We start from the raw sequence: 144,179 nt of genomic DNA, 5'->3' as shown, positions 1-144,179 counted from the left end.
CTTTAACTCGTTCCTAAAATATACAAATGCATTAAGATGTCAGGGAGAATAGAAAGGGGTGGCTAAAGAGGTAAGCATGCTTCATACACAGCTATTGCTGGCTATGTTATGCAGATGACACCTGCCAGCAGCAGCAGCAGATGGTATCAAACATATCACTCATCCAGGGCACTTTATCCCAATGGTGACCCAGGCAGCGAGGTGGTTACACAGAGGAGTCACCCATTTGCCAATTACTCCACTACAAAATTGCATAGATCTGCCATCTTAGTAGTGGTTACAGTGCAATACAGTTTAATATGGAAGTAGCAAGATGGCATGTTAAAGACTGAAGATCAGCAGGTCAACTTTAATTTTCATGGAGACAACTTCTCACTCATGGAGACAACTTCTTTAGTAGAAGGTTAATTCAATATCTACACAATTGTTTCTTTGTAATTACTTTCAAGGCTCTATATATTGCATTCTCTGTATGGAAACAGCCATTTCCCCAGATGTATAGAAGGACTGCTGAAAGCTTCCCATAGTTGGCGAGCCTGGAGATACGAGGTGTAGTTCATTGTTAGCGCTCTTAGAATGCATTATAATCTAAAATTTATGAAGAGAGGGAGACATAGTAAAGTACTTGATACTAGAAGTGATAAATGAACATTTCTAAAATACTGACAATTTGTTATATTGCGTTGTTGAGTTAACTCTTAGGCCCCCTTCACACGTCCGGAAAATCTGTCCGGATTTTCTATCAGGAAATCCGTACGGATTTCTGGACGCATAGAGTTTCATTAGACACCGACACCCTTCCGGATTTTTCCGGGAGGGTGTCCGTTCCGGAAAATAGATCCGGAAAAAATAGGATATGTCCTATTTTTTCTCTGGAATTCCGGCCCGGATGCTCCCATAGAAGTCTATGGGAGCGCCGGAATCACGGGCACTTTCCTGATGTACATCAGGAAAGTGCCCGGGGATTACGGATTGGCTGAGAGCCCGCAGGCACCCCCGCAGCCAATGGCACCTCTCTGCCCTGCACCGGACCTCAGCACAGGGCTGGCCGCCACCCGATCCTCCTCACCCGCACCCGCGCCGCCCGACCAGGTGATTTCCCCAACCCCCCCGATGGCCTAGGAGAACGCCCCCAGTACCTCCCCCCTCCCCGAATCTCACTGCCACCCGCTCGCCCCCCCGGGACCTCACCACGGGACGGGCTGGCTGGCGCCCGCTCGCATCCACCCCCCCCCCTGGACTGGGCCGCACAGCACCACAGGGTCGTCTGGCACCTGCTCGCACCGCTCCCCCGGGGCCTCACCACAGGGATCGCCGCCCCGGACCTCAGCGTTTGCCGCCCCACCCCCCAGGATCGAGGACTGGTGAGATTGCCCCTACAACCCCCACCATGCTTTGCTGAAGGTCATGATGGGAGTTGTACTCTTACAGCCTGTGGCCATCCAGGTTGCAGAAGTACAACCCCTATCGTGCCCTGCTGAAGTCATGATGGTAGTTGTACTCCTGCAGCCTGTGGCCATCCAGGTTGCAGAAGTAAAACCCCCATCATGCCCTATTGACAGGTCATGAAGGGAGTTGTACTTCTGCAGCCTGTGGCCATCCTGTGACTCACGGATCCTCTGTCCTTCCGGTTCGGTGACGTCACCCGGCCAGCGTCCGCTCTCCTTCTCATTAGCAGCAGAGCACTGAACCCTGACTGGCTGGCTAGCGTTTAGCCAATCAGGGTTTAGTGCTCTGCGTCCCTTGAGGCTGCTGTACCAGGGGTTGTGGGGGCTCAGTGCCGGTCACCAGTTACATGGGCCGGCACTGCACTATGTGAGGGGTCCCAGCGGCATCCAACATCACCCCCCCCCCACCCCCAAAGCGATGCCGACCGTGTCCCGGGAAGGGATGCGGCAGGCAGCATTACTTCATTCCTAACTACCAGACACACGGAGCGGAGCTATGAATGAACTAAGTCCGCCCGCCGCATCCCTTCCCCTCCCGGGACTCATGGTCAGCATCCCTGACACCCGGGAGGGAAGTCCTGCAGAGTGGTGCTGTTACCCCCCGCCGCCCCCCCCCTCCCCTCCCTGTGTGAACTCAAAGATCGCTCACCCCCACCCCCCGGAGTGTGCTGCCGCGCTGGTCTGGTCTCTGCACCTTTTTCAAGCAGCAGGCCGTACTCATCTGACAGGCGCTGTGCATGAGCAGGAGAGATTTCGTCCTTGCTCCGTACACAGCGCCTGTTTTATAAAACAGGACCGGAGATCTCCTTGGGGGGCCAATACAGGACAGGTAAGTATATTAGGAAAGGGTTAACCCTTTCCACTGCCAATTTATTGATTTTCCCCGGAATACCCCTTTAAGTAAAAAAACCCATAGCATGTGCACTAACCCTAATAGCCCGAACAGTGAACCAAGGTTAGAGCACACGCAGTGGGTCCCTGCAGCTGCCCTGCATATGCACAGCGGGAAGGGGTAGAGTGGGCATTGTAGGGGAGGAGGGTGGCAAAGCAGCACAGGCATTATCCTGCTATGCTTCTGTTGCCAGACATAAATGGTAATTTTATCAGAAATAATTTAATTGAATGTACACCAAAGATAACACATGTGTAATTGTAGTATGTGTAGTAAGGTATGTGCAGCTGTTTGTGGTTTTACATGTGCATAGGAATTGTTACTCCCTTTAAGACTATGTTCCCATGTAGTATTTTTGCTCAGTAATTTTGTCAGTAATTTGCAACCAAACAGGAGTGGATTTAAAAAAAACTATGTTCACACACTGTTGAAATTGAATGGATGGCTGCCATTTAATGGCAAATAATTGCTGCTATTTAAAAAAAAACTGCTATTATTTGCCATTAAATGTCGGACATCTGTGGTGTGCTACCACAGGTGCTATGTTTATATACACCCCTCACAAAAGTCTGTACTTATTGCACTATTGTGGTGATGAAAGCAGTACTGAGATTCGCCACTAGATGTCGCTGTATTATGTATATGTATTTGGAAGCTTCACAGCTGAAGGATGTAAAGGGTTACTATTTTCTTGTTTGTCACCAGAATCTGTAGACCAGTAGGATTCATGTTTTCTTCTCTCCTATCACCTCTCCTCGTGTTTCTTTTGTTGCACTATTCACCCAGTGCACCTTACATGCTGGGAGGAAGTAAGTCACATGGGTGGAGGAGGAGGAGCAAAGGTCTTTCGTGCTGGACATTGTGGAGGAAGGACACAAGCCAGATAGCTCTCCACAGTGGTCCTATTTGGGCCCTGGTCCTCTGCCAGGTCCCCGTTCTCTGAAGTTCAGTCTTAGCTAGCACCCTGTATGGGAAGGACGCAAGACAGTACACTTCTCACAACATGCCTACAAGTAAAGCTAAAAAGCACTATGCAGTGTTAAAACCTCTTAAGAGAGGAAAAGCCAGAGACAACCTCAACCAACGCCGTGGACAAGGAGAAGTTACAGTGCAGGACAGTATCCACTAAAGCCAAAGAGCTAGAAACTGATCTAGATAAAGCAAAGTTGCCACAAGCCTAGAACTCTATCTCGCAGCGGGGGTGTCAGCAGGGAACCCTCAGCATTCCGCTCATCTCAGGTAACAAGGTCTGGGGCCTGTGTCACCCATTAGGAAGGTTCAGCCGAGTCTAGTGGGCATAAGGTGATGTAAAGACTCATTCAAGGTCAATACACGGGCACAGGTGTTTTTCTTCTTCTACCTTTTATTCTACCTTATCCTCCAACAACCCGGCAGAGCACAGTACTACATAGGTAGAGACTCTCACAGCATCCTCCTCTCTGCTACTCTGCTTCTATGTATCACTCAGCACTACTCAGTTAACACGACTTTATCCTACATTGCACTTTCACTTCAGATCTGGTCGCTGTATTGTCAAGTATTTATTTGGAACTATTGTCAAGTGTATTTTCAAGTGCTTTATCCAGAGAAACTTCAAAATGTTGACCCTGTATTACCTGCTGCACATTTGCAGATAGTAAACCGGCTTAACTACACCCAAGAGACTCACAGTCCACCTACACTGCAACCTTGGGACACTTCCCATTTCTGTTGGTGGCGGTTCCGATAGTCCGGGAGGGTCAATACACCACTCTGGCCATCCGTGATCACCCTATTCCAAGGGACCCCGTAGCAACCCGGCAGGACACTGACCACAGGGAAGAAAGGTACAACCGGCCTTGTCAAATAAAAGCAGGAGTGCCATCACACCTGTGTGCCCTCCAGAGTTAACACCTCAAGGTCCGGCTGTATCTTGGCCAACCACCACCGGAGTGGAGTCACACCTGGCCATCTAGCAAGTGACTGTCTGATCCTCCGATGTAACATCACCCCAGGGGTACACCACACATCCACTAAATTTCAACAGTGTGTGACCATAGCCTTTCTGTGTTTTCAATCCACTCCTGCTTTTGGTTGCAAAATACTGAGCAAAATTCTGAGCAAAAATACTGTGTGGGAACATAGCCTCAATCAATTATGTAAAAAATAAAGACAATGACTACCAGGTATATGTTATAATTGGTTGTGGGGTGGTAATCAAATTGAGTGGCCCAGACACTTCATGAGGATCTCTGATTTCTTTCCTGTGGTAGCAGATTCTCTTTTGCTTGAATAAGTTCAAGAAGTATAAGAATACTCATGCAGTCCCGTTCACATGTTCCCATTCACATGTTCCAGATCTGTATTAAATCTGCCCATGATCCACCTCCAATACAAGTGAATGGAGCGTTTGTAACCGTGCTGACAAGCACCTGGAAAAATCCATGCAGAGTGGCTGCTGCAGAAAAGAGAAATTATCCACAAGATCAATGAGCGTAGGTCACGTTTTATAGAGCTGCCTCCTGATGGTTCCACTGTCTTTCCCTTAATCTGCCATTGCTATCGTGGGTCACCATGTTTTGTCAGGGTCAGGTGCATTTGCTTTTGGTCTTTTAAAGAGCCAATAATACCAAATTAAACCCTGGTCCCCAGGGACCAGGGTTTTAATAAGGGACCCTACCACTTAATTCTGGGCCAAATTATGTGTTTCTGTTCTCTGCTTAATTGTTATGTTTTCTGCTACCTCTGTTACAAGCCTAGCTGACAGATTTTTTTGTGTGTCTACCATCTGCCCTGACCTCCTTCTGCCTTAACCAACAGCCAGCCGCCTGCCACAACCCCTGCCCGTCTATAACGGCTACCTGCCAGTCTGGTCAATTTGAAGTCCATAGGTTTTGTTTCCTTGTAACTAGGGCTGAGGTACATGGGCTGGAGAAGAGACAGGAGAAGTCCAAACTCAGCATGTTCTGCTCTGTGTCACATGACTGACACGTCCACATAAATCTGTGGAGCCGTCTCACTCACATCACAAGCAATTCTCCTGATTTGTTGCAGTCTGAACACTCAGACCCTGACCAATAAAAACTTTAGATATGTCTCTATGATGTGTCAACTGTTTTTTTTTATTTTTTTTTTATGACTGATACACTTACTCTCCAAGTGGTATGCAAGTCTCTTCATCAACATAATGTTGAAGGAATGGAATTAAAATGACGCCGGTCAGACCTGGCACTGTTTGCTGCCTCTTTTCTAATGTGTCTCTTGGAGTAAATCCATTGATAAAGCTGTCCCATTATGTTGACACCATGGTAGCTGGCTGAATAGTGAATTTATAGCTGTGTTTATTTGATATCTTTTCCTGTGATGCATCCTCTCATTTATCAGACTTTATCCCAGGGTATTTTATTTGTGTGTCTCGACCCATTACTCTTAGTCTATGGATAACAGCCTCTATCTCTTGTTTTGTGGGAAAATGTTGGTTGGTATAAATTAGCTATAGGCATGTGAATACCACTTACATTAAAAAGGCTTTTACTATACCGTAATAGCCTCAGGCAGGAGGAGACCCCAATTACCCTCTAAAACCACTTCCCTCTTGTTTCCCCACAATGTACATTACATGCATTATACTGTGAATGATAAATGCTCTGTCAAAACTAATTTTTCTCTATGGCTTTAAAGGATTTCTATTAACCATGCCTAACGCAAGCGGTGCTGAGCTACAGCGATGCTACACTTCAGCACCATTACATGTTCTGGTACCAGATTCTGTTCATTTCTATACTCAAGGATTGGACATAATAACTAGGACACCAACTGCACATCACACATTGTTATTACGGCAGGACCCCTATTTTCTTTTTTGTGGCAGCTTTGTTCCATTCTTCAACTAATGCAGATACCTTTATAGAAGCAGGTCATGGGAATCTTGACACAGACTCAATAACGATAAAGTCTAGTGACTAGACTGGTGAGGTTAGATGGTTAACTTCATTTTCATTCTTGTCAAACCAAGATCCAGTGCGTGGCGCAGTGTGGACAGCGCACTGTCATCCTGGAAGACTGCATCACCATGTAGAGACAATCTGGAACATGGGAAGTTTAGAAGTTGGTCACTTAGAATATTTAGATACTTTTGGGCTACTTTACCTTCAAGGATGAATTTTAGACCGAAAGAGTGCCATGATATTGCACCCGAAACCGTCTAGGCATCTTCATCATGTTTCATAGTGGGATTAAGACAGATAACAGGTTTTATCCAGTGATCTCCAGAAATACACAGGACCTGAAATGGGGGAGATATCCTCCAGTGACTATGTTTTAAGATAAAAAGAAAAGATTTTCAGCAGAAAAAGACCACCTGGTCAATCTAGTCTGCCTTTTTACCTTATTATTTTAGGATAGATATGTTTATCCCAAGCAGGTTTACATTCAATTATTCCATATTTACCAACCACATCTGCTGGAAGTTTATTCCAAGTACCTACTACTCTTTCAGCAAAATATTATTCTTTGTGTGAAGTTCTGTGTGAAGTTCAATGTTTCCAAATGTAAAATAATGCACTTGGGGAGGAGGAATCCTCTATCCGAGTACCACATCGGCAGTACTGTGTTGGAAAAGACTTCAGAAGAGAAGGATTTAGGGGTAATGATTTCTGAAAGCCTTAAAATGAGTCACCAGTGCAACCAGGCGGTGGGGAAAGCAAATCGTATGCTGGGGTGTATAGCTAGAGGTATAACCAGTAGGAAGAGGGAGATTGTGATCCCGCTGTATAGAGCTCTGGTGAGGCCACATCTGGAATACTGTATCCAGTTCTGGAGACCTCACCTAAAAAAGGACATTGATAAAATAGAACGGGTCCAAAGACGGGCTACAAAAATGGTGGAGGGTGTGAGGCATAAACCATATCAGGAAAGACTTAAGGATTTGAATCTGTATAGTCTGGAGGAAAGATGGGAAAGGGGGGACATGATTGAAACCTTTAAGTATGTTAAGGGACTAAATAAGGTTCAAGAGGGGAGTGTTTTTAGTAAAAAACTGAGCTTAAGAACAAGAGGACACAGTGAGAGGTTAGTTGGGGGAAAGATCAGAAGCAATGTAAGAAAATATTATTTTACTGAAAGAGTAGTAGATACCTGGAACAAACTTCCAGCAGAGGTGGTTGGTAAATCTACAATAACAGAATTTAAACACGCCTGGGATAGACATATATCTATCCTAAGATAATAAGGAAAAAAATACTAAAAGGGCGGACTAGATGGACCCAGTGGTCTTTTTCTGCCGACAATCTTCTATGTTTCTATGTTTCTATGTTGTGTTGCTCCTATTTTTTTTTGTGGCTTCATATTCTTGTTTTCAGTTTCTTATTAAAAACATAAATACATAGAAAACTCTGATTCTGGCCTCTGAAGCATAGAAGTATAGAAGAAGAGGTCACATGGGTTCCAGCAACAAGAACATATCTTGTAAGAAGGGATTGGTTATACAGAGGAGGGCAACAATCACAGATCTAAGTTCTTTAAGAACCTATCACCTTATTCAACTTTGACTGGGTGAGTTACTTTGAAAGATCGGCCCTAAAAAAAACTAGAGCTAAAACCTTGCAACCGTTGGCAATGCTGTGTCCAAACATATTGTGATTGTGGAGGCCTCCTTCTGAAAACACTGAGCAGAAGTAGCTATTCAAATAGTCAGCGATCGCTTATCTCCATCAATATACAGTAGGTATTCTCCCCATAACTTCCCCGTCGATCCTGTCCCTGTGATTATAAAAAATTTTTGACATGTCTCTGTCATGGACACCACCGTGTTTCTGCCATAGACTTCTTTTACCCTCTTTGTAACTTTTTACAGCCTGGCTACTATCCTAATACAAATGTTGTCTGAAATCTATGATTCTCTGCCGGTGTCTATGTAGCATGAAGTTAACATCGACATTTTAATCTTATTTTGGCTATTGGTGCTTAACATTTAATAATTCCCAGTTTTGCCCGACTCAGCACTGGAGGAAACCTGCTTACTGTATTATGATTCTTCTTTTCTCCAGCTCACAATGAAGCCTGATTTTCCAGGACAGCTAAGTGCTGTGTCAGTTCCTTCCTATTCTTCTTTTTTTCCTTGTTACTTCCCTTCCTTTCACATAGACAGAGAGCAATGCATTATTATAAAATTTTATGGAACACATTGATATAATTTATCTGATAAAGACTATAGATACAGGAATATTAGATTATAGATAGTAATATTTTCCAGTGTTTTAAAGAGACTGTACCACCAGCAGCACTTCTCCCCTATCCACTTGCAGTGTGCTGTGTGAGTGTCTGCAGAATAGGTATATATTGATAGGGAGTGCTTCACCAGCCTGTAAGTAGCTAGCTCTGAGCCTGCTGGGGTTGTGGGACAAAGTCAGCTGATTATGAATAACATGTAGGGGAGCAAGCAATTGGTTGTCCTGCTGGCCTGGGAAATGTCCTAGGAAATTAGCCTAGTAAGTGTGGCTTAACTTGTGGAGTCTTGGGGTAGACCCATTTGGGACAGTTCTTTTAGCAGTGGGCTGGTAGGTCCCAATAGGCAATGGAAGAGGTACTACACCTGGGCCAGGGTTGTTGTCAGGGATGGGCTAAATGGGTATGGTCCAGCCCGTTCTGTGCAATGTAACAGAGAGCAGAGCCTTTAACAGAACCAGTAACACAGGCTCCTGTGAAAAGAATCCTAATCCAAAGAGGCCAATATTGCCCAGTGTAATAGGGCCAGCGATCAGCTGTTAAACAAGTAAACACCTAATTGTTTGCTGATTGATCAATTCTGACATGCTTCAAAATCGTTGGCCACCAGCTGTGCATCTCCCCATGTGGTAGGAGATATGTGGATGAAGGCTTGTTAAAGCATAGGGCTACACAATTACCGAGCAGTATAATGAGTTCATTAAACAATGAGATTGGCATTTATGTACTAAGCAGTTTGGCACCCCTAATATGGCCTTTTGTTAAGTGTTTTTTTTAAATAATTTGCAACATTTAAGAAAACGTGCCACCTTGTATGAAACTTCAGGAAAGATAGGCACCACTCAATCAATAATATGGAGTGCAAGTGGATGGAAAAACCACTAAGCTCCAGACAAATAAAGAATCATACAAAAAGGACTCGACCTCTAATAATAATAGTTCTCTTTATTACAAAAAATGCAAAACACAGAAAAACTTGTCGAAAATGTCAGTGTAAGTGGAAAAAGTTTCAGTTACCTTGTTTGCCTGAAGTATATCAGCCTGAGCTTTGAAATGGAAACCAGCATGATCCAACCCATGATACATGTGCCAAAAGTTTGTCTCAGTAGAAAAGACATTTGAACAAGTAGGTATATAAATAGGTTTTATTTTTGGTAATATTACTGATAAGGGAAAATGAACAGTACACATTGATACTACTTTTGATACATTGGAAGTTTGGAGTTCCCACAAAGGTGATAATTCCACAGAGAAGATAATAATTCAGTGTTCATAATTTAGACATGTTTACAATCTGATATATTCATTATAGCCTAAGCCCCCCCTCATAATATGTGTACATCAGAGGGTGCACATCCTTCCACTAGAGGGCAGTCCCACTGTCTTCATGCTGCGCTTCTAAATGTGCGTGGGGCATGATGGTGGTTGTTCAGGCTGCTGGGCCCACAACTATGAAATCTCCTGACTGGTCATGGCCTGTATGTGAATTCCATCTTTTATATACTTTAGTTGTGATTTTGTTTTTCAAGAAAAAAAAATATTTACTATGTCAACCTTGGTGTAATCCCTTTATTGTACTTTATGATGATTTATCTTTTTACTTAAGACTTAAGAAGTAATCCTGCCTATCCCTACATTCATCATTTAGTTAACATTTACTAACTCAGTAAAGACTGAGAAATGCTTTTAGCTTATTCCCATTATATATTAACACCCAAAACACCCCAAGTTCAATAACAATCTGACTGACATAAATCATGTAATCTACAACCTGGACTGTGCATGCTCTATTACTAGCATAGTTAATCTAGACAGACCTAACAACAGTTCACTTGTGACTTTTAAGAGATCATTGGATGGGGTTACCTCTTTGCTGCTTACCATGTTACCTACGGTATAGGACATAAAGATAAGCACAGAAGATTAGATGCATAAAAACATATTCTCATAAGTACTAAGCAGTCCCCGTTGTTTGAAGACCAGATGACACCATCTTCTATGTAGGAGGAGTCAAAATTTAACACCTTGATATCCCTCTTTGTGTGGAGAGTGTTCAGTTTAATTAAACATCGAGCAAAGGCGTACTTGGAGGCACAGCTGTAGGCTTCCACATTACAGACTTCATCAAACATCATGTCAAAATATGGGTTGTCCTATAAAATATTAAGGAAAAGTTACATATAAAAGTTACATCTGGCACAAAACACAAAGTCCAAGTGCAAAAATAGAAAATAAGACATACTTGACTGCCCTAATCTTTTTGATGGCCCCCAGGTCCAGTGCTCTTCTCATCTTGCTTCTTGTGACCTGTCCATGCAAGAACTGCCCACTTAAACAGCTACAGAATAAGTGGGGCCACTACTATGACCAATGACTGGTTGAGAAGGCAGGTTTTGTATGAACGGCATGTTACAGGAAGCAGAAAAAAATGGAAAGCATGAGGGATGGAATCGCAGTGGCAGGGATCAGGGCAGGTGAGTATTGATTATTTTTTATCTTTGCAAGTAACTGAACTGGAAATTTGTAATTATTGTAATTAGAAATCTAAATGTTGTAGTGTTTTTATTGTGACTAATACCTATGTGTTATTAGTAACTTATTTTATATTTATTTATTTGCGATGACAAGGAGTTTTATTGACATTAATGTATTTAATATAGTAATATACAGTAAGATAAAAAGATGCAGTAAAAGTAAATGACCTTTATTCCTTCATCAGATCATGGAGTAGAGGCTGCACAAGCGACAACAGACTGTGTGCTTCATCTAGGCCCTCAGGTCCATTTCCCGCTTGTGAAACCTCTACTCCACGACCCGATTAAGGAATAAAGGTCTTTTACTTTCACCAGTGGTGAGTGCCGCATCTTTCCTCTTACTGTATATACGCTGAATGGACTACATATGCTGAGCACCACTTGAAGGTACAGTATATAAGAGCCAGAGACTATGGAGCTGTTCAAGCCGTGATATCTTAACGGCTGTGTATGCAATTAGGCCCTAGTGTGTAATGCCGGGATATAGTTTCTGTTTGTGATTTAATATAGTAATATTTATTCTTTTTCCTAAAAACTTACAGTATCTGGTTCTCTCCCATCAATATATTGGAGATCTTTCAGAAACCACATTTCAGCCACTTCGTATTTCTCATCTAAACAAGCTCTGTAGTGTTTCACCAAGCATATATGAACTTCCTCCTCCTTAGCCACTGGAAGACATAATTACAATATTACACAGTCTCATGCAATGATATATAATGTACATGAATCATCTGGCTGAAATATTCAAAGACTTTAACATTCCTCCCGGGACTCATTGAAGTGGCAATGAAGATTATGTATAGATGTCTTTTATCTATAATTTATCTCCTTCTATTTCAGATGTCAAGTTGAAAATCAACAAGGACAGTGAGTTTTGTTAAATGCATTAGACAATTTATCAAAGTTTATCTATACCTGATTTCTAATGAGGTTTTTGGCTTTAATGCATGTCTTTATTTTTGCCTTCTGGGTTCTATCGGTTTATGAAAGTAGGGGTCATGCTTGTCTACGGGAAATTAATTCCCCCCCCCCCCCACACTGATATAGAGCTTATTATGTTAGTTCTCTCCATCTTGTCTTATGGGTCTTTAACATGCATCAATTTTCAGCCTTCCATGGCCACAAATGAGCACTGATCAGCAAGATCAGCACTTGCTTTCAGTGCCTTTACAAGGTAAGACTAATCACATGGCCAAAACGCATAAACCATTGCTGTATAGTCTCCATAAAGAGGAACTCCAGCAATCCCGTCACAAAATTAAATGCTTGAAAAGCATATAGGTGTACGTGCTGCGGAATCTGTTGGCGCTATATAATTAAAACTTATTATTATTATTATAGATGCACTCACCGATCCCCCACTGATCGTTTGACATTTTTCCCACTTGCCTATGCTACTTCAAACTTTTACAATTGCTCCAAGTTTACATCATGGCATCTGCCTGGAAAACTACATCTCCCAGCATGCATTGCACCTCAGAGCCTACTGCTGGGTACCCACCCCTGTCTAGTAGTATCTGCCCACCAATGGCTTGAACTGCTTCTACTTTTCACAGCAAACATAGAATCTTTTTATCTGTCAGTCTTTCTGTCTATACACGCAAATACATGCATGCATGATGTCGGCTGATCGTTGTCTTTCAACAGGCTGAAACATCTTTGATTTAGATAGCAGCGATCTGCTGCTGTCACTCTGTGAAATAGGAGCAGCGGCAGCAGGCCGCCACTATTTTCTATGGGCTGCCTGGACGATCTAGCGATCACCCGAGCAGCCCCCCCCCCCCTGCAGCTCCCTGTGGCCCCCCAGCTCTTACTCATTCGCTGCCAACGCATGTAATTGTCATGAATGTGCCTGTGCCGAACTCCGTGCCCCCCTTGGCTCGTGCTGCTCGCCTGAGATGGCGCTGATATTCAGTGTTTTTGTATGTTTGTGCGGTGTCCTGGGCCTTGTCTGAACACTGGCCTTTTTCCTTCTGTGTTTGTTCAGCCACACCCGCTTTGCCTGAGATACTCCTGGCCACTCCGGAGTTAACTCTGATGCTGGTTAGCTTGTCTGACAGACTGTTCTTCCTGCCAGTCAGGTTGCTCTTGCCCCAGGTGTTCTGAGGAGATTAGGGGTCTGGTCCAATCAGCTCCTGCACTGGATCTCTGGTCTCCTATATAGTGTCTGCCAGCCTGCCTCTCACGGCCGGATATTGAGCTTGTCTCTGCCTGGTTCTGTTTCTCTTGCTCTGTTTATCCTTACTCTTCTGCTGTGTATTCTGACTATCCCTGCTTGCTGCCTGCCCCTGACCATATTGCCTGTTTATTGACCTTGCTTTTTGGATTGTGTTTTTGTACTGCGCTCCCGATTGTTGTGACCCAGACTGTCGACCAATCTTTATTGTGTTTTGTCTGTCTGTCTTGTCTTTGTGTCCCACCTAGCCAGTGCAGGGACCGCCGCCCAGTTGCTCGCCGCCATCTTAGGGCAGATTGTGGCAAGTAGGTAGAGGACAGTGGGCGGGCTGAGCTTAGGGCTCACTGTCTTGTCTTGTCCTGCTGTCCGGTTCCTGACAGTAATAGTGCCGGTAGCGAGTAGGAAACGAGGAGAAAGCGAGCAGGTCGTACCTAACAGGTCGGCACTCGTTTGCTCCTCTGAATCACGGCATGTAATAGGAGCTTTACACTCCTGATCCCACAGCTGCATCAATATATCAAAAAGTAGCAGCACTCCACTGATGTGGACAGAAACATCACTGCTTTGATCCACTAGCTTAGAATATGGGTGGGGATTTAACATTCATTGTTATCAGCCACACATCTTGTTTTTACACAGTGAGATGTGCGGCCAATAACAATATATTTTACTGCCGCACAAAAGATGTGATCAGCTGAAGAGTGTGAATTTTCCTGCTTATCAACTGACCGCTCACACTTTTACACAAACCAACTATCTGCAGAATGAGTGTTTCTAGGAATGCTCATTGCTGATAATAGGCCACTGTAAAAGGGCCTTAAAGGGGTACTCCGGACCGGGGGGTATTTTTGAGGATCGCCGGGGAAGAATTGTAAAGTGCTGCGGAATCTGTTGGCGCTATATAAATAAAAATTATTATTAATTATTATTATTATAGGGGTGGGAATTGAAGCCGGAGGTCACTTACCTCCCCCGTTCCAGCACCGGTGCCCGGATTGCGCCGCCCGGTACTCCCATCCCCCAGCAGCTTCCTGGTCAGAGCTGCCGCATGAGACGTGACGTCTCATGGCAGCTCTGCCAATCAGCAGCCGTAGCGGAGTCCCGCCTCGGCTGCTAAATGGCAGAGCTGCCTTGAGACGTCACGTCTCATGTGGTAGCTCTGACCAGAAAGCTGCCGCGGGATGGGAGTACCGGGTGGCGCGATCCGGGCAACGGCGCTGGAACGGGGGAGGTAAGTGACCTCCAGCTTCAATTTCCACCCCCTCCCCGGCGATCCTCAAAAATACCTGGCCCGGAGTACCCCTTTAAGACTCCAAAACAGCAGTGTATGACGAGGGGTAAAAAACTCTATTTTGCATTTATTATACAGTATATACAAAATAACATGAACATCATCATGAATATAACTTCTTTGAGAAGATGCGTTGAAATCTGGAGAAGCAAAATGCATATTAAAAAAAAACATTGTTGGAAAGTAGTTTATACTTTTCCTCTTAAAGGTATCACTCATGCTTGGCTGTAGACATGTTTGTATTAGGTCCTGTGATCTGTGTCCTGAACCTCATGGCTAGCTGACACAATTGCTATGTAGTTTTAGTGTATATGGTGGTATAGTAATGAAAAAACACAAATATACTCATACAGCAATATAAGAGGAAGCTTATAGCTTATGTAATAGCATTGTCCACCATTTATACTATATAGGTAGGTTTAACTAAGGTAATAGCATTGCATGGAATTCATTTATTACATAAAACAGAATCTATAGATAGGAGTAACATTATACTAAGCAGCATCAGCTCAAGAAGCTTAACAAATGTTAAGAGTATGGCCCCATGATGCAGCTACCTTATGCAGACCATACCTTATGGGGGTCAATGACTATATAGTTTCATTGGTGCTACCACAGTTATGCTGGACCTTACCTTTATAGCATGAGTAACACATAATATGAAGGGCATGATTCAATTACATATCAACAGAAAATGCAACAGCAACCCACAGGTGCAAGCGCTTATAGCAAATACTCCTCCCTGCAAACACACAAGAAAAACCTGCTCTGTAGATATTAAAAAATGAGGATCTTAGCAAACTATTTGATCAAACAGAGTGTACCATGTCACCAACGTTAAGGTGTCCTCAGAGACATGGTCCTTCTCTAGCATTTTCACACTAGCAATGGCCTCTCCTGGGCTAACATTAAGCCTAGAACTGGCCAGATAGGATCCAAATAATCTCTTTTAATAGAACCCTTGGGACATGGGTGGAGTGCAAGCACACAGGAGGTAGCCACACACCCCATACGCAACAGAAAAAAAAGAAAAAATGGCAGCACATCTATGCCTCTGTTCACACTGCAGGTTGCACGCTGCATGTGGCTTAAGTACAGACAAAAATACAGAAAGTGCAACAGCAACCTACAGGTGCCTAAACAGTAGCCTCCAACTGTGCAACAGTCCCCTTCTAAGATCATGTGACGGATAGGGAAAAGGACAGGAATAATTAGGTCATACTAGCCAGGTCCAAACAGGGGAATAGGTCAGGAACACAATCACAAAACAGAGACATCAAGATATCAAGCCGAGGTCAGAAAGTCCAGCACATCAAAAACCAAATCACAGAGACAAAGGGAAATCCTAGGTACAGGCAGAGGTCATTAGAACAACAAGTATCAGCCGGTGGATAAATGCTAGTGAGGCTAAAAAACCAAATCACAGGCAAAAGCATAGGGGGTGCAACATCATGGCTGTAACCTCTGGAAAATACAGTCCCAGTCATGGTAAATAAAAGTCATTTTCTCCACTCTGGGATCAGAGGGCACTCAGATGGACAGCATCTGAATGTTGTTCTCCTGACCTGTCAGATCTCAGGGGCCAATTGGTGAGGCCCAAGTAACCTGACAGGTCCTCTTAAAGGTTTGGAAAAAGATAAGTTAGTGGAATTATGAAAATGCAGTAATAAATTCAAGTTCAGTATATAGATTCTTCTCATTCCAAGAGCACAGGTGCCGTAGACCGTGGGAGCAGCGCACGCATGCTTATGTGAGCATTGGCTTTAGCCTCTCAGTGCGCATGCACAGCCAGTCGGTGTCAAAGTTCATGGCTGACGCCACTCCCAAAAAACACGAGTGGACATGCATGCGCACTGAGGGGCTGAACCCAATGCCCACAGTTGGGACAGTCAGTGTATGTGCGCTGCTCCCCAGGTATATGGTGCCTGTGTGAGCAACAAAGAGAATAAGCCTGTGATATCAGTGGGTCATGTGCACACTGTTTGGCCCTTTCGACCATGGGTGCATTTGCAAACATAGAGACTGGTGTGAGCGTGTTGGAGGCCGCCCGGCACAGAAAATTCATGCGGAAATGGAGGAGGAAGGAGTGATGAGGTGTGCCAGAGTGCGGCACTAGCGCCTCACCACAACTCCTCTTTGACTCTTGATTACAGTGGAAGAGATGAAATTGTGCAGCGTTCCCTCCTTATTTTATGGCACTGCAAGAATAAGTTGTGAAAACTCTGACGGGTTTGTTGTCCTCTTCTGATGTGAGCAGTCAACGGAACTCTTGGAAGCTCCATAGAAAGTGTATTGCAATGCAGTCTATGGTGTTCTAGTCAGTTTCGCTAACCTCTTGCATCAGAAGAGGACAGCGTACCTGCCAGAGTGTTGAGAACGTATCATGCTGCACCAGCGTAATGATAGATAAAATGACTTGATGCTCTGTTGATAGCTGTTTGATCAAGGAGGGGAAGGACTTTTTTAACCTTGTGAGGCTAGTTTGTTTTGTGCCTCTGACTTTACATAAAAGCAAACTTCAAAATCGTAGGGACTCTGTGTGCCCTATAAAGGATACATAACTTATGTGACTTTGCCATCTGCATTGACCCTGGGGTTAAGTTCAAACACAATAAAATAAAACCAAAATACGACAATAAAATGGGTAAAAAACACAGCAATATTTTTCATCTAATTCGCTACATTAAAGGAAAATGCCAGCATGTGTGCATAATGTGCACAAATGGCTGCTTTTCCATAGACTTTAATGTAGCCCATTATTAGGTTATTTTTATCTAATGTATTTTACTGTCGTATTTTGCTTTTATTTTACTGTGTGTGAACATAGCCTTATAATGATATGATATGAAATGTAATACATGTTGTAACTCTATATGGAGAAAGGAACCTGTTATATATTTCTAGTACTGTATATTAGGCTGCTCTACTGGAACTCTATTTCTAAATACCTTATCTAGAGATTACTTTTCTTCTTGAAAGAAGTGACCCATCCACTAAGTGGATTTTTTTCCTCTACTCTTCATCCTACATCATCTTGGTTGGAACATAAGTACTCTCCCTGAAGACTCACCTCTATTTAGGTAGTTGCAGAGGCTGAGATGTGTTTAATGCAGATCAATACATTTTCTCCATATATACCACACAGATTCCATAATAATTTATTATTACCTTAGCAGTTATGTTTGCAAAATATGGTGGTGCTAAACTGACCTGTAAACTTCTGTTCTTTTAAAGAGACTCTGTCAATAGGCTTATGGTGTTCTATCTCTGGGCAGCATAAACAAGTGTCAGAGAAGCTGAACAGAATGATGTATCACTTTCATTGTTCTGTGTAGCTGATTCGGAGATATTCTCCTGATCAACATGGACAATAAGTAGTCCTCTACATTATGTGCATGAGCCCAGTAGTCCTGGATATTCATGAGAAGCAGAAAACTCCACCCACCAGCTGCTGATTGGCAGTTATCTATCCATGCTGTGTATAGGCAGACGACTGTCGATCAGCAGCTGAAGGGCAGGGGGAGGGGTGAGACAAGGATCCTATTCTCCTGCATATTAGGAGAACGGATGAACAGAATGATGTCAGTAATACACCGATCTGTTCAGCATTTCTGTCACTAGTTTATGCTGCTCTCATTTAAGGTGGCATAAACTTAGTGGCAGATTCTCTTTTTAATCCTATAAACACCTAAGTGTATATAGCAGTTAGAAATGCCCAACCGCACTAGGTATATTAATAATAATAATTACAACTATTGGGCAATCCAATTACTATGGTTTAGATGGTATGCAATTTTATGGTAAAGAATTATGTCACCCCATTGTTGTGCGTTTGTATTCAACATATACTATTTGGTATGTCAGAAATGTGATACCTGTCTTTACCACCTTGCTTCTCTGATCCAACCCTGAAGAATGAAGATGGCATTTTAATCATAGTTTTACTGAAATGCAGAGGATGAAGAGAGACATTGACATGTTGTTGGTGCACACAGTGGCGGTCTTTGGCACCAAGCACCCCAAGCGATCGCTTGGGGCCCCCAACATCCAGGGGGGCCCCCACATCCTGCTCTTGTGCTCAAGACTGCTGGACAGGGCCGCTGCCCCGCTCGCTGCTGCCATCTGAACTGTAACTATGAGCACTCGTAATGAGCGCTCATAGTTACATGCAGCAGCACTGACAGGGTGGGAGCCATTGGCTCCCTTCCTGTCAGTCACTCTTGTGGCCGCAGGAAGGGTTTTCCCTGCGGTCACAAGTGGCCGCTTTGTCCTTGTGGTGCTGGCGCTCCAGTGACATCACTGGAGCATCGGCGCCAGGACAAGGGGAGTGCAGCCTCTTGTGATCGCAGGAAAAACCCTTCCTGCAGCCACAAGAGTGAAGAGAAGAGGAGACGCCCGGACCCAGGTGAGTATAAGTGTTTGTTTTATTGGGTTATATATTATATGGAAGGGGGAGCACATCAGGGGTCTATATAAATGGGGGGAGCACACAGGGGGGCTAAATACCCCTGAATGAGAACACAGGGGGCCTATATACTAGTGGGGGAGCACATAGGGGGTATATACAACTGGCGGCAGCACACAGGGGGTCTATATACAACTGGGGCAGCACACAGGAGGTCTGTATACTTCTGGGGGAGCACACGGGGGGGCTATATATAACTGGGGGAACACACAGGGGTCTATATAGTACTGGGGTAAGCAAACAAGGGGTATATACTACTGGGGGCAGGACACAAGGGGTACATACTACTGGGGGCAACACACAGCGGTCTATTGTTTTGGAACGCGTGTCGAGGGGGGGGGCAGACATAACTTCGCTTGGGGCCCCAGAAATGCCAAGACTGCCCCTGGGTGCACATCAGTGATTTTTGGAGTCCCAGTGATTCTTCTTGTTTTTGTTTTAGCCAAAACACCCATAAATATATCAACAAAAAATGTCCATTGTGTACTCTGATCCACTATGAGGCAGTCATCCAATGTTTTAGATTAAAAAGTAATTAATAGAATAAAGGGGTTATTCAGTATCAGAAAGGAACATAGCTGCTATATTCCAGATACAGCACCACACCTGTCCTCAGTATGTATGTGGTATTGCAGATCAGTTCAATTGAAGTGAATACCACACATAATTTATTTATTTATTTTTTGGAAGAAAGCAGATTTTTTAATCCTGGGTAATTCCTTTAACTGTGAGACAAGAACACACAGTTGTAGTTAAATTTGAAAGTATATAGTACAGATATTTATGCATACATAGGCATGTGTTTTACAATGGGATAATTCCTTCCATGCTTATTAAATATTAATATTAAATGCTTTAAATGTAATTAGTTCTCATAGAACTAGCACTGACTAAGCACTGGAAGTCTGAATTGACAAAAGAATTAGGAATGTCAATTGTAATTCTGCTGCATTTGTAAATGTAAAGAGCATGGTCTCTGAATACCTTATAAACTGGCCTTTGCATCATGCCTTAACCCCTTATTTATTTTACATGCTGTTAATTACTATATTGCTTTCTACTAGTGCTATGCACACCTTCAGATCAATGTTTTCATATGCATACATATTGTGCTCTAAAATGTTTCTGTGATTGGTTTCTGCAGCTTGCATTTATTACAGTACTAGGCAAGCTAGCTGGGCTCCCTGATATGACTGTCTGTAGCCCTGTTTCTTCAGGACTCTCTTCTGAGCTGGATTTTGATCACACAAAAGTAGACTGAATGTTATGGAAAAGTAAAAAGTAACTGAGATTAAGCTGTCAGAGGGCCAGTTTGGTGGATTTGACATCAAAGGCATTGAGCAGCTTGCTAGTTATTGTAAATGTGCAAAATGCATTAGCTAAACAATTATTACAAAGACTGGGTTTTAAGGCCATGTAATCTGACAAACAAAAAAATTATGGCAAGGTATCCGAAGCCTTTAAACATGACTTCTCTGTTTGTACTCAACAGGTGAGCAAGAAACTAAACATACTGTAAGGCTGGATTCACACTAAGTTTTTGCAATCCGTTTGCAAAAACAGATGAAAAAAACGGATGCATTTGTGTGCATCCGTTTTGATCCATTTTTCTATTGACTTCCATTCTAAAAAAAATGGATCAAAACTGATCAGTTTTTTTAAGGTCAACAACGTTTTTGTGTACATAAAATGAATTTGTTTTGATCCATTTATTTTTATAATAATAATGGAAGTCTATAGAAAAAAACTGATCTAAACGGATGCACACAAATGCATCCGTTTTTTTCATCAGTATTTTAGAAAAAAACTGATGACAAAAACGGATAGCAAAAACGTAGTGTCGACAGCCAAGTATGCCTTTTCCAACAAAAGACAGTGCTTATAAGTAATGAGCTTCCAAAGTAGAGCCATGAGGTAGAGTGGATAAAAAAGGAAGTCACGATTGGTTCCTCTCGGCTTAGGTGTTCCTGAAAGTAATATTTATAGCTGTAGAAAAAGTGATAAAAACAGCATTGTGCTGTCTCCATTGTTTTGGTTCAAATTGTAAATTGGAACCTGTGGGATGAGGCAATGATTGTGAATGGACATCTAGAGAAGGAGAGATGGTGTCCATTTGTAGAGGTAATCAATCATATACTGTATGCTGTCATTATGCTGTACAGCACGCCTTATATCAAATTACCTACAATTTAACATTCTGTGTGTTGATTCATTATTTTCCTACCATGATGAGTAACAAATATTTCGTCAAAATATATAAAATATATTGTTTATTTAAGCCAGGGGTTGAAAAATCCTGAAAAAGTGTTGAATTCATGTACTGTATAATGTTCCGATCAGCATTATGTGGAACAATAACAAAGGCAATGATGCTCTGCTTTACCAGGAGACACAATACAGAATGAGATGATGTTTACCCCTGGAAATAAATGTGTGTTTGTGTGTGTATATCTATATATACCAGGAGACATAATACAGAATGCGATGATGATTATATATATATATATATATATATATATATATATATATATATATATATATATACACTATTATTCTCCATACCATACAGTAATTTACCTGCAGCTAGTCAATCTTTGTGGATTCAGTATAAGACAATGATACACAATGACAATACATGTTATTTTTATAATGACTATTACAACTGAAAGTGAAGCATTGACATACATTATATATTACCTGAAGCACATAGATAAAACCTTTCCCTGGATTTGCACTTGGTCTCGATGAACTCATACAAATTATGTCCTAAAGGTTTGAAAAGTTTTTTTTCCATGTCTTCCTTTAAGAGTGATGACATATCCAGTTGCTGATTCTCTTGTATAGTTGAGAATCATTCACACTCACAAGAGTGATCGTCTGCTTGTCCTCCTATGGTCTCCTTCGGCCTTTAAGTACCATAGAACTGCAGCACCCTAGTCTCCAGACCAGTTTCATGGAAGTCTCGCAGCAGATATCCTCTAGGTTGAGCTTTCGTGACTTCTTGTGTGGAGGGAGTTTTCCCAAGAACTCGTATTTTGACGTATATAGAGACGCAGCTTGAACATTCTTGTCATTTGTAGAGATTTTTAAACTCCAAAATGAGAGAAAAGAGAAGCTGTTTAGATTCCATTAAAATAATCTGTTAACAGCTGTCTTGATGTATTGATTCAGCTCCTCTTCCATTAAGACTATTATTACAAGTAGCAAATGAAGGCAGGGCCGTTCTTTTATACTGCTGAACACTTAACGCTTCCCACAAGTCTATACCCATGACGTTGCTGTAGAAAAGGAGCCAGACAATTCCCAGTCCAAAACCGCTTTTTAAAACCATGCAGCATCCCTTGCATTATCGCTAAGAGCACCACTTCATGAGAAGAGCTGTATTCATTTATATTCGGCACTTCCCTTCACAGGGGCCAAGAGTTATTTATTAAAAGACACTCTCTTTCTATCTGGAATCAATTTTCATTAACAGTGAATGAACCGGTGCAGTATTTCTGTATATACGTTAAATTCAGCACTGCTCCCAAATAATCCCAGAATTAGTCTGCATTTATGGCCTTCCATTCATGTGGGCATCCCTTCCTGTTATGTGACACTAAATCTACAGTACATAGCAACAAGATAGAGTATTCCTCCATTAATAGTATTCAGTAGCTAGGACTTGGATGGATTTCCTAGGACAGTTGAATGATTGTACAATAATTTCTTACTGATTAGATCAAGAAAACTGGAGACATTGGGGGAGATTTATCAAACTGGTGTAAAGTAGAATTGGCTTAGTTGCCCCGAGCAACCAATCAGATTCCTCCTTTCATTTTCCAAAGGACCTGTGATAATTGAAAAGTGGAATCTGATTGGTTGCTAGGGACAACTAAGACAATTTTACTTTACACCAGTTTCATAAATCTCCCCCATTGTCTTATATCTTGTTAATGGAATCCAGAGCTTCAAACCAACTGCCAGCAATTCACTCTTCACTCCAACTAGAAGGAATACTTCAATTTACATGGAAGGAAGTTATTGGAAAGTGAAACTGTTTTTGCAATTTGCAGAAGACATTGGCTACTATATGAGAGAATAGTACAAATCTCTTTATACCAATGCCAGTACAGGGAAATGACCAGGGAACATGCTAAGCTTTGAGCAAAGATACTGTTTTGTTTTTTTTTGTAATAAGATTTTATTTGAGTTTTCGTTATTTTGTGAAAGAAAAAGAAAACAAGACAAACACAGACATTCAACTGTCATGGATTGCACCAATGTCCACGACTTGAGAACAATAAAATAGAAATCAAACACAAAGAAAGGTGCATGTGTCTTTATTTAGTCCCATAGTCCATGAGAAGAATGGTTCCCGGGGTTCGACCGTGGCCCATCCAAATCCAAGGATGGGCAAAACCATAGAAAGGTACCTGTGAATCGCAAAAGTTAGTCAGCAATGACAACGTCTATATAACTATCTGTGTGGAGTCACCTACTGGCAGCCTGGTTGGCAGGGGGCAGTCCCAAAGAACCCAGGGTCCCAGCCAGATCACTTCTACAATACCACTCCGTAAGTCTGAAAGGGTATACAATATCTCGTATCTCTTGTGGCTGAAAATGGGATTCTATAAATGACTTCCAGCGTTTAAAGAACTTCTTGGTTCCCTGATTTTTGTGTCCCTCTGCATATATTCTGTCCACCCCAAAAAGGAGTTTCAATTGAGAGACTAGCATTGGAATGTCCGGGACTGCCTCCGACAACCAGACCTGGAACAGGCATTGCAGGGCTACATGTAGTACTATATGCACAATTTCTGGTACCACCAGCGCGTCCCCCTCAGGCTCTGGTGGCCTAAGTTGGTGGAAGAGGAATGCTTGAGGTGACTCCGGAACCCTAACCTTCCAATGTGAATGTATATAGTCTGCCACCTCCTTCCAGTATGATTGAGAATGAGTGCATTCCCTCACCCCATGCCATAGATTTGTGAGAGACTGTTTGCATTTCGGGCACGCGGTTATTCTATCAGGAAAATTAGGGGAAGGGGGGATATTGAACCCGTATAAGGCTGCATGAGCTAATTTAAAATAGGTCTCTCGCCATCGTTCATTGATAATGCAGCTCCTGATTGTATGCCATCCCTTCAAGATAGCCTCTTGAATCTGGGCATCCCCCGTCCATCGCACCCATGTGGGGCAAAGTGCTTTAGGATCAATTTTAAGAAACACGTTACGGAAGGCGTTATAAAGACCTGAGATCGTCTCTTTACGCGGCATCTCCCCTATAATGCCATCTAGTGTATGTTCCTGTGACTCCACTGCCAGGTTCCGTAATCTAGTAGAACAGAAGGAGTGCAGTTGAGTAATGTAAAGAAAATGAGCTGAGGGAAGGTTAAACTGTTCGGAGATTTCCCGTGGGGATAGCCACCTCTTTGTAGTGGGGTTCATTAAAGCACCTGCGGACATCAATCTTCTTCCCCTCCATACCTGCCCCCAGGCTGGGTTGCTTCTCCATGGCATCTCTGGGTGACCAAATAAGGGCATGCGCTTGGATAATAGAAAAGGTACCTTAAACATCTTACGTACCTCCCTCCAAGCCATTATGGTATCCCTCAATACTATGGAGCTCTTAACTTCTGTCGGTAATTTAAGTATGGAGGTATGTAAAAGAGCCACCGGATGCCATGGGAAGGCAAGAGCCTTTTCTAGCACCACGTTAGAATGAAATGAGGTGTCATGAATCCAGTCCAGAACATGTCTAAAAAGACAAACAATATTGTAGCCCCTTATGTTTGGGAAGTTAAGTCCCCCTTCGGATTTGCAAAGTGCCAGTTTCGGAAATGCTATTCTGGGGCGTTTGCCTGCCCATATGAATTTGGAGAACGCCTGGCGCATACGGGTGACATCTGTATGCTTGAGTAGAAGTGGCAGAGTCTGCAGTGGGTACAACAATCTGGCAAGACTAATCATCTTCACCAGATGACAGCAACCTAAAAAGGCCAGGGGGAGATGGGCCCATTTCTGCAATTCCGTAGTTATCTTATGAAACAAGGGCGGATAGTTCAATGTATACAAAGATTCAGGAGTTTTACCTATTTCTATGCCTAAGTAGGTAATGTGTGAGGACGCTATTTTAACTGGTAAGTGACGTATGGACTGGAGCCATCTAGGGGGAGCTGAGCCCAGTGGGAGAAGATCATTCTTGGCAATATTAATTCTATATCCCGATAATTTCCCATAATCCTCTAAAAAAGAAAGAATGCGTGGGATGCTATCCTGAGGGTTGTTGAGGAAAAGAAGGATATCATCGGCAAAAAGAGTAAGCCGAACCATTTGGGACCCCACCTTGATCCCTTCGTATAGCGAGGAGCCATCCAAGTATCTCGCCAGCGGCTCGATTGCCAGATCGAAGAGAAGGGGGGACAAAGGACACCCCTACGTGTCCCCCTGTATAGCGGTATTGGGGCTTACAATAGACCAGGTGTATGGACCCTTGCCAGGGGATCATTATAAAGGCCACCCAGAAGACCCCTCACCTTTCCCTGTATCCCAAACCTCTCGAGCACCGCCCACAGCCAGTCCCAGCAGACGCTGTCAAAGGCTTTCTCTGCGTCTAAAGCCAACAAGGCTGGTGCCTCCCCTGACTGTGGGCGGTGTCGCACTCTGTCTAAGACCGTCAGAATTTTTCCAATATTGGTCACCGCTGACCTATTTCTGACAAAGCCCACCTGCGTGTCTTTTACTAAATCAGGCAAAAAGTCCGCTAATCTGTCTGCCAGAATTTTTGTTAGTAGTTTAATGTCAGCATTTATTAGTGAGAGGGGCCTGTAGGATGCAGGGTCTTGTGGTTCTTTACCAGGTTTAGGGATGACCTTGATGTACGCCATTTTGGCACCCAACGGGACAGACCCTGTAGCCAACATGTCGTTAAAGTGGTTAGTAAGGCTCGGTGTGACCTGGTCTACAAGGGCTTTGAAAAATTCTCCGGTGTAGCCATCGGGTCCAGGGGCCTTGCCATTGTGAGCTGCCTTGATCACTCTGCGGACCTCAGCTTCTGATACATCCGCATAGAGGACATCGCGTTGTTCCTCGGACAATGAAGGTAAGTCAAGCTCGCTTAGAAAGAAAGGATGACAAGGGCCCCGGGTCCGAGGGGGGAGAAGCATAAAGGTTGGTATAGTAATTTTCCAATATTTTATTAATCTGTTTTGGCTTGGTGTGAAGCGTCCCAGAAGTATCCTTAAGGGCCAGGACATGTGATGGCGGTCTCCTACCTACTGCCAGTCTAGCCAATAAACGCCCAGCCTTGTTACCGAATCTGAAGTATTCTGCGTTAGTGTGGGAGCGATAAATCTTTTCCCTCCGTTCCAACCACAGTTCATAATCTTCCCGGGATTTCTGCCAGATCTCTCTGTTAGTGTCAGAGGGGTCCTGGAGAAAAGCCGTATAAGCCTCACGCAATTTGTCACTCGCGATTTTATAGTGAGAGGCAGTACGCTTTTTTAGGGCCGTGACGTGGGATATTAGCCTACCCCTCAGGACCGACTTAGCCGCTTCCCAAAAAAGCTGGGGGGTAGCTTTATGTTGTGAGTTATGGTAAGTCATATTCTGTCCACCACCCCCTGACTACCTCGATAAAAGATTCATCCATCATAAGGAAAGATGGGAACCGCCAGATATGGTCCAAACCCACCGGGCTAGATGTGTTGAGTTTCAGAACAATCGGTGCGTGATCAGAAATGATAAGGTCTTTGTGTTCCACCCACTGCAGTCTGCGCACAGCTAAGGGGCTAAGTAGAGTGTAGTCGATACACGACCACGACTGATGGGAGTGAGAGAAATGTGTGAAGTATCATCAGGGTGTGTGAAGCGCCAGGCATCCTCCAGATCCACCTGCTCTAGGAAACCAGGCAAGACTTTATCCCTGGCTCGAGGTGCGGAGCTCCCCTGGCCTTTTCTATCCTCGATTGGGTTCAGTACCGTATTAAGGTCCCCTCCTAAAACCTTCCATGGGGTGAGGTCTGCGTTTACCTTAAGGACCAAATCAGAGAAGAACACGTGATTTTCCCCATTTGGGGCATAGACATTATTAACACTATACACCTCTCCCTGGTAGTCCAACTGAAGGTATGACAATCTACCTTCATTGTCATGCTCATGAGAGACTAGGGAGAATGCAAAAGATTTATAGAGCAGAGTTATGACTCCCACTTTACCCTCTACTGAGGGAGATCCAAACACTGTGCCAACCCATAGCCGTTGCATCCTCTGAATGTCCTCCTCTCCCAGGTGGGTCTCTTGCAAAAGAACTATATCAGGGTGAAAGCGCTTCAGGTAGCGCAGAATTTTAATGCGCTTGTTGGGTGATTTTAACCCTTTCACATTCCATGTCACTATGGTAGGCATGGTACGGCAATACAGAAAGGTACAATGAACGGATACTTCAGGAGATGGGCTAGCACAGCGATCAGAACCCCCCTACCATACAATAGTAGCATACCCCACGGTCCCCCGTGACCACAGGCCCTCCCAAGGACATGAACATGCTCTCTGACGCACCAACAACACAAACTGACAAAACAAGACAAACAATACATGAAAACAAGGCTCTTAGGGAGTGTTGTCTATAAGTACAACCCCCCCTTATTTGAGTAATGGACTTCTCTTTTTTCAGACAGGTGGCTCACTACCGGGAGACACGAGAAATTAACTGGTATAACGAGCACCTATCAGGTGTGAAGTGATATGCTGAGCAAACTATCATAAGGCACACAACGCGGAAAAACAAGTTAAGTGGTATAGAACTGTAAAGCTGAACAATGTAATCAGAGTACCACCATAAGTGACTGATGGCATCATACAGGGCTGTCTCTACATGCACGGCCTCCTCATGAGAAGCAGCCAAGGGACTCTCCCCCACCGTCAGTCCGGGGACGGTGGACGAGAGCGTCAGGGTCGCTGGGAACGTGACGGCCCATCACGCCGTCTCACTCCCTCTCTGGCAGGCCTATTGGATCTCCTGGCTGAAGTGTCCCTCGGTGACCTCTCTCTTGGTGGTGATCTGCAGGGAGACTGTGGTCTCGGTCGGGAGTTCGGTGATAGGGAACGCAGCGAGTCCAGGGCTGCCTCAGCTTTCCTGGGTGATGAATAGGAGGAAATCGAGCCGTCGCTATGGAACACTCGAAGTATAGCAGGGTATTGTAACTGGAATCTCTTATTTGCTTTGTATAGGTCCGTGCATACATTGCTGAAAGCCTTTCTCCTTTTAGTGACCTCCGCAGAGAAGTCCTCAAATACAAGCAGCTGCATGCCATTTACTTCTAGAGGTCGCTGCATCACCTATAAGAACGTAGCCAGGCCATCTTATCATTGTAGTCCAGGAGACGGAGGATCACTTGTCTCGGTCTGTTATTTAGCTGACTGTGGGTCTCCCCCCTGATCTGTGGGTTAGGGCCTAAGCGATGCACCCTTTCTATGCGACAAGCATATGGCAGGTTAAGGGCTTTAGGGATATCTCTTTCGCAAAAGGCCTGCAGGTCGCTCGGAGAAACTTTCTCACTAATGCCCACAACTCTTAAATTATTCCGTCGCGACCTATTCTCAAGGTCATCCATTTTGTCTGCCATGACCTCTGATTCGCTCACTAACTGACGTAAGCGACAGCGTAGATAGTCATTTTCATCCTCTAGAGAGGAGACCCTTTGCTCTACTACAGTGAGTCTGTCAGCATTGTCCTTCACCTCAGACTGAATCTTTGTAAGGGAGGACCTGAGTGCATCCTCTAGGATCCTTTGTATGTCAGGAGCAATATGTCTGGTGACTGCAGCTGCTAGTGCAGCAAAATCTATGGGCCCGACCCCTGCTGTATATGGGGTATGTCCTCCCCCGCACCTGGCTCTGTGGAAGACGTGGATGGCGGGTCTGGCTGTGCTGTCTGGGGCCGTTCTATATCTCCTGGCGCCATCTTGGGTAGCTGTGTGTCTTCCCCGTCGGAGGTGCCGCCGGTAACTGGCTGCTTTGTCGTGCTTCTGAGGACGTACCTGTCCATCCGCAGCTCCAGCAGCTCCCCCAGTACGTTCTCCTACTGGAGTGCTCGGTCGGTCGCCGATTCGGCTGTTCTGTGCGGGTAGCGTGTCTGTGTGACCCGGGAGCTCTGCCTCAGCACATGCTGCCTGGCCGCACTGGAACCGGAAGTCCCCGATAATGTTTTGTTAAGTTTTAAATAAAAATGGGCACTGCCAGTTATAACAAGTTTTCACCTGTCCTAGAAACATGTACAAAGTCTTGAATTGGTTCGGTTTTGGGTTTTTATACCCTCACAAATTGTTAGAGCTGGAAGAAATGCATGGCTAAGTAGTCTTTATTGTAAGTCTGTGAAGGCTATCTCCTGCAGTGAGACAGGGAACGCAACAAGCCAATCACTTCTCCTGGCTCTATCTAATCGCTGTAGAAGGTCAAAACACCCCAACCGATCAAAAGTACTGTAATATACAGATAGCACCCATTACATGTGAAGTGGACTCAGATCCTCAGCCCGATCCATATGTCCCTCCACATGAATCACATCCTAGTATTTGATTTGCCGGAGAGGGCTAATCCTATGATGCCAGGTTAGTCCTTCAAGCTGGTAACGCTAAACAGATAAACACGTTTTAAGCTAACTTTGACTATGACAGTACTTATAGCAATGTACAGTTCTTTTAATTTCTGCAAAGCTGTCTGGATCTATGATGCTTTATGCTGTTAGCTCTGGTCATCAGATATGCAGTCAGACCAGCATTTTTGTTTCTATTGCTCTCATGTGAAACCGACCTGCCGTTTTCTTGTGGTAAGTGCAGAAATCTGCATCAGGCACCTGGTAGTCAATAGTATGCTAATTGTTGAATCTTTGGTGTTTTATTGCATGGGGAGTGTTCAGAAATTGGATGGTCAGTGGTGGATATGGCATACAGAAATTATTATGGAAACATTATAAAAGCAGTTGTCATGTCCTCAAAATACTGTGGGGTGGAGCAGACAATGGATCTCTTTCCCTTTAAGTACATGCTTTAGGGCTGTATTAGATGGTTCAATGTGCGGTGTAGATGAGCGCCCATCTACCAGATGAGTGTGTGCTTACTGAGCCTATTACACAGCTTGATTATCGTGCGGCAAGGTCGGCATGGACATCATTAATGATGTCCATGCAGCCTTTGCTTTATTTCAATATTAATAAACATTGGGGGGGATTTATCAAGCATGGTGTAAAGTGAAACTGTCTCAGTTGCCCCTAGAAACCAATCAGATTCCACCTTTCATTCCTCACAGACTGTTTGGAAAATGAAAGGTGGAATCTGATTGGTTGCTAGGGGCAACTAAGCCAGTTTCACTTTACACCATGTTTGATAAATCTCCCCAATTGTACTTACCTGTCCACGCTCCCCAGTGTCCTGCTGCCTTTTCCCTACTTATTGCAGCTGCCACTGAAGCTTCTGAAGCCGCCTCTGAAGTGACAGGCTGCTCAGGTAATCACTGGCCAAGACAGAAGAGTGCCACGGCCAGTGATTGGCTGAACGCCATTCACTTCAGAGACGGCTTCAGAAGCTTCAGCAGCAGCTGCAGTAAGCGGGGAAAGGCAGCAGGACATTGGGGAGCATGGAGAGTTAAGTATACTGCTTATTGTTTTCTTTACACTGTCATCAGCCGATAATTAGCTTGCCTGGACTCTCTATCTACTAGACTTTATTCACTATTAGGGCACTGTACCAATGTCTGCTGGGGACGGTACAGTGGGGTGTGCCCTATTGACTCCCGAGGTCTATGTGACAGAACTGCATTGATCTCTCTGTGGTGGTCATGCCTCCGCCTTCTTCCCCGTTTCCCGCCAGCTCCCACCTACCACACATGTAAACACACAAATACTTGCACATTATGTGTCTGCATAACAGCTCTGATCTCTTAAACCTGTTGTTCTGGGAAACAGCACTTTACAGATGGGGAGTTATTTATGACACTTCCCAACAGCTTAGCCGAGTAGAGCTTTCTCCATTAATACAGTATGTGCATCTAGTTTATATTTAATGGAGCGTGATAATATCCTTTCCCTCCAAGTGTGTTTACTTTAAATAGTGTCTATCAGATTCCATTACTAAACTATTTTTATATATAATGGTCAAATGTATACTTAGCAGAGGTGTACTTTAAACAATGCTAGAGAGCCAAGACTCGGAGTGCACCTTGTGGTGTAAAATCCCTTTAATGGGCAAATGCCTTTTCTTCTCTCCAATCTGTTTTAACTGAAATAACTCCATATTTAATTTTACAGTCAATTTATATGCACAGCCTTCACCCTTTTGCAGATTTACAAACTCAGGAGGGAATTTACCAAGCATTTAATGTGTTTGTACAATTTTTGAAAGCTTTTACGCAACTGTTTTACTGCTAAAAATTTTTCACTATTTGAAAAAAAAAGTACCCTTACAATTACAATTTACATTTGTGGATTCTTGGTTGTGTGTCATTTATTAAACACAATCATTCATGTGCACACTTACGGAATACTACGAATATAAAGAAAATTGTATTTAAATAAATGGTGAACGTTGTTAAAAATTTGCACAGATATTAGTTTGAGTTTATTTACGCTAAGTTCAGACATTCATTCGGGAACTCCATCGAAATTTCCAGTTATTGTAAAGGATCTAAACAGACTTTAAAAAACACTGCAAGTAGACAGACCCCAGTATAGGCAATAGAATCTCTTCTATCCATCTGTATCAGTTAGTGTCCGTCCTTAAAGGGACCTGACACACTTTCCGATGGAGGCTCCAAATGGTAACCCAGCAGATTTGCAAACTTAGATGTATTTGATGAATTTCTTCATTATTTAACATTAAGGCTATGTTCACACTACGTATATTTGAGGGTGTATATTTAAGGCTGTATAGCAACCAAAACAAGGAGTGGATTGAAAACACAGAAAGGATCTGTTCACATAATGTTGTAATTGAGTGGATGGCCGTCATTTAATGGCAAATATGTGCTGTTATTTTAGAACAACGGCTGTTGTATTGAAATAACAGCAAATATTTGCCATTAAATGGCCGCCATCCACTCAATTACAACATTATGTGAACAGGGCCTTTCTGTGTTTTCAATCCACTCCTGGTTTTGGTTGCTATGAGGACCTGACATGAGGACCAAATACGCCAGTACCGTCCCAATAAGAGATCACGGTATGGCGTGAAATTCTACAAACTCTTTGAGCGTACCTCAGGGTACACTTACAGATCCAGGGTACGTGCACACTGCGGAATGGCGAAGGATAACCCTTTGTGCATTCCGCAGCTGGCACCCGCCGGTGGACTGATGGAGGCGCGCGTCTCCACCCGACTCCATTCTATGCACGGGCGGATTCCGTTGTCCGTCCAAAGAATGAACGTGTTCATTCTTTGGAATGAGGGCAGAATCCGCGCGTGCATATAATGGAGTGTGACACGAGCGGAGACGCGCGCCTCCATCAGTCCGCCGGCGGGTGCCAGCTGCGGAATGCACAAAGGGTTATCCTTCGCCATTTGGATTTTGCAGGCTGGATGTGGCCAGAATGTATGATGAACACCATGTCGCATTTACAGAGCCCTCGTGCTGCCAAAACACTGGAAACCCCCCACAAGTGACCCCATTCTGGAAACTACACCCCTCAAGGAATCTAACAAGGGGTGCAGTGAGGATATGGACCCCTTGATGACGGCCACATTTGTGCCGTGAAAGTGAAAAAATGAAATTTTTCCCTTTCACGTCACATTGTTCCACATTTGTGCCCGTCACCAGTGGGGTCCATATGCTTACTGAACCCCTTGTTAGATTCCTTGAGGGGTGTAGTTTCCAGAATGGGGTCACTTGTGGGGGGTTTCCAGTGTTTTGGCAGCGCGAGGGCTCTGTAAATGCGACATGACCCTTGAAATCTATTCCAGTAAAATCCAGCTTGCAAAGGCCAATTGGCGCTCCTTCCCTTTGGAGGCTCATCCTGCGCCCGCTTGGCACTTTATGTCCACATGTGGGGTATTTCTGTATTCGGGAGAAACTGCGCTACATGTTTGGTGCTTTTTTTTTTCTTTTATCCCCTTGTAAAAATGAAAAATGAAGGCTAGAACAACATTTTAGTGTAAAAAATAGAATTTTTCCTTTTTTACACCACATTGTTCTGAAAATCTGTGAAGCACCTGTGGGGTACAAATGCTCACCGCACCCCTTGTTACATTCATTGAGGGGTGCAGTTTTCTAAATGGTGTCCCTTTAGGGGTGTTTTTTAGGTTTTGGCACCCCAGAGCCTCTGCCAACCTGAAGTGACCAAATATAACGGAGGCGTTGAAATTCACTAGGCGCTCCCTTATATCTGAGGCTTGTGGTTGCGTCAAATAGCGCAATAGGGCCACATATGGGGTATTTCTATAAACTGCAGAAACGGGGCAATAAATATTGGGGTGCATTTCTCTGGTAATAGGTTTATCATTATGAAAGATATTGGATTACAATAAAATCTCTGCACAGAAAATAAAAAAATTCAAATTTCTTACACACTTCGCTTTTATTTCTGTGACTCCCCTAAAGGGTTAAAAAAACTTTCTGGATGTGCTTTTGCAGAGTTTGGGGGGTGCAGTTTCTGAAATGGGGTGCTTTGAGAGGCTTTATAACATACAGGCCCCTCAAATACACTTGGGACCTGAACAGGTCCCTAAAAATATCTGATTTTGAAATTTTACAGAAAATTTGGAAAATTGCTGCTAATGTTTTAAGCTTCCTATTGTCTAAAAAAAATTAAATATAGTTTAATAAATGCCGCCAACATAAAGTAGACATGTTGCTAATGCTATTTAATATATAATTTATGTGGCATAAACATTTTCTGTATAAGCAGAAAGGTTTCAAAGTTGGAAAAATGCATTTTTTCACAATTTTTCACGTTATTTTGGTGTTTTTCATAAAGATTCGTTATGAGTATCGACTCCATTTTACCAGAAATGTAAAGTACAATATGTCACGAGAAAACAATCTCAGAATCAGACGGATAGGTAAAAGCATCCCGAAGTTATTAATGAATAAAGTGACACTGGTCATATTCATTCATTCATTCATTCATTCATTTCAGGCTCTGTCCTTAAGGGGTTAAAACAACTTTCTTATTTACTAGGTGATATTATTTATGGTGCTTATATTTATTAGTATTGTGGATTGTTGGTGTAAATTAGGTTTACAATTGACCATTTATACATTGCACGTGCACTTTATTTGTACAGGGTGTGTGATATACTTAAAGTGTCACTGTCGTGAATTTTTTTTTTGCAGAAATCAATAGTCCAGGCGATTTTAAGAAACTTTGTAATTGGGTTTATTATCCGAAAAATGCATTTTTATCATGAAAAAGCAGTTTGAAGCTCTCCCCCCTGTCTTCATTGTTCTCCTATGGAGAGAGCTAAAGAAAAGACCAAAACAGGACAACAAAGAGTTAATCTACAAATCCCTCATCCGTTATCTCTTCTGACCATCACCAGTGACCTGTCTGAGCTCGGATTACAGCTGTCACCCAGCTCCGTGCCTGTAATCCTCTGTTATCTGCTTTCTGCTGCCGGCTAACTCCCTCCTTCCTCCTCCCCCCTCCCCTCTCCCTAGACCAGACAGGGTACGACTCCTGCAACAAGTCACAATTTTCAGATTTTTTGGAGTGGATGAAAAAGAGGAAGGAGGGGGGGACCTGGGAAAAGGCTTTTTACATGCAGATAATGGCAGATTTGGCTAATAAACCCAATTACAAAGTTTCTTAAAATCGCCTGGACTATTGATTTCTGCAAAAAAAAAAAAAAAAAAATACTACAGTGACTCTTTAAGATTGGGGTATCATTGTGGGTGGTACCATACCGGGTACTCCCTTGTATGCTATATATTTTAATTGTTTTTAGCTTGTGGGATCATTTATTTCTAACATTGTACCTGTCACAATAAAGTACTCTTACTTATTATATATTTTTTGGTATGCTATGGTTTATGAATTTGGCATAGCTGTCTCTTTGGTATAGGTAAGATGCTACAGACTCCTCACATGTGTCTGCTATGGTTACGTGCTTGTCTGGATTGTATGAGCTATGTAACCTGTCACACTTACAGAGAGACTTGGAGACTTGTTACAAAAGGGGCAGTCAGTAAATTTCCCCTTCATTTCTAATAAAAATGTTGATCTTTTTAAATTACTGGTATACAGGGCAAGACTTATGATTGGTTATTGCCTCTGCATTGTGCTGAAGGGTTGTTTACTTTGGAGAATCCCAAACTGGCTTTAAAACTGTGATTTTTCTTCAATGCAAAAGTGTTTCTGAGTATATCATAGTTTGCTTTATTACAGAATCTGTGGTTTGGGCAACATGAAACAGCTGTCAGCTTAAAGTGTCACTGTCGTTTTTTGTTGTTGTTTTTTTTGCAGACATCAATAGTACAGGCAATTTTAAGAAACTTTGTAATTGGGTTTATTAGGCAAATATGCCATTATCTGCATTCAAAAAGCCTTTCCCAGGTGCCCCCCTCCTCTCTCTCATTCAATGCTCATTATCAGGAAATCTTGACTGTTTTACATCAGTCGGGTCCTGTCTGTTCTATGGAGAGGGGAAGGGGGTGGAGGGAGATTAGTTGCCAGCAGAGAGCAGAGAACAAAGGATTACACAGTGGAAGCTGTGTGAAAGAGGGTATTCAGAGGTCAGGGAGGTCAGTGCTGTTTGTCAGAGGAGATAGCCCGGTGATGTAGCTGTAAATGAACTCTTTGTTTTCCTGTTTTGGTGCCTCATCTCCCTCCACCCCTCCCCTCTCCATTGAGAACAATGAAGACGGGGGGAGAGCTTCAAACTGCTTAATTTATGATAAAAATGCATTTTTTTTGCTAATAAACCCAATTACAACGTTTCTTAAAATCGCCTGTACTATTGATTTCTGAAAAAAACGACAGTGACACTTTAGGGCCGGGTTCACACTACGTTTTTGCAATTAGTTTTTTTCATCTGTTTTTGCAACAAAAAAAAAAAAGATGAACAAATGCAATGAAAAACGGATGCATTTTTTAAAATCTGTTTAGATCCATTTTTCCATCAAATCCCGTTATAAAAAAGGATCAAAACGCATCCATTTTTTTTAACCTGCACAAAAATGTGGTTAATCACATTTTTGCATTTGTTAAAAAAAAAAACAACAGAAAAAAACAGATGTGTTTTGATCCATTTTTTTAATAATGGAAATCAATGGAAAAACAGATCAATTTTTCCATCTTTTGTAAAAATGGATGAAAAACGTATTGCAAAAACGTAATGTGAACTACCTAACAAACAAAACAATTCAGAGTGACAAATGTTCTGTAACAAGGGAAATGTAAATACTTTGTTATGCCTTTGTAAATTTCTAATCTAGAACATGTGTAAATGGCAAAAGTTTTCTAATAAAAATAATTGGATAATGTACAAATTCCAGGGACCTATTAGAGAGATCGGAGATAGTGCTATAAATGAGGTGGGTCAGTAACGGTGCCTGTTGCGGATCTTGCATTGGTGCCCAGGAGATTGTAGAATTCCTATCTTACAGACACCATCAAAAGGTCAGTGGATGTATAGTTATCACAGACCTAGTCATTCACATCCAGTTCTATAGAGCAATGCTCCTTACAGGAAATATCATTTATTTAGCAAGCAATGTCACCCTGGCTACACATACCACATGATCACTGAGGTAGGTAAACATTTCATCATACAATCTGCTGTGTTAGTAACTCATTGTTGTCACAGGACGGGGAATAGGCTGCAGCATGAGTGCTGTGCTTCTTACTAATGACAAGGTAATGAATGATATTTTTAACTATTCCTATGCTTATATAGCAATAAATATTTCATACCAGTGCATCCATCCTTACAGGGAGGACGGAGAAGGTTCTATCGTGTGGCCACCAATATAAAGCATGCGTGTGGAATGCTGCTCAGCATGAAGAGGTACTGTCGCCTGGAGATGTGCTCATCTGTGTCTTACTGCCAGCAGTAGCATCCAAAGGTCGAAATACCAAAGCACCAGCACTTTGTGTTTTTATAGCCCCACATAGCACATTACAAGTGACTAGAGGCGTATTTGACATCCATCTGTAATGTAGCTAAATGAGATACAAAGCAAGAAGCACAAAGCTTCAGTAAAACTAGATTTTGAGATGTCTTGATGAGATTAGTATGTTCTATACACCTATAAAAGGCAATGAAAATTAGATATATAGTGAAATTTTATTTGTCTCTTGGGTACTAAATCTTGTAAAGTCATCCATTTAGCTTAAAGCAGCACTCCAGGGAATTCCTTTTATTTCACCTCCGGGCACTTACCAGGATAGGCTAAACAGATTCTTTCTTTCCAGACTAGGAGCCCCATGGGTCCACCCGTTACACCACATGACAGCACATTGGACTTGCTGAATTTGAGAGCTCCTGCTGTGTGGACAAGAAGACCCATAGCCAATGTTCCCTAGAACTGAATGGTAAAAGTGAGCCAAGGCAGCAGGTGCTGTGGGATTCAGCAAGTCTGATGTTCAGTCACATGATATAATAGCCAGATGGATCCTTACAGGTACTGCAATAGGGCTACACACAGACAGATCCCCAACAGATGCAATAGCAAATGTATAAGGAGTACTTACCCTACATCAGGAAAACTTCGGTCTTTCAGCTGTTGCAAAACTACAATTCCCATCATGACAGGACAAGCCAAAGCTAAACCTTTGACTTCCCAGGTATGATGGGAATTGTACTTTCGCAACAGCTGGAGGGCTGTAGATTCCCCATCCCTGGCCTAGATTGAACCCGTGCATCTGTGCATAAGTCCTTTAAACACGTCTTAAAAAAGGAAATTATGCTTTATCTCAGCTCTCTATTAGATTGCACTAAGGAGCCCGGTATATAATTACTTTCCATTCATCAGAGAAATTAGTGAGTTTATAGAGTGCTGTGGGGGAGGTCTTGTATGATGAGGAGCTTGCTCTTAATAAATTAGCTTGGTAAATGATAAATGCACACATACAACTTGACTATTAAATCCTAGTGAATGGCTCTGTTGGTTTTTGGATTATGGACATGGGAGAACCAGACAGCTTGGAGAATAAGAGGATTTTGTGGGTAATAGAAAAATGGCGCTGTCCATGATCCGTGGTTTAAATGATGATGTTGACCTTAATATTATTCTCCAGATATATTGGAAGAAACAGTGTAGTGGAGTGGGCACTCTTTCACCTTCAGATGCAGATACACAGCAGGAGAGATCTGCTCTTCAATATCAGCAGCTTCTCAAAGAATAATCTGGTACGTAGATCCGGCTCCATACCCCTATGTAAAGGATGTAGGCAGCATTGATCCTAATAAACTATGTTTTACTGTAATGCTCTACTTACCTCATTGATCTGCACCGCTAAATAGACCTCATTCTAGCCGTGAAATACTACACTATTGTATTGTTATATCATAGTCATGTGAGTCTCATATATAATCTGTGCAATGTTGTATTTCCAGTCCTGAAAGATATACTTGTGTATGTGGGATATATAGTCAGTGTGCTGTATACATCCAATGGCATGGGGATAGGGAGACCACAAAGCTACATGGGTTATTGAGCATCTTTTTCATTATTATTTCAGAAAAAGGATTTTGAAAAGTTGAAAGGTTTGTTATCTGTGTGTCCGAAGCAAAGGAGTCCTGTGATTCTCCGACAGGTAGAATGAAAGCTTTATGTGTATTCTGTAGTATTGATTAACCATTGTAAGTGCTGCTGCTGGGCTCTAATTACTCATTACTAGTCATTCATTGCTGCTGTTATCTGGAGAATCAGCACTTATCTTACCTGACCTGTATTCCTGTGCTGGCACATTACACCTGTCTGAATAAACAGCATGAAAGGTTAGCCGAAGTTCACATCTGCATTGGCGTTCCATTCAGAGAGCTCCGTTACGGAATCAATTTATTTAGCGGGACCTGAGTGGATAAAAATACGCTGCTCAAATCCTGCTAAATAAACAGGCAACACATGGGAACCTGACAGTCTGACCACTGCTTTTAGAGAAGAGTGCTTGTCGGTAACCTAGACAATGAGCTGCCAACAATGGGAGGGAAAAAGCAGAATATCAGGAGAAAGAGGCAAGTTTGCTAAATAAATTTATTTTTCAAAAAAAATGTTTTTTCATCCTGCTACATTTGCTTTAACAGATAAGATTTTAAGGCAACATGTAAAAAGAATGCTGCAGAAGCACATATAGCATTGCCTACCAGTCTGCAAAGTATAGGGGCAACTGCTGCTAATTGTACCTGGGGCACATGCCTTCTCCCCCCACCCTGCACACACACACATATACTGTATATGGCTAGGTTTACACTATGTATCTGTGCGGCTGTATTGCGGGCGGTAAATCATCGGCCGGATTTTTCCGGTTCATGCGTACGCTGGAAAGTATACGATATACGGCTGCACAGTGCACACTGTATCTAAGGCCCTATCGTAAACGGACCCGTAAAAAATGAACAAGACCATTGTTTGCGGCTGGAAATGTGCAAATTGACGGCCGTGGATTGACAGGCGGTCCGTACAGAGTACTTCAAAAATAGCCGGCAATAATGCCAAATGCCGATGCCTCTAATAGTTAATATATTAAATTAATAAAACACATTTTCGTTGTAATAAAGTCCCTTTCGTTGTTCAATAATTTAATTCTAACGAATACATCATTATTGAATTAAATATACTGTTAAAATAAATATAAATATAAATAAATGTATATTTATATATATATATATATTTTTATTTTTTTTGACAGTATATTTAATTACACAATGATGGATTTGTTTAAATTAAATTATTGAACAACAAAACTGATTTTATAACAACGAAAATGTGTTTTATTAATTAAATATTAATTAGTACAGGAAGCTCCATAAGCCGTTAATTCATATTCCCGGCAATAGAGCATTCTGTACTAATCATCACTTTTTTATTTTAATTAAAACATCAAATGTTTCTTCTAATTATGTTATCACAATAGCATTATTAGAAGAAACATTTAGAATTATATGTGCGCTCAGCTGATTGGCTCATCGGCTGAGCGCACATATAAAGAGCCGGTCCGCATTACAGTGACTTCATTGTGCTGCGGACCAGCGAAGAGGACACATCGGGGTGAGTATAGAGCTCTCCCCACCCCCTCCCCTGCACTGCACCCCTCCCAGCAAGGAAGGGGGGTCACTTAACCCCTTCCTTGCTGGGATAGGTGCAGTCTGACATCAGTCTGGCCCCCAAGGGGTTAAGGGGGATGCAATACATCCTCCCTTAACCCCTTGGGGGCCAGACTGTAAGCAGCGATCTGTAAAGATGCTGCATACTGTAAGGAGCACAACACCGCTCACAATGATGGGTGTTGTGCTATTGTTTGTGTGTTTTTTGTGTGTTTCTCCCTTTTTGTTTTTCAGATATTGGTATCCTGTGGATTACGTCAGATTCGGTGGACTACGTCGATGACCAGCGGTTGTTTGGTGTTTTTTTTTTTTAAATAAAATGGTCAATGAGGGGTGTAGGGGTGTTTTTATTTGAATAAAAAATTTTTTTCACTTGTGTGTTGTCTTTATTTCTTTACTTTATAGACTTAGTAGTGGAAGCCGTCTAATAGACGGAATCCATTACTAAGTCGGGGCCTAGTGTTAGCCGGTATAAAATGGCTACCACTAACCCCCTATTATTACCCCAGTACCCAATGCCACCAGGGGTACTGGGAAGAGCCGGGTGCCAGTGGTCCCGGAGCGTCAGAATTGGCGCTCCTGGACCGGGCGGCAGCAGGCTGGTAAGATTTAGGCTGGGGAGGGCCTAAAACAATGGCTCTTCCCACCCTGGTGTTACCAGGCTGCTGTCGTTTGGTTTTTAACCCGGCTGGTTATAAAAATAGGGGGGACCCTATGCGTTTTTTTTAATTATTTATTTATTTAAAAAAAAAACCGCATAGGGTCCCCCCTATTTTTATAACCAGCCGGGTTAAAAACCAAACAACAGCAGCCTGGTAACACCAGGGTGGGAAGAGCCATTGGTTTAGGCCCTTACCAGCCTAAATATGACCAGCATGCTGCCGCCCGGTCCAGGAGCGCCAATTTTGACGCTCCGGGACCACTGGCATCCGGCTCTTCCCAGTACCCCTGGTGGCATTGGCTACTGGGGTAATAATGGGGGGTTAGTGCCATTTTATACCGGCTAACACTAGGCCCAGACTTAGTAATGGATTCCGTCTATTAGACGGCTTCCACTACTAAGTCTATAAAGTAAAGAAAGAAAGACAACACACAAGTGAAAAAATTTTTTTATTCAAATAAAAACACCCCCACATCCCTCATTGACCATTTTATTAAAAAAAAACACCAAACAACCACTGGTCATCGACGTAGTCCACGGAATCCAACATAATCCACAGGATACCGATATCTGAAAAACAAAAAGGGAAAAACACACAAAAAACACACAAACAGGAGCACAACACCCATCATTGTGAGCGGTGTTGTGCTCCTTACAGTATGCAGCATCTTTACAGATCGCTGCTTACAGTCTGGCCCCCCAAGGGGTTAAGGGAGGATGTATTGCATCCCCCTTAACCCCTTGGGGGCCAGACTGATGTCAGACTGCACCCATCCCAGCAAGGAAGGGGTTAAGTGACCCCCCTTCCTTGCTGGGAGGGGTGCAGTGCAGGGGAGGGGGTGGGGAGATCTGTATACTCACCCCGATGTTGTCTCTTCGCTGGTCCTCAGCACAATGAAGTCACTGTACTGCGGACCAGCTCTTTATATGTGCGCTCAGCTGATCAGTCAATCAGCTGAGCGCACATATAATTCTAAATGTTTCTTCTAATAATGCTATTGTGATAACATAATTAGAAGAAACATTTGATGTTTTAATTAACCCTTTGAGGACCAGGCCCAAAATGACCCAGTGGACCGCGCAAATTTTGATCTTAGTGTTTCCGTTTTCCCCTCCTCCCCTTCTAAGAGCTCCAGCACTTTCAGTTTTTTATCTACAGGCCATGTAAGTGCTTGTTTTTTACAGGAATAGTTGTACTTTGTAATGGCGTCATTCATTTTACCATAACATGTATGATGGAATTCCAAATATATTATTTATGAAGATATAAATTGGTGAAATCGCAAAAAAGAATGCAATATGGTAACGTTTGGGGGGTTCCTGTGTCTACGTAATATACTATATGGTAAAAGCGACATGATACCATTACTCTATAGGTCAGCCCGAACACAACCATATGCAGGTTTACGCAGATTCTCTAATGTTATATATTTTTTTTAAATGAAATCCTTTTTTTTGGCAATTAATTATAAATAAAATGGGACTATTGAGACGCTTATAACGGTTTTATTTTTTCACCTACGGGGCTGTATGGGGTGTCATTTTTTCCGCCATGATCTCTAGTTTTTATTAATACCATATTTGTGAAGATCGGACGTTTTGATCACTTTTTATTAATTTTTTTATATATATAATGTAACATAAAATCGGTAATCCGCGCACTTTTTTCCCTCTTTTCGTGTACGCCGTTTACCGTTCGCAATGACGCTTGTTATATTTTAATAGATCGGACAATTACGCACGCTACGGTATATTATATGTTTATCTATTTATTTATTTTTATATGTTTTATTTATATAATGGGAAAGGGGGGTGATTTAGACTTTTATTGGGGGAGGGGTTTTGGGGTTGTGTGTTAGTGTTTTCAACTTTTTTTTTTTTACACATTTGAAGTCCCTTTGGGGGACTTTTACATTCACTACTTGGATTTTTACACTGATGAATGCTATGCCATAGGCATAGCATTGATCAGTGTTATCGGCGATCTGCTCATTGAGCCTGCCTGTGCAGGCTCAGTGTAGCAGATCGCCGATCGGACCGCACGGAGGCAGGTGAGAGACCTCCGGCGGCCCGTTTTACCGATCGGGACCCCCGCAGTCACACTGCGGGGGTCCCGATCGGTAAGTGACAGGGGACTCGGCGTTTAAGGAGTTAAAGACACGCGGCAGCGCGATCGCTGCAGCGTGTCATTGCCGGTGAGGTCCCGGCTGCTGATTGCAGCCGGCCCCCACCTGCTATGAAGCGCGCTCCGCTCCGGAGCACGCTTCATAGCGGGAGAAACACCCAGGGCGTACAGTTACACCCTAGGTCGTCTGGGGACAGACTTCCATGGCGTAACTATACGCCCTGGGTCGTCTAAGGGTTAAAGTAAAGTGATGATTAGTACAGAATGCTCTATTGCCGGCAATATGAATTAACGGCTTAATGGAGCTACCTGTACTAATTAATATTTAATTAATAAAACACATTTTCGTTGTAATAAAATCAGTTTCGTTGTTCAATTATTTAATTTAAACGAATCCATTATTGTTTAATTAAATATATTGTCAAAAAATAAATATATATATAAATATACATTTATTTATATATATGTTTATTTTAACAGTATATTTAATTGCAAAATGATGGATTCGTTTAAATTTAATTATTGAACAATGAAAGGGACTTTATTACAAAGAAAATGTGTTTTATTAATTAAATATATTAATCATGAGAGGCATCGGCATTAGTGCAGAGGATCGCAAACCCCGGTAATAGCAATTCATGTAAACTGTGTTCCCTGCTTTCCCAAATGCATCCAGAGGTGTTTGCATCACTTTCTAAAGATTTTATTTGTTATTTTTAGTTGAACCAGATTTCCAAGTAAATGACCGTATGTTTTCAGCCGCATGTCTTTTTTTTCCCACGGCCGTAGTTTCAGCCGCACATTTCCAGCCGCATAAAAAATACAGTCGCACACATACATAGTATGAACATACCTTAATATGTATTTATATATATATATATATATATATATATATATATATATATATACCCCTGCCTAAAGTAAGTGTGTGCTTTTATGCCAGTTATAGTGACACCTAATGACATTGATGGTTATGTACAAAAATACAGTGCACCTAGACGAAACTTCATACCTGTCAACCGTAAATACACTGATGATACATATTTTTCCCCCATAAAGATACAGTCTTGTCTAAAGAAGAACAGAGCATTTCAGAGTCTTCGTGAGAAGACACAATTGGATCTCTGTCAGCATCTCATCTACCAAGAGTAAGTATACAGACTAGCACATGGGGCACATTAAGGAATTGTAATATATATATTTATTGCCCTATTAAATTACGTGGCACAAATATATGTAAAGGTACGCATATTTAGCTTTATATGTTGATGTGAATGCTAGAGATGAGCAAACTTTTCAAAAGTTCGGTCCGGCCGTATTTTCTGATTTTTTCGGAAAGTTGGGTTTGACCGAATTTCGGATTTCTTCGGATTTCATAGTTTAAAGCATCTATATGATACGGGGGTAGTGTATTTGGTTGAATTTAGGGCTCTAAATGTAAGTAACATTGTTATCTTTTCGATATCTCAAAGTCATTTTTTTTAGACTTCAATATTCACTATTACAGGGTCTATGCAGGAAATTTACCATTACAGGGTCTATGCAGGAAAAAGGTCACAAATGCAGTGAAGGAGCAACAGTAGTCATTGGAGGCCAGTGGAGGTCCAGCAACAGTCATTTGAGGCCAGTACAGGAGCAGCAGTAGTCAACATGAAGGCCAGGCAGGAGCAGCAGTAGCCAACATGGAGGCCAGGCAGGATCAGCAGTAGCCAACAGGGAGGGCAGGCAGGATCAGCAGTAGCCAACATGGAGGCCAGGCAGAATCAAAAGTTGTCAACATGGAGGGCAGGCAGGATCAACAGTAGCCAACATGAAGGCCAGGCAGGAGCAGCAGTAGCCAACATGGAGGCCAAGCAGGATCAGCAGTAGCCAACATGGAGGCCAGGCAGGAGCAGCAGTAGTCAACATGGATGCCAGTTAAGTCCCAGCAGTAGTCAACATGGAGGCCAATTAAGGCCCAGCAGAAGCCAACAAGGAGGCAAGGGCAGGCACACCAGTAGTCAACCTGGATGCCAGTTAAGGCCCAGCAGTAGCCAACAAGGAGGCAAGGGCAGGCACAGCAGTAGTCAACATGGATGCCAGTGAATGGCTGAAATTGTTACACAGCTTTCGAGCCATTGACAGCACAGTCTGTAAATGGCATGAAGACTTTAGAAAGTGTTTAACTATTAGGTTTAAAACATGTGCCTTACACGGGGCGTGCCTCATACCTCCTTGACGCAGCGTGGACAGAATGTTGCTCCCATTGTCACTCACCACCGTCCCAACTTTAAGATGGCATGGAGCCAGCCACGAGAGGATTTCCGCTGGGTCTCTTCCCCTGGGTGTCTCCTTTTACCCAGGCAGGCTAGATGCAGCACAGCATGACACCTCTGTGCTACACCCAAGTGGTACAAGGGAGGAACACAGGCGGTTGAGGAGGTTTTGGACCTACTGGAGGATGTGGAGGAAGACCGCGACACAGGAACCCTGCTGTGACAACGGGTGGTGTCATCGCCTTTCCCTGGCCAAGTTGCTGGGGGTCCTCCGGCCATATTACATTTACCCACTGAGCAGTAATGGACATATACTGCCCTTGCCCGTAATTAAAGCTCCAGATATCTGTGGTTAAATGTACATGTCTGCTAACTGAATGGCTCAGCAACCTTTTCGCGAACATAGCTATACATGGCCGGGATAGCCGTGTTGGAAAAGTAGTGTCAACTCGGCACCTTCCACTGTGGCGACAACTTTAAACGGCAGAGCCTGGAGCACCAGCAACTTGGCCAGGTGGGCGTTCAGCTTGACTGCTGCGGGATTGCTGGGTGCATATGTCTGCCTCCGGTATAGAGACTCCATGATGCCAGGCTGCCTACTGCTATCAACACAGGGGCCATCAGCTGAAGAAGGGAGTGAAGCCACACTCCCTTCCACAGAGGAGGTCTGACTCTGTGAAAGGCCCCCCTGACTACTGCTGCTTCCTGCTGCTGTTGACCGCGGGTCTGCCTGGGCCTGCTGTGACCCGCTATCACCCGTTTCTCCCAGACAGAAAGGTGGTGGCGCTTCATATGGGCAGCCATGGCGCTGGTGCCAGGATGGCAACTCTTGCCTCTTTTAATGCGCCTGTCGCACAGGCGACAGATGACCACATAGGTATCCTCCGGGCACTTTTTAAAAAACTGCCACACAGGTGAGGTGTAGAGTCTAGTACTGACAGGCTGCGAGGATGGGCAGGCGCTGCTGATACTAGGACCTGCAGTGGAGGAGGTTTCCCCAGTGGTCATCTGCTTGTCCCGGCTACGCTTCCGACTTGTTAGTTGACTACTGCTGCCTGTCTGCTTTTTAGTTTTGGCGGGCCTGCTGGCGGACGGATTCCCGATTGACGAATTCGTTGAATAAGCCAAATCCTGCCGTGGATCCCATGTAACATCCGATGTAGCATCATCCTCATCAGGCTCCTGCCCAGCCCTCTCACATCTACTGCCTACTGCTCTCCTGCCAGGCCTAACATGGGCCTGCTCTGATATCGCCTCCGACACAGCTATGCCCTGCACTTGATTGTCCCCTGTCTCTTCGCCCACGTGCTCAGTTGGCTGCTCATAGACGCCAACAGTTCCCTTGCAGGCGGCGGGTCAAAAGTTAGCGGGATGTTGCTGAGGTAAGATGGAGGACGTGGGGGAATTGCTGCGTGCCCGTGCCAAGTCAGGGTCATGTCCGAGGTACCCACAGATACCTGGCTGGCTGTCTCACTACTCATCCTTGTGGACGTCAAAGTTTGAGCCAGCCACTCCAGGACTGTGGAATTAGACGTGTGGACATGACCCTAGTGTGACAAAGGAAGCTCAGGCCTACCACTGGACCCTCTTCATCTGCCCGTGGGTGCCGGCCCTCGATCGCCCGTGATTGGCCGGTAACCACCAGCCGGCCAATCTATACTACTACTCTCATCATCACCTTCTCTGCTAGCTGAGAATCAGCGGCAGAGAAGGTGATGATGGGAGTGATGACCTCTGTGCCCGGCGCCCGGTGCCGTCCTGGAGTGCGCCGGTTGCCTCCTCCCGTTGTGCTGCCTTCTCCTCCGGTCCCCCCCTTTTGTGTTTGATGACAGGGAAATCAGCTAGCAGCTGCTAGCTGATTTGCCTGTGCTCTCTCCTTCTCCCCCCGTGCCCGATCGCCTCTCTGCCCCCGTTACCTCCTCCTTCTTGCTGCGGCTTCCTCCTCCTCCCTGCCTCCTCCTCAATGCTGCCGCCGCCGCTTTCTCCCCACCGCCGCTCCATGCCGCCGCTTCCTCCTCCTCCCCATCGCCGCTCCATGCTGCTGCCGCCGCCGCTTTCTTCTCTTCCCTGCTGCTGTTCCAGGCACCCATCCCTCCCACCCTCCAGGCACCAGCACCCATTCCTCCCATCCCTCCAGGCACCCATCCCTCCAGGCACCCATCCCATCCCTCCCTCCAGGCACCTATCCCATCCCATCCCTCCCTCCAGGCACCCATCCCATCCCATCCCTCCCTCCAGGCACCCATCCCATCCCATCCCTCACTTCAGGCACCCATCCCATCCCATCCCTCCCACCCTCCAGGCACCGGCACCCATCCCTCCCACCCTCCAGGCACCGGCACCCATCCCTCCCACCCTCCAGGCACCGGCACCCATCCTCCCTACCCTCCAGGCACCCATCCCTCCCATCCCTCCAGGCACCTATCCCTCCCACCCTCCAGGCACCCATCCCATCCCTCCTACCCTCCAGGCACCCATCCCATCCCTCCCACCCTCCAGGCACCCATCCCATCCCTCCCACCCTCCAGGCACCCATCCCATCCCTCCCACCCTCCAGGCACCCATCCCATCCCTCCCACCCTCCAGGCACCTATCCCATCCCTCCCACCCTCCAGGCACCCATCCCATCCCTCCCACCCTCCAGACACCATCCCATCCCTCCCTCCAGGCACCCATCCCATCCCTCCCTCCAGGCACCCATCCCATCCCTCCCACCCTCCAGGCACCCATCCCATCCCTCCCACCCTCCAGGCACCCATCCCATCCCTCCCACCCTCCAGGCACCCATCCCTCCCACCCTCCAGGCACCCATTCTTTTTTTCTGCCCCCAAGTAAAAAAAAAAAAAAAAAAAGTGCAAAACACAAATAAAATGTAAAAACAGTACATAAAACACACACACTAACACTTTCACGTGTAAAAGCATAACACTTACACACCCCTCTAAGGGTGCCTTCACACACACCGGATCCGCAGCGGATTTCACGCTGTGGATTTGCAGTGGATCCAGCGTCAGTTCATCCCTATGAGAATACATACACGCAGCTGGAATGACATCCCGCTGTGTGTATGTAAGTTAACCCCCCGGCGGCCGGTTTGCTTCAGGGGTTCTCGGCAGGATGTCCCGCTCAGCCAATCAGTGGCTGCGGAGGGGCAGCGCACTGATTGGCTGCATGGGATGAGCAGACGCCGAGAACCCCCGAAAGCAAGCCGGAGAGGGGATGTATGCTCAGGCTGGTGGGAGGTTAACTTACATTCACACAGAGGGATGTCATTCCCGCTACGTGTATGTATTCTTATAGGGATGAACTGACGCTGGATTTCGCTGCGAATCCACAGTGTGAAATCCACTGCAGATCCGGTGTGTGTGAAGGCACCCAAAAGAAAAAAAAAATGGCCACAGGTTGTTCTCAGCTGAGGAGGCATACGCCTGGATTGCCTCCGATACTGAGACAACCAGTGAGGGAGAAGAGGAAGATCCCTAGTTCCTTGTTACTTCCTCTTCGTCCTCATCATCATCCTCATTTAGTGATGATAAGCCCCCAAGGCGGCGCCGCCCCAGGAAGCCCCACAAGCCCCCTCAAGTTTACAATGTTTTGCCAGCACGGGGCCTCTGCGAGCCCTTCGTCCTCCATTCTGGCCAAATCCAGCTTCCAAAATCCAAATTGCGCTCCTTCCCTTTGGAGGCTTTCCGTGCACCCCTTTGGCACTTTGTGTCCACATGTGGGGTACTCCTGTAATTGAGGGACATTGCTCTTCAAGATAAGTGGTTTGTTTTTTCTTTTAACCCCTTGTGAACATGAAAAATTCAAAGTTACACCAACGTTTTAGTGTAAAAAATGTAATTTATCATTTTCACGTCACATTCTTCCACATTTGTGTCTGTCACCAGTGGGGTCCATGTGCTCACTATACCTCTTGTTACATTCCTCGAGGGGTGTAGTTTCCATAATGGGGTCACTTATGGGGGGTTTACAATGTTTTGGCAGCACGGGGGCTCTGCGAACCTGACATGGCCTCAGTCCTCCATTCTGGCCAAATACAGCATCCAAAATCCAAATTGCGCTCAATCCCTTTGGAGGCTTTCCGTGCGCCGGCTTTGTACTTTTTGTCCACATGTGGGGTACTCCTGTAATCGGGGGAATTTGCTGTACATGATTAGTGGTTTGTTTTTTCTTTTAACCCCTTGTGAACATGAAAAATTCAAAGTTACACCAACGTTTTAGTGTAAAACATTAAATATTTCATTTTCACGGCACATTGTTCCACATTTGTGTCTGTCACCAGTGGGGTCCATATGCTCACTATACCTCTTGTTACATTCCTCGAGGGGTGTAGTTTCCATAATGGAGTCACTTGTTGGGGGTTTACAATGTTTTGGCAGCACAGGGGCTCTACAAACCCGACATGGCCTTCATCCTCCATTCTGGCCAAATCCAGCTTCCAAAACCCAAATTGCGCTCCTTCCCTTTGGAGGCTTTCTGTGCGCTGGCTTTGCACTTTGTGTCCACATGTGGGGTACTCCTGTAATCGGAGAAAATTGCTCTACAAGATTAGTGGTTTATTTTTTCTTTTAACCCCTTGTGAACATGGAAAAAATCAAAGTTACACCAACATTTTAGTGTAAAAAATGTAATTTTTCATTTTCACGGCATATTGTGCCTGTCACCAGTGGGGTCCATGTGCTCACTATACCCCTTATTACATTCCTCGAGGGGTGTAGTTTCCTAAATGGTGTCCCTTTAGGGGTGTTTATTAGGTTTTGGCACCCCAGAGCCTCTGCCAACCAGAAATGGTACTTTGAAAATTGGACACTTGTAAGGAGGCTTCAAAATTCACTAGGCGCTTTTTTGTATCTGAGGCTTGTGGTTGTGTCAAATAGCGCAATAGGGCCACATATCGAATACTTCTATAAACTGCAGAAATGGGGCAATAAAAATTGTAGTGCATTTCTCTGGAAATAGATTTTCTATTATGAAAGATATTGGATCACAATACAATTTCTACAAAGAAAATTGAAATTTTCAATTTTTTCACACACTTAGCTTTTATTTTTGTGACTCACCCAAAGGGTTAAAAAACTTTCTGGAATTGATTTTGAACAGTTTGGGGGGTGCAGTTTCTAAAATGTGGTGCTTTGTGGGGCTTCATAATATACAGCCCCCTCAAATACACTTCAAATGTGAACTGGTCCCTTGAAAAATCAGATTTTGAAATTCTTGTGAAAATTTGGCAAAATGCTGCTAAACTGTAAAGCTTTCTATTGTCTTAAACAATTGAACGAAAGTTTAATAAATGCTGCCAACATAAAGTAGACATATTGCTAATGCTATTTAATATCTAATTTATGTGGCATAACCATTTTCCTCAAAATTTCAAAGCTAGAAAAATGCAATTTTTCACGTTATTTTGTTTTTTTTCATAAAGATAGGCTGTAAGTATCGACTCAAATTTAACAGAAATATAAAGTATAACATGTCACGAGAAAACAATCTCAGAATCAGCAGGATAGGTAAAAGCATCCCGAAGTTATTAATGGATAAAGTGACACAGGTCATATTCCTGAAATTTGCTCCGGTCCTGAAGGCCATTTTGGGCTCTGTCCTTAAGAGGTTAAGAGTGGATTTGGATTACAAGCACAGTCCCGAAACGAATTATGCTTGTAATCCAAGGCACCACTGTATACATTTTGGTGAGAACCTATTGGGAAATACTTGTCCTAAGGGTTCATGAATTGTCACATGCGAGTAACAGATTTTATTTTATAATTATGTAGGGAAAGAAGATACATGTTACAGCTATGTTCCCACAATGTAAGAGTAAGGGCAAATAACGTCCATTGTTTTAAAACAATGGCTGTTATTTTCCCTTATTTTTATATTGTGGGAACAAAGCCTACAGTTGTTATGATTTCAAAACACATTACAAAGTAATCATGTTCTGTCCACACAAGCATTTTTGTACGTATTTCTCTATCCCTTTGCATGAAAATTGATTGCCATGGGATTTTTCTAATGGCAAATACCTCCAGAGTAGCATAGCAAGCATAGCATAGTTTTCATGGCTGTAGCAGCAAGCTGTGTTCTAAGCCACTGCTGCACCCGCTCCCATAATTCAGATGCAGATGCCAGAACCCACGTGCAGGGGCCCTGTGCCGTATCTCCTTTCCTGTCTGTGCTCCTGCTTCCTCCTTTTCTGCCTGCCGTGTGTGTCCCCATCTCCTAGAGCGCTTGTGCGCTGGCTTAGTGAGATTTAAAAGGGCAGTACACGCTTAATTGGTTATTGCACACAAGCACTTTTCTATCTGACTTCCCTGTTGGAGCCTCTGCATTGCTTTCCTAAGCATTGTGGTCCCAGCTCTCCTGCCCATGATTCATGCCCATAACTCCTGGTTCCTGTCCTTGAGTTCTGCTTGAGATTTCTGCTGTGTTCCTGCCTGTTGACCTGCCTATTTTTCTCCATCTATACTTCACCCAAGGCTAACCACGGGTGGCGACCTGGGGGTCGCCTGCCACAGCAAGTCTGACCCATCTTGCAGCAGGCTCTGGTGGAGACCACATGTCTCCAGGGTTGGATTGTCCCTGAAGACATGTGTAACGTCAGATGGAGACACAGCCGTGCCAAGCTGATTGATCTCAGCACACCTGCGTCCCATCCTCGCTCCCCCTGCTCCGAATCGGGAAATAAAAGTGGGATTGGGGTGGGGGGGGGGGGGGGCTGATCTGAAAAGGGGGAACTGGGACAGCCCCATTAAAGTCACATTGCTACAATATTAGGAAATTTGTCTACAGTTGCAAGGCAATAAAACTGCACCATTACTGTGCTGATTTGTTTCAGTTGCTAATAATCGGTATATCAGTAAAATTGCACAGCTTCTATGTTTTTACAGATATGAATCAAAAACCTTAGTTATTAAACAAGGACACGTACCATGTGAATGCTATATAATATTATCTGGACGGTTAGAGGCAACAACAGAAGAGTCCAGGTCCAAGAAGCAAAGTTCATCATCTTCTACGTTATATGAAGTTGAAGAAGGAGACTTTGTTGGGGTAAATATTTATGAATTTAAGATTTTATCACAACACGTAATACTTTACAGTTATTAACTGTGGTGCAATGTATACATTTCTCATGAATTTCTATAAAATTGCCTCCTTCCCTTAAGCCTTCAAATACAAACAAGGAAAAAACTAACACACTCAGGAGCACCTCACAAAGGCTATGTTCACACCATGTAAAAACAATGGGGGAGATGTATTAAACATGGTGTAAAGTGAAACTGGCTCAGTTGCCCCTAGCAACCAATCAGATACCACCTTTCATTTGCCAAAGAGTCTGTGAGGAATGAAAGGTGGAATCTGATTGGTTGCTAGGGGCAACTGAGCCAGTTTCACTTTACACCATGTTTGATAAATCACCCCCAATGTCCATATTTCATAACAATGTTTGTTGTGCAAACAATAGGCGTTATTATTGAAACAAGGGCCGTTGTTTGCACAAAAATGGCCATTGTTATGAAATACAGACGTTGTTTTTACATAGTGTGGCCATAGCCAAAAACTGCAACTAAGGTCACATAACATTCTCAGTTGCATATTTTTGGTTTTGTTTTGCTTTTTTGTTAGATTGGCAGATAACATCCAAAGCAAATTTGGTACAAAAATAACAATACCTATTTTTATACTGACCTCCATCAAATATGCAGCTTCTGCACCGTTAAGGCTGGGTTCACACACTATGGGGGACATTTATGAAGTCTGGCATTTTTTACGCCGGACTTATAAATGTCCCCGCATCTCCGGCGCTACGGAGATTTATGTAGAGGCGGACCACCTCTACATAAATCCCGTGCGCGTCGGTGCGCACAGCCGAAAACCTACGCCACCTGAAAGTCCGCGCCCCCCGTAACGCCCTCTCCACACCCTCTCCCCGCCCCCCCGGCGTACTCGGCGTTAAGTGCCGATATGCAAATATTTTATTCGCAAATCGCCATTTGCGAATAAAAAAATACGCAAATTGGCACTTTCCGCCGAAAATCATCCGTACGCCGGATGATACATGTCGCCCTAAGGGTACAAACTCACTGGGCGGATCCGCAGCAAATTTGCAGCAAGACCCCGCTGCGGATCCCTGCTCTGTACAGTCTATGGGCAGACAAACTCGCAGCAGGATGGACATCCCACTGCGAGTTTGTCAGCAGCCCTCCCTGTTAACCCCCGACCGATTGGTTGCTGTGGGCAGTTTACACCAGTGTATATTTTATACCCTTTGATAAATCTCTCCCCTAGAACCTATGCTTTATTATAGAGCAATACATCAGGGGAAGAATCCAATGCCTCACAGAGGCACAATGTAACAATGCAGAAGCAACTGTGCTATAACCATATGTTTCTCAATATTTTCTTCATCCTATTTTAGATGGTTTGTATTTTATCAACCAATATTTTCATGTGCATACAAAACATCCTCTGATAATATATTTTAATCTGCAAATAATTCACTTCTGCAATAAATAATCATTTGCCTGTCTCATATACAGTGTATTTCTATGACGTGTACCAGTGGAGCTTAGATAATCATGTGTTCTCACATCTGTGATAGAGAAGGATGAGTAAGGTCCGGGAGCCATTATAATTCATGCTGCACAATATAAGTAACGTAACCAGCTTCATGATTCATTCAGTTCTTCTTTATGTCGGCAGGCTATTGGCCTTGTTACCAATGAAAGACTTACATCATATGTGTGCAAATCAGACGTGGAGCTACTGGTGATTGACAAAGAGGTAATCGCTAACATTTCAGCTAGTCTTACATGGAATAGTTAAGTCTGGTCCTTTCCATACTAAACTAGGAATGTATTATACACAGAATGTTTTCTCCATATCATTGAGGGCCCCTTTTGGCTCCACGGACCCCTTCTTTGCATATTCAAATTTTGTAGGGGACAATTAGTGGAGACTCATTAATGAGTACTCCATTTTTTCGCTGTTCTCCCTGACTTCAGTAATTGTGTTTTGTTGGTTTATTTTTCATTGCCCCTGGTAGCCTGAATCCTACTCCACACTGACGAGGGGCAAATACCCCGAAACTGCTGTCTGTGGATGGATGCCTAGCCTTGGTAACCCTTGTCTTATGTCATTATACTCGTCACAGAGTTAGACTTTGACTTACAGGGGCCACCCTGGTGTTTCCCTATTTAGGCCCCAAAGCTCGCAACAGAGTGAGGACCTGAGGGACTACGTATCAGGGTGGTTTGGTGCTCTCCCTACTAGGAGACACCCCTTGGCAATGGGCTTCCTTCTCTGGACAGAGGGATATCTGGCTATTCCCGTGTTTTGAGATTCGCAACTGAGGCTTCACGGACCCCTTCTTTGCATATTCAAATTTTGTAGGGGACAATTAGTGGAGACTCGTTAATGAGTACTCCATCGGATTTTTTTCGCTGTTCTCCCTGAGTTCAGTGATTGTTGTGTTTTGTTGGTCTATTTTTCATTGCCTCTGGTAGCCAGAATCCTACTCCACACTGACAAGAGGCAAATACCCCGAAACTGCAGTCTGGATGGATGCCTAGCCTTGGTAACCCTTGTCTTATGTCATTATACTCGCCAAAGAGTTAGACTTTGACTTACAGGGGCCACCCTGGTGTTTCCTTATTTAGGTCCCAAAGCTTACAACAGAGTGAGTACCTGAGGGGCTATGTATCAGGGTGGTTTGATGCTCTCCCCACTAGGAGGCACCCCTTGGCAATGGGCTTCCTTCTCTGGAGAGAGGGATATCTGGCTATTCCCGTGTTTTGAGACTCGCAACTGAGGCTCCACGGACTACTTCTTTGCATATTCCCTTTACCTGTAAAGCCCTTTCACTGTTGGGAGAAAAAACTATGTAGATACACAGAAAATGTACATGTGTACTTCTAATTGCAAAGTAATGTTATTTGCTATTATTGCATACACTGTCCATAGCATAAACTAGAACTCATAGGTTATTTGTATAGTATAGGACTTCTAAATATTAGGATATTAAATGGCCTCTTGATTATTTTCCAGGCACAGCGCCATACATTTTGTAGTGGCTGTACTTAGTACTACAGTAAATAGAACAACAAGCACAACTTCTCTCGAAGGATAGGTCTAGAATAGAAAAGTTTTGGAGAACTAAGTTAACACAAAAACCGATTAACCAACTCTGCTCTGTACCTGCAACTCTTTATTCTTTCAAAACGGCAAAGATATGCTATCACTTTATGATCAGTGGGAGTTTAACCTCTAGGGCCCCCACAAATCCTAAAATTACTGGGGTTAAAGTGCTACATCCTCTTCTTTCTTTTCCTGCTGCCTGCAGTTCCCATTACCACTAGAGATGTTGCTGTGCAGGAAACAAACACTAAATAGGATGTGGTGCTAAAACAGCACTAGGGACCCTTCATTCTCATGGTTGTGGGGGCCCTAGAGGTTTAACTCCCCACTAATCATATTGTGATGACATATCATAATAGCATAGCATACCATACCATCATTTTATATTATAGATATACCTCTTTAAGGTGAAATAGCTAAAATGCCCTATACCTCTAATACTGTTACTATCCGAGCATATTTCCCAATGTGGAAACCACAGCAATCACTCATAGTTTATTGGCATTCATGGTCAAGGAATAAAAGGTAGATAATGATTTTTTTTTTATTACTAAGCTTATGTGGCATCCTTTCTAGAGACCATTTAGGTCTGGTGATATAGTATTGGCAGTTTACAGAATATTTTAACAACTTCTAGTTTTATGAAATTTGCTGAAACTTGTTTCTGTAGGGTCATAGGTATATAAAATAGTGCTAGCAAACAATAAAAATATTACCCATAAGTATCTGTTACCAGCTTCTTCCTTTCTTCTTCCTTGACCAAGCCACGCATGCATGTTTATGGGGGGTCAGAAGGAATATCCTCCCAACTCTCCACTGACAAATGTCAGTGGAAAGGAGGGCCAGGCTTGATGGATTTTCACTGTACAGGTTTTGTTCCAGGAGGGATAAGCCAGCTCCAGAGCTGCCTGGCTGCGGCTTAACCCTCCCCATAAAGAACACATGTTCTGGGGAGGATGGGAGAGAAAACTGTTGGCTGAATGAGCTTTCAGCTGACAGTTATTGAAAGTGTATATGCATAGTGTGGCTATAAAAAGAACAATAAAGCAGTAGGGAACTCATAGATCAGCTGTAGCTTTATGTTAGGGTGAAAACGCACAGGTTGTGTTGCAGTTGCAGTTGCACTTTCCAATACTGCAATATACGTAATTCTTCCATTACGTACTATTGTATTCTGACATTATGCAGTTACAAACAGCAATGCAAAGCCTGATCGGGTAGCAGTTGCTCAGGCTGAACAAGCCTACAGGTGTAGTATAAGCATTTTTCCCTCCCATACATTCTGTATATGAACTCGGCATCAATATTCTAAAGCAGTGTACAGTATATGAAAAAGTGTTAGCACTCCATGTACTGACACTATGACATACGTAGACTTACATCTTGAACAGAAGTCCTCTAAGAAAAATAATTTTAAGACATGCAACTGTAAAGGAGCCATAGAGCTTAAAGGGAAAGTATCAGCAGGTTAGTCGAATCTAACCTGCTGATAGCTCTTTATTGTGCACAGGCCTATTTTATTATAAAAACTGTTATTTTGTGCAGGGCGGTGTGACTACACCACGGTACACATCGGCTTACCATTCTGCTTCTATGCGGATGTATACCACAAACACAATGTATTTAAGATGTCAACATAACCTAATAGTGGGACAAACAATTTAAAATGTGTAAGTGTATACTGTTATTATGTGCAAATGGTGTGGTTATATGTCAGCATACTGTTCTGTAAGTATTCTGCTGTATATAAGAAATACAGTGTATTATATGTTGCTTTCTTCTACCAATAAATTTATTCCAGCTACAACAATGTGCAACTATATTACAATAGTCACACATCTGGAGATGTAGCACTGAGTATTTAAGGTAGCTATGTGTTAATGCTTAAAACAAGGAGTCATGCATTGTTAATCAGTTCCTGCAGTTAGCAGCACAGGAGCGTAATGAACCTTGTGGTGAGTAGTATATTGAGTGTACCGGTAGCTGCTGCCAATTTCCCGACAACAACAATTATTTATGCACTTTCTAATAGCATCTGCTTTATATGCAGTAGTCAGGGCGCTATCCTACTAAATATAACCCACATGTTTATAGGACATTACCTATTCAGCTGTGGCATTTCTGTCACTTCTCTGTCATTTCTTACATGAATGTGGACTTGAACCTTAAAGGGACTGAGTCACTTAATTTTTTTTTTTACAGATTATAGTCATGTACAAATGATACAAATTCAAGTGCTGAGAGGTTGGACCCCACTGATGGGGTTTGCTGGCTCATCCTAAGGAGAGGCCATCAATTTTAATAACACAAAAATCCTTTATGTAAACACATTCAACCTCTTACCTTATATTCTAAATTCTGAAGGATTTAGTCTTGGAAACACCTGACACTTTTAGTTAGTCTGTTCAGGACTTTTCCAGCACCCACAACATCAGCTGTGCGCCCCAATGAATGCTACGTCCCCTTATTTGCCTTTAAAGCACAGTGCTATACATTTGATAGTGGTTGTTTCTGGTATTGCAGTTCCATCTTATTCATTTGAATGGATTGAGCATTGGAATGGACTATTCCAAGCATCTCCATTAACAACTTTATGGCACTATGTCTGATAATCACAAAACACCAAGGGGGGATTTATCAAAGTAGTGTACAGCAGAACTGGCTCAGTTGCCCCTAGCAACCAATAAGATTCCACTTTACATTCCTCACAGATTCTATGAAAAATGCAAGGTGGAATCTGATTGGCTGCCAGGGGCAACTAAGACAGTATTACTTTACACCATGTTTGATAAATCTGCCCCCAAGTGCTTGTCAGGTCCTCTATCCCTTTAAGTTAGATGATTGGTATAGGTGCTGGAATTCAGACCTCCAATTAGCTGATATTGGAGATCTATCCTAAAGATAGGCAATCAGTATCAAAAGCTTGCAAAAATAAAAAATCCAGGATCAGTATGAACCATGCATTGTATATAGTGTATACCCAGGGGCATAAAGTGGCAGCCCCTGTACAGGAAGTGTGTCTGGGCCCCCTCCCTTGAATGGTGTAAATAAGTATATAAATACAGTATATGTATATATATATATATATATATATATATATATATATATATATATATATTCTCCCTTTCTCTATATATATATATATTATTTTTCCGGGGTCAAGAGGTCCTAGACATATGCACTTTTTAGATATAAAGTGGGAATAAAACTTTTATATGCAGCAATTTCATATAAAAAATGTGTGGCTAAAAACAATATACCAAATGATAAAGCATTCTAAGTGCTAATACAAATACAAAGTTTAATGTACTTTAAACAGATGGCCAATTTGTTTTATAAATTGGTCAATAATATTCTCTACAGAGGTTTTTGTGTTACAGGAACAGTTTGGTCTGTTCCAAAGAGCCTCACTTGCTTAGCTAATAATTCATAGCTCATTTTAGACTACAATTCACAGTGTGTTGTGACTATTGCGTATATCTTGTCCCAACTTTAGGCGTTTAAAGGGATCCTCGCTGCAAAGATGAAAGAAGAATACTATGCCTTATGCGAATTCTTAAGGTAAGAAATGCCATATGCAAAACCTAATATGGTTAAGGCCTTAAGTTAAAAGGTCCATATTCATAATTTCCTTCAGAACAATGATATACAGCAGTGCTTCCTAACCTTTTCCACCTCGGGGCACCCCTTGGAAAAAAAAATTACCTTGAGGCACCCCTACTAAATAATTTTCTACAAAATACGAAAACCATCATTCATAGACTCACAGGTGTCTTCTTTGATCTGAGGCGTCACTTCCCCTTTTTCTCTCTATCCGACCCAGTCCTCCATGATAATTTCTTCCAGATACGTTTCATCTCTTCAGAACCTGTGAGACAAACATCTTAGGCTCCGCACATTTCTAGTAACTTCCTTCCCTTTCTCCCTCCTATAGGCTCCCATACAGTAGTAACTGCGGTGTTTGGTGTTATTTGCAGTAAAGCGAGTAGGAATGTGGGCTGCCCCTGTATGTAAAATCCCCTGCTGTGCCCTCATATACTAATAATGTCCCCTGACGTGCCCCCTTATACTAATAATCCCCCTGATGTGCCCCCTTATACTAATAATCCCCCTGATATTCCCCCTTATACTAATAATCCCCCTGGTATTTCCCCTTATGCTAATAATCCCTCTGATATGCCCCTTATACTAATAATCCCCCTGGTATTCCCCCTTATACTAATAATCCCCTGGTATTTCCCCTTATACTAATAATCCCCTGGTATTTCCCCTTATACTAATAATCCCTCTGATATGCCCCTTATACTAATAATCCCCCTGGTATTTCCCCTTATACTAATAATCCCCTGGTATTTCCCCTTATACTAATAATCCCCCTGGTATTCCCCCTTACACTAATAATCCCCCTGGTATGTCCCCTTATACTAATATTCCCCCTGGTATTTCCCCTTATACTAATAATCCCCCTGATATGCCCCTTACACTAATAATCCTCCTGGTATGCCCCCTTATACTAATATTCCCCCTGGTATTTCCCCTTATACTAATAATCCCTCTGATATGCCCCTTACACTAATAATCCTCCTGGTATGTCCCCTTATACTAATAATCCCCCTGGTATGTCCCCTTATACTAATATTCCCCCTGGTATTTCCCTTATACTAATAATCCCCCTGGTATGCCCATTATACTAATAATGCCCCCTGCTGTGTACCCCATCAAATAATAATGCTGCCTGCTGTGTAACCCATCAAATAATAATGCCCCCTGCTCTGTCCCTAGTAATTATTTCTCCTATGATTTGCCCACACCTGCTGTGCACCAATAGTTAATAAAACAAACATCCTACTCACCTAATGCGGCTGTGTGGCTGCAGGGAGCAGCTCTCTTTCTCTTCTGGCTCCATCTTGCGAGCCGCGGGGACGGAACCCCATCATCACGCCTGCCGAAGAGGTCACGTCCCGGGGGCCCATAGGCTGCAGGCATAAAGTGCCGGCGGCCTATAGGGTTGAATGTACATTATGCTCACTTCAATCCTACATAATGCTCACTTTAATGTTCCGCCTGCTCACAGTGCGGGCGGAACATCAAAGTGATCGGTGCATCCCTAGAAGCTGCACGGCCGCAGCTTCTGGGGATGCTCAAAGAGACAGTCTCACAATTCCCAACGGGATCCCGCGCCCCCCCCCCCCTGGCGGGTTCTCCTGGCACCCCAGTGTGCCGCGGGACTCCGGTTGGAAAACGTTGATATACAGTATCAATACTGAACTATAGATTTACATTTACTGATTATGTGTTAGAAATTATTTTAATGTCATAGCACATGAATTTCCTAGGCTTCATAATGAGATGTTACACACATCTAACTCTATGTCCAATATGCAGCCATCTAGGAAATTCTTTATCTATTTAGAAAAAGACTTTATTAAAGCATATTTGTCTATTTCTGCCTTTATCAGGTCAGTAGAGGACTGGCTTTAGTGTGTGTGTGTGTGTGTGTGTGTGTGTGTGTGGGGGGGGGGGTGCATTGTTCCCTAACTATAACAAAAAAAGCTAGGGCCGTGTATCTACTGGATGTAAGCGATTGCTGATCTGTTAGATTGGCGCTCGCTTACTGAGCCCATATACAGCACAATAATCAAGCAGCAAGGGCTGCACAAACATTGTTAGCGATGTCCGTGCAGCCCTTGCCTAATAATAAAGTTATACATACCTCTGTGCGCTCCCTGATGTCCTGCTAGCTTAAAGAGAACCAATCATCGATGAAAATCAAAAAAATTTTTTCCCCTAATTAGATGTATTTACTTATTTTATTAATATTTGTAAATATAATTCATTACTTTTTTGGCTGTATTTTTAAAATATTTACTTTTTACTTTCCTATCTCGCGCCGGCTCTTTTCAAAAGAGCCGGCTCGAGACAGGAAGCTCCCGTCATGCAAAGCGGCAAGGCCGGGCACCGCCATCTTGATGACGTCACTTGCGTTCCACCGCTGGAACGCAAAAGACTAAATCAAGATGGCGGCGCCGGCCTTGCTGTAGCGGTCCAGAGGATCAGGTAAAGTATAAGGTACAGACTGCAAAGGCAGTCTGTATCTTCATTTTGTCTATTTATTAAGATACAGACTGCCTTTGCAGTCTGTATCTTATACTTTACCTTATCCTCTTGTTCGGTGCAGGAAGGCCGCGCGCCGCCATCTTGAATACGTCACTTGCGTTCCAGCGGGGGAACGCAAGTAGCGTAATCAAGATGGCGGCGCCGGCCTTGCTGTAGCGGACCAGAGGATCAGGTAAAGTATAAGATACAGACTGTAAAGGCAGTCTGTATCTTTCCGAAGTCTATTTCCGAAGATACAGACTGCATTTGCAGTCTGTATCTTATACTTTACCTGCTCCTTTGTTCCGGTGCAGTAATATCGGGCGCCGCCATCTTGATGACGTCACTCTGGAACGCACCGCTGGAACGCACGTGACGTAATCAAGATGGCGGCGGCCGGCATTACTGCACCGGAACAAAGGAGCAGGTAAAGTATAAGATACAGACTGCAAATGTAGTCTGTATCTTCATAAATAGACTTCATAAAGATACAGACTGCATTTGCAATCTGTATATTATACTTTACCTGCTCCTTTGTTCCGGTGCATTAATGCCGGCCGCCGCCATCTTGATGACGTCACGTGCGTTCCAGCGGTGCGTTCCAGCGTGACGTCATCAAGATGGCGGCGCCCAGCATTACTGCACAGAGGAAGAGAAATTAGGTAAAGTATAAGATACAGACTGCAAAGGCAGTCTGTATCTTCATAGATAGACTTAGGGAGAGAGAATCTTTGATAATAGGGATAGTAAATTTTAGGTGATTGGTTCTCTTTAAGGCCATTTCAGGCTCTGTCCTTAAGGGGTTAATAATAGTAATGATAATAATGACATATTATTGTTACCATATTTGAATAGCCTATGTCTGTTGATGTTTTTTTTCCTATTGCTATGCAGGTTGCTAGACTCATGAACCTAATATATTTGCCTTTATAGAACTACATGTTAGTACAGTTCTTTTGTTTTCTTTCTGTCTGTAAACATCCTCTAAAGCTCATTAAAAATAGAATAATGATATATAAAACAGGGCATTCTGGGTAAACATGAATTATATGGTTACCACTCTCCAGGATTTGAATTGACTTGCTTTTTGTTTATACAAGAAGTCAGGCAATCGATTGTTGTTGTTACCAAAACAAACCACTAGAGGGTGTAAAAGTTTTACATTTAAAGGTTGGTAAAGGCATTCAGGGTACTGCAGGTAAAGTGTGTAACTGTGCGCACCTGCCCCCTTAGGGTACTATTACACCAACAGATCTGACGACAGATTATCTGCCAAAGATTTGAAGCCAAACCCAGGAACAGACTATAATCAGAGAACAGGTCATAAAGGAAAGACTGAATTTCTCCTCTTTTTAAATCCACTCCTGGGTTTGGCTTCAAATCTTTGGCAGATAATCTGTTGTCAGATCTGTTGGTGTAATAGTACCCTTAGTTTCTAAGCATGAGGCTAGTTTCACACTGCCTCAAAATTTTGCAAAAACGTTAAAAAAAATAAATAAAATGTCAGTGGCCAGATATTAGCTGGAAGGTCAATAGAAGTTTATGAAATGCCTTAAATACTACATACATTTTGCTTGTTTTTTTTTTTTTGGTGTGGTGTTTTCCTCTCCTCTGTGGCAGTTTTTCTTTGGCAGCTTGCTGAGGGTGTGGTGTTTTTTTTCTGCAAACTGATTTTTCTCAATGGAATTTCTTCTGTTCGTCTAAAACACGCCATAGCTTATGTGTAGGCTGTTTTTTTTAGTGGCATTTTTTGGGGGCAAAAAGTGACAGTCTGGCCCCCTAGGGGGTTGTTAACCCACTGTGTTCCAGACTGTGCTTTGTTGGAAGGGGGGCAGGTGGTTAAACTTACCTTCCCGGTGTCCAGCGTGTTCAACTTCTGGGAGACTGCCTCAGTCGCTGATTGGCTCAGTGATCTAGCGCGAAGAAAACTCACCCCAACAAGGTAGGGGGTCACTTAATCGATTTTAGCCCAAGCGCCGACCCGAAAAAACGCGAAGTTGCACCAAATGCTATTCACAAAACAAGACAAAAATGTCCCATGAAATGCAGTCCCATGAAAAAAAAGCCATGCGCAGCATTGGCATTTTTTTTGTGGAGGCCAAAAAAATGCGACAAAAAAGCTGTCTTTGGGGGCACGTGGTTTTTCTTGGTTGATGGCCTTATCTCCGCCTACCAGTCCAAATTGGGCGTTGGAGGCCCTCCCCTTCCGGATCACTGCAGAATGTGAGCGCCTGACACACGGCTTGTGGGTGAGCTCTTGACACGTTAGCGGGTGCATGCTGAATCACAGGTATGGCTGGTTGGTACGTGCGGCTGAAAGGGCTGCACTCAAGTGATACAGGTGCAATCTGATTACTTCTCAGCGGTCTATTATTTCAACAAATGGGGGAACAAGAAGCCTCCAGTTGCACAAATTATGTTGTGGGCAGAGAATAATGTGCCATCTATCTCATCCATTCATATCATTGCTGAACCTCCAGGCAGATTGGCTCAGCTGCAACTTCCTTAATCCAGATGAGTAGGAGTTGAATCTCAAAATCTTCAAAAAGATCATCAGCAAGTGAAGAAAATGCCAAACTTCATCGGTTCTTCTCCCTATCCAGAGAGGGGAATCCAGTCGCCACAGACAGACTGTCAATCAGCTGGAAAGGAATCTTCATATGTGTCTTGCCTTCATTTGCTGTGATTCCATGGGTCCTGAGGAAGCTTCAGCAGGAGAATGTAGAAGCCATCACTATTCTCCTCCATTGTGCCATCTCCAATTAGCAGTATGAATGATGAGAGAACAACATTGAGGAGAAGAGGTCGTTCTGAAGAAGTAGCGACTAACATCCTAGCTTTTAGAAGACCCAGCACAGTCTAAGTATTCTCCAAAATTGGAGACTATGTTCCTTATGGTGTGCCGAAACCTCCAGATCTCCCAGCGAAGCCAGAACTCTCATCCAGTACTTACAAAACAGCTTGGATAATGTTAAATACACGGAAGGTATATCTCACGCCAATAACTGCTTGGTAGGCCTCTTCTCATGATTGCCGCTGGTGTCAAAACTTTTCAGGACCATAGTAAAGTTCAAACTCTCCTATCATGATTTGTCTATCATTTTGAGTGATCTGTTTAATAGTCCCTTTGAGCGTTTAGGGTCTGCTGACATCAAGAGGCTATCATGGAGAACTGTTTCTTGTTACTATAACTAGAGATGAGCAAATCAGATAAGTTTTGCTTCAATAAAGAGCGGCTTCAAATCAAGCGGCTATCTTCAAAACATCATTTTGCAGATAGATCAAGGATCTTTTCACTATCTGCTATTCTTCTGAAGGCCTTGAGTCACCATTAACCATCAGAGCCCACTCAACTATATTTATTGCAGTATCATCGCAGAAAGAGCCAATGCTACTCTGGAAGAGATATGTTATCCCTTCTGAGGGCTCAGCTTTTAGCAAAGGATTGATCCAAAGAGCTGCTAAATAGTAACCAATCCATTTTACTTTCTTATTGCTTTACATTTTCCATTGTGTGCTGCCATAGAACAATCAGGAAGTTGAAAATTTTCTTACCTGTAATTTTCATTTCCTGGAGTCAGTAGGCAGCACAACGAACCCGCCCAATAAAATTTCTGTTGCTGCATACATTTTGTCTTCCTATCAGGTGGTTATAGGGCACTCTCAGTGTGGATTGGATTACTAATTAGTTAATTATGTTTTACTACTAGTTGTAATCCTCTTCTTTCTGGACAAAGTCAAGTGAACCCATTGTGTGCTGCCTATGGACTCCAGGAAATTAAAATTACAGGTAAGAAAAAATTCATATTTAAGAGAACAGGCAGTTCAGGAGAGCTTTCAGGTTTACTTTGAAAATAGCCAATACCAGAGACAAATATGATAAATCTTATATGACCAAATTCTATGTATATGGTGCAACTCTAACCAACCACATAGATCCTACAAATATTGTACTGTAAGTCCAAAGATAATAAATATTAATTCCTTTATTCAAAACACATAATAGGACACACAATGTTAAAAATAACTAATAAAATATTGTTTAAAAAAAAAACAATGTGGCACCGTGATCAAGCTGCCACGCGAAACGTGCGTTGGGGAGAGGGAGCCACTATAGACCACCGGACAACAGGTATACGGAGCACTTTGCTATTTGCACCTTTGGAAGCTGGGCATTCTATATATTTACATACTCTGACTACACTTTAGTAATTGTATTTAGTATATATCTTCTGCACATGCACTTTATATACATCCAGTGTAGTTGTTTACCCAGTTTTTTCTGATATTTTTTTGTCCAGGTGTGATCTGTGGTTTACCTGTGCCATTTTTTGCATGTCTTACTATTTTTAACATTGTGTGTCCTATTATGTGTTTTGAATAAAGGAATTAATATTTATTATCTTTGGACTTACAGTATATTTATTGGTGTGTACAATATTTGTAGGATTTATACAGAGACAAATATGGTAAAGCAATTCTATCCTACAGTAAAGATCACGCTGCATGCTGTGCATCACATGTTGGTTACTGTCAGAACAACAAATGGAATTCTCCTAGGGAAAAGAAATGTAAATGAAAACACCAGAAAACAGCTTTCTAAATGCAAACTGCTATTCATTTCTGTATTTATAGTGAGGGCGAACACTAGGTGGCACTATATGTCCTTCTAAACAAGTGAAAAAGTTAAGCGAATTGAAAAATGCCAACAATGATATCAATAGTGACTGGGGTGACAGCAATAATGTGTTTTACTCATAATTCCATATAAAATCAGAGCACGCAATACAATATTTTCTTCAGTGTGTGTTATTTTATGCTTGAGAGAATTGTTCAAGACAAATCTGATTTTAAGTGTATATTGCTAACAAGCAGCAGAACTCTTCCATCAAAGCACTGCAATATGCATTTGTAATAGTATTTTCTTCCTACTGAATTACCAACTATGTACACAATGAACTTTTATAATTTAATAGTAAGTTTTATTTGTATATGTGTTGTCTGTGAATATTTATAGAGTTTGATAGGCTTGCTGTAATAAATAAAGTGAGACTATAGGTATCTGAGGTTCTCTCCTTCAGATCATGGCCCCCGCAAGGAGGGAGATCATGGCCCCCGCACAGAGAGAGATCATGACCTGACCCTGTCATATGAGGAAAATATCATTGTCTCTTTCTGCTGGATATTTCTAGCACCGCAAAGGGAGTTCTGCAAGACATAGCATATTTCTTTTGAGTTCTAATGTTGAACTTTCTCTTTTGCAAAGTTATAAAAATGTAAAATGAATATATTGGGGTTTGGACTTTCAATGCACTGCAAACACAAATATAGTAAAACCAATAATGCTATACTGTATTCTACTGGTTTTATTGGGTAATTTTGCATCAATTAGTTGAAGCAGCTACAAAGAGTGTCCCTCCATAGGAGCCAGCATGTTCACATGTTATAAAGACAGTCCATTGCTTTTAATGGACAGCATGTAATGCTTCAATTCTTCTGCGATGGCGCTGTGGAATAATGACCAACAGGTTGCCCTGCTAATTACAGCAGATTGCTGGGGGTCAAAGCCGAAGAACACCATGGGGGACATTTATAAGGCTGCGAACCTTGCATTTTCTGGCTCACAGGGGCTAGGTGCAAATAAATTTATTTGTTTCACTAATAAATTGTCGTATCTGCCCCCTGTACATCAGTCGTGCCAGAGGGGGGCGAGGGGCGGTGGGGGTGTAATGGGGGGACATAACCTCGTTATCCACCCGAATTTAATATTTTCCAGGCAAAAAAATGTTAAAGAAACCTAGATTTTACTACTTGTGCACACTTGAGTGCTCAGGATTTGTTTAGAGGCATTGTGTGCTGCAAGGACCTTTTAAAGCCGGGTGCTCAAAAATGCTGGACCAATGCAGCGGTACAAATAAAAATGGCTGTGCCCCATAGCAAAATTTTGATGGCCCCTTCCCAACTGACCACTACATTATGTCTAGTCATTACTGCAAGCTCTCGTTAGGAGTGCTTGCAGTTAAAGGGACATTTGCAGAACCTGGGAGGCCTGGGTGCTGCACATAATGACAACTCAGGGGACCCAGTGTTTTGCAGGATATGATGAGCCCAATTACAGCCGCTATGGCTGCTACAGTGGTAGTTACACTACTGCTCACATTGTGGTGTCCCACCACAGGTATTTCTAGTCTTTACACCCTTTGCAAAAGTCTGTACCCTAAAGTACAAGTGGTAAGGAAGCAGTACCCAAGTTTTGCCACTAGATGTCGCTGTTATGTGTATTATGTACCAAGCTATTGTACAGCTGGATGTAACTATGGATGTAATGATGTTATTGTTTTAGGATATGTGCACCAATCTGAGTTCTTTCTCTTTTCCTCCTATCTCTATCCTTCTCTTTCTCTTGCACTCTCTTCTCACCCACTTACAGCACACCTTATAACTGCTGTAGAAGAAAGTCACATGGCGTGAGAAAGTGTAGCTACACCTTAGTGAGTCTTACTCTGGCTTTTGTAGAGGAAGGACACAAGCCAGATCGGTCCCTGTAGTAGCCGAGAAGGGCACTGGCTCCTTCCAGGTTCCCTGTGGACAGTCTTACTCTGGTCTTTGTAGTAAACGGATGCACATGAGACACCTTAGCACTTTTTCTTGAAAGCAGCACTTCCACTGAACACACTCTTAAACAGGACAATTCAGGGATCACCCCAACCCACGCCGAGAACCAGTCTAAAAAAGCAGGACAGTATCAAGCAGAAGAAAGGAATTGATCCAGATAGAGCAAAGTTGCTAGGAGCCTATGTACTCTATCTCACAGCACGGGTGTAATCGGAAAATTCTATCCACTCTGCTTATCCCAGGTAACAAGGTCTGGGGCTTGTATCACCCTCTAGGACATGTCGCCAGACACCGGTGGGCAATAGGTGGTGCAAAGACCAAAGAGTCAAAACACAGGCACAAGTATTCTCTCTACTCTCAAGTATTCTACTTATTCTTATTCTCCTTCTAAAGTTCCGGCAGACCACACTTCTACCCTGGGTTCGGAATCTTTCGACATCCTCCTCTCTACTTCTCAGAACTTCTACTACCTCTCAGCTTGCAACTCATTCGGCTCGACTGTATCTCTCTCTCACAACTTTCCAGCACAGTTCGAGTTACTAAAGATATTATCAAGTCAAGATTAGAGAAGAGTCAAGATCTTAATATATATCACTGTATTGAGTCTTCCTACAGTAAAGAAGACTTTATTTATTTTAACTAGACTTAGTGGTTATTCTGTAAGCACCTACACAGCCATTGTTTCCTCCTTGGGTCATCTCCCCTTTCTGTGGGTGGCGGTACCAATAGTCCAGGTTGGTCATAACTCCACTTTGGACCACTGTGATAAGTACCCAAGGGACCCCCTCACGTCCCGGCAGGTTACCGACCACAGGGGAAAGGATATAGCTAGCCCCTTGTTAGGGCCACGGTGGCGTCCCGCGCTCCGGACCGCCGCCGTGACTCCTCGCCCAGTTCCGCAGCAGCCGGGGTCCACAGGCAGGGACCCGGCACTGCGGCTACTTCAGCCCAAGGGGGCGCCTCACCTTGCCTCGTTCCTGCCCGTCACTGTGCCGGCCGGCGCGCGCGTCCCCGCCTCCTAGGGCGCGCACGAGCCGGCTGTCTCAGTTTTAAAGGGGCAGTGCGTTCCTAATTGGTTTAGTGTCTATCAATCCCCTATAAGTTCCATCCCTGCCCCCTCCCAGGTGTTGGAGTCTCTACATGCTTCCCATAGCGTTTGGACCTGCTCCCTGTTGTTCCTGACCTCAGTCCTTGTTCCCAGTCCCTGTCCTCTGTCCCGGTCCCTGGTCCCTGTCCGCTGCTTAACCATTGTTCCTGTGCTCTGCCTGCCACCTACGGTTAAGCCTACAGACCTCTGCCTGCGTTACCATCTGCCTACTGCTCCTGCCACGCATCGCCTGCTGTCACTAGCAACCAAGCCGGGGGTAGCGACCTGGGGGTCGCCTGCCGCAGCAAGTCCATCCCGCCTTGCGGCGGGCTCTGGTGAAAACCAGCGGCCCCTTAGACTCCGCTCCCTGGTGCGGTTACCACCATCGCTAGTGACAGTTCAGTGGATCCACGACTCCGGGCGTTACACCCCTTTAAAATAAAAGCAGGTGTGTCAGCATACCTGTGTGCCCAACCGGCACTGGCGTCATGACAACTTAACATCTGGCTGAGCTATATTCCGACCAACCACCATAGAAGTGGCGTCACACGTTACCACCTAGCAAGTGACCGAGTGTACACCACAATGTGATCAGCTTATTTTTGTGGGAAGAGAATTGCTTCTAACAAGATCACACTGTTCAAAGAGAGATAGATAATATATAAATGATTTTATATGTAATAAAATACCATTATATATTATTACCTTGATTCTTTACTAGTTTCATTATCATGCCTCTACGGGTAAAATGTAAAGCTTTAATTCTTTAGTATCTTTATTCTGTAGGCAGCATATTGCAGTGATGTGCAGTGACACTTGCTATACAAGCGCTATTAAAATTGAGTCCCTGAGGCTGTGTTTCCAGATATGTGTTCCGAATGCAGTGGGAATTATGCTCCCATTTCCCATAGTCCCATAGTCAACCATATGTGGAAACCTAGCCTAACAGTATAGGAAATGTATTGAACTGATAAAGTTGGTCCTAGTACAAGGAGACCTGTGTAAATAAGCAACACTGATCTTTGTTCTCTTAAATGTTGTTGTGCTTTACTTAAAGCTGTCTCTGCTGGCTTGCCACTCAATTCAACTTGCTTCAGGACATAGACATAGGCCATATACTGAAACTAAGCCAAGAAGAGGAGTGCACAGCTGCGTGCTTCTCCTGGCTATATGGTATCTAGTGGTCGGTTGGGTCCTGACCCTGACTGAGCAAAACATGTGGGACATGTCAAATGTTTTCTTAACCCCTTTCCGACAAAGGACGTAAATGTATTCCATGGAAGTGTGTGTTGTAACGACGCATGGCATACATTTGTCATAAAATCGAAGTGCTTCAAGAAGCGAGCTTTAGAAGGTGAGAAGGAAAAAGCGAAAATGCAAAAATGAAAATTGTCTCTTTCCTTAAAGTGTCTCTGTCATTATAACTTTTAAAATTTAAACCAACAGTAGATGTGATATGAAGCAAGTTTGCAATTTACATTTATTATTTTATTTTATTTTATTTTTTAGTTATCATGGGAAACATGTCACTTCCTGTTTTCTGACCCTTTTTTTCTTCAAAGAATCAGAAAACAGGAAGTGCTGTGTTTCCCAGGTCATCTGCGCTCACAGAGAAGGCAGTCATGTGATTGATGGACACTTTGAGCCGTGACTCTCTGTAGAGGTCAGACTTCATGTGTTTATTTTCATTTTTTCAACAAGCACAAGTCAAAAAATCTGCCTTCTGGAGAGTGGACCTGGATTTCTGGTAATTTCAGCTTTGTTTTATAGCAAATGAAAAATGAGTAGCTTTAAAAAATGAATGTAAATAGCAAACTTGGTTTATTTCACATCTACTGTTGACTTGTTGACTGTTGTTTTTGAAAGTTATAACGACAATTGAAGGCCAAAATCCACCGTGTCCTTAAAGGTTTAAGTGACAATAACGCTTTAAAAACAATATTTTCAGTATATTTGGTAAGTACAGTATGTTTTTTTTTCCTTTATAGGAGTCTGTTATTGTTTTCTTCATGGCCTTCAGAGAAATTAGATCTTCTTGTTCACTGCTGTATTCAAAGAAGTTACAGGTAAGTAATGATATAATCGTTCTGAACAGTTGGTTTTTTGGGCTGTGCTTAAAAGGTTTCCATGTGTCTTTGTTGCTCCTTGTAGCCAATCAGGATCAATTTTTCAGTTTTTTAGGGTAGTGTAGAAAAAATGACTTGATTGCTACAGGTAAGAAGCATGGGTGTGACTACCAGGGTAGCAGACATAGTAGCTGCTATGGGCAAGGTCGTCTCCGCAATGAGGTAAAACGAGTTTATTGCTCAGGTGGCAGAGGGTGCGCAATTTCAGGTTTTGTCTTAGGCAGCAGAAAACCTTAAATCGACCCTGGCTATGGGACAACAGCTAAGCGTTCCATCTCTATTCAGATATAAAGTGCAGTGAGTGATAACTGTAGATGAGAGGTCCCCAAGCTCTTGCCCCTTGTGAGTCACTTTCATGTTTCAGTGATGGTTGGGAGGCACATCTACTTAATAATGCAATTTGAATTTTCAAACATTGTTGATACAGTATTTACTTTTATACTATTATTATACCAATAAACTTGCCCTTGTTTTGTGGTTGGGACATATCTGCAGTTATTGGTTTAGTTATAATTCTGGACTGCTATGGTAAACCACTCAGCAGTGGGCCGATCGGAGTTCTGTAGTCCCATCCCCAAGTTCCCCAAACTGCCTAATTTACATATTAATAAAATGCAGCATTTATTTCCTCTTCAAATAAAAAATAGGATATAATAATTGTTACTTACAGACCAGAAATGCCATTTAAAGTGAGCTTGTCAGCAGCTTCTTAATGCCTAAACTAAAGGGACTGTACAATAGGCTTACTTACCCTGAATCCATAGATGCCATTTTTATTGCAATCCAGTGCTGTCATCAGACATGTCAAAAGTTATTGATCGCACTGGAGACCCGCTGTGATCAGGAGATATTGGTGGGGAGAGAGCTCCCTGTTATAGCTAATTGCGACAATGTAAGTCTATGAGGCTACACTGCTGAAATTAGTGGTCGGTAGAGGAGTGGACAACATGGCCTCTGCGCTATTATTCCTGATCTCAGCGGAGCTGAGATCCACTGGGATTAGGGATGAGCGAACTTTTGAAAAGTTCAGTTCGGTTCGATCTGGCAAACTTTCGTGAAGTTCGCATTCGTACGAACCGAACCTAAAACGAACCTTGCTATAACGGCTGAATAATTACAGCTACAATAGTGGGAGTGTGATAGGGTAGAGTTTCGTTTAGTTGCAGTTGCTATTACAATGAAAAAAGTGGAAAAAAACTAAGTGCAAAAATAGTAAAAAAGAAAAATTAGCCAAGGTGTAAGTGATTACACAGGACATAGGACACAAAGTTCCTTGGACCCAGTAGGGTGGAAAACAGACATTTGACAGTGGAACCAGCAGCAATAATAGTGCTGTATTAGACCCAGTGTGGTTGAGAACAGACAATTGACAGAGGAGGAGGAGGCAGTAGCACTTGATTGCACCCAGCCAAGTATGGTTGAAAAGAGACTATTGGAGGAGGCGGCACCACTTGATTGCACCCAGCCCAGTATAGTTTAACCCTTTAAGGACGGGGCCAATTTTCTTTTTTGCGTTTTCGGTTTTTCCTCCTTGTGTTTAAAAGGCCATAGCACTTGCATTTTTCCACCTAGAAACCCACATGAGCCCTTATTTTTTCCGTCACTAATTGTACTTTGCAATGACAGGCTGATTTTTTGCATAAAGTATACTACGAAACCAGAAAAAAATTCAAAGTGTGATGTTTACTTTCTATCGGTACCTTGATTGCGCATATATGACTTTTTGATCGTTTTTTATTACATTTTTTCTGGATTTGATGCGACCAAAAATGCACAATTTTGCACTTTGGGATTTTTTGGCGCTTACGCCGTTTACCGTGCGAGATCAGGAATGTGATTAATTGATAGTTCGGGCGATTACGCACGCCGCGATAGCAAACATGTTTATTTATTTACTTTTATTTAAAACCTGGGAAAAGGGGGGTGATTCTGACTTTTATTAGGGGAGGGGGCTTTTTACTTATAACAATACTTTTTTTTTTTTTTTTTTTTACACATATACTAGAAGCCCCCCTGGGGGACTTCTAGTGTATACACTTTGATCTCTCATTGAGATCTTTGCTGTATAGTTAGTTTGCTGCAGCCGAAAACAAACGAGTACGGGGACGGCACCATCTTGGAGCAGTCCCCGGCCGGCAGCAGTAACGGAGATCTCCTCCACTAGACACCAGGAATGTGCTACGTCCGGTAATCGGATGCAGCTGTCATGTTTGACAGCTGCATCTGATTACTGTATTAGCGGGCACGGCGATCGGCCCATGCCCGCTAATACCCGCGGTCCCGGGCTACAAGGGGCACCCGGAGCCGCGCGGCCCTGCTCTGAACACCTCTTACGGGCGCATGACGTACGGGTACGTCATGCGTCCTTAAGAGGTTAAAGTGTCACTGTCATTAACATTTTTTTTGCAGAAATCAATAGTACAGGCGATTTCAAGAAACTTTGTAATTGGGTTTATTAGCCGAAAAATTAATTTTTATCACCAAAGACACCAAAACAGGACAACAAAGAGTTAATTTACAACTACATGACCCAGCTATCTCCTCTGACAGTCAGCACTGACCTTTCAGACCTCTGAATACAGCTGTCACCCAGTTCCGTGCCTGTAATCCTTTACTCTCCGCTCTCGGCTAACTCCCTCCTTCCTTCTCCCCCCTCCCCTCTCTATAGAACAGACTGGGTATGTCTGATGCAACAAGTCAAAATTTCCTGATATTTTGCAGTGAATGGAAAAGAGGAGGGGGGGGGGACCTGGGGAAAGGCTTTTAAAATGCAGATATTGGCATCTTTGCCTAATAAACAGAATTACAAAGTTTCTTAAAATCGCCTGGACTATTGATTTCTGCAAAAAAAAAAAAAAAAAAAAAAAAGACAGTGACTCTTTAAAAGAGACTATTGAAGGCAGCAGCACCACTTCATTTCACCCAGCCCAGTATGGTCGAGAACAGACTATTTGAGGAGAAGGAGGAGGAGGCAGTACCTGATTGCACCCAGGCCAGTATGGTTGAGAACAGACAATTGACGGAGGAGGAGGATGTTCAGCCTTGGAGTGGTGGCCTGGGAATCCTCGCTGATGATGTTGTTCAGCGCACTTTTCAGAACACGGACGAGTGGGATGATGTCGTTGATCCCATAGTCATGCCTGCTCACAAACAGAGTCACGTCCTCAAAAGGGATCAACAATTGGCAGGAAATGTTCGCAGAAACCTGTGCACTATGAGGTTTATCACATCTGCCATACAAGGTGTATGACTCAGCCCTCCCTGCTGCACTGCAGAGACAATGTTCCTCCCATTGTGGGCTATAACACTTTCCACCGTTAGTTGACGTGGGGTCAGCCATCCATATATCTCCTACCTGATGGTCCGGAGGAGCTCCTGCCCGCTGTGGCTCGTTCACCCAGGCTCACAAAATGGAGGACAGCCTGAGATCGCTGGGCCTGACATCGTTGGTAAGACACCGGGGCAGGTTGGACTGCAGTCAAAGTGGTTGCAAGCTGGTGGAGGCAGAACTTTTGCAGAACTGGCCCCCTAAAGCACCGGGGAGGTGACAGTGGCAAGAATGGGCTAACTTTCTGATCTTCTGGGGGAATGTTGACCCAATGGGCAGTAACAGACATGTACTGCCCTTGCCCATAATTAAAGGACCAGACATCAGCACTCAGGTGCACGGTCTTGAACACCAAGGATCCCAATGAGTCGCCAACATTTTTCTACACAACTGTGCAGCTGAGGGGGTGGGGCCTATATGTCGATGACGGCACGGATGGGACCGGGCTAGGGGCGCTAGGGGCAGGGCGATGTGACACATAGGCCACGAGGCCCCGTCCACAAATACCAATCCACAGGTGATAAAAACGACTTTTTACCAAAAGAAGCACCATGAGGTGTGATATAAAATAAGTAATGAAAGCTGTAACATTTACCCTTTACACCTGTAGAAAACAGTCAAAATGCAGATAGGGGGTGACAGTGTCACTTTAAGCATTTTAAGTTACACCATTTTACCGATCTGTCAGCCAAAATGGATGAGGTCAGCAGTACATTAACTGCTTTGTTATATACAGTATTTCTGCAGGAATGTCTATAGAAGTGTTAAGGATGTGATATTTTGTATATTTAGTGAAACCATTACAATATGGCACTGACCTTCTAAACAAGTAGAAATGTTTACATTCCTTAAAGGTTAGGTAAGTAAATGCTAGTGCTACTTAAGTAACTGTTCTTGTACCTCCAATGAAATACTGACACGAGCCTTAGTTAAGGAACACACGACCCAGGATACACATACTGGCTGCCATCTTTGAATAAAGGTGACCCACCTGAACCATCAGTGTGTTAGGGTGTTTGATTCTTAATGCGCACTATAAACTTTATAACTGTTAATTTGGAACAGACAGTCAATATGACAGCATCCATAACAGAAGGAACTTTTTGCAGACTGAGGATCAGTGGAGGAAGGATTATTATCTGTCTACTTTCTAATTCATTTCTAGATTTAATGTTCTTTTAATCTCTTTTAAAGTCATGTCCCAAAGGCCGTGAACAGACCACTATCCCAAATACCCTGTGGCAGGAATATACATTTAATTGTAGAAAAATGCTGGAAGATCAATTTCATGAAACAGCATATAAGTGATGTCTGCCCTGATGCATTAGCCATCCGCTCCTTCAGATTGTTGTCATCTTCTTATCTTGATATTGATTATGACGGTTAAGAGCATGGATTGATTCCACTTTAGGATACTTATATAAAATATATCAGTAAGTCCTGTGCTATTATTAGAGTAATGACTACATTATTAGTCATAGATGACATCAATTTCATCTACTTCCTGTCCTTCTTCAGTTGTCAACTTTATTGATATGTCCACATGTTCTTCCCAGTATTAGGAGGGGATGTGGGCTGGTTGGACCTCTATTGTTGTGAAAGAGAATCACACGATTACACTAAGAAATAGAGAGAAGGGCTTGTCCAGGAATGGAATGACGTGATTCCTTCCTTACAGAAGCAGTGCTATACATGTTTACAGGTTGTGTGCAGTTTTGGAGTTTGGCCTTACCTCCTTCAAGGGAACTGAATTGCAATTCCAGACACAACCCATGGATGGCCATGGCACTGTTTTTGGGAAAAAGTAGCAATTTTCCTTTTAAAGCCTTTTATATGGTAACTCATAAGCATTGGTTGTGCTTTGTAGCAAAAAAATTTATATCATTTAAACAAACTTCTGATATGTCATAGGGATATGTCAGAGGTATCTGTGGGGGTCCGTATATTACTAGAAGTAAGGGCCTATGGAACGTCTGCAATCGTGTTTACCCGATATTTTATAGTCTTTATGTTAGTATTGTCCCTACAAATGAATAAATAAATAAATACATAAATAATTAAAACAAGCCATTATGTGGCTCTTTGTATGCAAAAAAAAAGGAGTTAAGGCTCTTAGATGGTGTGGCAAAAATAGTGGATGGGAGAAGTCATTTTCACAGTATGGTGAACCAAGGAAAAAACATTTTAGCCCCACAAATTTGTGCAATAGCATTATTGTGTTCCAAATTTAACCTACAAATATTTTTTCCGATCTCATAATAATTTATATTATGGTGAAATAAAAAAGTATCAAAAGAAACAACTTGTGGAAAAATAAAAATGTTATAGAAGGAGAGGGGAAAAAAATGGAAGCAAAAAAATAAAAACCACTTAGTGATCTTTCCTGATGGTTATTCTTTCTTTATGGCTTTTCGTAACTATCTAGGCTGATTAGTTGCACGGCATGTTAAGATTATACTCAGAAAGGAAACAGAACTGGCTGCAGAAATAAAGGACTAGGAAGCTGATGTGATCCATTCTGTGGAGTAATTGACAGTTCCTGGAAATAGCAATCCCCTTAAACGTGTTACAGTCATACTGTACTTTATCCATGTTATATTTATAGAAAAGTGACCCAAGGACTTTACCCTAAATGAAGTCATTTTTCTCCATATACCTTTGTGTTCTTTCTAGTTGCTTTATTTTTGTTAGTATACAGAATAGGTTGTTTGGCATGTATCATGGAGCTCTGTTTATTTTTTTGAGTTGCTGCCAGTTTTGGCCTTCATTTTTCTTGCAGACTTAGAATAGTGCATGTTTCTTCACATTTCCTCAACAAATAAAATTAGAATCCTTCATTTCCTCATTTTGATATTTATACATAACTGCCCACATATGGTTACTGTGCCTAGGATCCAAATAATAGGAAAACAGTGATGCCAATGTGTGTGTATATATATATATATATATACACACACACACAGTGGTACCTTGGCTTAAGAGTAACTTGGTTTAAGTGCATTTTGGTTTAAGAGCTCACAGTTTTTAAAAATTATGACTTGCTTTGCATTGCTTTGGTTTATCCCTTAGAGGACACGGCCAATTTAAATTTTTGCGTTTTTGTTTTTTCCTCCTTGTGTTTAAAAGGCCATAGCACTTGTATTTTTTCACCTAGAAACCCACATGAGCCCTTATTTTTTGCGCCACTAATTGTACTTTGCAATGACAGGCTGAATTTTTTCATAAAGTACACTGCGAAACCAGAAAAAAAGTTTGGTGAAATTGAAAAAAAAAAATGCATTTCTTTTCTTTTTTTTTTTTTTTTTTTTTGTTTTTACGCCATGCGCCCTGGGGTAAAACTGACTTGTTATATATGTTTCTCAAGTCGTTACAATTACAACGATATGTAACATGTATAACTTTAATTGTATCTGATGGCCTGTAAAAAATTCAAACCATTGTTAACAAATATATGTTCCTAAAAATCGCTCCATTCCCAGGCTTATAGCGCTTTTATCCTTTGGTCTATAGGGCTGTGTCAGGTGTCATTTTTTGCGCCATGAAGTGTTCTTTCTATCGGTACCTTGATTGCGCATATGCGACTTTTTAATTGCTTTTTATTACAATTTTTCTGGATTTGATGCAATTTTGCACTTTGGGATCTTTTTACGCTTACGCCGTTTACTGTGCAAGATCTGAAATGGCATTAATTAATAGTTTGGGTGATTATGCACGCGGCAATACCAAACATGTTTATTTATTTATTTATTTTTATTTATAACATGGGAAAAGGGGGGTGATTCAAACTTTTATTAGGGGAGGGTGCTTTTTACTAATAACAATACTTTTATTTGTACTTTTACACTTATACTAGAAGCCCCCCTGGGGTTAGGGTTATTCCCCCTGGGGTTAGGGTTATTCCCCCTGGGGGACTTCTAGTATAAGTGCACTGATCTCTCATACAGATCCATGCTGCATAGATATGCAGCATAGATTGATGAGATAGGCACATTGATTGCTTCCGGCTGCTTCAGCCGGAAGCAATTGAGTGCCAAGCCGGGATTAGCACCATTGCGGCGCTGACCCCGGACGGGGTAAGATGTGTGGATCGCTCCTCCGGGACAATGTCCCGGAGGAGCGATCCTCCCCACTAGACACCAGGGAACGGGCTGCATCAAGTAATCGGATGCAGCTGTCAACTTGGACAGCTGCATGTGATTACTGTATTAGCGGGCATGGCAACCGGACCGTGCCCGCTAATAGCCGCGGTCCCGGGCTACGAGCCTCACCCAGGACCGCGGTGGTTCAGAACACATGGAGGCAGCCCTGGAAGTACGGGTACGTCCAGGGTCGCCTAGGGGTTAAGAGCTCCCTGTACTGGGTGGGAGGGGGAGTGGAGGAAGGGCATGGTCTGCATAGCGGGGTCTAAGTACTATGATCCAGGAAGTCTCCCTCAACTTCCAAATCATAGCAGATCCACTTCAGGCTGGGGCTTACATCATGGGACAGGACTGTGGAGGTAATCTCTGCATAGCTGTAACCCCTCTCTCCTTGTACAGAGAGCGGTTTAAGAGTGGATTTGGTTTACAAGCACAGTCCTGGAACGAATTATGCTCGTAATCCAAGGCACCACTGTATATATATATATATATATATATATATATATATATATATATATATATATATATATATATTTATTTTTTATTTTTTTTTTCCATCATGTCTGGACAGTTATATCTCCTGCCTGCCACAGTAAAGTATTGCATTTCATTCTAATTTGTGTATATTTTTTTCCCTTGAAGAGATGTGTAAACGAAATATACAAAAAATAGAATAAAAAAATGCATTATATTACTGCAAGACACATCGAACTGTGGCAGTTTGCCGGCAATTGACAGCATACTGCCAGAGTTCTTATGTGTCTTCCTTTTGGAGAGATTGTTTGGCTTGGCATAAAATCCCCAGTCAATGTTCTAAGACTCTTTGATTGAGTGAGACTTGACTTGAAGGGACACTTCTTTGCTCAACAGGTGTGAAAGCTATTTTGCCTATCCTTTCTTTCTAGAATTCTTGGTGGAGCAGCAATGGTCTGTAAGTCTCCTCATGTCTTTATGACAAACTCTCCTTAAAGGGGAAATAGTTCAGTGTACAGTATTAGTAAGTGTACTCACAGCCCTTAATGACAGCAGCTCCCTGTGTACCTCATAGAGCTAAAATAAGATTCTCCTCCTCCAGGCTGGGCTGTCCTGCTCTGTGGTGAGTCTGTCCATAAGATGGCCAGCATGGAGGAGCATGTGACCATGTTCCCTTCCCAGGGTCTACCATAGGAGTATACAGGTTGAGTGGTGGACACTTGGCAGCGGGGCATGGTCACATGCTCCTCCATGTTGGCCATCTTAAGGACAGACTCACTACAGGGCAGGACAGCACAGAAGGGAAATCTTATTTTAGCTCTATGAGGTGCACAGGGAGCTGCTGTCAGTAAGGGCTGTGAGTACACCTACTAATACTGTACACTGAGCAATTTTACTATAAAGTGGCTATCCCCTTTAATGAGAGTTTGTACCCCTTTGACCTAATGAAACATATTTAATTTTTTGATTCTAATTTTTGTTTATTTAATTCACACATTCCTTTATGGGACAAAAAATACAAAAATCTGAACTAAAAAAGACAATAGATCAATTGACATTAAACCAGGCACCCTCCGCTCTGCCAAGCAGAGGGTACCTGGTTAAATATTCAAGTCCCCCAATAATTTCAATGGGGTTCGCTACTGGAGTCAAGCACTCGAGCATTAAAAAAATGTTCAAACCGTGTAACAAGCACTCGAGCATTTTAGTGTTTGCTCAACACTAATAATGAGTCTTACAAATACTTAATTCAGCCAATGCATTTGCAGCAATAAATAAGCAGCGCATGTTTGCCATGGCGTAGGAAGTTGTATTTAAGATGGATATTATTTAAAGATATTTCAGCACCATCAATCCGATTTAGAAATAAAAAGGAACACGATAAGATGAAATCAAGTGCTTTCTGCATTCCTGGTGATTGCTCATAGTGTTTGCACAGATTTCCCCATTTTGTAAATAATTTTGACTGGGTAATGAAAGTATTAAAACATATAAACAGGATAATGCAATGTACGTAGCAAAACAAGATAACTGAGCAATTCTGAGTTTTATTAATGCCATGGTGATTTATTTCCTGTGTATGGCTGTTTCTGGGAATCTATATTAAGGGTTTTTTCTTTTATATTTTGCTTTGTTGTAATGTTGCTTCGATACATTAGCGTGTTTATCATTGAGCAGGAAATCAATCTGACATCATACTGACATAATCCATTACTGCAATAAATGAGAATATTTTCCTTAATCAATCAATCTACATCACTTGCACCTGTTTATTACATTGCTTTTTGTTAAAGCGATGGGCAGCAGGAAGGTCAGGAACTACCTTTCTCTGAATTGAGGGTGAGCCAGAACTGGTAATATACTGACAGCAAAGTTTCATGAAATATGCATTGTCGTAAACCTGTTCTTTATGTATTATGTACATGTCAGAGATCCTATGTATTATTTAGGTTATGGGCCTTATTTATCAAAAAGCTGGACTTGATGCCCATAGTAACCATTCACCGTGATTCTTTAACGACTGTAAGTCTGATATTGGTTACTAATATAGAGGTAATATAGTCAAAGAACAAGAAACTACTGTATGTCAAATATAGCCAACATTGTTGCTTAAATAATACATATGAATAGCTTATTGATCCTATACATTTTATGCCAACACAATGCACTTTCTTTATAGGGCCGGGACAGCAGTGATTGTGGATAGCACCAAATCTTCATCCCTGGTGTTAGTAAAATCTGTAAGGACAAATGAATTAATTTAAGTCTATCTATCTATCTATCTATCTATCTGTCGGTCTGTCTGTCTGTCTGTCTATCTGTCCATCTATCTATCTTTATCACTGACACTGAATATTTAGCAGGATCTATGTTTTTTTTGTTTTTTTCAGGGTAAATGTCTGATTGTGGTGCATCTTATTCAAGATAGGCCATCAACTTCTTATAAGACAACAAATTGTTCCATGGTGTTAAATCGCCTTCCTACTGTACAGTTCCTACTAGAGAAAAGAGAAGGTCCTTCACATGTTTTTGAAAGTAAGTTTTGCCTGCCTGATTCTCATACAAAAGGAAACACAGCCTGGAACGTAAGACAAAGACTCCTTGAACAAATGCATAGGACATAAATCTTAGTTTTGCAGGATAACCATGCTAATGTTATGTTCGGGTGCTCTTGCAACTAAAAGGACAATTTGTGTTACTGATTTTTAAAGGAACACTCCAGAAAAGACAGATTGGCCATCTTATGCCTCATGTAAGGTCTGAGCACAGTGTATGCCATTTTCTAGGAATGTTCCTTTTAAAAAATGGAACTATCATAGGTTTTAGTCTCTGCGGGGATGATCGACAGGCAGAGAGACCTGTTAGTGGCTTCTCTGTCTGTCAATCACTCCCGCAGAGTACGGTTACAGGCAGTGAGCTTTTACTAGTCACAGACAGCTCCACGCTTAATGAGTGGTTACTGCCCCTCTCTTGGCTTTGGCTGTTCACACTGATATGGTAAGGGAGCTGTTCAGGTGGTGTATTGGCTAGATTAGCACAATTGTGCATGGCACTGATTGGACAATGTCAGATTGTGTGGGGACACCTCTGACTGATAACACCCAATTGTCAATTTATTCATAAATTTCAAAGACTCAAAACAGCAATACAATAAAGTTGTTTCAGAATAGTTTTTTCATAGGCAACACATTTTTTGCTGCCACAGTCAGGGCCGTATTAACAGCTGCTGCTGCCCTAGGCACTAAACCTGAAGACACCCCATCTTGGGGAGTGTGGTGGAGCATGGTTTCGGCCATATGCATTTCTCTACATTTAGAAATATTGTCTAACTCGTGTTTTTCATGGTTTCTAACTGCTTAAAACATAAACAAATTTCCACACTGAAACATTGATTAGAGCAGTCTGCATATTGTCTTAAGGAATTCTCACCACAGGATTGGTAGATTGGTAGGTAATAGCTCCAGGCGTCACATTTACCACTGCCACACCATACCTGACCAATACTGGCATACTGTGACTGGATAACACCACCATACCAGACCTGACCAATACTGCCATACTGTGACAGGATAACACTGTCATACCAGACCTGACCAATACCGCCATACTGTGACTGGATAACACTGTCATACCAGACCTGACCAATACCGCCACACTGTGACTGGATAACACTGCCATACCAGACCTGACCAATACCGCCATACTGTGACTGGATAACAGTGTCATACCAGACCTGACCAATACCGCCACACTGTGACTGGATAACACTGCCATACCAGACCTGACCAATACCGCCATACTGTGACTGGATAACACCGCCATACCAGACTTGACCAATACCGCCATACTGTGACTGGATAACACCGCCATACCAGACCTGACCAATACCGCCACACTGTGACTGGATAACAACGTCATACCAGACCTGACCAATACCACCATACCTCTTCCCCCCCTGGAAAAGACACCAGAATTACTAGCAAGTCTGAACGGGAGGTAGGAGACTAAAAAAATAAAAACAGAAAGAAAGTTCTTTCTTTCCCCCTGCTTGTTGGTGCTGCCCCCCTGCAAGGTGCTGCCCTAGGCACTGGACCACGGGTGTCTAGTGGTAAATACGGCCCTGGCCACAGTCATGTCTACTAGACTAGTATAATGATCAAGAATATGATCAGTACAAACTCACATTTTATCAGTGCTATGTTTCACTATATCTCATTTAAACTGTTTAATTCCATTGGTTCTGCTAGTAATGTTAATGTGCTGTTGCATTTGTTTTTATATTTTAACCAGGATCTTTTTTACCAAGAACATCCTATTCAGCTTCCTTCAGAGCACCTTATACTGAGACGCCTATGAGACCTCGGCCACAGGTGATATATGTTTATTCATTCTTTAATTCAGCACATATAATTATTACATTAAAGGAGAAGTCTGGCCAAAATTATTTTTTAATATGTTATTACTTATGGAAAGTTAGACAAATTTCTAATGTACATTAATTATGGGAAATGCACATATAGGGTTATTTCCCTTAATTTAGTAGATCATGGAGTGTCAGAATTCTCTCAGATACAGTAACATCATAACCCAGGGTGTAATTCCTATGGAGTGTCCAGCAGGGGGCTGTATGTAGAAGTCTATGGGGCTTTATTGTTTGTTTGGATGTCTATGTAAACTAATGGAATGGAGTGTACAGTGTGCTTTATTAAATAAATACATTTATGGAATACTTTGGGGAGCAAGTGTCCTTGCTCCCCAAAGTATTCCATAGATATATTCAATCAGTACATTTGGAGGACACCGAGCAGGGAGGGAGAAAGGGTGCCTGTGCATCTACCTCCCCCTCCTTCCCTGCTCGGTGCTGCTGCCACATATACACAGTACTACTCCTTCCATCATCTGCTTATAGTATGAGCAGATGATGGGGGAGTAGTACCAGGGCTGATTTCAATCACCGGAAAGCCCACCGAATCGCTGCCCCCCGCCACGGCCACCGCACTGGACTATATTTACTGAACTACTACTCCCATTATCTGCTCATAGTGCTTGCTGCCGCTGATGCCGCTGGTCGCAGGGGGAAGCTGCCATCATGCCCCCTCCACTCCCCCCTCCTCCTTCCGGGATCCGGGCAAACTTCCCCTTATCTAATGGCTGACTCCCCACCTGGTCGCCGCTCTTCGCTCACACATACCGGATCCGGTAGCCGGTAGCCGGTATGTGTGAGCGGAGAGCGGTGGCCAGGCGGGGAGTCAGTCATGGGATAGGGAGAAGTTTGCCCGGATCCCGTAAGGAGGAGCGGAGGGGGCATGATGGCTGCACTGCACTGTGATGAGCGGCTCCCCCCTGCGCCCGGCGGCATCAGCGGCGACAAGCATGTGATAGGGATAACCCAGTTACTACTCCCATCACCTGCTCATACTATGAGCAGATGATGGCAGTAGTAGTTCAGTGTAGTCCAGTGAGGCGGCGGAGGAGGGCGGTGGTTCGGCGGGCTTAGGGTGATTGAGATCGGCCCTGGTACTACTCCCCCATCATCTGCTCATACTATGAGCATATTATGGGAGGAGTAGTACTGTTTATATGTGGCAGCAGCACCGAGCAGGGAGGGAGGGGAAGCTAGATGCACAGGCACCTCTCTCCCTCCCTGCTCGGTGCCCTCCAAATGTACTGATTGAATACATTTATGGAATACTTTGGGGAGCAAGGACACTTAATTAAGGGCAATAGCGGTATATGTGCATTTCCCATAATTAATGTACATTAGAAATTTGTCTAACTTTCTATAAGTAATAACATATCAAAAAATAATTTTGGCCGGACTTCACCTTTAATTAAAACTTGCAATGTTGTCCCTGGTTTACCTTAAAGGGAACCAGTTATTCCAATTGCAGCTGCAGTTTTATACCCCTGAACATGAAGTTTATTCCCCCATGTGGCAGGGAGAGGGGTGGCAGGTAGTCATCTGGGAGGCTCCCCGTCCTTTTCTAGTCACCGCTCTCTGTCAACACGCTCGGCTCGGTGCCTCTCCCTGTCAATCATCCCTGCCGAGTGCGCTGACAGGGAGAGAGCGGTGAGTAGACACGGGTGGGGAGCCTCCCAGATGACTACCTGCCACCCCAATTTGGGGGATTAAACTTCATTTTCTCCAGTATAAAGCTGCTGCCTAAGCCTCGGCTGGTACGTGCCAAAAGCTGCACAGGAGATTTATACGGTGCTGCATGAAACCATATCAACCCAATGATTGGGTTGAAATGGCTGATTGGTATCACAATTTCTTATGGTCCACATCACCAGACTGTGTCACTTCTAATGGGTGCAATATAAGTTAAAGGGGTTATCTTATTAGAGATAGTGACAACAGTGTCGGACTGAACCACCGGAGGACCGGCAGCTGGGGCCCCCAGACAGCTATAAAGTGATGCTGCATGTCCCCAGTGGGCCCCAGTGTCGGACGCTGCCGCTGTCAGGCCGGCCCCTGCTGGTGGCGAAGGATCCCTCCCTGGCTCCAGCCCCCACCTCAACTTTGTCCCCGCCGCACACTGGTTGGACTCTGAACTGTATGCGCTCACACTAATGAGCGCATACAGTTCCTATTGGGCCAGGATGTGATTGACACAGCATCAGAAGCCATTGGCTCCTGGCTGTGTCAATCATTCTTGTGGCCGGAGGCAGTATTATGCCTCCAGCCACAAGAGGCAGCGCTCTGCATCGGCACACGTACGTCACGCATGAGTGACTTGGTGACGTCACTCTGGCGCCGCGCGGGCCTTGCAGAGCAGCGGATCAGAGCGGAAATGTACCGTCACCGACCGCTTAAGGCCTGGACCAGGCACCTCTTCTCTGCAGCCAGTCAGCATCGTGAGCTGTGAGGAGTGGCATTGTGAGGACTGGCATTCGTTTTTTGGGGGGTGAGCTGCTGAGCTTTGTAAACTAACCAACATGGGGGACTACTAGGGTGTGTATTAAAACCCCCATCACCCCCCTGACAGCTGGTGTGTTTCATGACTACAGCCCACATCATCCCCCTGACAGCTGGTGTGTTTCATGACTACAGCCCCCATCATCCCACTGATAGCCTGTGTGTTTCATGACTTCTGCCCCCATCATCCACCTGGCAGCTGGTGTGTTTCATGACGACAGCCCCCATCATCCCACTGATAGCTGGTGTGTTTCATGACTACAGCCCCCACCATCCCACTGAAAGCTGGTGTGTTACATGACTACAACCCCCATCATCCCACTGATAGCTGGTGTGTTACATGACTACAGCACCCATCATCCCACTGATACCTGGTGTGTTACATGACTACAGCACCCATCATCCCACTAATAGCTGGTGTGTTTCATGACTACAGCACCCATCATCTCACAGATAGCTGGTGTGTTACATGAATACAGCCCCCGTTATCCCACTGTTAGCTGGTGTGTTACATGAGTACAGCCCCCATCATCCCACTGAGAGCTGGTGTGTTACATGACTACAGCCCCCATCATCCCAGTGATAGCTGATGTGTGTTACATGACTACAACTCCCATCATGCCACTGATAGCTTGTGTGTTACATGACTACAACCCCATCATCCAACTAACAGCTGGTGTGTTACATGACTACAACCCCATCATCGCATGATAGCTGGTGTGGTACATGACTACAGCCCCCATCAACTCCCTGACAGCTGGTGTGTTACATGACTACAGCCCCCATCATCCCCCTGACAGCTGGTGTGTTACATGACTACAACTCCCATCATCCTCTGATAGCTGGAGTGTTACATGACTACAGCCCCAATCATCTCACTAATAGCTGGTGTGTTACATGACTACAGCCCCCATCATCCTACTGATAGCTGGTGTGTTACATGGCTACAACCCCATCATCCCCTGATAGCTGGTGTGTTACATGATGACTACAGCCCCTATCATCTCACTGATAGCTGGATGTGTTACATGACTACAGCCCCCATCATCCCACTGATAGATGGTGTGTTACATGACTACAATTCCCATCATCCCCTGATAACTGGTGTGTTACATGACTACAACCCCATCATCCCACTGAATGGCAAAGTGATTTATATAACACTAAACAGATTTTCTTGTTATGCCATGTCACCCACAGGGACTTCTTTTCTGTCTGGAATTTCTATTTATTAAGTTAAAAACATGTATTATTTATTTCTTTATTAAGTTAAAGTGTAAATGTAAATGTATTAATAAACATTGGGGGACATTTATCAAGGCTTTTGTGCCTAATATTTGGTGAATAATTGCATTTTTCTCCCATTTTTGGTCTAAGTTCTATTTATGAACCAGTATTCGACAGGTGAATATTTTTAGATGCAACTTTTTTTTAAATCTGCCGGTTTTTAGTATTCACCCAGAATACAAAATTTTTAAAAAGTTGCATAAACAGGCGCAAGCTTACGTCTGGTCAGTACCAGGTTAATAAAACTGCGAAATTTTTTCATATTTGCGCCTTTTTTGCGCCTCTTTATTTAGATGCATTTACTATGGCAGTGCTACATTTTAACCCCTTCACGTCAGTAACATACATTCCTATTGCACATACCCCGTGCAGTAGGAATGTTTATATACGTTCCTGACTTCAGGGGGCTTTATGATGAGAGCGGGATCGCTGCAGAGATAGCGATCCCGCTCTCATCTGACTGCAGCACCGGAGATAATGAGAATCAGCTGCGATCCCGCAGCTGACCCCGATTAACCCCTTAGTGACCGCCAAAACGGCGGTCACTAATGGGCCGGTGCCGCCGCTGTATTTCATCTCCCCCCACCGTGAATCCACGGTGGGGGGAGATGAAATAAGTAAAATAATACCCCAGATCAGCCCCCCTAGTGCCCCGGTAACTAACCCCCCCTCCCCGCGGCGGCCATCAGATCCAAGATGGCCGCTGCCATCACTGTGAACAGACTAATGTCTGTTTACAGTGATCTCGTAGTAACAATGAATGAAAGCCCCATGCTCTCCGCCACCGGAGGTAGCGGAGAGCATGAGGCAGTGATCGGGGACCCCCCTGTTGGGTCCCGGTACAAGCGATCAGCGGTATATACTATATACCGCTGATCACTTGTGCCATGTGCTCCCGGCACTTTTTATCCCCTGTCACCATAAATGATTGGTGACAGGGGATAAAAAGTGATGTGCCCCCACCCCGCAAGTCGCCCCCCCCACCCCCCCAGTCACCCCCCCCCCCCCCACCTACCCCATATACTCACCTGATCCTGGGAGCTCCTTCCTCCTCGGCGTCCTGGCTGGTTATGAAGTGCGCATGCGCTCCATAACCAGCCAACTCTGAAAAGTTAAAGTGACAGAGACCAATTTGGTCTCTGGCACTGAACTATGATTACTGTGATAGAAAATATCACAGTAAACATAGTAATATAGTGAAAATGAATGTATAAAGTACAAAAAGTGAAAAACATGCAAAAAAATAAAACACACACTTTTTATTATAGTAATAATTGCATTTTACTCCCAAATTACCCCTAACCCCCCCCCCCCCAGATTACCCGTAACCACCGCAGGTTGCCTGTAACCACCCCAGGTTGTCCGTAATCACGTCAGATTGCACGTAACCCCCCAGATTACTCTTAACCACCGCTAGTTGCCCGTACCCACCGCAGGTTGCCCGTACCCACCGCACGTTGCCCGTTTATCCGTAACCACCCCAGATTGTCTGTAACCACCCCAGATTGTCCGTAACCACCCCAGATTGTCTGTAACCACAGCAGGTTGTCCGTATCCACCCCAGGTTTCCTCTAACCACCCCAGGTTGCCTCTAACCACCCCAGGTTGCCTCTAACCACCCCAGGTTGCCGTAACCACAGCAGGTTCCCCGTGACCACCCCATGTTGACCATATTATTGTACCGTTTTACTCAGGAAAACCTGTGTTACAGATTTTGGGGTACATTTTTTTCTCCTGTTCCTTGTGAAATTTTTGTTTTTACTGGCCAATTTTGAATACTTTCCTCTAATACCTGAGGGGCCAAAATGCTCATCCTACCCCAAGATGAATTCTTTGAGGGGTGTACTTTCCAAAATGGGGTGACTTTTGGGGGGTTCTATTCTGTAGACATTACAGGGGCGCTGCAAACGCACCTGGCGCTCAGAAACTTCTTCAGAAAAATCTGCACGGAAAATGCTAATTGGCGCTCTTTCCCTTCTGAGCCCGGCTGTGTGCCCATACAGGGGTTTATGCCTACATATGGGGTACCGTTCTACTCAGGAGAACCTGCGTTACAGATTTTGGGGTGAATTTCCTCTCCTGTTCCTCGTGAAATTGAGAACATATTATTGGAAAAATTCGAGTTTTTCATTTTTACTGTCTGCTTTTGAATACTTTCCTCTAATACTTGTGGGGTCAAAATGCTCACCGCACACCAAGATGTATTCTTTGAGGGATGCACTTTCCAAAATGGGGTGACTTATGGCGAGATTTTACTACGCTGGCACTACAGGGGCACTGCAAACGCACCTGACGCTCAAAAACTTCTTCAGCAAAATCTGCATTGAAAAAGCTAATTGGCGCTCCTTTGCTTCTGAGCCCCACTGTGTGCCCATGCAGTGGTTTATGCCCACATATGAGGTACCTTTTTACTCAGGAGAACCTGCGTTACAAATTTTGGGGTACTTTTTTCTCTTGTTCCTCGTGAAATTGAGAAATTTCAAACTAAAGGAACATATTATTGGAAAAATTCGAGTTTTTAATTTTTACTAATTTTGAATACTTTCCTCTAACATCTGTGGGGTCAAAATGCTCATTCTACCCCAAGATGAATTCTTTGAGGGGTGCACTTTCCAAAATGGGGTGACTTATGGAGTTTTTTCTCTCTGCTGATACTACAGGGGCTCTACAAACGCACCTGGCGCTCGGAAACTTCTTCAGCAAAATCTGCAATGGAAAAGCTAATTGGCGATCCCTTCGTTCTGAGCCCGGCTGTGTGCCCATACAGTGGTTTACGCCCACATATGGGGTACCGTAGTAGTGAAGAGAACCTGTGTTACAAATTTTGGGGTGCTTTTTCTCTCATGTTCCTTTTGAAAATGAGAAACTTTAATCTAAACGTATATATTATTGGAAAATTTAAATTTTTCATTTTTTTATGGCCTATTGGTGAATACTTTCTTCCAGCCCCTGTAGAATTAAAATGCTCATTATACCCCTAGATTAATTCTTTAAGGTGTGTAGTTTCCAAAATGGGGTCACTTATGGGGGTTTTCAGTATACAAGCCTCCTAAATCAACTTAAAAAAAAAAAAGAACTGGTCCCTAAAAAAAAAAAAAATCAGTTTTGGAAATTTCATGAAAATTTTATAATTTGCTGATACATTTCTAAGCCCCGTAACACCCTAAAAAAGTGAAATAGGTTTACGAAATTAAATCAGAATAAAGAGGACATAAAGTTCATAAAATGCAAATTTTTTTAATTTTTCATGATATTTTGATGTTTTTCACAAAAAACACACAAAGTAGTGACCAAATTTTGCCACTAATATAAAGTGCCATATGTGACGAAAAAACAATCTCAGAATCGCTAGCATACGCTAAAGCATCACTGAGCTATAAGCGCATAAAGTGAGACAGGTCAGATTTTGAAAAATGAGCCTGGTCTTTTAGGTGCAAATAGGCTTGGTCTTGAAGGGGTTAATGAATCAGTCACAAGATATTAGAACAAAATACACACCAATCCCCATTAGAATAGTTGCTCATTAGACGCCTTAGTAAATCTCCATCATTGTGTTTTATATTGTGAAGCCATGTAAACAAATTCTATTACACAACTGTGGTGGTCATGCATTATTTTAGTATGATGGGCCCCAAGAATTATTTCCTCTGGTGGGCCCCAGGTACTCCAGTCTGACCCTGAGTGACAATATATATTTCAGCAGATACAAGTACCACTTCTGGGTCTCTCACATATTGCGAGAATGAATGAGGATCACCTGCTCCTGCTTTGTTTCTAAAAGCAAGAGACACCCAAAGGAAGAGCCTTTGATGTAGCTCTTAGGAAATATTGTTTCTTGTTGAGACTGCCAGCAGGCATGCCCTGCTCTGTACTGACAGAGGCCAAAAACCCAGAAAAAGCTCTCTATAGATAGGTGTCTCTTCTTTTTGGAGTTGATTATAGCTTGGCTAAAGTCTCTCTTCAATGCATTGGACATTGACTTACTCCATAGACTTTTATAACTATGCTCTCTAGAACAAAAAACAAACAAACAATGGTAATGGTCATATGTTAGCGTTAAATGATCATGTCATTGCCTGCAAGACCATCATGTGCAGCAATTACGGAGCCTGTCTGTTAGAGTCACAGTAGTCACAGTAAAGCTACTTAATGATAGATTACTGCATGAAATATACTGTAACAGGCAGTGCGTCCTTCTTGAATCTACGTATCACTGTCATGATGCTTGTTACAACAGCCTGGAGCAGCCTATTTCTCTTGTAACAAATGACCTTCATTGACTCTTGTGTAATGTTTTGCAGACTGCAGGACCATCAACCTTCTCATTAAGCGGCAGGAGCATTCATAGTGCAGGTAATAACTCTATGGGGAAAACCAAGTTACATAGATGACACTATGGTACATTGGTGATTGCCTCTGTTACTTGATGCTGACGTGTTATGTGACTTCAGCAACATCATGGAATTTGGAATGAGTCATGAGGAAGTCAGCCTCATAATTTTACGTATTGGCTAGGGACTATTGGCCTGGTTGAGGAACACACACATACTCACGACACTGGAAGAAGAATCACCCTTAGCTCATTGCAGAAATGCTTAAGGTTAAATTAGTTCAAGATAATTTGCATTCTCCAGACTGGATCACATTATGAAGGCAAGCACTTTGGTCCAGGAAAGAGTGTACTGGTTGCAAGAAGTTTAGCTTTTCTTTAGGGGTGTTTTCCCAAACTTTGAAAAGAATCTATCAGCAGGTCGGGGCATCCTAACCTGCTTATATAGCAGGGGACATTTGGCAGGGTCACATAGAGCTTTTATTATGGCACTCCAGTGCACAGTTTTTTTCATCCATCCTTTAGGAAACAGCTGCCCTCACCCTTCTTAGCAAAAGGACTGCTTAGTATTAGTGGTGGGGTAAGAGGACCAGGTAGGCTATTGTTTCAGTGCACCAAGGGGTAGAGTACCGCCCCTGGTGCATATTACTAAAAAGCTTATTTCATAAAATTGATGCACCAGAGCCCCATATTAAAGTGTACCTGTGGTTATAACTTTCAAACTCCAAATCAACAGTAGATAGAAGTAGTAGAAATAAAGCATATTTACAATTTATATATATATATTTTTTTTAGTTATCATGCTTCAAAACAAAGCTATACTTACCTGAAATCCAGACCTGGTCTCCCTAAGAGAGCTTTTTAGACTTGTGCTGGCAGGAAATGTAGGAAGTCTTGGTCATTTGCACTCTCACAGAGAAGGCAGTCATTTCATTGACGGACACATTGAGCCGTGAGACTTGAGAAAAGCTGCCTTCGGGAGTTGGACCGGGACACAAGTAAGTATAGCTTTGTTTTAAAGCATGATAACTAAAAGAATAATTAATGTAAATTGCAAACGTGCTTTATATCACATCTACTGCTGATTTAGATTTTGAATATTATAACTACAGTGACACTTTAAATGCACTATAAGATTCTGCCTTATGTCTCCTAATAGGATATTAGGATTTCCTAACCTTAACATAGGATAGAATAGGCTGCCAAGCAAGTTCTGACTTCCTGCACCCCAATCGCTCTATTGATGAAGTTGTGGTACTCCAAAAAGTTCTGTTACGTCTTTGTTGTTTACCAGGAGCAGCTGTGTGCAATTACCCGAGGTTATGCTTGGTCTTGCCGCCCAATCATTTTCACTCTATGCACCAAGCAAGCATAACAGCTACAAAATATACAGAGCTTTGTCTGGTAAACAAAGAGGCTACTGTGTTTGCCAGATCACTACAGCCGCTTCAGTTGACTGATTGCAGGGGGTGCTTGGATTAGGACCCTCACAGATATGATATTATTAGAGGTGCTGTCTGGGCAGGGAGAGTATTGCATTTGTTGCTGGTGTTGTAAGGAAAATAAAAAGCGGCATAATAACCTAGCCCACTCCCCCAACATTGCCGGTTTCCCAAGCGTCTGGCTCCTGCCACAGTCCTCATTTTAGTAGTTCCTGTGATGTGCCATGCTTATATGAACTAAGCACGGTGGAATATTCTTTTTGGGGCATTAACTTTGTGAATGTGTCTAAAGGGTGTTGAAAAATGTTGCACCTGAAATGCTCCAGATTTTGGCAGTTTTTAAAAGATATCAGAGAGCAATACAAATGGTACCACCCACATGGATAGAAACCATGCAGTGCAGATGCAACGAGACTGGCATGAGTACAGCTATAGCACAATCCAAAATACATACAAATAACAATAGAAGATGACATTCAGCAGCTCGTAAATCCCGGTGATGTGTAATAAATGCTTGAAATTATAAGCTGGTGAATACTATCTTTTATTGTTCTTCATATGTATATTAGGTATATTTGTATAAATCCGCAGCTTTAAAAAAGGAGCCCAGGAAGTCCAGTCTAGACCACTCCTTCTTGACTTTCTTTTCTAATTAGTTGATTACAATAAAAAGTTGATAAATGTTAAAAAAGGAAAATTTCTCCAATGTTAAATGTTGGCACATGAAAAACATTGCTTTATATAGACCACAGTAAATGTGGTCAAAAAAATCCAGCATTTAATAGGCATTGACGTATTAGACTAACTGGGGTGGTTTAACCGGGAACATTGATCTTATACAGAGGCCACGACCCTTTCTCTATTCTAATTCATTAGTTAAAGTGTTGACAGGATATGTGTGTGCTGAGAGAGAGAAACATTCCCACACGTGTCTTCATTTTAGTTTTGTGAGAAAAGAAGGGTCATTTTATTTCACATACTCATTTATCAATGTATTTCAAGAGGCAAAAGTTTGGTAAACACATTCTTAAAGGAATCTGCTAAGGAATTTACTTTGTATTAATATATTTCAAATAAACATTTAAGTAGTGTAAAATTGTTGTTTTTTCTTTGCATTATATATTGTCATTTCTCTGTGACATTAACCCTGTTGAAGTTAGGATGCATAGATGCTGGCCTTGGTGGTTTAACAGATTAGGATAACAGACCTGGTGACCTTCACTATGGGATATTATGGGGGTACTGATAGACTGACAGAGGGAACATTTTTTTTACTAGATGACAAGATCACTGTTGCTTTCTGCACCTAAAAAGTAAAATGTATGGGATTTGACTTATCTCCAATCCCAATAGTTGTGCTGAGAGCCTGGCTATGTGTATATGCTACGTGTAGTCACAGCTCAGCTTTCAGCTCTGGTAGAATGAAAGCTGAGCTGTGATTGGTTGCTGTGGGCAGTTTACACCTGTCTATATTTTACACTCTTTTATAAATCTGGGCCTATGTGTGAACATAGCCAAAAGACTATGGTAAACCACATGAAGAGTGTTAGGGGGAACACAGGTAAGAACCTTGCACTGTTTGGAAGTTTTTTTGTTTTTTTAACAAAGCTACCCGGAGTTCCCATTTAACTTTACCATGTTTAAGACCCAAATCACTTCTGACCTATTGTAGGACTATGACAACAACTGGTGGATTGTTACATGATTTGGCTTTTACTTCCTGAAAGCATTAAAACTGTTTTCTGTCTTTGCTCAGAAAAGAAGCTAGGTGATGAAGGGAGACGTGGTCAGCATGACGTAAGAAATAATTTGTTAATTTTTTTATTAAATGTGGAATTTATGTTTCTGCAATTTCCTCACTATCTATTCTTCCAACTCCAAAGAATCTTTAAAACGGTGAAGATTCTAATAGTCTTGATTCACTCTGTGTCCATGTTTTCCAAGGGCTGCATCCAACTTCTTAAGCCACTGGTAATCAAATTCTACACGGTTGGGTTCAAATGAACCTGAGTGTATATGTGGTTCAGGCATTTCTAGCCATTCGTATTGCAGTTTGGACAGGAAGAATACTGAAATGCTCCCATATTATACTACAAATACAAAGGGAAATCCACATGTCTTATGAAGGTTTATGGCCCAAACCATGCGCCATACGTTTACCAGTGTTACTGGGACTTTTGTCAAAATCTTGCATTTATTTGGCTACATGCATTAATCAGCATGTGAGAATATGGCTAAAGGTACAGAATTACTTGGTGTGAAATTCAGAAAATATTTAAACTACGTAGGTAAAAAACCCCAGAAATTTACTAAGATGATTTCTGTTCTACCCGGTTAGGATGAAGAACTGTTTTCATTTCTTTTTTTTTTTAAACCTTTATTAAACAGTTTTCACAATATCAGTACATACAGCCACACATATGGCATAACCAAAGCAGCGGTGCACAATTCGTAGTACATTATACGGCAAGTGCAGGCAGTATACATGAAGTATTAACAGGGTGCATTGCACCGGCAAACCAAAGGGGGGTACGAAAATTTAGAAAATGAACTACCAACTGAGGAAAAACTTGACACACACCCACACACACAAAAACATTCACTTAATGCGCTCCCTCCCCCACACCGTGGGACCATACTGGTTGAACCCGATACAGCTACATAAACTTAGCTGGACCTTACATTAGTCACTTCCAGAGATATCCAATGGATCCATATCTTTTTGAATTTTTGTGGGCATTTTCTGCTCTCATACAAAGCTTGGTACAGTGGGATATATGTGTTGACTAATCGTATCCACCTAGTTAATGATGGAACGTCAGGGCTTTTCCATTCCATTATAATGACTTTGCGGGCACAAAACAAAAGGAAACGAATGAACAAGCTATAGTATTTGCTGTGTTTCACCTCATTGATGAGACCCAACAAACAGATCTCAGAAGAGCAGATATGAAGAAATTCAAAGTGTTGGGCCATAAAGGCCATAACTTCCCTCCAAAAAGGCATAACTTTCGGGCAGTCCCAGATCGCATGCAAAAATGACCCCACTGCTCCTTGACATCTGAAGAACTGTTTTCATTTCTAAAACTGTGGTTATTGGTGTAGAAGATGCAGTTAATAAGATTAAAATAAAATGGTAATAGTATTGTTCCTATAATGTATATCAGTCCTTGTAGCTAAGGCAACAAGCTCTGAGAGTTATTGCCCATCATACCTAATAAGAATAATTTAGATCTGGTTACTAAAATGGAAAATGGTTAAGTGGTTGCAGTGGTTTATGTAACTGTAAAATACCTGGATTTAGGCTGTACAGGAAAGAAGGAGTAGGAAACAAATGACGCACCATATGGGAAGCACCCATCATAAGGAATTAAAGGAATGTGCCATTAGAAAATAACCAAATATCAAGTTTTTATATTAAACATATATTTAAGAATGTAGTTTTGATTTTTCTAATTATCCATTTTACTATCTATATTATAAGATAACCGTGGAATTTAGCAGTTGTCATCTTGGCTTCTAAGCCTATTAATATTCTGACACTTCCTGTTTTGGAGCGGCTATCCTGCTTATCATCACAGGCAGAATCACAATGAAAGGTTACTGTTATTCATAAACAACATTAAGTGATGGTCAGAGCCCACCCAGCCCACAGAATGACCTCTGCACAGAGCATGCCTAGATAAGTCTCCTATACAGGTAATTAGGCCAGCCCCAGACCCAGTGCATATGGGGCCTGCTATAAAGCATATTTCTAATTTACAGGTTCACTTTAAATCTGGATTAAATGGTTTCTGCTATAAATCAATATTATAAGTGAATATAAGAAACCTTTCAATATATCTTCCAATTATCACCCTTCCCCTATCTTAACTGGCTCACCCCTACTATTGGTGAATAGAAAGATACAGGACTATGACAATATGGAACTAATCCAAACTGCTGTTAACATTGATGAGTGTAGTGGTAAATATATTATATAATGTTACATAAAGTATATATAAGTATAGTGGAATCATTCATGCTAGTTGTATGTCATTCCGCTGTAGCATGTATTTTATTGTTTTTTAGATGAGCACCTTACCATCAGCTAGATTTGTTACTGTCGGGACTCTGGAGCGTGGAGGCATCTTTGTGAGTTTTTTTTTTTCATTATTTTTCTATAAAAACTTGAAGCACATTTAGTTCTGAAGAGTGCACTTTTTATTTATAATGCCAATTGTTATTTATTTAAGAGCATAATACATCCATCGATATACAGTGACATAGGTTCAACATTTCCACTGGTCGGAGTTTGGGTGGTGAGATCAACAGCAGTCCATAAATGAAGTGAAATGAGATGTACTGACAGTCAGAGATATAAACTTTTCCCCACAAGTCTATACAAATAAACAAGGAATATACACTCACCAGCCACTTTATTAGGTACACCATGCTAGTAACGGGTTGGACCCCCTTTTGCCTTCAGAACTGCCTCAATTCTTCGTGGCATAGATTCAACAAGGTGCTGGAAGCATTCCTCAGAGATTTTGGTCCATATTGACATGATGGCATCACACAGTTGCCGCAGATTTGTCGGCTGCACATCCATGATGCGAATCTCCCGTTCCACCACATCCCAAAGATGCTCTATTGGATTGAGATCTGGTGACTGTGGAGGCCATTTGAGTACAGTGAACTCATTGTCATGTTCAAGAAACCAGTCTGAGATGATTCTAGCTTTATGACATGGCGCATTATCCTGCTGAAAGAAGCCAACAGATGTTGGGTACATTGTGGTCATAAAGGGATGGACATGGTCAGCAACAATACTCAGGTGGGCTGTGGCGTTGCAACGATGCTCAATTGGTGCCAAGGGGCCCAAAGAGTGCCAAGAAAATATTCCCCACACCATGACACCACCACCACCAGCCTGAACCGTTGATACAAGGCAGGATGGATCCATGCTTCCATGTTGTTGACGCCAAATTCTGACCCTACCATCCGAATGTCGCAGCAGAAATCGAGATTCATCAGACCAGGCAACGTTTTTCCAATCTTCTACTGTCCAATTTCGATGAGCTTGTGCAAATTGTAGCCTCAGTTTCCTGTTCTTAGCTGAAAGGAGTGGCACCCGGTGTGGTCTTCTGCTGCTGTAGCCCATCTGCCTCAAAGTTCGACGTACTGTGTGTTCAGAGATGCTCTTCTGCCTACCTTAGTTGTAACGGTTGGCTATTTGAGTCACTTTTGCCTTTCTATCAGCTCGAACCAGTCTGCCCATTCTCCTCTGACCTCTGGCATCAACAAGGCATTTCCGCCCACAGAACTGCCGCTCACTGGATGTTTTTTCTTTTTCGGACCATTCTCTGTAAACCCTAGAGATGGTTGTGCGTGAAAATCCCAGTAGATCATCAGTTTCTGAAATACTCAGACCAGCCCTTCTGGCACCAACAACCATGCCACGTTCAAAGGCACTCAAATCACCTTTCTTCCCCATACTGATGCTTGGTTTGAACTGCAGGAGATTGTCTTGACCATGTCTACATGCCTAAATGCACTGAGTTGCCGCCATGTGATTGGCTGATTAGAAATTAAGTGGTAACGTGGAGTTGGACAGGTGTATCTAATAAAGTGGCTGGTGAGTGTATATGAAGAATGGACTATTGTGGTGGACACAAGGTAATGCTGGAGTATTTATTAGTGCAAACAGTAGGCATACAGGTGAATAAAAAAACTTTTCCGCCGCTAGAGTAAGAAAGGTAAAAGCTATAGTGCTGTCGGGATAATACCCTGTTATGCCCTGCCTAGCCTAAGCAGGGACCGCGGGGTCAGGCATCCCTTCGCCAGACGGAAACTCCCCTACTCTAGGATACCGTCAAAGTATGTGAAGTCCAAAATGTGGTAGGAGGAAGGAAGAAAAGGGTTTAGAAGAGATGCAACAGTCTCATCTGGTATGGTAATGTCGCAAAAATGGATGAGTGATCAGAACAGTAGTTATAGCAATCATACTCTGGGATAACCAGAGAATTGTCAGGACAGTTGAAGGATCCTTTTGGACTGTTGGAGATTTTGGGAAGGTTAGTCAGGATTTCGGTGTATGTTCCACTTCCAACGTGTTTCCCCCTTGTGGAAAACAAGGGTTTATCAGGGAATATGTGAATATGTAGGTAAAAATGCTGTCTCAGACAAGTCCCAAGTCTAAGTGGTGTGCAGCGTCCGATAAATATTGATGTATTGCTGTAAGACAAAGCTGGTATGTGATTAGCAGACCCAGTGTATGGGTTTTTCTCTGCAGTCTGATACTATTCAGCAGGCGTATATGCAGGCACCTTGGTAGGTGTAGTCACGTTATTGATGAGTGATCCTAGCCTAGAGGGTGTAAACTTAGTGTAGTCATACAATTACAGTTGTGCAGGCTTGATGAGTCGATGATGATATGCAGGGTAAGGTAACTAGGTTAGCTGGCGTCCATCCATGTGTGTATTGTACACCCAGTCTGCGTCTACGCAGGCCCTCCAGGCTAGAATCACTCATCAATATGAACCCTTGTTTACCACAATTGGGGAAACGCGTTGGAAGTGGAACACACACCAAAATCCTGACTAACCTTCCCAAAAACTCCGACAGTGTGCCAAAAGGATCCTTCAACTGTCCTGACAATTCTCTGGTTATACCATTGCATCATTTCCCTAGGGATTTGATCAAATCACTGACCCCTTTAAGGGAAATGATGGAATGAACCATTGAGGAGTCGCCTGGCTCTGCGTTTGGTGGTGGAGTTGGACGGGAGAGCAGAGCGGCACACCTCCCCAGCAGGCATATGGCTGTGGGGAGGACGGTAACTCCCGGCAGGCATACGGCGGCGGAGGCGGACGGGGGAGCAGAGAGGCACGCCTCCCCGACAGGCATTTGGCGTTGGGGCGGACAGGGGAGCAGAGTGGACAGGCCATGGGAGCAGGAGGCATGTCGTAGGGAGGGGCGGACGGGACCAGAGATGGATAGGGAGCAGAGCAGCACACCTCCCGGCAGGCATATGGCGGTGGAAGCAGGCGGTGAGCAGAGCGGACGGGCCAGGGGAGCAAGGAGGTGTGTAGCAGGGGAAATGAGTGGAACGGGGAGCAGAGGCGGATGGGGAGCAGAGTGGACAGGCTGGGGGGAGCAAAGAAGTGATACGGTAAGCGAATTCTATATTGCAGGGGGAAATGATAGAGTTCAGCATGACGCAGTCATTTAATCATTTCCCAGGATTTGATCAAATCCCTTAGTCATTTGATCAAATCCCTGATTCTACCATTTTACTGCAACATATATATTTCAACAGCAGTACATAGAATGATTAGGGAGAAGTGCCAAGCTAAGCATGTCTTTCTCTAACGTTCTCCCTAGTACAGGAGACGGATTGTATAGAAAGGCTATGGAGATTGTCTCTTCTTCTAGCAAGGAGAGAGACAGGAAGAGACAGGCTCAGCTTAGTGCTCTACTCTGCTTGTTATTGGCATCTCATTGACCAGACCTTGACCCATCAAAACTTTTGACATGTCAGAGAGACATGAAGACATGTCTAAAAGTTTCTTATATGGCGGTCAACCATAGGTCATATACGACCTCAGATACAGGTACACGTAACTACAAAGCTACATGTTAGTGTTAACCATGCTAACATAGTAGTGTTGCATGGAAAACAAGTGGTTACTGTGTTGTGTACAAGTCGATAAGGAACCAGAATATTGATGGTACTGTATCTTAAATTAATTGTACTATATAGATGATAGGCTGTAATGTATATTATATTATTTATTTACAGGGACTGGCAGAAACTATGTTTAGGTCCTGTAATCTACGCTTTAGCCTGGTAAGTTTTTAGACTTTAGATTTTGTATATAGAACACAATATATGTTGTGGCTGGATCTTCATGTGTTCCATAATGTGAATACCAAAAAAACTAGATGAAAAAGGAAACAAGACCAGGTCTATTGGAATTTACAGTGTAAGTGTAAAAGTGCTAATTTAGTTTAAATCTAAAGTTTATCCATCATTCATAGAGCAAGGATAGGTATCTGTCACAACTGGAGGTGTGGATCTGCTGTATGACTGCTAGCAGTGACTAGGTCGCACCAGGAAGCAGAGTCTAAGGGGCCCCTGGTCCTCACCAGTGTCCACCACATGGCGGGTTGGATTGCTGTAGCAGTAGCAGGCGACTCCAAGGTCACTATCTCAGGCTTGGCTTGCTAGCAACAGTGGGTGAGCTGGAGACATGTAGGCAGGAAGGAACATAGCAGGACTCATGGCTGGAACCAGGACAGCAGTCACGTACCGGAACCACAGGCAGCAGACACGGGGCAAGAACCACAGGCAGCTGGGACCACATGCTATGGGAAGCATGCAGAGGTTCCAACACTAGGGACAGGGCAGGAATTTATAAGGAGTTGTCATCACATAAACCAATTAGGGACGTACTGTCCCTTTAAATCAGAGAGAGCTGGCATGTGTGCCCCAAAAAGGATGCGCTTGCCGGGCAGAACAGGAGCAAGCAGGAGCGTGCCCATGCTGGGCTGAAGCAATTGCGGCATCGGGCCCCTGCACATGGGCTCCAGCATCTGCCGAGGAGAGAGCGTTGGGGGGAACAGGTGAGGCGGTGGCCTGGAGCATGGGACGATGCCGCAGCCGTGACAGTATCATTCAGTAAATTAAAAGGGTCATCTACACATTAAAATGTATCTCTTCTCTACAGCTGATCAGTAGGGGTCTGAATGATGGGAGGCCCACCGATTAAGAGAAAAGAGGGCATTTGTCCCTCAAGTGAATGGACCAGCAGTGTTCATGATACAGAAGTAAATGGTAAAATGGATCCAAACAAATGGCGCACAATTGCATCGTTTTTGCATCAGTTTTTCCCATAAAACTTATACGTTACACGGATAGGAAAAACGCGGTGTGAACCCAGCCTTAGGTGCATGTCCTCATCCTCCAACCCACCACCGATATTGATGCTGGTCTGTAGAGTTTTGATGGAGACAATCCCACATGTATTTTCATAGACATTAGTACAGACATGAACTGTTTTAGTTCATTATTGGCCTACTGCCCTAAATTTACATGAAGTTACTGTTGTGATAAGATTGCAAATAATTTGAAAACTTTGTAATAGCCGCAGAGGTTTAAGTTTTTCACTTTAGAGGAAAAATGAAAGTCTTGTTGTGACCATGATTTTACCACGAGTCATATACCACTTAGCCTAAGCATAGTTTTGTTGATCTGTATTACCTAGAATTTAAAAATTTATAGTACAGAATTACCAGAGTCCAGGGAAGTCAGGCTGTAGTGATTCTGCAACAGAAATTTCCAGCAAGCACACTTTAATAACATTATTACTGAGATCCGGAAGCCGCAAATGTCTTCAAACCAACTATACTGAATATTTTAATTGGTATATTGATAAATAATTAGATCCCCCGGGGCTCATTTCTAGTAAGTATTAGCACGGCAGCGAGCGACCAACTCTCCAGTGGGCTCAGCCTGTCAGTTTAGCACTTACATCTAAAGGTTATTTAGTTAGATCTGTCTGATGTACATTCAGTATGAAGATATATAAACTACATGACAGACTTTGTTTTAATAAAAAAAAAAAAAAAATTGGTCACGTGCTACAAACAAGAAAAAAAAAATCTGTAACCTTATCAGCAAAAGTTAACCAGGAAATTAAACAACATGAAACCAAAAATCATTAGATTAAGGGTATGATCTGCTGTATGTGGGACAGGTTTACAGCCCTTAAAGGGGTACTCCAGTGGGGGGGGGGGGGCACTTTTTTGCTGGGACCGGGGAGGAGGTGGTCGAGGGAAAAGACGTCCACTTACCTTCCCGGTTCCAGCGGTGGGTCCCGCATCGCGGTGCTCCGGTTCACAGTTCCCGGCCGCTTCCAGGTGTCTGACGCGAGCCCGAGACGTGACGTCTCAGGTCCACTCAGCCACTCAATGAGAGAGGCGGGATCCGTTTCAAGTCCGCTCAGATCCTGCCTCCTTCACTGAGTGGCTGAGCGGACCTGAGATGCACGTCTCGGGCCCGCGTCAGACATCCGGAAGCGGCTGGAAACCGGGCACCGGAGCGCCGTGAAGCGGGACCCGCCGCTGGAACCGGGGAGGTAAGTGGAAGTCTTTTCCCTCAGTCCCAGCAAAAAAGTGCCCCCCCCCCCCGCTGGAGTACCCCTTTAAACACTAGAACGGAAATGTATGGAAATAGATAAAAGTCAACACAAGAAATAGTATCATGATGAGTACACATAAAATTTTTAAGGGTTAAAGGGTTTACCCAGGATTACAAAAAAAAACACAGCTTCTTTATGCAACAACAGCGCAGCCCCTGTGGTGAGTTATTACTTACCAGCTTAAGGCGATGTACCCATCACATTCTCTACTTACCATTAGGGTTTTTGTTGGTACCTATCAAAAAGGTTGTTGATGTGTACCTGGTACTTCCAGCAGAACAGATACTCCTGGCAGACCCACTAGGTATAATGGGCTAAGGTTATCAACAAGTGATTATGTTTGATTCATTTTCCGAACATATATAATAATTTTGTAGGACAGAAACGCATGGTCTGCTATGCTACTGACTCTATCTACAGACTCTATCTACAGACTTTATCTTTAGATCTATATGTTTAGAAAAAAAGGGAAGGGGAAGGGAAGCGTCTAACTTGCTGATATGTCCCTATAGTGCACAGGACGCTGAAGATTAAGGTAATTTTCTTACCTTGATCCTCAGTGCCCTTTTCAGGAACTTTGTAGCCGCATGCCTCTTAGTACAGCCGGCCAGTCCTGTGCCCAGGGCAGACATTGCGCCAGAATCTACATCTGCTCTAAAGCAGGTGTAGATTTTCGCCTGTTTTACGCCTGTTACCAGTAATATACCTTAATAACTCAATTACAGGAGGAGACCAGGCCTCCTGCCCGCCTTGTCATGCCCCCTGCTCACTAGGCGAGTGGGGGATACAGCAGGGGTACGCCACGGACAAGGGACAAATCTGCCCCTTTTGCATGGTGTACGCCAGGGGTGCATGATGATAAATCCCCCCATGAAGTCTGGTCAGTACAGAGTGTCACGGCTCAATGTGTCCCTCAATCTAATGACTGCCTTAAACACGGGACTTCCTGTATTTAGACTCTTTGAAAAATGAAGATTCTAAACACAGGAAGTGTCGTGTTTTCCATGATAAATTGATTGAACTGTTGATTCAGACTTTGAAAGTTATAACGACAGTGACAACTTAAATTGTCATATTGACTGGTGCCTTTAAAACCATTTTATTATATTTAGGGCAGGGTATATGCATAATTATTTGGTCATTACCACTATTCTTTTTCTAACTGAAAAATGTTACTTTACAGAAAATTTCTGCTGTGAATTGGATATTTTTGGATGATATTTATTTTTGTTTGATAGATAAGTGAAGGAGCGGACTGCGTTTTTATTCCAACAAAACTTTTCCTGGCTGAAGCCCCTGTCAAGTCTAGACAGATTGCACAAGAGCTGGTGAACAGCTTCCCAGGAGAGACAGAGATCAGAGAACGCTACGCCTCCCTGCAAACTTGGAGGGCCTACAAGGAAAAAATTATTAGACAGCCATTAGGTGGAGGAATGAAGTTCCCGAATCTAAGGAAATAAATTCTTGAAGAGGTTAAACACATTTCTTCATATACTTTGGAATAACTTATAACTGAAGAGATTAAACACTATTGCAATGGATAAATTTACTGTGTATGAGATGGTTTTAAACAAGGGCATAGAGCAGTGTCATCCTAAAATAAGAGTCAATGCTATAATCTAAAGATGTAGTGAGCAATAGAGTTGTTTGGTTTGCCCAATATTTGTGGGTATGGTTATGGCCTCAGTCTAGGTGCTGTGACTGCCCTTTTTATAGCCTGGATTGCTTTGCCCTGCCAGGAATGTAAACATAACTATACAGGGTATCTACAACATACATGATGCCTCTCACTGGTCTGTATTAATAGTTTCTTTTTTATAGATTTTGGATATACTTAATAATGTAATAGGTAATGGGTGTGGATCTGTCGGGACACCCAACTGGTTTGGCTTTGGGTCACTCTTGAGGGCTCTAAGTCGGGGAAGGGGAACCTTGGCCTTCCAGCTGTTGGAAAACTACAATTTCCATCACACCTGGACAGCCAAAGCCAAAGCAGACTGTCTGTTTGTGACCCTATAAAGAGGTACTCCTATCTGAGTTCAATGCTCGGAAGTTTGGATAACTGTGGGCAGACATCACAGCGTACAAGGCAACAGTCTGTTTTACACTTGTTTGTGCTTCAACGGACCATGGCCCCCCAAGAGCACAGCTATGGATGTTTTTATATACAGTAGGGAAAACTAAAAGGGACCTATGTACCAGAAAAAAGAGCATTTTTATTGTATAAGATCCATTTTTTAATTTAGATTTTTTATGTTTTTATTATTTTGTTACATAAATCAATAAAACAACTTTAAAAAATGTCTCATGGTTTATCTTAAAAGTTAAAGGTGAGAAATGACCCAACAATAATGAGGCTTAGAGTAACACCAACTGCACATAAAGGTAACATGACCTCATGTCGGTGTTCAGAGGAGCATTGCATCCAGAAAACACAGTGTACATGGTTACAATGTCTGAATGACTTTGTCTGGGATATGCATGAGCTCAGGGGAAGTTACCTTCATGTAGCACTGTGCCTGCTGTGCGCTCATCATCTGACTGGTGAATCACTGAAGACATGTTCTTTTCTGAAGCCGTTACTTTGCCTAATTAGTAAAATATTGTCCTATAAAGCCGAAGACTCATTTCCCATGTTTATCAAGTCATTTGTAATCTCTTCAGAATTCAAACCAATTTACTTGTCAATTTATAATGCGCCGTTCGGCTAATGTATTGTAAATCAGGCTATTAATGTTGAAAATTAAGTATGGAAAAAGTTAGTTTGAGGATCGGTGTTTTATTTCATGTTCTAATTACGAAATGAGGTATTAAAATTTTATACAGTGACTGCAGGTGTATGATATAAACTGTTCTTGGTCATTGAAACTTATATTGTGAAAGTTAAGATGTGATATGTGATACTATGTCAACAAAGGGTCTAAAAATTTACAGTGTACTCCCTGTCCCTAGTTGAAACTTAACTTTGAATTTGCATGTGAAGTCTTTGTCATTGTAGCTCAGCTATATTGTGCTCCAAATGTTTACTGTTTGACAGCTATCATTGTCAGCCATGTCATTGTCAGCCATGTTAGTTAGCTGGGCCCTCTTTTACCTGAGTTGGAGTGCTACATAAGAGTACTAGTAGATCAGAAGCATAACTGCCATAGAGACAGATACTATGGGATCCTTGAAAAGAGAAGCACAGCCCTAGTTGATCCCATTCCTGTTGCTACTGGTAGGATATTTTGCAAGACTTTGCTTCCTATGGAGCTGCATTGTCAGCAAATAAAGGGGTATTGACTTAAAAGCGAGGGGAAATAAACATTAGACCTTTTTGTCCTGGGGGGCAGAATCAGACTGCATAATAGCAGGCCTATTTTGATCCTTGCTATGTTTATAACAGACAGATCAGAGGAGAGAATCTCATTTATAACCTACCAGGCTGCTAGGATAAGAAAATGATGACCAGTTAAATTTCAAAATAGCAATAGCAATAGCAAAATAGAGACATGAATAGTGCTGACCCTTGAAGGTAGAATTCTATTTCCTGCGTACATAAGTGAATTGACATGCACGTACATCTTCTAATCCAATAATGCTCTCAAGAGGGAAATGCTGATTATATCACATGATTAAAGCACATTGAGTACAGCAAAGTCTACTTAAGAGAAAAGTAAATAACTTGAGTAATAATAAAATGTATGAACATGGCCATGTAAAAGCTTTAAGGCACACTTATTTGCAATGTACATGACATTACATAGATGTGCAGCAACCTGGTGGGGCAGATACTATGTTGTAGTACCAAACGAGGCACTTGTCTCGGTGGCCAGGAGTGGTATGCGCCCACTCCTAGATACACTGACACACGACTTGGTTTGTAGGAAATACAGAGTCCAGGTAACTTGAAGCAGGCAAAGTCTTTATTGAAAAGCTTTGTAGTGCAATACACACAGTATATAGTATACAGTCTTTTCTAATTAAAAAGGCAGTTTGTTCACAGTTATAATAAACTTGGTAGAACAATGAATACTTGTAGTTTGCTGGGAGATAAGAAAATATACTTTTAAATAAGCTCAGCCTTGATATTGGAAAGAATATAGATAAGCACTTGGCACAGTCTCTGAATATATTAAATATTTGACTTTATTGGTAGTGACTTGGATTGCCAATTAGAGGTTGGGGCCCTGACTAGACCCTAGGGTTCTCAGCTGTGGGGCTGCAGAGAAGAGTTACCAACACCCATGGGTATGAACTTCCACCTAATGCTGTCTATGGGCACAGAGTGACACAGATACAGTGATTTAGGATGCACCTTGTGGGCAGAGCTAGCCGTTGGGGCCACCCCTTAGGAAACCTAGCGAGGTGCAGTAGAGACTCGGCTTATTGCATTTAGCTTAACTACTGTTTTGTACCTAGAGTGATTATTAGGATGAAAGAAGAATAGCCGCCCAGCATAGACAGGGTTTTCCCTTGATCCCCTTTACTTCAAACTCACCACCTTTAGGCACAAGCTGGTCATGGCTAGGAAGATAAGGCTTGAAGAAAGAAGAATAAACTTTTGTATAAAGTCCTGCAAATGGGTCAGTCCTGCAGCAGGAATTCAGGATATAGGGGGACATTTATAAAGTTCAGCGTTTTTTACGCCGGGCTTACAAATGTCAGTGCAGCTCCGGAGCTCAGGGGATTTATGAAGAGGCGCACTGCCTCTACATAAATCCTGATCGCACGGAGCTCGTGTGTGCGAAAATTTTGAAACCTACGCCAGGCGTAGGTTTCAGTATAATTTTTCCGCAGGAAAAATTATAAATGCAGCGCACACAGAGGCCTCACCCCCTCTTTGTGGTGCCGCACTCCCCATAATGCCCCCTCTCCGCCCCACTGTCGAAGGTGGCGCAGATGGGGCAGATGCGAAAAAAATATTCGCAAAAATACCGTTTGCAAATATTTTTACTCCCATTAGCCCCATCTGCACCTAAAAAAGGCAGTGTTTTTCTCTATAAAACTTTGACTAGAATCTTCCCCAACTAGTCCCAACCCCACTATGCTAATTTGGGGGGGGGGGGGGATCTAATTGGTCAAGGGGGCTAAAATAACCTTCTGTAATAGGTTGGGGACCTCTGAGGTAGCTAACTCAGGGATTGGTTAGACATAAATCACCAGCAGAAATCAGACAGTGGCATGAGTCATATAGCAAACACAACACAGAGCTAACCTTTTATTACAGTTTCTCCTTCAGCTGTGCAAACAGAACAGTGGTTGGAGCAGCATACTACAGCTTCAGTCAGAGCATATACAGACCCTCTTCTTTCATCAAAAGTTTTATCTCTTTGACGTGTCAATAGTAATGCTTCTATTAGTTCAATAAATGAATGCTTGTATTGGTTTTTACATTTCTACCCATTATGAATCCAATTAAGGTCATCTTTTGTATTTGAGATACAGGACACTGCAATACTATGTTTTACAGTATACTTTAGTTTTGTTTAACTAGTTTCTCAGATTATTTTCAGTTTTTATTGCACACAACATCACAGAGTTATTGTTACGATGTTCTCAGATCCACATTGTTTTCTATTCTTTATTTCTTTCTGTCATTATGAAATTATTTCTGGTGTGAAAGGCCTTTGAAGCATTTTATCTTTTGGATCACTGCATTACCTACAGGTATCTGTCAGAACGGTTCATGCAGAATTGTTTAACATTTGCCTTAAGGATACCATTGTGTTGGGAAACAAGACACCTACAGGTTTGATGATATTGTACAATGGCTCGACCTTTAAAACATAATAGTTTATGTTAATATCTTTATAAATGAGGGATTAAATAATTTATTTTATTAATGTTACTTTATTGCAGTGAACCAAATATTTATTTATATGCAGAGGTTTACTAAGAATTCATGACTCATGAAGCATATGTCATCAGAAGTGTTGCTTTTGCACAGATCATGTTACAGGTATATAATAGAAGTATATATATACTAGAAAATGTACCCGGCGCTGCCCGGGTATAAAGTGTCAGTGTGTTAATTAGATTTGTTCTAAGGTGCCCAGGAGGCAAAGCTAAAGGTATTGTTTCATCTAAGGTAATCAGTGGAATTAGTGTATACCTGTAGTGCATAGTTGGAGGGGTTCTGTATACCCACAATGTATAGTTTTTAGGGGTGTCGCATATCTGTAGTGCATAGTTGGGGGGGCTGTATACCTATAGTGTATAGTTGGTGAAGGTCCTGTATACCTGTACTGTATAGTTCGGGGGTCCTGTATACCTGTAGTATATAGTTGGTGCTGTATACCTGTAATGTATAGTTGGTGGAGGTCTTGTATACCTGTAGTTTATAGTTTAAGGGTCCTGGATACCTGTAGTGTATAATTGGTGGAGGTCTTGTATACCTGTAGTATATAGTTCGGGGGGTCCTGTATACCTGTAGTGCATAGTTTGAGGGTCCTGTATAACTGTAGTATAGAGTTGGTGGATGTCCTGTATACCTGTAGTGTATAGTTTGGGGTCCTAAATACCTTTAGTATATAGTTGGTGGAGTTCCTGTATACCTGTAGTATATAGCTTTGGGGTCCTATATACCTGTAGTGTATAGTTGGTGGAGTTCCTGTATACCTGTAGTATATAGCTTTGGGGTCCTGTATACCTGCAGTAAAGAGTTGGTGAAGGTGCTGTATACTTGTAGTATAGAGTTGGTGTAGGTCCTGTATACCTGTAGTGTATAGTTTTGAGGTCCTGTATACCTGTAGTGTATAGTTTGGGGTCCTATATACCTTTAGTATATAGTTGGTGGAGTTCCTGTATACCTGTAGTATATAGCTTTGGGGTCCTGTATACCTGTAGTGTATAGTTGGTGGAGTTCCTGTATACCTGTAGTATATAGCTTTGGGGTCCTGTATACCTGCAGTAAAGTGTTGGTGAAGGTGCTGTATACTTGTAGTATAGAGTTGGTGTAGGTCCTGTATACCTGTAGTGTATAGTTTTGAGGTCCTGTATACCTGTAGTGTATAGTTTGGGGTCCTATATACCTGTAGTATATAGTTGGTGGAGTTCCTGTATACCTGTAGTATATAGTTTTGGGGTCCTGTATACCTGTAGTGTATAGTTGGTGGAGTTCCTGTATACCTGTAGTATATAGCTTTGGAGTCCTGTATACCTGCAGTAAAGAGTTGGTGAAGGTGCTGTATACCTGTAGTATAGAGTTGGTGTAGGTCCTGTATACCTGTAGTGTATTGTTTTGAGGTCCTGTATACCTGTAGTGTATAGTTTGGGGTCCTATATACCTGTAGTATATAGTTGGTGGAGTTCCTGTATACCTGTAGTGTATAGTTTTGGGGTCCTGTATACCTGTAGTATATAGTTGGTGGAGGTCCCATGCACTTGTAGTGTATAGTTTTGGGGTCCTGTATACCTGTAGTGTCCTGTATACCTGCAGGGTCGTATTTACCATTAGGCACCCATGGTCTGGTGCGTAGGGTAGCACCTTGCAGAGGGGCAGTACCCTCCCGTTCAGACTTGCCAGAAAATCTTTGGTCAGGTCTGGTATGGCAGTGTTATCCAGTCACAGTATGGCAGTATTGGTCAGGTGTGGTATGACAGTGTTATCCAGTTACAGTATGGCAATATTGGTCAGGTCTGGTATAGCAGTTTTTTCCAGTCATAGTATGGTGGTATTGATCAGCTGTGTTATAAAAGTGTTATCCCGTCACAGTATGGTGGTATTGGTCAGATCTGGTATAGCGGTGTTATCCAGTCACAGGATGGCGGTATTGGTCAGGTCTGATATGATGGTGTTATCCAGTCACAGTATGGCGGTATTGGTCAGGTCTGGTATGGCAGTGTTATCCAGTCACAGTATATGGCAGTATTGATCTGGTCTGGTATGGCAGTGTTATCCAGTCACAGTATGGCGGTATTGATCAGGTCTGGTGTGGCAGTGTTATCCAGTCACAGTATGGTGGTATTGGTCAGGTCTGGTGTGGTGGTGTTATCCAGTCACAGTATGGCGGTATTGGTCTGGTCTGGTGTGGCAATGTCATCAAGTCACAGTATGGTGGTATTGGTCAGGTCTGGTGTGGCAGTGTTACCCAGTCACAGTTTGCTATACCTGTAGTGCCCTGTATACATGTACTGTATAGATGGAGTAGGGGCTCCTGTATATACATGTACTGTATAGATGGAGTAGGGGCCCTGTATATACATGTACTGTATAGATGGAGTAGGGGGCCCTGTATACATGTACTGTATAGATGGAGTAGGGGGTCTACCAGTTATTAGTGTGGATGTTGTGAGGCAGCTGCCCTAGCAACCATTGCTCCCTGTGAAAATAAAAGCAGTAATCCTATTGGTTGCTAAGGCTCCAACTGCCGTGTCTGCTGCAGCTAATTATATCACCTGTGTTTGCAGTGAGGAGATTTTCCCATTCATCTCTATGGGGCGCCACTCTTCCCCCTCCCCCTCCCCTCCTGTACATCTGGCTGGGACGGGACCTTCGCTAAAACCTTTCCAGGCACCCAATGTATCTGTGTACCAAATTTGGGGTCAAACGGTTCAGGCGTTTGGAAGTCTATTTGGGACAGACAGACAGACAGACTTTGATTTTTATTATATACTAGAAAATGTACCCGGCGCTGCCCGGGCATAAAGTGTCCGTGTGTTAATTAGATTTGTTCTAAGGTGCCCAGGAGGCCAAGGTAAAGGTATTGTTTCATCTGAGTTAATCAGTGGAATTAGTATATACCTGTAGTGCATAGTTAGCGGGGTTCTGTATACCCACAATGTATAGTTTTTAGGGGTATCGCATATCTGTAGTGCATAGTTGGGGGGGGCTGTATACCTATAGTGTATAGTTGGGGGGGCTGTATACCTGTAGTGTATAGTTGAGGTAGGTCCTGTATACCTGCAGTGTACAGTTGGTGAAGGTCCTGTATACCTGTACTGTATAGTTCGGGGGTCCTGTATACCTGTAGTATATAGTTAGTGCTGTATACCTGTAATGTATAGTTGGTGGAGGTCTTGTATACCTGTAGTTTATAGTTTGAGGGTCCTGGATACCTGTAGTGTATAATTGGTGGAGGTCTTGTATACCTGTAGTACATAGTTCGGGGGTCCTGTATACCTGTAGTAAATAGTTTGGGGTCCTGTATACCTGTAGTATATAGTTGGTGGAGGTCCTGTATACCTGAAGTATATAGTTGGTGGAGGTCCTGTATACCTGTAGTATATAGTTTTGGGGTCCTGTATACCTGTAGTATATAGTTTTGTGAAGGTGCCGTGCACCTGTAGTGTATAGTTTTGGGGTCCTGTATACCTGTAGTGTCCTATATACCTGCAGGGTTGTATTTACCCGTATGGCAGTGTTATTCAGTCACAGTGTGTCGGTATTGGTCATGTCTGGTATGGCGGTGTTATCCAGTCACAGTATGGCGGTATTGGTCAGGTTTGGTGTGGCGGTGTTATCCAGTCACGGTATGGTGGTATTGGTCAGGTCTGGTATAGCGGTGTTATCCAGTCACAGTATGGCAGTATTGGTCAGGTCTGATATGGCAGTGTTATCCAGTCACAGTATGGCGGTATTGGTCAGGTCTGGTGTGGCGGTGTTACCCAGTCACAGTTTGCCGGTATTGGTCAGGTCTGGTATGGCAGTGTTATCCAGTCACAGTATGGCGGTATTGGTCAGGTCTGGTATGACAGTGTTATCCAGCACAGTATAGAGGTATTGGTCAGGTCTGGTGTGGCGGTGTTATCCATTTACAGTATGGCGGTATTGGTCAGGTCTTATATGACAGTGTTATCCAGTCACAGTATGGCGGTATTGGTCAGGTCTGGTCTGTCAGTGTTACCCAGTCACAGTTTGGTATACCTGTTGTGCCCTGTATATACATGTACTGTATCGATGGAGTAGGGGGCCCTGTATATACATGTACTGTATACATGGAGTAGGGGGTCCTGTATATACATGTACTGTATAGATGGAGTAGGGGGTCCTGTATATACATGTACTGTATAGATGGAGTAGGGGGTCCTGTATATACATGTACTGTATAGATGGAGTAGGGGGTCCTGTATATACCTGTACTGTATAGATGGAGTAGGGGGTCTACCAGTTATTACTGTGGATGTTGTGAGGCAGCTTCCCTAGCAACCATTGCTCCCTGTGAAAATGAAAGCAGTAATCCTATTGGTTGCTAAGGCTCCAACTGCTGTGTCTGCTGCAGCTAATTATATCACCTGTGTTTGCAGTGAGGAGATTTTCCCATTCATCTCTATGGGGCGCCTCTCTTTCCCCTCCCCCTCCCCTCCTGTACATCTGGCAGGGACGGGACCTTCGCAGTAACCTTCCCGGGCACCCAATGTATCTGTGGGCCAAATTTGGGGTCAGACGGTTCAGGCGTTTGGAAGTCTATAGAGGACAGACAGACAGTCAGACGTTGATTTTTATGATATATATATATATATATATATATATTACAGTATATACAGTGGTGCCTTGGATTACGAGCAAAATTTGTTCTGGGACTGTGCTTGTAATCCAAATCCACTCTTAAAGGGGTTGTCCAGTGAAAATGTTTTTCTTTTAAATCAACTGGTGTCAGAAAGTTATATAGATTTGTAATTTACTTCTATTCAAAAATCTCAAGTCTTCCCATACTTATAAGCTGCAGTATGTCCTGCAGGAAATGTTGTTTTATTTACATTCAGAAACAGTGCTCTCTGCTGCCACCTCTGTCCATGTCAGGAACTGTCTAGAGCAGCAGCAAATCCCCATAAATAACCTCTCCTGCTCATGGCATTTTCTGTCTCGGCCAGAGATGTCAGCAGAGAGCACTGTGTCTGAATGAAAATAAAACAACACTTCCTGCAGGACATATAGTAGCAAAAAAGTATGGGAAGACTTGAGATTTTTAAACAGAAGTAAATTAAAAATCTATATTACTTTCTGACACCAGTTGATTTGAAATAAAAAATTTAGACAATTGGTTCCACACCCCCAAAATCTTTTTTTTTTTTAATTCTGAATAACAAGTAAAACTAATGAAACAAAAATTTAGAAACAGCTAAATATTTTATAAGTTACTGTACAATATAGCAATCAGCATGTGGAGTATAACGTATAGTAAGTGCATAAACCTGAAAAAACTGCAGCAGTTTGTAGATACAGGATGGAACTGCAGATCCCCATAATGCAGTAGCGTAGCACAACAGGTTAGAATAGAAAAGCAGGGCTGCTGTCAGAGGTCTGTGTGGTCACATGACAGCAGTGGGGAAGGGGCGTGTGTTCAGCATGGACCAATCAGGAAGTGAGAATCACAGCTGTGCAGGAGGACAGTAACAGAAACTTCTCTATACAGTAGTGTGAATGGCTGAGTGTAAGTGCAGGCACATTATAGGTTTTTTGTACTGTTATCATCCTTCCCTCATTTTTTATGCAAATTTTTGTTTAATCATGGTTTTATGAATAAACATTAATATTGTTATGTTAACGAAAAGTATGCTCATTTGTGTTTTTGGGGGTTTATATTGATCATGAGTTTTTTTTTGTTACAATTGGGTTACATAGTGCATGGTGTAATTACCTCAGATAAGAGATTTATATGACTGTATGATATTTCCCCGCACCTTGGAACAATTATTTGTATTAAGAGACTGCAGGGAGCATGAAGGAATGAGCAGGGCAGATGTGGGCACATACATGCAGCACTCTCTGTCTGGGGAGAGAGGGGTTACGGCTATGAAGAGATTATCTCCACAGTCCTGTCCCCTGATGCAAGCCCCAGCCTGCAGTGTATCTGCTATGATTTGGGAAGTGAAGGAGATTTCCTGGGTCAGAGTACAGTGCTGTAGACCACGCTATGCAGACCATGCCCCCCCCACTCTCCCTCCCACCCAGTACACCAAAGCAATGCTCTTAAACCATGTCACAATTTTGAAAAACTGTGAGCTCTTCTCGCAAAATGCTCTCAATCCAAGTTACTCCTAAACCAAGGTACCACTGTATTTAATTTGGCAAGCCCTACAAATGTAACTATGTTAGTTGAGATGGGAATATCTCTTTAACCCCTAGATGACCCAGGACGTAGAGTTACGTCATGGAAGTCTGTCACCAGACGACCCTGGACGTAACTCTACGTCCTGGGTGTTTCTCCGGCTATGAAGTGCGCTCCGGAGCGGAGAGCACTTCACAGCAGGTGGGGACTGGCTGCAATCAGCAGCCGGGACCTCACCGGTAATGGCTACGCTGCAGCGGCGCGGCGTTTAAGTGTATGTGACAGGGGGAGTCCCCTGTCACTTACTGATCGGGACCCCCGCAGTGTGACTGCGGGGGTCCCGATCGTTAAAACGGACCGCCGGAGGTCTCTCATCTGCCTCCGTGTGGTCCGATCGGCAATCTGCTACACTGAGCCTGCACAGGCAGGCTCAATGAGCAGATCGCCGATAACACTGATCAATGCTACGCCTATGGCATAGCAATGGTCAGTGTAGAAATCAAAGTAGTGAATGTAAAAGTCCCCCAAAGGGACTTCAAATGTGTAAAAAAAAAAAGTTAAAAACACCAATACAGTACCCCAAAGCCCCTCCCCCAATACAAGTTGAAATCACCCCCCTTTCCCATTATATAAATAAAACATATAAAAATAAATAAATAAACATATAATATACCGTAGCGTGCGTAATTGTCCGATCTATTAAAGCATAACAAGCTTTATTGTGATCGGTGAACGGCGTAGACGAAAAGAGGGAAAAAAGTGCACGGATTACCCATTTTATGTTACATTATATATATATATAAAAAAAAATCATAAAAAGTGATCAAAACGTCCGATCTTCACAAATATGGTATTAATAAAAACTAGAGATCATGGTGGAAAAAATTACGCCCCATACAGCCCCGTAGGTGAAAAAATAAAACCGTTATAAGCGTCACAATAGGGCCATTATATTATTAACTAATTGCCAAAAAAAAAGGATTTCATAAAAAAGAATATATATAACATTAGAGAATCTGTGTAACCTGCATATGGTTGTGTTCGGACTGACCTATAGAATAATAATATCATGTCGCTGTTACCATATAGTGCATTACGTAGACACAGGAACCCCCCAAACGTTACCATATTGCATTCTTTTTTATGATTTCACCTATTTATATCTTCATAAATAATATATTTGGAATTCCATCATACATGTTATGGTAGAATGAAAGACGTCATTACAAAGTACAACTATTCCTGTAAAAAACAAGCACTTACATGGCTTGTAGATAGAAAACTGAGAGTGCTAGAGCTCTTAGAAGGGGAGGAGGGAAAAACGAAAGCGCAATGATCAAAATTTGTGTGGTCCACTGGGTCATTTTGGGCCTGGTCCTCAAAGGGTTAAATTGTATGGTATACACCTCATTCTTACTTTGGCTATTCACAATGACCACACTAATGAGACAATGAGAAATAAAATTCTTCAGTTTAAAATCCACAATTATAGAAATCCACTGTAACTTTTTATATTACATTTAATGGCAGATTTATTGCTACTTTTGAGTTCACCTTTGAGGTCAATGGTAAAAAGCCACAATGAATCCGCAACATTATCTTTTTATTCTTTTTTTTTGCTCTAGATAATAGATGGAGGCATTGACCTCAGGACTCTCCTCTATTAACTCAGGATTTCTTAACAGGATATTTGAAAAAGAAAAAAAATTAAACCAGCAACTTGCATCTCTGTAGAAAAGAGCAGAGAATGCATTGGGGGATATGATAAACTACTACACTAATGTATTTCATTATATACCTCCTATACAAAAGGATTATGGTTACTTTCTAAGTTTTAATCTTGTTTTTGTGTCATGGCATTTTTATGACTTATTTTGGAATTTAGCCTACAGAACAAATATCTTAAAACTAACCTTTTGTCTGTTCCCTAATCTAACTTTAGTCATACTGAAATATCAGACCCATAGTTATGATTCACCAGTGTGCTAGATCTTGTCCTTAAATCCCCCTTTGAAAATGTTCTATACTTTAGGCCCCTTTTGATTTTGGACAAACTGTTTTTTTTTTATTTATTTCTAACCTAGAAGTACATAATAATAAATAATAAAACATAGAAACATAAATCACTGCCCCCCCCCCCCCAATCAACTCAGGATAGATTCAATGAAGCTGAATCATAGAGGGGCGGGGGTTTCCTTCCACTGTGGCCAGCCTGCCTCCAATGCTTCACCCCTGGCCAGTACCCAGGAACAGAATGGCGTTGTATGCAGGAACCGGGCCGCGGTTAAAAAAAAGGATTGCAGCACGCCTGTGCCGGCTTCCCCGCGCCTGTGCCGTTCTATCCATGTGAAACACTGAAAGTGAATGTACTGATGGTACATTTGCTTTAACACATTTTAAAGTTTTGGTCATTTCCCCCTTTTCCCTTCTTTCCTCCAGACTATACAGATTGATATGGTTTACGCCTGATACCCTGCATTTTTGTAGCCCATCTTTGAATCTGTTCTATTCTATCAATATCTTTTTGTAGGTGAGATCTCCAAAACTGGACACAGTATTCCAGATGCGGTCTCACTAGGGCTCTATACAGCGGGATCACAATATCCCTCTTCCTAAAAGTTATACCTCTAGCTATACAGCCCATCATATAAATAATACAGCGCAGCATACGATTATGTTCTTGATTCCTTTTTATTAATGTTAAATCAGTATCTCAGTGCAGAACTTGGTTTTACCTATAGCATTTGCCTTTCCTGGGCTTAAAAAAAGTTTCCAATGTGCAGACCCCCCCAGGATTTATAGCAGGTAGAATAGAATGACCAGCCAGCAGTCATAGGGAAAGAGAAACAACAAAAAGAGTAACTCACCAGATGACTGGAATTGGAGATCAAGATATGATGGATGATTCAAATAGATAACAAATAACAGCCATGATGGAACACACAAGACAAAACAAGAAACCTCTAATGATATCCCTATCCCTGTCTATCCCTCAAACACTCCCTGACCTAATCTTACAAAAAAACTACATGTGCTTATTTTCTCCTCGTACTTGGGCCGCCTTCACACAACGTATGACACCAGCAGATCTGTGACCCGGCTGTGTCACAGAACGGCCAGTACTGCAGTACTGGCCAGGATAAACTTTATTTCTATTGAATTGGGTTGCAGGCACATCCATGTGCACCATCATCCCAATTTACTATTGCACACAATGGAGAGTGTGGCCGGAGCCGCACGCTCCATCGTGCGCACTGTCAGTGTTGTGCGGCCGCTATTCAGTGAAACAGCCTTCGTCGTGGCCGCTAGGCATTCCGGCCGGAGCGTATACTATGCGTATACACTCCGGCCGTGATTCCATAGACCGTGATAAATAGAAAATTTATGTTGTGTGAACGTAGACTAAAGCTGTACTTACTATACTAAAAAACAAAAAAGCAAAAAAAATATAATAAAACTCGCCAGACAATTTTACAAGAAGGGGTGCTTCTACCATGAGGCAAGCAAAACTACTTGCCTCAGGAGATACCTACTATCAAAGGGTCGGGGTGGCATCAGGGTTGGACTGGGTTGGGAGGCATATAGAAATATGTTTAGGGCCATTGTCAATTTGGAAAACTTATTTGTGTCCATGCTTCAGCTTCCTGTTTGACATCTTGAGATGATGTTCAATATCTTTACATAATTTGCCTTCTTCATAATGCCATCTCTTTTGTAAAGCAGCCTACCTATTGAATGTACCACAACAACATTTTATATCTATTTTTATGCCATGATACAGTGTAATTGCCAATGATAAACAGGGTGTATCAACAATGCCTAGTCAGAGCAATAAAACTGTATGCTTCCATCTAGTGACTAAATATGAAACTACTTTACATCACATTTACATTCATAGGAATAAACTAACAATTTTATTGTTATATACCAGAGGACTATCAGATATTTTTAACGTTACTCATATTATCTCTGTCCCAAATCAATGGATTTACAGGTAAAAACAACATATTTGCCAATTTTGCTACTAATTGCCAATATTAATATTGTTCCAGGAAACTACCGAAGAACACGTCAATGTGAAGTACAAGAGACATGAAACATTTTGCAAACACACAGTAATTTAGATGAAATTAGCAAAAATACATGGCTAATAATTGTGATCGGTGACAGCAGCTTTATTAATTATCTACCATATCCCCCCTTCAGCATTAATATGACGGCCTTTTTGGGTACTGTCACAAAACCTGATTTTATAGAATAAATAAACTGGGCAGAAAATGTGCTTAATTTTTGTGACACACAAATGAATCTAACTAGAAAACTAACCTTTTCATTTAAAGGCCAGGACTACCGAATAAACAAAATTAACCTTCTTAGGAACACGTCATACTATCCAAGTGAACAAAGATCTCGGGAATGGAATTGTCTATATAATAAGGTACACGGTTAAGCATGCAAATGTATTGTTTAGAAGGTGAATTTCCACTGGATTTACATGCCATAATGTTGGTGGTTTTCTAATGCAAATCACCAAAATGCTAGGATAATAATAATAGTAATAGTAATAATAGTAATAATAATAGTAATAATAATAATAATAATTTTTATTTATATATCGCCAACAGATTCTGCAGCACTTTACAATTCTTGGGGTACATACATAGACATAAATCAGACACTATAGAGATACACATATAATTATCCATAGATGAGGAGTAAGGGCCCTGCTCGCATGCATGAGTTTACAGACTAGGATGGACACTATTCACCGCACAGGCAAACAAGCTAACCCCACCATCACGAACACAGTGTAGATCACAAAGTTGTCCCTCATACTATGTACAGTATATATTAAACATTTAAAGGGTACTCTGGTGAAAAAAAATGTTTTTAAATCAACTGGTGTCATAAAGTTATCCAGATTTGTAAATTACTTAAGCCTTCCAGTACTTATCAGCTGCTTTATGTCCTGCAGAAAGTGGTCTATTCTTTAAAGTCTGACACAGTGCTCTCTGCTACCACTGTCTGGGACAGAAACTGTCCAAAGCAGTAACAAATCCCCATAGAAAACCTTTACTGATTTGGACAGACCCTGTCATGGACAGAGGTAGCAGCAGAGAGCACTGTTTCAAACTGGAAAGAATACACCACTTTCTGCAGGACTTACAGCAGCTGATAAGTACTGGAAGGCTTGAGATATTTAAAGAAGAAATTTACAGATCTCTACAACTTTTTGACACCGGTTGACCTGAAGACAATTTTTTTGCCTGTGTACCCCTTTTAAGCCATACAAATAACATAATCAATTGCAAGAAAAGAAACAATCCAGCCTAATAAAAATTGTACCTATGTAGACTATAAAACAACGAAAGTATAAGAGAATATTTCGAGAATGTCTAAAAGTGGAGCAAATTGATAATTAGATTTTTTTTTTTTCATATAAATTCCTTAAGAAGTACAATTTGGGAGTCTTGTATTCATATTGGTTACATACGTGCTTCTGTTCTGTATCTCTGTGTTATAGACTTACAGGTTAATAAACTGTATTTAATAAACTCCCACACACTCATTAGGTAGGGGTAATTAGAAATGAAGAACTAAAAACAAGAAGTTTTTATTAACGAGAGTTTCCTGCACTTTTAATTCAGAAGTAATGGATGTGGGAGTAATGTTCATTCTACATGAACAATCAAAGAGCTATTTTACTTATTTAAGATTATAATGCGATTATGTATCAGTCCTGGGCGGTGGACTTAATTGTCCTTTTTTTGCTGCTATATTTTTGGGGATGGCAGGCCACACCTAGGAATTATGCTGGGACGCTCCACCTAGAGGTGCCGTTTGGGCTTGCTACAAGCTGTGGAGCAGGGTCCCATGTGGTTGTCCTGCTGTGGACAAAGTACAACTCCCATCATACCTTGTCAGGGCATGCTGGGAGTTATAGTTTTGTAACAGCTAGAGAGACATGGATTCCTAAACTCTTCGGAAAGGCTTATACTATTTTATTAAAAGGTATACTAAGAACCTTGTTTTCCTTTTCAAATAATTATGCTTTGGAGCAGTAGATCACTGTAAAATAGTAAATATGTGAACATTGTCATTTATTTTCTCTATTTCACAATTATGTAAGTAGTGAAAGTCGATGCACCACCTTACAGTAGACCACCTCTAAAATGTATATGATGTATTTGGAACTTTATTTAATTTTACTTGGGGTTTTCCAACTGAATTTTTATTTAGGCAATTAACTTGGCCTGCCTTGTACTTAATATCTCTAATTGTGATCTATTAACAATTCAGGCTGGTAGAGGGGTTTAAAAGACCCGGCCTGTAAACAGAACTTCACACCAATGTCGTTTCAATGTATGGGGTGTGTTTCAGCACACTGAACATAAGAGCCCTGTATATGGAACTAAGTGACCCTATACGTGGCTTCACTGAAGACAAGCTGCACCAGACTCCAGACTGAGACAAAAAAATCAGCTCTGGCAAACAAACTACCCCACCAGCCCACATAACAACATTAGAGCAATGACATAGAATGTAGGCTTAAAATGTTGACATAGAATGTAGGTTTATCATGTTATGTCAACATTTTAGGCCAGCATTCTATGTCAACATTATATGCCTACATTTTGACATAGAATGTTGTTATAGAATGTAGGCTTAGAATGTTGTAAACCTACATTCTATGTCACCATTCTATGGCAATATATGGCAACAATCTAAACCAACATTCTATGTCATATCATTCTGTCAGAGCATGTTGACATAGAATGTAGGTTTTAAATATTATGTGAAGCTTCTATACCAACATACTATGCCAACATTTTGTGACAAAGTTATGTTGGCATAACATTGTAAACCTACATTCTATGTCATATCATTCTGTCAGAGCATGTTGACATAGAATGTAGGTTTTAAATATTATGTGAAGCTTCTATACCAACATACTATGCCAACATTCTGTGACAAAGTTATGTTGGCATAACATTGTAAACCTACATTCTATGTCAACATTGTATAGACAAAAAAGAAGGAGACAGCGCTCCATGGTGAGGATCAACCAGATAAAACGAAGGAGAGGAAAAAGAAGGTAACCCTCACCTGGTAAGGTTGTGCTAGCTAGGAGGCACAACACTCAGAAGCACATGTGAGACAGACCGCAGCCACTCCTGATATCCTCCAGAGATCAATAGTGCAACGATTCCTCCAACCACAAACACACGGGTGTGAGGGCGCAGGTCCAACAAAAAAATAAAACTAGAAAATATATGTATAAAATTTATTAAAAGACTCAACGCGTTTCTGAACCGCTCGGGTTCCTTTCTCAAGAGTCATGGAGATTGAACTAACAAACAATCAATTTATACAGAAAATAGTCCATGATGTCAGAGGGGGTTGGACAAGGGAGGAGATTTAACCCATAAGACATAAGAATTACATCAAAATATTATAGGCATATAGTCAATAGTATAAATTGATTGTTTGTTAGTTCAATCTCCATGACTCTTGAGAAAGGAACCGGAGCAGTTCCGAAACGCGTTGAGTCTTTTAATAAATTTTATACATATATTTTCTAGTTTTATTTTTTGTTGGACCTGCGCCCTCACACCCGTGTGTTTGTGGTTGGAGGAATCGTTGCTCTATGTCAACATTGTGACATAGAATGCTGTCATAGAATGTTGGCTTAGTATGTTGACATAGAATGTGGGTTTAGAATGTTGACATAGAATGTATGCTTAGAATGTAGACATTAGCCTGTGTAGACTCCAAGGTTCCCGACCATGGTTCCCACTCTCTCATATAGACGTATGTCTGAAGCCCTCTCTTTTAGACCCATGCTCAGCACCCTTAACTTGTCTCTGTGACCCTCTCTGCCTATAGCAAAGTTTCCTTACAGACTCCTCCTTACATCATGCTCTTGCAAATCTCATGCAAAGGTCCTTAAGATTTTAGTTGGTGATTGGCTCTATTGAGCTCTAGCTGGTGTTCAAGAACTTAGTAGTGTGTAGTTTTTCCCATGATTTGTGCAATATAGAAGAACAATACTTGATTCATTGGTTGGGAGGAGAAGAGTGGCCCACAGAGAGCAAAGGCCCATTTGGCATTTGCCAGGACTGCCAGATGGCCAGTCCGGCCCTGCCCCTCTTCCATACCTGATTCAGGGAGGGATAAGAGAGGAAGAATTACATTGTGCAGCTTTTCAAATCTTGTAAATGCCTTCTTGACTCTTTGTACCACACAATAAAAGCATTTTTCTACATTCTGGGAGCACAGATGTATCTATGAATGGTAACATGTCTCACCTTGACCTAGCAGATATCCAACAGTGTTAGCAATTTGGAATGTGAATTATAGCTGACCGAATCCCTTTAAGTGAAAGGACCAGAAAAACCCATATCTGCTACAGCCAGGTTCCCTTTTACTATACAATGTTGCCAGATATCAATTACTGTAGCTACTCTGCTTACTGCCTTGCCTCGGGATTTGATAGCAAAAGTTATGCTGTTATTCCAACTTGGAATATGGTGGGTCCCATGAGAATTAGAGAATGTTCTCATTAACTAAGACTCCACAGCTATGTATCATCCAGAGCCACACAACACAGAGCTCCGCTGAACAGTCACTGACTCAGGATCACAATTACTTCCCTAAAAGGTACAGACAGTCAGACTACTGGATTCTCAAATCTTATTTGCTCTGTAACAATAATGCTCATGTGTATTGTGTATAATGCCGTAGTCACCGAATTACGGTTTATGCAGATGCTTCACTCATCACACAGTAAACATATCAGTTATCAGGATTTCGTATGTAAACAGAATTCTAATTCTTTGTATACCACTAGAGATATAGTATATTATTAATATATATTACCAAGGTGAATCAGTTTTTAGATTCTCCAGAATAGACTCAATCTGTAGCAGTATACAGTGTGAAGAAATACAAATATTAATAATATTAACACATAGATGAAATGAATAAAAATCATTGTTGCTGCTATTTTGCCACAGACTGATTTACTGTTAGAGGCTATTTTCGCACATTTTTGTTCGGGCAGTATTTTCATCAGTGTTTTGGTCAGTATTTTATTTAACCAAAATCAGGAGTGGAACTGACAGGGGAAAGTTCTAATGGAAAGATTTTGCCAGTTTCTGTGTCCTCAACCCACTCCTGGTTTTGGTTGAAAAAAGACTTGCCAAAAGGCTGATGGAAATACGAGGTGTGAACTTAGCCTAAGGATGTACTGCTTGATATACTTACCCATGACATGCTATAATGCTAATAACTTTGGTTTCATCATAACATTTAAGGATTGAACACGGAATCAAAATCTACAGGCATAATACAATAAGTATATGGCCATGTTCCCACTTTGTAAGACACCCGCCATACTGTGACCCGGCCGGGTCACAGAACAGCCGGTGTCCGGAAGGATCATCCTGGCCGATACTGCAGTACTGGCCGGATGATCTTCACTTTTGATGAATTGGGATGCGGGCGCATTCCGTGCGCGCCCGCAACCCAATTTGCTGCTGCACATAATGGAGCGTGCGTTCAGAGCCGCACGCTCCATTGTGTGCACTGACAGGTTTTCTGCGGACGTTATTCAGTGAATAGCGCTTGCAGAAAAGTGACATGTCAGTTTTTTGTGGCGCTGCTATGGATCCCGCCCGGAGTGTATACTATGGGGGAGATTTATCAAACATGGTGTAAAGTGAAAATGGCTCAGTTGCCCCTAGCAACCAATCAGATTCCACTTTTCATTTTCCAAAGAGTCTGTGAGAAATGAAAAGTGGAATCTGATTGGTTGCTAGGGGCAACTGAGCCAGTTTCACTTTACACCATGTTTGATAAATCCCCCTCTATATGTATACACTCCGGCCGGGATTCCATAGACAGCAGCTCAATGTGAGTTCCATATTAATCACGGCTGTTGTTGCAAATCGGCAACAACGGCCGTGATTATTACGAAACTTACGTAGTGTGAACATAGCCTAAGGGTGTATACAATAGTGAGCTGTTGTTAATACACGTAATATGACATAGCAATAGAAACCGTGTAATTCCTACATGGAGTAAACATATGTTTATTTGATGACATTTCATCAAGAGAAGTAATGTTTATCAGATAGAAATAGATTGACTATTTCAATTAGATGCAACCTGGTGGATTAGCAAACTAATTTATCTATTCTGTGAATTTGATCTAATTGGGAAAACTACTCTGACACCAACAGGTCCTGGAGAAACCCAAACAGTTTCCTAGGTTGTCTACAAGTTGCCCCTTTTCCATACCCCTTATATTTAATGCAATGAAAAGGAATCGGGAGCGTAACTTGAGAATCCTTGACTCAAAAGCAAAGTCTATAGCAGGGCTCCTCACCTAGCATGTGTGATGCTGCGTTTACACAGAGCGATAATTCGCCCGATCGTACGATTAACGATTTAGAAAGAACTATGTTTTTTTTAAAACAATCAGCATTTAGACGGAACGATATATTGTACGGAAAAATAGTTTTGCAATCGCTTAAGCCTATCTCGCACATAGGTAAAATCGGTGAACGACTGTTTACACGGAGCAATCTGCGAATTTTTTGCCTACGACGATTTTAGAACATGTTGTAAGATCAAAATGAATGATTTCTCGCTCGTTGCTTGATCGTTCACTGCGTTTACACGTACGATTATCGTTCGAATTCGATCCTTATCGTGCAAATTTGCACGATGATCGTTCCATGTAAACGCAGCATTAGTTATAGCATTATTCCTCTACTTATGATGCAGAGGGATTTTGGACCTGCTTATGCACCTGTGATGGGTGCAGCTACTATCTCTGCACCCGCTATGCGTCCATTTATTTTTATAATAGACTTCTAACAGATTATTCATTTGACATCATTAGTGGAATTTTAAAGATTTTGCCTTTATAACAAAAGAACAATTTGTGTACATTCTCATCATAAAGCCATCAAAAACCTCATGGGAAACCAGTCTGTGATTATTATAACTTTGCTCCATATTTAAAAGCCTATTGCGTCTTTTATCCAACTTACTTTTCAAAGTCTCCTCATCTCCGCTCTCCTTAATTTTGTTCTGCATGGGTTGACTATAAGACGTACAGTACTTATACAGTATTGTATAACTACAGCCATAAGATGACAGCTTCATGAAACATAGATCTATTATGGTACCAATCTGGGATGCGAAGTTGGTTCAAATTAGCATAAGAGAATCAAATGATGTATTCTGTTCTCAGTTTCTATAAAGAAAAAATATGAAACCTTTTTATTAATGCAATGATATTTTCTAGCATGGACATATCTTGTATAAATATTTAGTAAAGAGAATTATTATAGAAAATTTTAGTCCAAAGTTGTAAAATCATGAGGGTTTGTTGTGAATACAAGTATAGGACACAATTAAAAGATATCATTAATGTAAAACTTTCAAAGTGCCATCCACTGTCTATTAGGGAATTCTAAGACAATGGAGAAAGGTGAACAGAGTGAAGAATGCCATCTTTTCACTGGTAAGCAATGGACATGCACCTGGTTCTCCATATAAAGTATGTATCTCCAACTAGACCTGGCTCTTTAGAGCCATCAAGCTATCCCTGTATGGCCAATGCCTAAAGTGTCTCAGATCCGTATGTTTGTTCGTTTTCCTGCCCCAACACATCAACAGCAACAACTGAACTAGAAAGGATATGCACAGCAACTCTCACATCATCTTTTCAAGCTAGCTTTCCCAACATGAATGGCATGTATGTCTCCATATGTCTTTATGACACTCTCCTCAAGGAGAAATTTAACCCCTTTGGTCCCATTAAGAAAGACCTCTCCCTAGTCAGCACCCTTTTCTGTACTGACAAGGGGCAATAATCCCCAAACTGCTGTGTACATAAGGGAAACCTCTGGACAGATCTCTGGCTTGGCATACATTTCCAGTCAAGTTAGATTGAGACACTGACTAAGGGCCCTATTCCACAGTAACGATAATCGGCCGGATCGGCCCCATTTGGCCCGATTCGGCCGATTATCGTTTGGTGAAATAGAGAGAACGATCAGCTGATGATCCTGTCATCGGCTGATCGTTCATTTAGGGCCAGACCTAAAATCATCGTTCCCCCACTGCGCATTGCTACGGTTGAATAGCGGTGCGCGGCGGGCGACCGTCGATTTGACAGGCTGCAGCATCATACATTACCTGTCAGGTCTTCTCCGCTCTGTCTTCATCCCCGGGTCCTGCGCACTTTATCTTCAGAATGGCCGGTCAGCTGACGAAGCACTGACGAAGCTGACGAAGCGGGACCACCGCGGCCTGTGATTGGCTGAGTTTGGCCGGTCAGCTGACCGGCCATTCTGAAGATAGAGAGCGTGGGACTCGGGGATGAAGACAGCGCGGAGAAGACCTGACAGGTAATGTATGATGCTGCAAGGGCTGCAAGGACATCGGTAATGATGTCCTTCCAGCCCTCGCTCAACGATCATCGGGCCTTGGAATAGGCCCAGTAAACGAGCGGCGATCTAGCAGATCATTGCTCGTTTACATCGTTGATCGGGCCCTCCTTGGCCCGTGGAATAGGACCCTAAGGGAAAGCTAACTTGAACAGTCAGTGTGAGAGTTGATTTGCATATCCTTTCTTCACAGAATTTTCAGCAGCCCTATTCCACGGGACGATTATCGTTTGGATAATCGTTAACGATTAACGATCTCAAACGACCGCTATTGCGAAAGACCTGAAAACGTTCAGTCATTTCCATGGAACGATAATCGTTACTTATGATCGTAATTGCAATCGTTTCTCTTCGCTATTTATTCGCTATTGCGTTCGTATCTATTGAGAACGACCGAACGATGTCTTATTCAATGCGAACGATTTGCGAACGAGCATCGATAAAAATAGGTCCAGGTCTTATTAAACGATCAACGATTTCTCGTTCGGTCGTTAATCGTTAACTGCATTTCAACCGAACGATTATCGTTCAGATTCGAACGATTTAACGATAATCTGAACGATAATCGTCCCGTGGAATAGGGGCTGAGGTCTTCAAACATCATTATGATGCTCTCTTCAAGGAGGAACTTAAAGCATAACTATAATTTAAGTAGCCAAAAAATTGAATTCCTTAAATAAAAAGCCTACGTGTTACCCTTTAAAAAACAAACAAAAACTAAACGTTGATAGTGTGCGCTTGCTGAGATATCCCCAGTTGTTTGGCTCAGAAGAATAAATGAATTTTTCTCCTGGCTGACAAAGTGGGCGTGGCCTATCCCTCATCTCCCTGGCTGGGTCCTTCCATTCACTGACAAGCACCTTAGCAGATGGTATCACACACAGTAGGATCAGATAGAGGCCCAGCATACAGAATGACACAGTAAGATTAGATACAGAGCCCCAGCAGATGGTATCACACACAGTGGGATTAGATACAGTCATCTGCTCTCATAACACTGTAGGATAATATCAGCCATGGAGGTGATGGCACCTGCTGCAGACCTCTGATAGTGAATGTTATATGTACTACGGAAGGACTACAGCTGTGTTGTGCTGGGACTTGTAGTCCTCCCCTCAGTGACTCACCCACTCTCCCGCATGCAGTACATTGGAGTCATGGTGGCATGTTCCTCCCGGTTGAAGCACTGGGTACTTGTCACTTAATCTAGCTCCTCCCCTGCGCTTCTCTACACACAACACCCTCAGCTCTGCTAAGTGATCTCTGTGAGGGGAGGGGGGAGAACGTGCTGCTAGAAGGGGGGAGGAGGTTTTGGGTATGTGTCAGGGCTGTTATCTGATGCTGCTGTCAGAGTCTGTACCTAGCTGCTACTCTGTACAGATTCCCAGAGAGGGGCGTGTCCAGCAGGATTGCTGAAATAACTCAGAGGCAAACACAGCTCTGAGGGGACTTTCAGCTTCATATATTTAAAAAACTGTTCATTTTAGCTTATTAATGTATATTGCAAAAATTCTTATCATGACCTAAGCTAACTAAAACTAAATGGTCAAAATATTTTATAGGTATGCTTCAACCCCTTTGTTCCAAGAACTGACTTTTTACTTGCATCCTAGCATATGCCACCCCTTGACAGGCACCATAGTCACAAGAAAACCAATGCAATCAATTGTGCTGCTGGAAGGCAATAGAAGATTTCAGTGGACTGCAGTAGGGGTCTAATAACATATTAACATTAGGGGTCTAATAATTATATGAAGTTACTTTAGCATTATTCACTTATGGTTCAGCTCTTCCTTTTTGCACACTAAACCATATTATACCTTTTTCTTTGCTGAGCTTAGTAATTACTATAGAAGAGCGTGGCATTTAAAAGTCCATTATATCCTAGATAAGTAAATGTTTTCTAATTGTACTCCTCAAATCTTTGTTTGACACCACATCATATGAGGAGCTTTTATACAGCTGCTCATCAGTAAAATGTCCCTGGAAATTACTTTAAAATGGATTCAAAAATGTTTATTTTTTTTGTTTTAGCCTGAAGACTTCTACCAGCAGTTCTATTACCTGATAGTTCTTTAGGGATATGCTGGTATAAAGTGAATACAGTGAATATGTAAAGTATAAATTATATGAAAGTATGCCTTGAAAGACAATTGTTTCTTGTGGTGTAAATACTAAAGGGTGAGAAGAAGAAAATTGTTTATCTTAATGATATGAAGATGTACATAGTCTACAAAATGAATCCCTGTGATTTACCCCAGGTCCTAGGTAGCGCTCGGTGCTATGTGTGATTAGGACCACTATGACCCCCAATAGTCTCATAAAGAAAGTGGCAGGAAAGGGTTGGGCCAGATATGCATAGCCACATGGATAGGTTGTGTTTTCATGCTTTCTGCTGCCTAAGTGAAAGGGCGTCAAACAAACATTTGAATCTTAGAGTTTCGCTACTTGCTCATTCATTTTGAATGTGAAAGCCACACAGTACACATATTCATTCAATTGCATCTAGCCCCCCACTGACTGGGACAGTAATGCCACCATTGTTTTTTTACATTGTGGGAACATAGTCATGCCTTATCAAACAGATCTGTAATAAAATGTTGTATGGTTGTGTTACCAAAAGCAATTGAGTCTACAAATATACAGTACAAGCAATGTGACCTGTGCTCTATTCATCCTACAGTACATGTAAGAAAAGTTTTTTTCCCCTGTAGATATCACACTGTGTACTTAATAATAGTTACTAAAACCTGCACTTATCCAGCACATTATCCACTCCCAATGAATGTGGGCAATAAGACAACACATCTCAGATAAAACTGTCTGATTTGAGTTCCTCTCACAGCGGGGTTTTCCAAAATGATTCATGTTAATTTACCTCCCAGCTTGATGCCAATGTATGATATATTGTGGTGCTCATTTTCCAATAAAATTAGTAATATCGTATCAGAAATTATTCCAAGTGGTTAATTTTTCTCCAGTATTTTGTGAGTGTGTTTGGTGACTTTTAGAATTCGTATCTAACCCCGAAATTGGAGTCAGAGTTTTTCATCTTACACAAATAAAAGGGTTAAGGGAGTATCCCAGTATTTAACATTTTAGGCTGGTTTCACACTGGCTAAACAATCAATGAATTTTTATGAATTGCCATACTAGGCTTTTTTGTGGCATTGTGGCAGAAAATCTTTGTCAGCTTTTCTGGCTTTTTTTTTTTAGAGGCTAGAAAAAATGACACAAAAAAGCTGTGTCAGGGAGAACCCAAATGGCTGATTCTTCAATGTATGTTTGTTAGAGCTCAACTTCCATATACATAAAAATACAAAAAAGGGTAAAAGCCTAATGTGTGTTCAAGGCCGGACCAGGTGATTAAGTCCATCGTTACTTCTCTTTGTATTCCTCTATTTGATACTTCTTCACCATGGAGCTCTGTCTTTGTTTGTTCCTGTATTCGTTATTAATAGACAGCTGCCTTTCCCTGATATAGGACGCCATGCAGGGGCGTAACTAGAAATGGCTGGGCCCCATAGCAAACTTTTGATTGGGGCCCCCCCCCCTGCCCGCCCCCTCTCGATCGACCACTACGCCATCAACACACTCAGCTCTACACAGGTCCTGTACACCATATAAATTACAGTACAGTTATATCAGGTGACTTACAGGGGACGTCTTCTCTGATCGGAGTTCTTCCCTTTTCATTTTCTTCTCCATCTCCTTCTCCGAGCCACAAATCCACAGAATCTGCCAGAAAAACATATTAGTCTCCTTACACTGGCACCATCCTCATCTCTCTATACTGCACATCTGCACTGGCCCCTTTACACCCTCATTTAGTAGGAAGGCTGACTCTATGTGATCCAATTTTATTATATGGCCCTCCTCTGTCGCCCCTCCTTATAAATAGCCCCCTTATGTTGCCCCCCTTATAGAAGCCCCCCATGCTGTCCCCCTTATAGATGCCCCCCATGTTGTCCCCTAATAGATGGTCCCCTATGTTGCTCCCCCTATAGATGGCCCCTCCTATGTTTTCCTCTTATAGATGGCCCCCTTTCCCCCTATATTGTCCCTTTATAGATGTTCCCCTCTCCCCCAATGTTGTCCCTTTATAATATCCCTCTCCCCTATGTTGTGTTCCTCTCCCCTATGTTGTCCCCTTATAGATGGCCCCCTCTCCCCCTATATTGCCCCCCCTTATAGATGTCCCTCTCCCCCCCTTCCTTATAGATGTCCCCCTCTCCCCCCCTTCCTTATAGATGTCCCTCTCTCCCCCCTCCCTTATAGATGCCCCCTTCTCCCTCCCTTATAGATGTCCCCCTCTCCCCCCCCTTCCTTATAGATGGCCCTCTCTCCCCCCTCCCTTATAGATGCCCCCTTCTCCCTCCCTTATAGATGTCCCCCTCTCCCCCCTTCCTTATAGATGTCCCCCTCTCCCCCCTTCCTTATAGATGCCCCCTTCTCCCCCCCTTCCTTATAGATGCCCCCTTCTCCCTCCCTTATAGATGTCCCCCTCTCCCCCCTTCCTTATAGATGCCCCCTTCTCCCTCCCTTATAGATGTCCCCTTCTCCCTCCCTTATAGATGTCCCCCTCTCCCCCCTTCCTTATAGATGTCCCCCTCTCCCCCCTTCCTTATAGATGTCTCCCTCTCCCCCCCTTCCTTATAGATGCCCTCCTCTCCCCCCTCCCTTATAGATGCCCTCCTCTCCCCCCCTTCCTTATAGATGCCCTCCTATCCCCCCCTTCCTTATAGATGTCTCCCTCTCCCCCTTCCTTATAGATGTCCTCCTATCCCCCCCTTCCTTATAGATGCCCTCCTCTCCCCCCCTTCCTTATAGATGTCCCCCTCTCCCCCCCCCTTCCTTATAGATGCCATCTTCTCCCCATCCCCCTTATAGATTCCCTCTTCTCCCCATCCCCCTTATAGATGCCCCCTTCTCTCCCCCCCCCCCCCCCCCCCGGGGAGCAGGTTTAAAAAAAACAAACAAACTCACCTTACAACGCGCTCCCCCGTCGAGCCTTTTTCCTGTCAGTCCCCCGTCTGATGCGCGGCTGCCGGGGGTGTCGCGTCCTATCCCCGACAGCGCGCGTATCATAGAGCTCTCTGTGGGCTTGTGCTGCGGTCGCGACTTCCGGCACACAGAGAGCTCTATGATACGCGCGCTGCCGGGGATAGGACGCGACACCCCCGGCAGCCGCGCATCAGACGGGGGACTGACAGGAGCGCTGTCGGTCGGTCCCTTGCTCCTCCTGGCCCAGTGACTCCTTTTCCCTATGGTTGGGGAAAGGAGTCGCCGGGTCAGGAGGAGCACGGGACCTGCGTCACGGGCCCCCTGATGCGGCGGGGCCCCGTAGCAGCCGCTATGGCTGCTACGGCGGTAGTTCCGCCAGTGACGCCATGTTTTCATAGTGGGAACATAGCCTATATATGGTACTTGGCTGTATCTGGCACTGCAGATGAATGGTGAGCTGTAAGTGCCGTGGCCTGGGATGCTTGTCACGGACAACAAAGTAAAGGAACAGGTGCAGATAAAGGTGTAGGTTGTGCTTGAGATAGTGACTATTAAAAGAAGGTAGAAGAAGTGTAGCTTGACTTGAAAGAAGATGCTAGGAGATGTCTTCGGGACCTTGCCTTGGTAGTACAGTACTCTGCCGGGATAGTGTAAATAGTGTTGCAGAAGAAGAAATCCTCATACTCACAGTTTAGATAAGTAAAGTGAATGACCACCTTTTGCCAGGCCTGGCTGCAGACTGCAGCAACAACTCTCCAGCTTATATAGGGCTCACCTGGTCTAACCTCCTATTGGTGGGGTAAGTGCTAGAGGGAAGAAAAAGGAGTGTGATAGAGGGAGAGTGTGTGAGGTACCTGCACCAGTGATTGGACAAAACAGAAGACAGAATAACATCAGTTAACCCCTTTCCTTCCTTCAGCTGTGCAGACAATCAAGCAAATACAGTGCAGTATATATGCTTTGGTGACACCTAGTGACGGAAGTGTAGAATGTGCATCCTTCATCCCAGATTATGACCGATTTACCTTTAGACAGGTGGTATAAGACTTAGTGGCACACATGTACTGGGACATTACATAACCAGCACTAGTGTCACTTTAAATCAGGGTTGGGGAAACTTTGGCCCTCCAGCTGTTGCAAAACTACAATTCCTATCATGCCTGGACAGCCAAAGCTTAAAGGGGTAGTGCGGCGCTAAACAATTATTCACTAAATAACACACATTACAAAGTTATATAACTTTGTAATGTATGTTATGTTAGTGAATCGCCCCCTTCCCCGTGTTAGTGAATCGACCCCTTCCCCGTGTTTCCCCCGCCCTCTGCTGCGTCATCAGCTGCTCAGCCGCGATTGGCTGAGCCCAGTTATGCTCAGCCAATCATGGCTGAGCAGCTGATGACGCGACATGCGTCATCAGCTGCTCAGCCATGATTTGCTGAGCACAGTTATGCTCAGCCAATCGCGATTGAGTAGCTGATGACGCGGTAGAGGGTGGCCGGCACTAGGGACGGTCGGAGCGGTTCGGCCGTCCGTCCGAAGATGACATCATTGGCACAAGATGGCGGACGGGGGTCGGCTAGAGGCAGGTATGTATAGAGCACTACACTTCCGGGTCTGGTGTGGGTGGGGGGAAACACGGGGAAGGGGGCAATTCACTAACATAACATACATTACAAAGTTGTATAACTTTGTAATGTGTGTTATTTAGTGAATAATTGTTTAGCGCTGCACTACCCCTTTAAGCTTCGGCTGTTCAGGCACAATGAAAATTGTTGTTTTACAACAGTTGGAGGGCCGAAGGTTTCTCATCCCAACTTTAAATGGTCATTGTGGCCCGCAATCCTAATAAATATTGGGTCAGTGCTCTGCAGTGACATCAAAGAGTGGTAGGGTAGTTCCGACCCTATTGCAAAAGAAAGCCTCATTTACATATCTAAAATACTACAGCTCTCAAAAATGGCACAGAGGATAAAGGTAAGACACTTACCTTCATATATATCTACCTATCAGTAAGACCAATGTGATATTGAAGGCATACAAAGGGACAGTGGGACAAGTAAGAAATTAAAATCATATGGCGATACAGAAGGATCCATATAAATTGAAGATATACAGGTATAATAAGATTAGTATAAAATTGGAGGCACTGGAAAGCGTAGGACCCATATGAAACTGGAGGGGTTTGTGGATAAAGTGTGAATTAATGGCATGGTAGACCCCAAATGAACAGAGAGATATATGGAGGTTTAGGAAGGCATATGGAGGTACCATAGACTTTTCTTGATACTATAGGACTATTAAGGCACCATATGACTATTATAAAATTAGAGGCATATAAAAAAGTAGGACTCATGAAATTGAATACAACTAATGTACAGTGGAGTACCATATAGTATAACAGTACATTGGTGCATACATGTGGCTCATCAATAAATGATTTTAAAAAATGTAACTTATGTAATGGAAGAGAAAAATAATTGAATTGATTATTCGACTGAAAGTAAAATAAAAGAAGTAGAATAGAATTCTGTGCCTATCTCCAACTTTAAACACTGTATAGTTAATCTTTTATAAAACTCTATAAAGGTCTTCATTTCCATCATATTCAGCTACCAATCTAGAAGTACATGTTACAAGACACCAATTATATCTGAAATTCTCTATTCTTACCATTGCATGGTTAGAGGACATAGGAAGGAAGCGCTGGCTCCATCCACTCTAGCTGCTATACGTATGGTTTGCAATGACATTCCTGTCTGGTAATTAATCGCATGAGACTCTAATTATCCAAAGTGTTCATGAACTAATGAGAGGAAAGTGTGAGGTGTTTACAACCCCAACCTGAAACATTTCCACTTTGTGCTCATCTTTCTATTCCCAGGGCTTAGCCAAGTATATGGAAATCAACATAGTGGTGCGCATCAGAGTGTGCACCAGCCTCAGCTTATTAGAGACAATGTTTGCTTGGTGAACCCCATAGAGTTTGCAGGGCGTGCATTACAGCTAGTAATATCTAACAGAAACCATATCGTTTTCATATGCTACAGAAAGTCACTTTAGTATCCACTGTTGTTATTCAAAGGAATGAGCGAATGAAATATTAATTGGAGAGATATCAATGGTGACTGAACTAAAGACTTGGAAATCCTGACTGTTACAGGCCAAAAGAATGGCAACATGTGGAATTTAGAGATCTAGCAAATCACACAAATCATATCCAGTGATTGTGCTTGGATCTGGTCATATTCCTTTTTTTACATCTAGGTTAACCCCTTAAGGACAGAGCCAATTTCGATTTTTGCGTTTTAGTTTTTTCCTCCTTGTGCTTAAAAGGCCATAGCACTTGCATTTTTCCACCTAGAAACCCACATGAGCCCTTATTTTTTGCGTCACTAATTGTACTTTGCAATGACAGGCTGAATTTTTGCATAAAGTACACTGCGAAACCAGAAAAAAATTCAAAGTGTGGTGAAATTGAAAAAAAAAAAAAGCATTTTGTTTATTTGGGGGAAATGTGTTTTTACGCCATTCGCCCTGGGGTAAAACGGACTTGTTATATATGTTCCTCAAGTCGTTACGATTAAAACGATATGTAACATGTATAACTTATATTGTATCTGATGGCCTGTAAAAAATTTAAACCATTGTCAACAAATATACGTCACTTAAAATCGCTCCATTCCCAGGCTTATAGCGCTTTTATCCTTTGGTCTATAGAGCTGTGTGAGCAGTCATTTTTTGCGCCATGATGTGTTCTTTCTATCGGTACCTTGATTGCGCATATATGACTTTTTGATCGCTTTTTATTACAATTGTTCTGGATTTGATGCGACCAAAAATGCGCAATTTTGCACTTTGGGATTTTTTGCGCTTACGCCGTTTACCGTGCGAGATCAGGAATGTGATTAATTAATAGATTGGGCGATTACGCACACGGCGATAGCAAATATTTATTTATTTATTTACTTTTATTTATAACCTGGGAAAAGGGGGGTGATTCAGACTTTTATTAGGGGAGGGGGCTTTTTATTATTAACAACACTTTTTTTTTTACTTTAACACTTATACTAGAAGCCCCCCTGGGGGACTTCTAGTATAAGTGCTTTGATCTCTCAGAGATCTCTGCAGCATAGATATGCTGCAGAGATCCATGAGATAGGCACTCGTTTGCTTTCGGCTGCTGCAGCCGGAAGTAAACGAGTGCCGAGCCGGGGACGGCGCCATCTTGGAGCGGTCCCCGGCCGGCTTCAGTAACGGAGATCGCTCCTCCAGGATAATGTCTCGGGGGAGCGATCTCCGCCACTAGACACCAGGGAACGGCTGAATCCGGTAATCGGATGCAGCTGTCATGTTTGACAGCTGCATCTGATTACTGTATTAGCGGGCACGGCGATCGGACCGTGCCCGCTAATACCTACGGTCCCGGGCTACAAGCGGCACCCGGGACCGCCGCGGTTCAGAGCGGGGTCGCCGCGCGGCCCCGCTCTGAACGTCCTTACCGGCATCAGGGCGTAAATTTACGCCCGATGTTGTTAAGGGGTTAAAGGGCTTATCCGGGTAACAAAAACAATATTCTAAACGATCTCCCTTCCCAATACCACCCAATGTCTAATATACTATGTACATGTATACTCTTATACCCTTTACCTGTTTTTTCCCTCATACTTACCCACTCTGGACATCTAAATTCATCTTCTCTATGTCCACTCTGACAACACACTGCTCCCTCTTCCCCCCTCCCTTTGTAGACACAGGATATGTGTCTCTTTACTGGGGACCGGGTTAACTGTCTATTAACTTGGTAACCGAACCCTCAGGAGACATCATCTGCATCATTTCTATGCACCTGTTCACAAGTGTAAGTGATGCTTGCATAGACCCTGAGCCTAGGTTTCTGTATTATGAAAAGTTATAGTTCTATCTCTGCTTGCTGTCAGTGAATGCAGGCATATGTACCCGTCTTTGTGTCACAGCTCTTAATATTGTAAGCTTTAAAGATGTTCTTAGAGTCTGGATGGATATAGAATGTTTTCATTCACAGTCAGCAAGCAGAGATTTAAACCTACACTACACCCCCAGTCAACAGATGCCCATTATGCAGCACATAGCTACACCATGCCCTCATCAGCTCTTCTACATCATCAGTAGTGATGAGCGAGTACTAAAATGCTCGGGTGCTCGTTACTCGAGACGAATATCTCCCGCTACTCGAGTGCTCATTTTGAGTAATGAACCCCATTGGAGTTAATGGGAAACTCGAGCATTTTTGCAGGGGACCCAAGTTCGGTCAACCTCAGAAAATGACGGAAACACCACGGAAATGGACAGGAAACAGCAGGGGCAGCATGTATGGATGCTTCTGAGGCCGTCTAATGGCACCATTATGCCAAATTCTGGGAAACAGCTGTGGGATACAATCTGTTGGTGGCTGCACCTCTACACACTCTGTGACACCCCCTTTACACTGAACAAGCAGTAGTGAACTTAGATATGCCTTGCGTAAGAAATACAGAAATCAGAAAATATAGTACAGGGCCCACTAGTTTTTAGGGGGCTGTAGAATACAATCTGTTGGTGGCTGCACCTATACATACTCTGTGACACCCCCTTTACACTGTGCAAGCAGTAGTGAACTTAGATATGCCTTGCGTAAGAAATGCAGAAATCTAAAAATATAGTAGAGGGCCCAATAAAATAGTACTGAGCACTTCTTAGGGGTCTGTGTGCAACACCTAGTGTCCCCTTTCTGCCAGCAGCCGATCACCACGGTGTGCTGCTGAAATCGTGGTAGCTGCACTGCAAGTCCCAGCCAGCAGTCTGTAGTAATACAATTTAAAAACTACTTGAAGCCCTTACAAAGGCTGTTTGGTTGTTTCGTTAGTATTCCCCGCCTACTGGAACGCTAATTCCCTGCATAACGCTCTCCCTGACCAGCAGCAGCTCTGTCCCTAATCTCTTTCAGCATGCATGTAAGCCGAGCCTCGGTGGCCGAGATTTTAAATGGCAGGGTCATCTGATCTGGCCAACCAATCGCTGCTATCGACATGTATGGTTCCCACGTGATCGCAGGATGTACCAAAGAGTGTCCTGCATGTTTATTGGCTGAGAAATAGCGCCCAAATTTACAGGAAACAGATGATGAGATTTCCTCGAGTATTGCGAGATGCTCGTCCGAGTAACGAGTACCATCGAGTACCCTTATGCTCGATCAAGTACCAAGCTAGGAAGAGCATGCTCGCTCATCACTAATCATCAGCTAGTTTGGAATACATATTTGGGTGAGGTGAAGCAAAATCAGTGAAAAAATAGTCCTGTGTTAACTGTGCAATAGTAATAACAGCTGTGGGGAGAAATGAAAGCTAAGGGGAAGTATACAAGTGGACCATTTAGGGAGATGCATGATGGCAACTGTAGTTTATTGCATGGCGCCATCTTGTATATATATTGGCTTTTAGAAAAACGTGTAACTCTGGAATGGCAGCAGCTAGAAAGACAGGAGAACTCTTAAGTGGATAACCCCTTTAAGCTGTGACATTGAAAATGCAGTGCAATCTGTGTTCAGCATGTTATTAACTCCTTCAAGACCAAGCCTATTTGCACCTAAAAGACCAGGCTCATTTTTCAAAATCTGACCTGTCTCACTTTATGTGCTTATAGCTCAGTGATGCTTGAACATATGCTAGCGATTCTGAGATTGTTTTTTCGTCATATATGGCACTTTATATTAGTGGCAAAATTTGGTCACTACTTTGTGTGTTTTTTGTGAAAAACATCAAAATATCATGAAAAATTCAAAAAATTAGCATTTTATGAACTTTGAAATTCTCTGCCTCTAAAAAAAGAAAGTTGTATTACATAAATTAGTTACTAAGTCACATTACCAATATGTCCTCTTTATTCTGGCTTCATTTTATAAACATATTTTACTTTTTTAGGGTGTTACGGGGGTTAGAAATGTATCAGCAAATTACCACATTTTCGTGAAAGTTTCCAAAACTGATTTTTTTAGGGACCAGTTCTTATTTTAAGTTGATTTAGGAGGTTTTTATACTGGAAACCCCCATAAGTGACCCCATTTTGGAAACTAGACACCTTAAAGAATTAATCTAGGGGTATAATGAGCATTTTAACCCTACAGGGGCTGGAGGAAAGTATTCACCATTAGGCTGTAAAAAAATGAAAAATTAAAATTTTCCAATAATATATACATTTAGATTAAAGTTTCTCATTTTCAAAAGGAACATGAGAGAAAAAGCACCCCAAAATTTGTAACACATGTTCTCTTGAGTACTACGGTACCCCATATGTGGGCGTAAACCACTGCATGGGCACACAGCGGGGCTCAGAAGGGAAGGAGCGCCAATTAGCTTTTCCATTGCAGATTTTGCTGAAGAAGTTTCCGAGCGCCAGGTGCATTTGCAGTGCCCCTGTAGTGTCAGCAGAGAGAAAAAACCCCATAAGTCACCCCATTTTGGAAAGTACACCCCTCAAAGAATTCATCTTGGGGTAGGATGAGCAATTTGACCCCACAGGTGTTAGAGGAAAGTATTCAAAATTAGACAGTAAAAATGAAAAACTCAATTTTTTTCCAATAATATGTTCCTTTAGTTTGAAATTTTTCAATTTCACGAGGAACAAGAGGAAAAAAAGTACCCCAAAATTTGTAACGCAGGTTCTCATGAGTACAACGGTACCTCATATGTGAGCATAAACCACTGCATGGGCACACAGCGGGGCTCAGAAGGGAAGGAGCGCCAATTAGCTTTTTCAATGCAGATTTTGCTGAAGAAGTTTCTGAGCGCCAGGTGGGTTTGCAGTGCCCCTGTAGTGCCAGCGGAGTAAAATCTCGCCATAAGTCACCCCATTTTGGAAAGTGCACCCCTCAAAGAATTCATCTTGGTGTGTGGTGAGCATGTTGACCCCACAGGTGTTAGAGGAAAGTATTCAAAAGTAGACAGTAAAAATGAAAAACTCGAATTTTTCCAATAATATGTTCCTTTAGTTGGAAATTTCTCAATTTCACGAGGAACAGGAGAGAAAATTCACCCCAAAATCTGTAACGCAGGGTCTCCTGAGTAGAACGGTACCCCATATGTGGGCATAAACCACTGTATGGGCACACAGCCGGGCTCAGAAGGGAAGGAGCGCCAATTAGCATTTTCCCTGCAGATTTTTCTGAAGAAGTTTCTGAGCACCAGGTGCGTTTGCAGAGCCCCTGTAGTGTCTACAGAATAGAATCCCCCCAAAAGTCACCCCATTTCGGAAAGTACACCCCTCAAAGAATTCATCTTGGGGTAGGATGAGCATTTTGGCTCCACAGGTATTAGAGGAAAGTATTCAAAATTGGCCAGTAAAAATGAAAAACTTGAATTTTTCCAATAATATGTTGGTTTAGTTTGAAATTTCTAAATTTCACAAGGAACAGAATAAAAAAATTTACCCCAAAATCTGTAACGCAGGTTCTCCTGAGTACAACGGTACCCCATATGTGGGCATAAACCACTGTATGGGCACACAGCAGGGCTCAGCAGGGAAGGAGCGCCAATTTGCTGGAGCAAAACCGCAGCTAGTAACAGTTATTAGAATAGCGCAGTTACTAAAATACAATAAAAAAAATTAGATTACAGGTAATGTGGGGTGGTTACGGGCAGTCTGGGGTGGTTACGGGTAATCTGGGGTGGTTACGGGTAATCTGGGGTGGTTACGGTCAACATGGGGTGGTCACAGGCAACCTGCTGTGGTTACGGCAACCTGGGGTGGTTACAGGCAACCTGGTGTGGTTAGAGGCAACCTGGTGTGGTTAGAGGCAACCTGGTGTGGTTAGAGGCAACCTGGTGTGGTTATGGGCAATGTGGGGTGAATACGGACAACCTGCTGTGGTTACAGACAATCTGGTATGGTTACAGGCAACCTGCTGTGGTTACGGACAATCTGGGGTGGTTGCGGACAATCTGGGGTGGTTACAGGCAACCTGCTGTGGTTACGGATAAACTGAAGTGCTAATAGGTAATCTGAGGAGGGTACCTGTAATCTGGCGTGGTTACGGGCAATCTGGAGGGGGTCACTGGCAATTTGGGGTGGTTAGAGGCAAGGTGCAGTGTTTAGAGGCAAGGTGCGGTGGTCAGATGCAAGGTGCGGTGGTCATAGGCGATGTGTGGTGGTCATAGGCGACGTGCGGTGGTCATAGGAGACGTGCGGTGGTCAGAGGGGGGACATCACTTTTTATCCCCTGTCACCAATCATTCATGGTGACAGGGGATAAAAAATGCCTGGAGCACATGGCACAAGCGATCAGCGGTATATAGTATATACCGCTGATCGCTTGTACCGGGACCCCACAGGGGGGGTCCCGATGACTGCCCCATGCTCTCCGCTACCTCCGGTGGCGGAGAGCATGGGGCTTTCATTCATTTTTCTTGCTTGATCACTGTGAACAGACATCAGTCTGTTCACAGTGATCGCGGCGGCCATCTTGGATCCGATGGCCGCCGCGGGAGGGGGGGGGTTAGTGACTGGGGCACTAGGGGGCTGATCTGGGGTCTGATTTTTCCGGCGGTCACTAAGGGGTTAATGGGGGTCAGCTGCGGGATCGCAGCTGATCCTCATTATCTCCGGTGCTGTACACAGATGAGAGCGGGATCGCTGTCCCTGCAGCGATCCCGTTCTCATCACAAAGCCCCGTCAAAGCCGGAACGTATATGTACATTCCTACTGCACGGGGCATGTGCAATAGGAACGTATATATACAGATGGCTGACGTGAAGGGGTTAATCAGGAAATGCTGAGTAGATTGATGTATTTACTTATTGGGAAAGTTTTCTCATATAAATCTATGATCCTTTTCTGAGTGGTCATGTAGGCAGTCCTCAGTGATTGACTATTACCTTTTGTGACAATCTGGGGGTTACTCACTTGCTGGGATCGCCATCTCCTGGGCCTGAGACGGTTGGCACATCACAAATTGCAGTCCAGTCAGTGCTGTATGCTTTATACTGACCTCAGTCAGCTTTATTTATTCGTTCAAAAAACACAAGACATAGGCAACACTGCCAATAAAATAAAACCTAGGCCGTCTAGCCACTGACTAACACCACAGCTTCCCTAGCTGTCACTTATGAGCCTAATGCTCAATATCACCAGCTCCACTGGTCTCACCCAGACTTCTTGTCTGCAGCTCCCACAGGCCTAGTGCTGCCTGTTCTCCCACACTGGGAGTCTTCACCTGGGAGCCATCACCTGGGAAGCTCTGGAGTCTCTAATAGAGCTCCACCAGGTGGTTTCAGAGCCTCATTAGCTCTTGGACTGGAGTGGAGTATATGGACCAGGAGCTCCACCTGAACTCCTATTCCCACTCCAGAGGCATAGAACTGCCTCTTACAATCCCACCATGCCACATATCCTCCCCCCCTGACAAAGGCCATAGGACTTGTCACTTTATTAACACCCCCTCCTGGGTCAAAAGTCCTACATTGGGGTAAGATGTGACACCATTCATGCCTCATTTTCTTTTTCTGAGGACACACATCACACTTTTCATGAGGTTTTTGTTTCCCCCGCATTTTCCATAAGACAGAACCACCGTACCCCACTTTCTCACTTTGCCGTTCATTTCTTTCATGACCACGTCCATAAGTGGAGACATACATAGGACGGCTGTACTGAGAACCACTCTCAGCGTGCACACAGTCCTTGTTCTCATATGTAATTTGGGTTCCCTTATTGGTAACATCCAGGCTGTTACCCTTGGCAACATGAAACCTCTTACTTCCAGCTACATTGGATGGGACTGTATGAGTGACACTTGGCTCAGACATTGACTGACAGTTCTCACTACCTCTCACTTCAGACAGGGCAACATACAGACTGCATTCACTTTCAGTCTCCAAAGTGAAAGTCTTCATACCAGCTCCTTCATGCACATCTTGGTACTGAGGACATGATTCCTCCAAAGTTACCTCTTCATTATCCACATCAGCCTCAGTAACTTCAAGACTCCCTGTAAGAGGTAATGTGTGAGCCAACACAAGCTCTTTAGCCGGACATTCTCTGGCCACCATCTCATCACCTGCTACTTGAGGCATGTTCACATTAGTCACAGGAACAGCTTCTGGGACCTGACAAAGAAGAGATTCTATAACAATAAGCGGTGGCTGTTCTACTACTGTGTGACCACCACTAACATCACTGGATGCTGCTACTGTGTGACCCTCACTAACATCACTGGATGCTACTGTGCAATAATCTCATCAGACATCAGGATGGTCTTGTCAGCCACAGGATTC

General features: G+C 42.8%; 2 protein-coding genes across 2 annotated transcripts; one reads left to right on the top strand and one right to left on the bottom strand.

Annotated features, from left to right (window-relative positions):
- Positions 1 to 10,433: 10,433 nt before the first annotated feature.
- Positions 10,434 to 22,388, bottom strand: EXOC1L (exocyst complex component 1 like). Its single transcript, XM_069976540.1, has 3 exons — positions 21,711 to 22,388; positions 11,619 to 11,749; positions 10,434 to 10,697 (listed from the first exon to the last, which is right to left on the bottom strand). The coding sequence occupies exons 1-3, from the start codon at positions 21,829 to 21,831 to the stop codon at positions 10,434 to 10,436; spliced, it is 516 nt and encodes a 171-aa protein (XP_069832641.1). The 5' UTR covers positions 21,832 to 22,388.
- Positions 22,389 to 36,810: 14,422 nt separating this feature from the next.
- LOC138796558 (cyclic nucleotide-binding domain-containing protein 2-like) lies at positions 36,811 to 105,683 on the top strand. The gene is made up of 17 exons (XM_069976164.1): positions 36,811 to 36,840; positions 36,918 to 36,991; positions 38,224 to 38,335; positions 38,668 to 38,742; positions 44,098 to 44,186; positions 52,181 to 52,343; positions 53,997 to 54,077; positions 58,927 to 58,991; positions 71,217 to 71,294; positions 81,475 to 81,535; positions 81,686 to 81,830; positions 83,586 to 83,665; positions 91,803 to 91,854; positions 95,030 to 95,070; positions 97,345 to 97,407; positions 101,057 to 101,104; positions 104,696 to 105,683. Exons 1-17 carry the CDS (start codon positions 36,811 to 36,813, stop codon positions 104,915 to 104,917), a joined length of 1,479 nt encoding a protein of 492 aa, XP_069832265.1. The 3' UTR covers positions 104,918 to 105,683.
- The last annotated feature ends 38,496 nt before the right edge of the window (positions 105,684 to 144,179 follow it).

This window comes from Dendropsophus ebraccatus, chromosome 7 (genome assembly GCF_027789765.1).
Source record: "Dendropsophus ebraccatus isolate aDenEbr1 chromosome 7, aDenEbr1.pat, whole genome shotgun sequence".
In the NCBI taxonomy this organism is placed as follows: Eukaryota; Metazoa; Chordata; class Amphibia; order Anura; family Hylidae; genus Dendropsophus; species Dendropsophus ebraccatus.
The sequence above is the reverse complement of the archived record's forward strand: the minus strand, read 5'-3'. Positions and strand labels throughout refer to the sequence as shown.

Bases quoted from the DNA above. Each gene is read 5' to 3' on its own strand.
- EXOC1L (XM_069976540.1), bottom strand. From the start codon at position 21,831: ATGTCATCACTCTTAAAGGAAGACATGGAAAAAAAACTTTTCAAACCT. The intron at 11,750-21,710 runs GTAATATATAAT...TATGTCTTCCAG, and splicing joins GTTTTATCTATGTGCTTCAG to TGGCTAAGGAGGAGGAAGTT. The intron at 10,698-11,618 runs GTAAGTTTTTAG...AATATTTTATAG, and splicing joins ATGGGAGAGAACCAGATACT to GACAACCCATATTTTGACAT.
- LOC138796558 (XM_069976164.1), top strand. From the start codon at position 36,811: ATGAGTGCTGTGCTTCTTACTAATGACAAG. The intron at 38,743-44,097 runs GTAGAATGAAAG...TCCCCCATAAAG, and splicing joins GTCCTGTGATTCTCCGACAG to ATACAGTCTTGTCTAAAGAA. The intron at 54,078-58,926 runs GTAATCGCTAAC...TCCCAACTTTAG, and splicing joins TACTGGTGATTGACAAAGAG to GCGTTTAAAGGGATCCTCGC.